The sequence below is a fragment of the Mya arenaria genome, chromosome 7, assembly GCF_026914265.1.
Source record: "Mya arenaria isolate MELC-2E11 chromosome 7, ASM2691426v1".
Classification (NCBI taxonomy): Eukaryota; Metazoa; Mollusca; class Bivalvia; order Myida; family Myidae; genus Mya; species Mya arenaria.
In genome coordinates, this window is record NC_069128.1 from 10,258,759 (window position 1) to 10,394,509 (window position 135,751).

At 36.8% G+C, this 135,751-nt stretch overlaps 8 protein-coding genes and 2 pseudogenes across 8 annotated transcripts; all 10 read right to left on the reverse strand.

Annotated features, from left to right (window-relative positions):
- Nucleotides 1-5,205: 5,205 nt before the first annotated feature.
- LOC128240495 (innexin-7-like) lies at nt 5,206-63,858 on the reverse strand. Its single transcript, XM_052957146.1, has 13 exons — nt 63,579-63,858; nt 38,763-38,849; nt 29,689-29,971; nt 26,481-27,010; nt 25,968-26,079; nt 25,284-25,411; nt 24,634-24,837; nt 20,157-20,675; nt 14,477-14,750; nt 13,305-13,834; nt 11,937-12,048; nt 11,496-11,623; nt 5,206-8,028 (listed from the first exon to the last, which is right to left on the reverse strand). Coding segments are annotated over exons 2-13 (3,045 nt in total). The 5' UTR covers nt 38,765-38,849; nt 63,579-63,858; the 3' UTR covers nt 5,206-7,805.
- On the reverse strand, nt 53,821-58,256 carry LOC128240496 (innexin unc-9-like). The gene is made up of 3 exons (XM_052957147.1): nt 58,182-58,256; nt 57,205-57,233; nt 53,821-55,072 (listed from the first exon to the last, which is right to left on the reverse strand). The coding sequence occupies exons 1-3, from the start codon at nt 58,254-58,256 to the stop codon at nt 53,821-53,823; spliced, it is 1,356 nt and encodes a 451-aa protein (XP_052813107.1).
- A 5,016-nt stretch (nt 63,859-68,874) lies between the features above and the next one.
- On the reverse strand, nt 68,875-71,767 carry LOC128241854 (alcohol dehydrogenase [acceptor]-like). Its single transcript, XM_052958960.1, has 2 exons — nt 71,270-71,767; nt 68,875-70,355 (listed from the first exon to the last, which is right to left on the reverse strand). The coding sequence occupies exons 1-2, from the start codon at nt 71,686-71,688 to the stop codon at nt 68,972-68,974; spliced, it is 1,803 nt and encodes a 600-aa protein (XP_052814920.1). The 5' UTR covers nt 71,689-71,767; the 3' UTR covers nt 68,875-68,971.
- Nucleotides 71,768-75,211: 3,444 nt separating this feature from the next.
- LOC128241767 (L-sorbose 1-dehydrogenase-like) lies at nt 75,212-78,002 on the reverse strand. Its single transcript, XM_052958845.1, has 2 exons — nt 77,570-78,002; nt 75,212-76,606 (listed from the first exon to the last, which is right to left on the reverse strand). Exons 1-2 carry the CDS (start codon nt 77,986-77,988, stop codon nt 75,223-75,225), a joined length of 1,803 nt encoding a protein of 600 aa, XP_052814805.1. The 5' UTR covers nt 77,989-78,002; the 3' UTR covers nt 75,212-75,222.
- A 2,664-nt stretch (nt 78,003-80,666) lies between these two features.
- Nucleotides 80,667-84,239, reverse strand: LOC128240143 (alcohol dehydrogenase [acceptor]-like). Its single transcript, XM_052956665.1, has 3 exons — nt 84,171-84,239; nt 83,509-84,017; nt 80,667-82,740 (listed from the first exon to the last, which is right to left on the reverse strand). Exons 2-3 carry the CDS (start codon nt 83,925-83,927, stop codon nt 81,357-81,359), a joined length of 1,803 nt encoding a protein of 600 aa, XP_052812625.1. The 5' UTR covers nt 83,928-84,017; nt 84,171-84,239; the 3' UTR covers nt 80,667-81,356.
- A 5,432-nt stretch (nt 84,240-89,671) lies between these two features.
- On the reverse strand, nt 89,672-93,970 carry LOC128240497 (glucose dehydrogenase [FAD, quinone]-like; annotated as a pseudogene).
- A 2,946-nt stretch (nt 93,971-96,916) lies between these two features.
- LOC128240096 (glucose dehydrogenase [FAD, quinone]-like) lies at nt 96,917-100,181 on the reverse strand. Its single transcript, XM_052956591.1, has 3 exons — nt 100,117-100,181; nt 99,455-99,963; nt 96,917-98,918 (listed from the first exon to the last, which is right to left on the reverse strand). The coding sequence occupies exons 2-3, from the start codon at nt 99,871-99,873 to the stop codon at nt 97,535-97,537; spliced, it is 1,803 nt and encodes a 600-aa protein (XP_052812551.1). The 5' UTR covers nt 99,874-99,963; nt 100,117-100,181; the 3' UTR covers nt 96,917-97,534.
- A 17,367-nt stretch (nt 100,182-117,548) lies between these two features.
- LOC128241857 (alcohol dehydrogenase [acceptor]-like) lies at nt 117,549-120,401 on the reverse strand. Its single transcript, XM_052958965.1, has 2 exons — nt 119,904-120,401; nt 117,549-118,989 (listed from the first exon to the last, which is right to left on the reverse strand). Exons 1-2 carry the CDS (start codon nt 120,320-120,322, stop codon nt 117,606-117,608), a joined length of 1,803 nt encoding a protein of 600 aa, XP_052814925.1. The 5' UTR covers nt 120,323-120,401; the 3' UTR covers nt 117,549-117,605.
- A 3,348-nt stretch (nt 120,402-123,749) lies between these two features.
- LOC128240498 (L-sorbose 1-dehydrogenase-like) lies at nt 123,750-126,567 on the reverse strand. The gene is made up of 2 exons (XM_052957148.1): nt 126,149-126,567; nt 123,750-125,201 (listed from the first exon to the last, which is right to left on the reverse strand). Exons 1-2 carry the CDS (start codon nt 126,565-126,567, stop codon nt 123,818-123,820), a joined length of 1,803 nt encoding a protein of 600 aa, XP_052813108.1. The 3' UTR covers nt 123,750-123,817.
- A 2,463-nt stretch (nt 126,568-129,030) lies between these two features.
- LOC128240499 (L-sorbose 1-dehydrogenase-like) lies at nt 129,031-132,300 on the reverse strand (annotated as a pseudogene).
- Nucleotides 132,301-135,751: the final 3,451 nt, after the last annotated feature.

The window sequence follows — 135,751 nt, forward strand, 5'->3', positions numbered from 1 at the left end:
ATCGGGGTAGGAATTGTTGGGATAGGTGGCATAAAGAAAAGGAAGAAAGCGATTTGTCACGAGTAAGGCGAAGCAGAAAGAAAGGAAGCAGTAGATGGATAGAAAATACTCGACTATTAATTTTACTACTCGTTGCCATCCCTAATAGAAATTAATCAGAAAAGGGTAAGAAAGAGAAGCGGACAAAGGGATAATGGCTTGGATGAATTGGAAAGAGAATAAGCAGAATTTTCAAAAAAAGCACGAAAGGGCAAAAGTTAGTGGGGGAGAAAGGTTAAGAAGAGTAAAAGAGGGAGAGAGAAAGGATATGAAAAAGGTAGAAAGAAGGGAGAGTTGAGCATAAAGTTATAGAAACAGCTAGAAACAAAACGCTAGTGGAAGTAAAGGCATTGTTAGAAAGGTGACAGTAAGAATATGTAGAAAGATCGAAAATTAGAGTATTGGTAAAGAACGAGTAGAGGAAGATAAACGAGGGAGAAATGGGGCCTTTTATAATTTGAAAACTGATTACAAGTTGCAAGAGGGAGAATTAGAGAAGGAGCGAGCAAATGTTAGACGGAAGAAGGGCATGCATTGATACACAGTGTTAAGTGTGAAAGGTAAACGTGTGTGGTTATGAAGCGTTGGGGCCCCAGTTAAATCCATAGGAAATATCGCATAGTTTGGCACAAAGGTTAAATGTTTGGGGAGCAATGTGTAAGTACCGCAGTTAAAGCTATAGAAAACACTACAATTGATGATGGTAAGATAATTGTGTGAGTGGGTTAAACGATATAGTTAAAGCTATAGGAAACACCCCTATTTATGGTGAAAGTACAAATGTGTAAGGGGATCAACGTGTGTGTACCATACTTTAAGCGATGGGAAACCTCACAATGTTTAGAGTAAAATTTAAATGTGTGAGTGGATCCTGGTGTTTGTACCATAGTTAAAGCTAAGGTGATGAATCACGTGACTTAAAGGAGTCCTCACATGGGTCATCACGGGTCACAACCGATCACACGTGTGCAATATTTTATATTTGCTTGTATTTTAATGATGCAACCACTGGCCAGTATGTCAAATAGATGGAGTTTTGAAGGTCGATGCAACGCCGAAATTTTAGCCAAAGATTGAATCATTAAAATTACAAGCAAATCTAAAATATTTCACGCGTGTTGACGCAGAAAATAGCATAGACTTGCATTGTAAGCCTCTCAATGTAAAGTGTTAAAGATGGGGGATGCTTGCGTGCGTGCGTGCGTGCGTGCCGTGCGTGCGTCCGTGTGTGTGTTTATGTGTGTGCGGGTGAGTGCGTGCGTGCGTGTGTGCGTGCGTGCGTGCGTGCGTGCGTGCGTGTGTGTGTTTTGTGTGTGTGTGTGTGTGTGTGTGTGTGTGTGTGTGTGTGTGTGTGTGAGTGCGTGCGTGCGTGCGTGCGTGCGTGCGTGCGTGCGTGCGAAGGGATAAAAGTGTTCGTTATTTATCATTATACGATTTGAGCGACTCCTCCCTCAGTCCGAAGTTTTACACATGGCTGTGTCTTGTTCCTGTTCTTAATCCCTCTCTGGTGTCTGATGTTATAGATCAGAAATAAGATATTATGAACTTTGATCCGTCAAAGCATAACCGGAGCAAGCCCCTTTTCTTTTAACAGAGCCTTAATGGCAAAAATCCACAGAATTATCATAAGAATACATAGAAAATTTGACTTCCTTCTAAGGGATAAGGGGAGTAAAGATTGGATGGTTAGGTTTTAGGATTTACGAGAAAGACATTCATTAAACTAGGCCTTCAACATTACAATGCAACTTCCTTGTTCACTCCTACGCACAGGGTACAGAAGGTATAAAATTCAGCTCTCTATAAGCTTATCAAATAATGCTCACACTGAGCCAATTTCTGACCACTGTGCGCAAGAGTGTATTGCTACAGCGAATTTTTAAAACGAAAAATAATTATGATCAAGATGCAATTGTCTATGTCTTACCTTAAGATGTTATCGGGTATATTTGCAATATAGATGTAATATATTATGTCCCCGTTTTTCAACCTGAACATAATATATTTGTATCCGGGTATAATTGTATCATCTAATCTTGCATATTTTAAGAAAAAAGGTCGACCTGAATAGAATCAGTATCGTTTTACCTTGACATCAAAACACAGAGGCGGTAAGTTTTCTTCAAATTAATTCAACCATTTGATATTTGAATTAACATTTATTAATAAAAGTATGTAATTTGTATGTCAGTTTTATTGCATTTATTATCATATGAAATTTGAATTCACAATTATTCATAAAAATATGTAAGTTGAAAGCCAGTTGTATTGCATTTATTAGCATATGAAATTTAAATTCACAATTATTCATAATAGTATATAAGTTGAAAGCCAGTTTTATTGCATATATTAGCAAACACTAACGCCTATATACGGTTACATAACATCTGTCATTTCAGCTCGCTTGTAAAGTGAATTTCGAGGTATTGTGATAACATTGGTGTCGTTGTCGTCGGGAGATCGTCGTTGTGAAAAGGTCATTTTTTGACTGAGCCACATGTCTATCAATTCCCATAACTAGAATACACCATATGAGTGTTAACATTCGCTCGCGGTGTTACCTACAAGTAAAAATCGAGCCACACGCTTTTGTATTTAAGGTGCAAGTTGTACATTAAAACATATGTAAATATCATTTGCATGTCTAAATCGAACTATATTCTGTATATATAGGAATAATAAACCCAGACATGCAGAATATATACGTCGCAACAATGCTAGAAATGTGAAAGTGGAATTGTGGTAAAGGTATTCGCCTCTCACCCAATAGCAGGTTGTGGGTTCAATCACAGCCCGGGGGCCTTCTCTTGTCCTAGTATAATGAACACCTCGTACTTCTTTCTACACATGAAACGACATCGAAAGTGATTCTTTAAGCTGACAGCTTTCGTCAACCTAGTCACATTCAAGTTAAAACTCTAAAATAAACTAACAATTATATCAGCTGTATAAGGTACAAGACATCACAGGTGGCAGTAACGGTGACAGGACCTACGCGAGTTTTTGTTGAAAACACAGATTCTGATGATGTAGATAATATTGCCTACCAAAGCATTTTCGGTGTCGATCGCAGTTTGGGCGTCAAATATTCAGAAATAGATATGGGCTTATATTGAAGGTGTACATTTTTGGAAACTGTATCAAGCTCTTAGGCGAATGCAAGTAGTTTGGAGACATTTGGTTGACAAATAAGATAGTTATGAGCTTTACAAAAAACAAAATCGTCCGTTAGAGGTCCTTAACAGCTTTGAAGTAAGACTAATATCACCGCTGAATATGCGTTCATGCTCTTTCCTAATTCATTGAGGGCCATATACATGTGTTTCTAGACGAGCTGCGAACATCATCGTAACGATTCTCCTTTTTATGCATGTGAATTTTTACATCGACAACGGGGGGTATGAATAAACGCCGTTCCGGACAGTACCTAACCGAAAATACGCAAATACATTTTTGTTTGATTCAATATAAATTTAAGAGCGGCGGAAAAAGGGGGATTGGGCCGGAATTAAAATCTAGCTATTAATTCATAGTCGCGTAATAATAGTAATTTGTTTTGGGGCGGGGGCGTGGCAAAAGGTTGGAACCTGTCAATGTTACTGCCACCTGTGAAATACATAGGTATGACGAAAGTATAAAGCATGCACGGTCGCACGTAGATATGAACTAGAACAATGGTAACCTTGTTCGATTGGTCGGTTAGTGTCCCCCATGTTTGCCTGCACTTCTGCGTTGGTATATGCATTCGTTTCTAAATTGGTCTCGTTATCTTTCGATAATATCCTTTTGTGTACAAAACATAGGCAAAACGATATATGTGTTTGCTCATGGTGCTTAAAGATAAGCGAGATCTTGAAAGTATCACAGTATCTATAAATTCGGTCAGGATTGACATGTTTTGAAATAATTCCCTTTTTTGACATGCTGAAGTATGTATACATATTTTTGATAAGCCTGTTCAAACTAGTTATATAAACCCTGTCGCACTTCATTATATTATCAATTCAACTTTTTTCAAGTATTTAAGAGCAAAATAGGATATAAAAATTTTGTTTTATCTTTCTAACATACTGTTTTGGCTGCTTTGTAGTAAAATCTAAATGGAGCCGAGTCCATATCTTGACCCGATCCATTTTTTTGCAGGAGTAAACAGGATTTCATATCAAACTTCAAAGTGCCTGTCTGGCGATCCATCCAGTCATATTATATATAACTTGTTTTGTAGATTGTGCATTTGCAAACTTATGTATTTCATTGAACTAAATAAATATGTTTAAACTAAATAAGTAAGATTAAGTGCTATGTTACCTTGACATGATTTTAATTGCATGTCTGACGACGTTTAAGAAAATAATAGCTGTAATAAGAATTTTTTCAGTGAAATAAAATTGATATTTCACTGTTTGAAACAGTGGAAATATCAAAAAGATATTTTACTGTTCCTCTCTCAGTTCCAAATCAAACGTAAGCGCACAGAGGGGCGAGACACAATTTCAACGACGTGAACACCACTCTTGTTATGTATATTTTGGTGCTCACTCGGTGAATTATATAACGATCTAACACTGAAACAAATATGTATTCTCTATTCACTCCTACGCACAGGGTACATGCAGAAGGTATAAAATTCAGCTCTCTATAAGCTTATCAAATATTGCTCACACTGAGCTAATTTCTGACCACTGTGCGCATGAGTGTATTACTAATCCTGGCCCCAATTTCTTGAACCATTCTCGAAAGTCCCTCATAACTGGATCAACCTCAGCGCACTATTTTTGATTTGGTAAAAAGTGTGTTATGTTTTAAAGGGATAACAGGCTTGTAAAGGAAATGATATTTGAGACCAGCATTTTTTTTTTGTTTTATTAAAATCATATTGAAGTAAACAATTTTGCTAAATGAAATGACACACTAATGTGATGTAAGTGAGTTACGCTGAAGAATCTTTGAGAAGTTTGGTCTTGATGTTTAGTTCTTGTAGCTAAGGACTTTGATGCTACCGTGCTTTGTGGTTTACATGGCTAGATGTATGTATGGGAAGATACGCCTTTATGTGTAGTACGCGGATAGGGTTTGTTACGATCAACACATCGCATACGATGAGTGTTCCGTACCTCGGAAGTCAAGACCTCAGACTTGCTAGGAAAACAACGCAACAACCTCCTCTAAAGTTTGTCTGAATAGTTTTATTGCACGGCAATGTCAAAATACTTCAATACAATGTACACATCTTACAAAACAAAGTTCCACAGCAAAAGGAGACAGACTTATTTAAGAAAACATAATCAACTCACACCAAACATATCTTACCATGTTCAAACATTATGGTAAGAGCTTAAGAAATGTATTACGTAAATGAAATTCACAATGGAAACAAAAATAGCTGCTTAACATAAAATAAGGAGAATACATCACATACATCAGCTTAATGTTTTACCTTGGGACAATTTTAGAAACAAAGAGATAAAACAATAGTTAAGGTGTCTAATGTAGAGTCAGGTGATTTTCGGATGTATTTAGACCCCATATCATTTCTGAATCATTCGAATAAGTTTGCTGTTTGTTTGTAATGAAAACATTTTACAAAAACTAGTGGGCCTTAAATAATGTGGTATTTGGAGGTCTCGTGGACCATATTATTCTGGTATCATTCAAAATTGTTTGCTGAATGTTTATACCGAAAACCTAATTCAATGCAGATTTTATTGGCCATAAAATTGGCAAAATTTGCCAATATGTGTTTGATAAGCGGTAATATGTTTTTCATCTTTAATATTAATAAGCAAACAATGACTTTCAAATAAAACCAAAATGGTTATATAAGTGTCCCCAGACATACATAATTAGTTTTCTTGCCAATGGCTCAATGCAATAACAAGCTTACATGTGCATCGGACGCCTTAAGGTCTATGCACTCCAATAGTTTTATGCAGACGAAATAAATCACTTGACAGCGGCATTTAATGTTTGTTTGTGTAAAAACTTTACCAATGACAATACATGCACGTGAAGTTAACATGAGTTCGTTTAGTTTGAGTAGTCTACTTTTGGATTTACATACAACTTAAAAGTCCGGGACTTTTATAATAATAATGTTACCTTATTCGTTATGTATGATAAAATGAAATATGTGATGTATTTATGAGCTTTGAATATTACAATCAGTATTCAAAATCAAGTATTTCGGGATAAGATACCATACTTTTGATAAATAAAACATATATGCAAAACAGACAATCACACCACAAAATAATTAACAATATCAAGAAACACATAATCAACCGCTTGATGTACATGAAACTTTTTGGGCCATGATTTCGAACAGTCTTAAGTCTAGTCTATAAAAAGTCTCAGAATAGCACTTTTATTAAATTACAAAGAATCTTAATTGTAATTGTAATTGTATTCGTTTTACAAAAATTAATGTGAATAATTTCACAATTTCGAACAGTAATAAAATACAACATGTCTGATATTTCATCTGTAAAACTCAACTAGAAAGAAAGTAACAATGAGATGAAGATTGCTATTATGTCCCTTGAGTCTGAACTCAGACTTGAGACTGTTTGTAAGCATGGCCGTTGGGACTTTAATAAAATGTTCGCCTCATTCCTTATGTATGCGAAATGAAAGAAATGTGATGTTTTTACTACAGTCGAACCCCATTGACTCGAACTCTCAAGGACAAGCGAAAATATCTCGAGCTCCGAAAAATTCGAGCCAAACAGGAACACAGTTCGAGCAAACGAGGAATTCGAGTCAAGCGAGTTCGAGTTAACGGTGTTCTACTGTATTTATGAACTTTGAATTGTACAATCAGTATTCGAAAGCAAACATTTCTGGATAAGATGCCATACATTTTGATAGAAACAAAAACAAATATATAATTACCTCAAAGTAATTAACAATATCACAGAAAAACATACAAAAAAACAACGCATGAATTCAGATCTGACCAGTTTCACACTTGAAATATGGATTTGCCAGGCCATGAGGTTTATAGTATTTCCAATTGACAGCAAACATATTCCAGGACTAGTTGCCAGAGGGGGCTAACTTTAAGTTAATGGTAAACAAATATGGTGAATTTTGGTTGGTGTAAATTATGCATGCATCGAGTGCACTACACAACCACACCACCCCTCAACCTCAACCCCGATTCACCTCCCTTCTCACGGTCTTTTTTTAACGGGAACCCTAGCAAACCCACCGCAAAGCAAATCAATACAGTTAATGACCAAACTTGGGGCACAACAATTGACCGATATAATAGGGATTCAATAAACCAAATTTCCGATATAATAATAATAATAATAATAATAATAATAATAATAATAATAATAATAATAACAAAACAAAATATATTTTTATCAAACGAACGCCAACTCTGTTGTAATATATGTAATCACCAACAATTACAATTACACGTCTCAATCCCAAGGGATCCAACCAAAAAACACTTCATACCAAATATAACCCTGTCACGGCCAAAGAAAATAAAATCGGATCATTACCATTTACGATAACACCACGCTTACCCTAAAACCTCGTCCGTAGCAAATACACTTAATCTCCTTCAAAATCATCGTCGGCAATTACGGTACTTTCTTCCGTTACACTTCATACATACAGCGTTGTGCGTTTCGGGGGTCTCCGACGATGCTTCAAAATAGGCTTACCCTTAAAACCCTACGCATTGGGAACACCATGTAACGTTTCGGTACCCTTCATAGTAAACCTACGCCTACCCTCACATTCACACAGCCCTACACGTTCTTATCCGCAGTTTCCGAATCCATAAAAGGAATGTCCTTAGGTGATTTGTCCCCACCCCCTTCCAAAAGACCCGTCCCCGGGTCGACGTCGGAATACCGCCGGCGTCGGACGGTATCTTTACCGTAGAGTTTCCATAGCTTCTCTATCAGGTCCATTACAACCAAGTCGGAAGTGTTCAGTCCGATCATGCGCAGAACAAAGCATCCGTCATCTCTGAAATAAAAAAAACACATGCTTTTGTTTGGTTATAAATAACAAAAAAAACCTTTTCAGATGATTGTTAAGGCAGAGTCCTGTCTCTTGGTAATAAAGTTCGTACTATATGCAACATCTTCAGGATTTTTTCTGAAATGCAAAACTGAAAGACATAGCTAAAATATGTATTTCTATGATGGCGAGGTTCGCAACATCCGAAGTTTCTGGCAGCAAAGTATAACTACCTATCTAGTATTTCGAATCTAGTGTGTGAAGAGAAGATATCATTGAAATTGTAAGGTAATCTCCATAAAGGTTTCAAAGGCCTTGCCCTTGCCTATCATGCAGTTTAAATTTCTTTATAATATATTCTATATACTGCCTTGACATTTTCAGACTTAATCAACAAGGTATCATGTTAAATATTCACTATTTTGAGTATTCTTTTCATACTTTCAGAAAAAAACAACTATACGCTATTTTAGGACAACCTGGACACTATGTTTAAAACTACTATTTCCATGTCTTAACTTATCGATCACTCTAGACGAATATACCGAGGCCCTGAAAACAGGCGTAGTTTGAACATCGCTATTAATGAGGTTGTGAAACATCTTTTATGTGTTCGTGTAACTGCTTCTGGAACACGCAGCAGTTGCATTTTGGCGTCAAAGTATTGTACATGTAGGCCAGTTTAATATTATATATGGAAGTTCTTGTTGCGCAAGGCTACTTAAACCTCGACGAAGATGTCATATTTAACATGGGCTCTCAATATTGATTTCGATATAAACTTGTGCATTGTCACATACACATGTAACTGGATGATGTAGATATCAGATATGTGCTTTCAATATCGATATCGATATAAACTTGTGCATTGTCACATACACATGTAACTGGATGATGTAGATATCAGATATGTGCTTTCAATATCGATATCGATATAAACTTGTGCATTGTCACATACACATGTAACTGGATCATGTAGATATCAGATATGTGCTTTCAATATCGATATCGATATCGATATAAACTTGCTGCTGCTGCTACTTATACTAGTGCTATTATAACTACTACAGCTACTGATACTGCGATTGCAACGGCGAATGCTTCTGCTGCTGATGTTAATGCTGCTATTGGCTATATATACTGCTGCTACTGCTGCTGCTGTTGACGCACTACAATTACTACTTCGTTTACTAAACAACGTCGGTGATAATTACGATGATGATTGCTGTGCTGAAAATTGTGCCATTCTTGGGCGTTAAAGAACATTCTTTAGTAAAATGGCATTTTATAAACAATTCAAAATGCAATAAAACAGTTAATGAGGACTTCTGCCACCCAGTCCGTCTTTCAAAATAACGGGACACGCCTCGTCTCAATTTGGCACAAGTTTTATAAAGTTACAATGATGTTGATCCCAGAATATTTAATACCGTCGGCATTAGTTTGTAAGAGGTACCGCACAGCTGATGGAGCATTTAATGCCTTTTGAGTGTTTGTTCTGAAATAAATGCCATCTTATAGACGTCCTTTTTCTACCTATATCAGAAATTGAACAGGTTTAAAGTACCGTGTCAACATATTAAAAACACATAAAATGTCTATCCTAAGTACTACCATCTCAAAACTGCATGTAAACATGAAAATGTTTCTTCACTGCATTGGAAATAAATGCCGAGTGTTTCTTATTTTCATTTAGTTTACAGAGTGGTTTTGCAGGTTAAGCTTCTCAGAGAATGTCGCAAATAATTATGAACTGCATGCGAATGGATCAAATACATATTTCCTTCATTTTAAAGAGTTTTATAAATTCGTGTTTATGACCCAGCCAATTGTAACCACGCCCCCCCCACCCCCCCCACCCCACCCCCAGGTCCGGGGTATTCCGGGGATAGCGGGGAAAATGGGCCGCCGTGTTTTTTATATTCCAGTTGTAAATGCGGTGGTTTTGTTTTCGCTCCCAAAATAGCGGGGAATAGGCCTTACCTAAGATGCCCTGTGGTGCGGGGCATTAGGCGGCGATTTTACTAGCATTGTGTCCCCGCAGGACGGGGGCGTGGTAACAATTGACTGGTGCATTAATCAAAAAAGTTAATTCCCTGCTTTCTGCGATTCTTAAGTTTCATGAAATATATTGGAAAGGTTTAGACTTATCTGATATTTTCTCAACTTACCATGATCTGTATGCATACAGATAAAAAACATGAATCCGTGTAGATCATGCTGAACGAAGCAAAGAACAAACTCATCCAAAGATAAGTTAAACAGTATACTGTTATAGTTTTTGTCTCCAAGCAATGTCAGAATCGTGTTGCACAAAATATATAATTGGAGAAATTACAAACCCCATACGTTACGCCCCATAAACGCGTGAAAATGATGCTTGGTGATATCAATTACAAATTATTTTTATGAAACCGCTGTTTATTTGCTCGGAGCCTGAGCGCTCTGTAATCAATCAAACTAGGTAAGTATATATCCTATACAAATGGTATATTTCACAAATCTAATGTGTCAAGCTAGGTGGTATGTTTTTTTCTTTGTTTGGGCTGAAATTACGATTTACCATCATGTATATTAAGTCAGGTCGTGGACTTCTGAAAAGTACACTGAAACTCTAGTCAGCATTTGCCTCAGTTAAGCGAAAAGGCTGAGATCTGATCTACTTTTTAATGCGGTAGTGCATGGCTTATGTAACCTGCCTTTGACTCAGGTACTTTATGTCATGGTATTCACTCAGCAAATCACCCACAAAGTTCAACTATCGCTGTTTCACCACTGGCTTGCACACTTGAGGGACTCGAGAGCAGTGCAACATTTTTTTTCTGTCCAAATCCCAAGCCTGGATCAGGGAAATTTGTCAAAATCCTTGGGTTTGAAGGTGACCCAAGTATCACATATTCTTTGATCAAATGTCCCGGGTGGAGTTCCACCGAGCCTTGCAATATTCATTGCCGTATTCGATAAGCGTTCTGACAACCTTGTTTGAAATGTCTACATTCAGCATATCAACATTATGTATTATAACATTGGAAAAACAAATTGTGTAGGAAAATGTTCTGGCGTCCTTTTCGACCTTTACCTCGCCAACATGTTAGGCTGTCTTTTACTCTTAACACGTGTCATTGTTATGGTAGCGCCCCTTGTCAATGGCGTCAGAGCATGGTTTAAACGAGAATAAGCTCAGCTCATAATGTTCTGTCTATAACATAATCACAGCCCTTTTAACAATTTACAAACGTTAGATAATAGTCGGAAAACTAGCCTTAAACACAACCTGAAGACAGCATTATTCTAAACCTTTTCTTACTTTAAATGCACTACGCTTGTCCATGAAGTTCCAATTACATTTACTGATTGTGTTTAGTTAAAATACAAACCTATGATTGACTCTGAATTTGTTCATGACCTTGAAATAGTCGTCTAGAATGGTTAGAGAAATAACCTATTTGCTTTAAACAAAATAGCATACAAACCTCAAATAGTAGTCGGAAAATTTCCTAGCCATCTTCTTGTCATTGGCGTCCTTGACCTTGTTCATGACCTTCAGATACTTCTTCACGAACTGGTAGTTATTGCGACGGATAATCAATGTCAGAAACCACTGGAACAAAATGATAAATACGTATTTGTTATGCTGTTTCTTTTCCATAACACATCTAAAATTATAAGTGGTCTTATGTGTTAGGTTGTTTTACAAATAACAGTAATTCAGCAGAGGAAAATGTAAACATCTGTTTGACTACAGCTCTGCTTTGATACAATGAAAATGAGCACATACATATAATCGGAAAAAAACAAGGATTTCAGGATAACTTGACTTGATAATAAAGTATTGTTGGATTGATGAAGTTGACAAATGTAACAGAAGTATTTACGTACAAACAGTGCAAAAATGAAACGGCATGTTGTTATACCTGAAAGAGGTTGATAGTTGACAGAACAGCAACGAGAAACATCCAGAACCACATAAAGATGAAGACCTTCTCATTAAAGAGGTTGATTGGCAGGACGCACTGGACGGTGTACCTGAAATGTAATAGATGGAATACATTAGAGAGGTTGATAAAGAGAACAGCAAAGATAAACATCCAGGACCACAATTAGATAATGGCCTTCTCATTGAAGAGGATTATGGGTAGGACGCACTGGACGGTGTACATGAAATGTAAGTGATGTAAAACATGGCAGAGGTTGATACAGAGATTAGCCAAGAGAACCTCTTGAGCAACAAGAAGATGAAGACAGTCTCATTGAAGAGGTTCATTTGAAGGCCACACTACACGGTGTACCAAAATGTAAAACATGGCAGAGGTTGAACGAGAAAATAGCCAAGAAAACTTCCAGAACCACAAGAAGATAAAGACAGTCTCATTGAAGAGGTTAATTGGAAGGACACTGGACGGTGTACTTAAAATGTATTTGATTTATAAATACCAGAGGTTGATACAGAGAAATGCAAAGAGAACCTTCAAAACACAAGGAGATGAAAACATTTTCATTGAAAATGAAAACATTTTCGTTGAAAATGTTCATTAGAAGGACGCAGAACCTCCAGGACCACAGGGAGATAAAGGCAGTCTCATTGAAGAGGTTAATTGGAAGAACGTAGAACCTCCAGGACCACAGGAAAATAAAGGCATTCTCATTGAAGAGGTCAATTGGAAGGATGTAGAACCTCCAGGACCACATGAAGATGAACACCTTCTCGTAAAGAACGCACTGGACGGTGTACCTAGAATGTAACAGATGTAATATTTTACCGAAGTTGAGAACAGAGAATAACCACGAGAACATCCAGGACCATATGAAGATGAAGACCTTCTGGGTAGGAGCGCACTGGACGGTGTACCTAGAATAAAACAGATGCAATATATGATAAAGGTTGGTATAGAGAATAGCCAAGAGAACTTCTAGGACCACAAGAAGATGAAGACCTTCTCATTAAACAGATTGACGGTGTACCTGAAGTGTAATTGATGTAATACAAGCCAGAGATTGATAGAAAGAGAAACGACCATAACCACAAGAAGATGAAAACCTCCTCGTTGAAAAGGTTAATTGGAAGGACGCAGAACCTGCAGGACCTCATGGTGATGACGACCTTCTCGGAAAGACCGCACTGGACGGTGTAACTAGAATGTAACAGATTCAAAACATGACAAAGGTTGATACAGAGAAAGGCCACGAGAATATCCAGGACTACATGAAGATTAACACCTTCTCGGGAAGATCGCACTGAACGGTGTACTTAGAATGTAACAGATGTGCTTTTAAATAGCTACCTTTGTACATTTTGCAGCTGTCTGATGGTGAAGTCACACAATGTTATTCTGGGGAATCGAGGACTTTCTGGCCAGGTTGCAACGTTTGACAGTCCACTTAGCACAGCGTAACCGTAACTGTTAAAATCCATCCCAAGGAAGGCGTTCAACATATAATACTGCCCAATAACATTGGCTACGTACATGATTTTTATGTTAAAATACAGTGCTGAGATGAACTTTCCTTCTTTCTTGTTACATATTATGCACAAAACACGAGATAGACGAGCTTTCGCACGAGTTAAAAAGTTATGTTGATAGTAATGATGAGATCGAATCCAAACGTCCATAAATTCGGCGATGTTTTGTATAGCCTCAGCGCGTTCTTTGGGCGTTTCGTAGTAAGCCTTCTGCGCAAGCGCAGAAACTTTTGCTACGTTGATTCCTGTACGAGTGTTGAAGATTTTCCAGACCAAGTTTGGGAATTTAAACATAAACGCCTGGAACACGAGGATCAGAGGGACCCACTGGTAATACGTGATTTCTGCATTCTGAAAAAAAACGAATATAACATTTGTATATGAACATAGTAGCATTCTACTGATGTTAAGTATCGATTACAAATAAGATGGAAGTATGTGCAACAAGGCAGTCGATAAGGGTACGATGGAAAACTGTACGTATGTTACATTACCCTTGGCAACACCTCAGCATCAGGCTTTCGAGTTTAAATACGCGTAACCAATGCGGCATAACGTTCTTAAATGACTTGTACAAAGAAGGATTCCGTAGTATTTAAATCAAATAATGTTGTATATGTCTCATTATTACGTCTCTGATAATCATCGGATTGGATAATTGCCTTTGTCGCGTCTTAGAGCCTCCCTTGTGACCGAAACAAGGTGACGCACACAGACCAGATCCATTTCTCCTTCTCTATAGGTTGTGTCATGCTTTAGATGCCATCAGTCGTTATTTCATAGCCATTATGAAAGGGACTATATCATTATATTTTGCTTTATACAGCGGTGAATAATTACGGTAAATTCCCCCCTTTCGGTTTCTAACTTCCACTTTAAATTAAACTTAGGGTGCGGTGGATTAAGCCATAATGCAGCCATAGGCGCGAGCAAAACTTAACAAACTCTAACATTACCACCATATCATAATTATTTTTGTGGCATGTCACTTACCGATCTGACGTTAAGGTCCCTTGGAATGGTGTTCCCAATAGGTATGAAGTAAGTATTCTTGATCCAGCAGTAGGCACTGGTGTACTTGTCCCAAGCACCCGTGAATTCTGCAGGATTCCAACAGTGTATGGGCTCCCCAACATACTGTGAGGTTGTTATAACGGTTGCTAGTACAAGAATTATGGTCACGGTGTAACAGTGGTTCAGTTTATCGATCCAGTCATCACAGTTGCTGCTGAAGAAACTCTTAAAGGACACAAGTCCCGTAACCGCGCTGAAAATGTAAATGGCGTTTTTAAAATGGCTGAAACAAAATGGTGGATAAGAAATGGAAATGCAACAATGACGTTTAGTCAACAAGAATAACAATGTTTTAAACTTATTTTTGAACACTTATTATTCAACTTTGTAAGGGATATTGTTTATGCCATGATTTCAGAATCGAACATATTTGCACCATTGAACGACCATTGACATGTTTCAATTTAATCATGAAACTACTAGTATATTACTCACCTGACAGACATGTTGATGTATCCTTTACTTGTTTGAATCAGCTGTAGGCCAGTGGTTTGTAAGTTTCACTTTTCTCCGTTGAACATGTCCACAACTGAGCACCATAGTTTTTCTTTTACTTATCCTGGAAGGAACTACTTTCACACCAGACAAAGTTAACACATTTGAATCAAACTTTGTTTATATGTTCATCTGTTAATTTCCATTATACAAATCGATTTAATTTTAAAAACATTTGAATACTTTTATGGTAATGAATAGCTCTTTATAAGAAACAAACTTTGTAAGCTCAATTAAAGTGTCTGGCTTTTGTACCTTATCAATCACTGTTTAATTAAACTGAAAGTGACAAGCAAATATATGCGTGTCTTGGGTGTAAATATTTCACAGCGATGGACGAAGAGAAGTCCAAACATTTAACTTACTACATCTGATAAAAATGTCCCTAGTATTTCAGCCATCTAAACATTCATTGGTATTCCAAATGGTTCGACAGTGTTTGTATACGAATGACTGACTGCCACTTAAAGGAACTCCCTCACAGATTTTATGTTGGCAACATTTCTGTCTTTTAAAAAAAAGAGTTAGTTTGACTATTTAAAGCTGCAATTTATGTATGTTCATAAGTTCAGTTTTTTGAACGTGTTAAAACAATAGATCTTTAACGCTTTTCGGCAAAATACATGCAGCATTTGGTACCTTTGTTAATGATTAACTATAGAGCTTTTATTTAAACTTTACGCGGGCGCTTTATTATGAAAAAGGATGAGATAAGGTATTATCACATATACATTATTGTTATTGTTAAAACAATAGATCTTTAACTTTATCTTAAAATGAGGATTTTTCATCGTTACAAAGTTTTTTCCCACATTTTACAAACAATTAAAATCCAAAGTCGAACGCTATTAATCGCGGTAGAGTCCCTTTAATATCATTGGATACTTTGTTTACATACCCTTAGTACTATTATGAGAAAACTATAAAATTTTGGACCTGGATGTGTGTGTGTCCAGATGTTGGTTTGTAAATATTGAAACATTAAACCATAAATAGAGGAGAAAATCTTTAAAGATTGACATTTTAACGCGTACTTCTTTAAATGTTTTAAGATATATCCTATTATACCATTTGCTTAAGGTTTATAGTTAAAACAGCAATTCAAATATAAAAAGTAATATGCATTTAAAATGCATTGTTTTAAAACACGATATATCAAGTTAATGATCATTTGGTGTATTCTTGTTGTTTTTAAAACATTAAAAGAACATTATTCTTTGATAAACAATGTTCATTATTAAAAGGCAATTTTAGGCGACCTTTAATGTATTTATATAATCTTCTTCCAGAAAAATATACATAAGATTAAATTCTACGGAAACACGATTTTCAGATAATGTTAAATCGATGCCTTAAATCTGCTGTAACGGAATCATGTAGACACAAAGTAATGTTTGAAAACTGATGTTGTAAATAAAATAACTGAGTTAACATGTATTCGCTACTACCAGAAAATGTCTGACGTATATTGTTTTGGAATCTTTAAGATGCCAATGATCAGAGCCATCCATATTGTTGGTGCTTGGAAGGCATACAATTCAAAACAAATTGTGCGTGCGACATTCATTTCATAAACTTAGTAAACAGAACTAAATTCATCAATTGAATATATGAAGGGTTCAGTTTAATCGCATTTTATGGTATATAATATACGCACGTCATATAAATCATTTCAACAAACAATATAATTATACAATTGGGCCACAAGTTATAACAACGTTAGAAAATGGTCCTCCCCGCTGAAGGGTTAAGGTTCGTTTCGCTTTTTCGGTAATATATAAAATATTAAGATTCCTTTCGCTTTTTTTCGGTTAATGTATACATGTTAAGATTCGCTTCGCTTTTTCGGTGATAAATAAAATGTTAAGATTCCTTTCGCTTTCTTCGGTTATGTATAAAATGTTAAGATTCGATTCGCTTTTTTTCGGTAATGTATACATGTTAAGATTCGATTCGCTTTTTTCGGTAATGTATACATGTTAAGATTCGATTCGCTTTTTTCGGTAATGTATACATGTTAAGATTCGATTCGCTTTTTCGGTAATGTATACATGTTAAGATTCGATTCGCTTTTTCGGTAATGTATACATGTTAAGATTCGATTCGCTTTTTTTCGGTAATGTATACATGTTAAGATTCGATTCGCTTTTTTTCGGTAATGTATACATGTTAAGATTCGATTCGCTTTTTTTCGGTAATGTATACATGTTAAGATTCGATTCGCTTTTTTTCGGTAATGTATACATGTTAAGATTCGATTCGCTTTTTCGGTAATGTATACATGTTAAGATTCGATTCGCTTTTTTTCGGTAATGTATACATGTTAAGATTCGATTCGCTTTTTTTCGGTAATGTATACATGTTAAGATTCGATTCGCTTTTTTTCGGTAATGTATACATGTTAAGATTCGATTCGCTTTTTTTCGGTAATGTATACATGTTAAGATTCGATTCGCTTTTTTTCGGTAATGTATACATGTTAAGATTCGATTCGCTTTTTCGGTAATGTATACATGTTAAGATTCGATTCGCTTTTTCGGTAATGTATACATGTTAAGATTCGATTCGCTTTTTCGGTAATGTATACATGTTAAGATTCGATTCGCTTTTTCGGTAATGTATACATGTTAAGATTCGATTCGCTTTTTCGGTAATATATAAAAGGTTAATATTCGTTTCGAATTTCTTTTTCTTGATATGAAAGGTTAAGATTCGTTTCGATATTTTTCTTACGAAATAAATGATTAAAATACTTGTGGTATTTAACCTTTCCCAAATGACATTCAAACTTTGAAAAGCACACACAATTTTTCATTTATGCATCTTTTATTTGCCTTAAAAAAACTTCACAACTTTAGAACTTACTCAGTAATCCACTTTAAGTAATTCACATGTTAATTCTTTTACTTTGAATAATCATAGTTTGATTGAAAACTTAATAATCACATAATTATTATAAAATATTCCTGATGTATTAACTCCAAAAACTTGATTCAGTTTGAAGTTTGGAGTTAATTGGGATCTGTTTTATATGATAAGATTGATTAAAATGTATTAATAGTAGATTGTATATAAATTGTCTTAGATATGATTAGATAAATCTTGGATATGCTAAATATTAAGATAGTATCTTGGGTCACATTGTTCGATGTTTATTTCGAGGGGTGAATGCGAAAAGGTTCTAAGTCTCATTAAATAAAGAAGCTGAACGAACCTTTTCGATTTGAAATAAAGACAATCATTTTTATATCAATAAATGCTTACTAAGATTATTTAAGTTTTTTTTTTCTTGTAAGGCGAGACTCGGCTATTTTATCAAAAAAACGGACGCTATCAGCCATCTCCGGCTATCTCGGGATAATTAGTGAGGGGGCGCACCTAAGGGGATCACCCCAAAGCATGCGTCTCGTTTCCCAGGCACCCCAAAATGAACTGTAAAAATTACCATGGGGTTTTGGGGGTCCTCGACCTAAACGAAATGTGTCCCAACTGTAGTCTATAATGATGCATTTCTTTCAATGTCTGAAGATGAAGTCGTATACGTTCGTAACAGAGTACTACGGATCAGGAATGGTCCGGGGAGGTCGGCAAAGTAATTCCGACTGTGAGGTGCGACCCGTAACACTCGGGAAACTCAGCCGATTTTGTCTAGTCGGTTTACAATCGTGACTATGTCGTGACAAATTGTGCTGTATCGGATGAAAATCGTAACAGTATCCAGTGTTGTCTGTACGGTGTTCTGTGGAGTTATTTAAACGAACTTCGGCAATAATACCAACGTCAGAGTCCCGACAATTACAGAACACGATACGAGTCCATACAAAGCCGTTTAAAATGCGGTACAGACGACTGTGATAGCTTTGCAGTTCGACAGTGTCGCGATCATCCTGAATATGGCGACAGTTGTAAACTTCCAGATGTGGACTTCCTGGACTTCTTAAACCGGCTCACCATCTCCACTAGACTCTTCAGCAGATGGATGCATAGAAGAAATAGAGTAGGCTTTCTTTTTCTTGGTTGTCTTGCAGCTTTCTTCTAAGCAGGCATGGAAGTACGGTCGAGCCCCGTCGGCTCGAACTCGCATGACTCGAACTTCTCGTTAGCTCGAACTGAATGTATAGGACTGATTGTTTATTACTGAAGATAAGCATTCCCGCTTTGCTCCTCGAATTTTCATTAAATGGAGGTTATCTGCCAAAAAATAACGACGATGCTACTAGTAGAACTGCTGAGGCTCGAGTGAACATCCGCCGTCGCACGATTTTTTACAGAACGGAACTAACACGTTGCGGTTTTCAAACGGATGTCTTCCGTCAGCGTTAGTTCACTGTCATGTCATCGTCTTGTGTATGTCGGTAGAATCGGGATGCTGTGACGACAGCAATTTGCGAAAGAAGTAAATCGGATCAGATTTGAATTGATGACGTTTTTAACACAACGTGCGTGTTGGCATAATGTACATATGTACCAAGTTAAATGCAATTTTTTAACGATAATAATTCAAGTTATGGCACTACGACGTCTAGTGACTTGACCGATATTCATAAAACATCTAAAGTCATTTCCTAACTTAAGGCATTTTCTTAAATTAAGTATCTCACTGGTAGTATGTCATAAAGCCTTTTTAATAATATCTGAAATACTTAACTTTTATTGATTTTATTGAATATACAAACTTTCATGTTAAAACAAACTTGTCTTTTAATATAACCTTGATGTTTTTTTAGAGAATCGACTTAAGAAGTTAAGAAATTAATTAGGACGTTTCGTGAATGTCTCCCCTGGACTGAGGACGTTTCGTGAATGTCTCCCCTGGACTTAGGACGTTTCGTGAATGTCTCCCCTGGACTTAGGACGTTTCGTGAATGTCTCCCCTGGAGTGAGGACGTTTCGTGAATGTCTCCCCTGGACTGAGGACGTTTCGTGGATGTCTTCCCTGGACTGAGGACGTTTCGTGAATGTCTCCCCTGGACTGAGGACGTTTCGTGGATGTCTCCCTTGGACTGAGGACGTTTCGTGAATGTCTCCCCTAGACTGAGGACGTTTCGTGAATGTCTCCTCTGGACTTAGGACGTTTCGTGAATGTCTCCCCTGGACTTAGGACGTTTCGTGGATGTCTTCTCTGGACTGAGGACGTTTCGTGAATCTCTCCCCTGGACTGAGGACGTTTCGTGAATGTCTCCTCTGGACTGAGGACGTTTCGTGAATGTCTCCCCTGGACTTAGGACGTTTCGTGGATGTCTTCTCTGGACTGAGAACGTTTCGTGAATGTCTCCCCAGGACTGAGGACGTTTCGTGAATGTCTCCTCTGGACTGAGGACGTTTCGTGAATGTCTCCCCAGGACTTAGGACGTTACGTGGATGTCTTCTCTGGACTGAGGACGTTTCGTGAATGTCTCCCCAGGACTGAGGACGTTTCGTGAATGTCTCCCCTGGACTGAGGACGTTTCGTGAATGTCTCCCCTGGACTGAGGACGTTTCGTGAATGTCTCCTCTGGAGTGAGGACGTTTCGTGAATGTCTCCCCAGGACTGAGGACGTTTCGTGAATGTCTCCCCTGGACTGAGGACGTTTCGTGAATGTCTCCCCTGGACTGAGGACGTTTCGTGAATGTCTCCCCTGGACTGAGGACGTTTCGTGAATGTCTCCCCAGGACTTAGGACGTTTCGTGGATGTCTCCCCTGGACTGAGAACGTTTCGTGAATGTCTCCCCAGGACTTAGGACGTTTCGTGAATGTCTCCCCTGGACTTAGGACGTTTCGTGAATGTCTCCCCTGGACTTAGGATGTTTCGTGAATGTCTCCCCTGGACTTAGGACGTTTCGTGAATGTCTCCCCTGGACTGAGGACGTTTCTTGAATGTCTCCCCTGGACTTAGGACGTTTCGTGAATGTCTCCCCTGGACTTAGGACGTTTCTTGAATGTCTCCCCTGGACTTAGGACGTTTCGTGAATGTCTCCCCTGGACTGAGGACGTTTCTTGAATGTCTCCCCTGGACTTAGGACGTTTCGTGAATGTCTCCCCTGGACTTAGGACGTTTCGTGAACGTCTCCCCTGGACTTAAGGCGTTTCGTGAATGTCTCCCCTGGACTTAGGACGTTTCGTGAATGTCTCCCCTAGAGGACACAAATACTATGTCAATGATTTCGACTTGTGTTTTCCTCTTTATCTCATATAGAATTTCTAAAACAACACAATACTTATTATTATATGTTTATTCATCTTTTAAAACTTTATGCAGTACGGTATTCTATGCTATGTACACAAAACATACAACAATGCATAAACTGATATGTTTCAATCGAAAGTTACATGATCCTTAAAAACAGAACAGATGCTATAGGATTAAAAAAGACTTACTTAAATGAAACAATAAAATGGCAATCAATTCGTTAACCCATTGCCGCTTAAAAACGTATATGTTAAAGCAAATAAAATGTAACATATTAATGAAACTAAACAGACAGACAGACAAATGATTTCTAACTGGTTACAATAAAATGTTCGCCTACAGTGTGACCTTTCGGACAAAAAAATGTAATCTTACTAAATACACTTAAAATCTAAACAATTAAGGCACATTTGGTCTGCCGATAAATGATCGGTAAATCATTGATACAAAAGATTTAAGGGTAGAATTGGATTTAAAATAACCATTAAATTAAATGTTATCAATACAGTCTAGTTAAAGAGTTTAAATGTTTGAATTAAGATTAGAATCGAAAACAAATCATTTTTTATTCAAACTTTGGTGAATTGAAACATGTTGGAAAAATGTATAAATTTACTTTAAATGTAAAATTAAGCATGCACGAATATATACATTAAAATGATGGCAAGTTGCACTTCAAAAATGATGGCGTATGAAGTTTTGAATGCAGAAATGACATGACTTTCATTTTTTTTTAGTTATTTATAGCCGTTGTAGATCAAAATTGTAATAAAATTTTCGCTTTAACAGTGCGTGTAATTGTTCTTAAATATGAAGATACTCCAATCATAAAACTGTTGGCCATAAAAGTGCACTGTTTATTAAAAAGTTGATGTTTATTTATTTTTTAAATTGACATGATTTAAGCGAAAATGATGTCAATGATTTGCGTATTGTATGTGATTTTAACATAAAACTTGACATTTATTTCACAAAAACAAATACAACGTACAGGCCTTTAAATATAAAAAAAATACAAAACAAAGAAAAAAGACAATTTTCTTTAGGGCAAATGCCCAAAACTAAACCTTTGCAAAATGTAACAGAAAAATATCACGTGATTTATGAAGACTGGCATAAAAATCGTCCCTATCATACAAACGTGTTGGCCCACTTCCTACTAAATTCTAAACCTTTTGCATCCATGCATCCAATTCAATGAAGCGTTAAGTAATGGTTATGATTTTTGAACTTATGACTTGTTATATACATGCACGTGGCTTATGTAAGCAAACACATAACATTAACTTATTCTCCAAAAATAGTATCAACTTATCCGTTTTTAGATTTCCCTTCAATTTCTACAATGCTGTAAAATAAACCCTAGCATTGGGAATTCGTGAAATGAGAGTTTATCTCGCCCTTAATTTTATTTCTAATCCTCTGAACATTTCCGTCCTACTTTGCAACAGTTTTAAAATAAACTCACAAAGGTAGTCACGCGCGGATTTGAAAAAAAAACAAAATTACAAACTATTTTGTAGCACATTAACTGGAAAAAACTACCTAAGCTAAACAGTGAGGAAAAAAACAAACACAAAAACGTTATGTTCAATGTTACAAAATCAAGAAAACGTTTCAGTATTTAATTGGTGACGTCATGAACAAATGATTCCCCATGAACAAATGATTCCCGAACCTAGTCTGCCATGCACAATATCAAACTGACGAGTTTTGTTCATACTGGCTGTAACGAATGGCAATATATGTATAACAGTAATGGAAATTTACATCAATGTTTTGAAATTAAATCTTTCACCCATTAGCATATTTATACAGGTACCTAGTATGGAAGACTTTGAAAAAAAGTAATACTTCACATGTTGTAATAAAAGTCGCAATGCCACTCAAGTATATTCTATGAGCTTTGTCCCAGTTGCCATTATTCCTTCAGTTAAAACTGGTGTTGTGTTTTATCTAAAATGGTCAAAATGCCACTGCAGTTTGAGACCTAAACATTTGAGCAATGGAAAAAAATTGTCATTTTATTTTTTCTTCTATTTGAAACACATTTCAACATGATTTCTTTAAAATTTAAAATGCCACTTGAGTACCCTCATGTATTTCTAAAATTAAAACCGTGCTAAGTATTAAAAAGAAGTAAAATACTGTTATATATTAAGATCACAAATGTGTAAATTAAAAAACATGTTTCAGCAGAATAAAATATTCACAACAACAACATGATTCAAGAACTACAGCACCTTGACCTCATTAGTTTCTTAGTGATTCTAAAAATCATCAACATGTATGAAAATCATGAAAACATTTTAACTTTTTCATGAATTAAAATTTTCGTTTGGAAGCCTTACATGTATACTACTGTGGAAGACATGTTCACATTTATACTTATATCATATTTTAGTAATTGGTGACTCCCTATTAATATATGGTCCCTTTTAATATAAAATGTCTATGTCTAAAGTATGAAAAATATCGTTACAAAATTAATGCTTAATTCTCCCAACCTATTATCTAACTATACTATTTTCCCTACAAAGTCATGGTACCATTAACAAAATAATGCCAACTCCTTACTCAAATTTACATGCACATGTCAAACCCAAGGTGTAGTTCCATCTCCAAAAGTGATGGTACCAACAACTTTCAAACATCTTAAGTCTTATATACATCATGCGCTTCGATTGGTGTAATTCTATTTTCCAAAGTAAAGCTACCATTAACATACAAACATCCCGAATCGTATATACATGACACGCTTAAATTGGTGTAATTCCATCATTGATCGGTTTAATATTTTGCTCTCCAAAGTCAAATACACATTTTACTCAAGCCGTTTAATAATAACATACATGCTGCGCTATCTACGTGGTGTAGTTCTATCTCAGAACGATCTGGTCCCCATTACCACATAATGATGATGCTATGAAGTTGTTCATATTCAGTCAGTCTTTATATCTGTTTCTTCCGACCCTGTGAAAGACACTGCTGTTATTTTTGCCTAGCTTTAAGGCACTGTGACAATACTTTTCAGGCACACGCCTTTATGACTGATACAAGGCACAGTTTTATTTTAAGGCACTATCCTCTGTGAATGAACCAATAGTTCATAAAACAGAGCGTTATTTTTCCGGTTGACAAGCAAATTTCTTTTATATCGATGTTTTTTTTGTTATTGTCGGATAATATCTTTAAACTGGAGTCCGTGTCTTTCTTTTTCATGATTAAAAACAAATTACTAAGGAGAATATCCGCAACTATAAAATATATACAACTATCGAAGATCATGTTCGCCACCGATCATTTTCTCATTCACTCCGCATTTTATCAAATCATATTTCACTTCGCATGTGAACACTTAGTCTCTCAGTTTGTCAATTGTATCGTCAAACAAATCTACCATGTCTCGATCACTGAACGTTATTTCCTCGGAAGGCAAGTGGGTTCGTGTCCTTTTCCTTGTCAAGTAGTTTAGATTCCTCGTCTTCCGGGAATTCCTGGTGTTTCGGTTCTTCTCTCAACCGGAAGTTCCTAAACATGCAGTCGAGTAAATCTGTGATCACCATATCCGTGGAGTTCATGCCAATCATACGAGCAACGAAGCAGCCGTCATCTCTGAAAGTGTAAGTCTGATTGTTTAGTCAATATCCTATGGTATATATAATTATCAAACATGTAGAATATGTTACTATGTAGTATGTATACTGCAATGGGCCGGTAGCATATAGTAAATACAATGGTTGATAACCCAAGTGTCCAAGTTCCAAGATTCTATGTTTAAATCAATGAGAACCAAGAATGGAACAGAGTTCTCGAAATTGGTCGGAACTGAATATTCATATTTATGATTATATAAGACAATTCAGGTCGAATTCAACAAATTAACTGTTTGGTACGATAAGAAATTATACTTGACAAGTATGCTTTCTAATCATACCTAACAGCAGGTCTGTTGAATTCTGTTGTTGTCCAGAAAATATGGTATTTTAAGTGTACCACATAATGATTCGGGTAATTGTTCAGGACTTTGATAATGACTTTATTTTTCAAGCCAGCCTTACCTCAAATACTGCTCAGCAAAGCGTCTGCACATTTTCTTGTCCGAGGCGTTCACCAGCTGTTCAGTGATGGTCAGGTACTTCTTAACGTACATGTAATTGTTTCTCTTGAAAACGATCAGAAACATCCACTACAAATGTAAAAAGATATGGTTGATTTACAAGAGAGTTGAAGTTACATTCAATAATGACACATATGAGTTAACAGTAGTGGGTTCATGATTTGAGGTTTGTGGGGACAGAGTAAAACTTCCGAGACATGTGACCCCTCAAGAACCATATACGGTTTAAATGTGGGTAGGTGATTTGCTACTCCCCCCCTACCAAAGTAAATATGGCTATTTGTGATCGGAAATGGGGAATAGTGTGTTTTACTAGATATTATTTTCCGATATGGCCATAACTTTACTTTCCATCCCCACCAACCCTCTTTATCCCTTAGTGTTTTTCATACATAATCCAAGCAAAATGAACAGGATTTTCGTGAACAACTGCCAAGTATAGCCAAACCTTGTTTCGATTCCAGAGCTTTAGCAAAGCCATGTATAACTGAAATTGCACATTGCCATGATGATCCAAGATGATCCACATCTTAATTTATCTCTTCAGTTTTGCATCAAGAAACTAACGGCTCTTCATAGCTAAACATAACTTAAGCATGGCAAATGAAATGAACTATTGCATTACCTTAAGGAGGTTGAAGCCGCAGAGACAGGCGATGAAGAAGAACCAGAACCAGAGGAAGATGAAGATCTTCTCGTTGAAGAGGTTGATGGGCAACACACACTGAACAGTCCATCTGATGGTGGGAAATTAATAACCCATGAATAGACTAGTGTGTATGGTTATATCAAATGTATTTCAACGATAATATATTTTGTAGTTTGTCATTTATGAAGAAGGGTTAATTATACATGAATTTCATAAGTTTTCAAGAGGACTTATACAGTTGCTGTTAGATATAAGTCTAAGTACGGAACTTGCAAAAAGATAAATTCCACTGATTCCACAAAACTGTATTTTGTAACTACTCATAGTAGTTCATGTTTTAAACACCATGAAAGAGGTCCCATTTTCTGTGTTTCCCTCCAATATTTCAACTTGCGTTTACACGAAACGCGCTACAGCGTTTACTAACAAACCAAAATCATCGCCAAAAATCAGTAACCTAAATTTAGCTTGAAATAATTGTTGTGTTACCTCTGGATGTTCTGGAGCTGTCTGATCTGGAAGTCACATAGGGTAACGCGTGGAAATCGTGGAGATTCGCGCATACTCTCGCCGCTGTTCATCATAGAAATGAACTCGAAACCGTACATGTTGTAATCGGTCGCCATGAAGGCGTTAAGAAGGAAGAACTGACCAATCACGTTAGCGAGGAAGCAGACCTTGATGCAGAGATAAAGAGCAGTGAGGAATGTGCCTTCACGCTTGTTGCATAGGAAGCAGACCAAACGGGAAGCCTTTGCCTTAGCCCTAGCAACAAAGTTGTGCTTGTATTGGCGATGGGTGAGGAGCCAGCGATCCAGGAAGAAGGCCATGTTTTCGATGGCAGATTTGCGGTCGTCAGGAGAACCCCACTGGGTCTCATCGGCAAGTTTACAGATTTTGTCCAAGTTAAGGCCAGATCCACCATTAAGCATCTTCCATATGACGTTAGGGAACTTGAAGAGGAAGGCCTGGAAGAGCAGGATCAGCGGTACCCACTGGTAGTAGGTAATTTCGGCTTCCTGAAATAGAGGTCAAGGTCATTGAATAACATTGTTGAGGTGGTAAGTGAATTATAAATGATGGTCAAGTTCACTGATAAAAACGTACGTAGGTTTGACTTAGGAATAAACCAAGCATAAACAAAGATATACTACATTTGCGTGCCTTGCATTTTGTGGACTAGAACTAAGACCTTTAAGTAAGGACAAGGTCATTCATAGACCTGTTGGTATAGGTAATGGTGGAACTTGTGGATGCATATTCTGACCTTTTTCTTTCTTTTACTTTTAGATTTTGGTCAGGCATTTTGAACTTTTTCTTATCGTGATAATATTATAGTTTAATTGTCAATGGGGTAAAGCAGGTACCGATGTATGAACTACATACAACCCCTCACTTTGGTCCGAAAGTGGCTTTAACTTCAGAAAATCGACATAAATTAATGAAATAAATCTCACACAAAGTATTCATATTAAATTGTCGCTTATGTTCTAAAATCTATAAGACAATATTGTTATCAAAGCCAGTTCTAACATCTATTAGACAATATTTTCATCAAAGCCTGTTCCGACATGAACGATTGATATCTTAATTCCATGTGAAGCACATACTGTCACCGCCAGACCCTTTGACCTATATTCTTTATCAAGACACACTTCAAAATTTGTTTGGGTCAAACTTTGTTTAGGTGTTTCTTTTCTGGTTTAGCTTTGACATGTATGACAGCGACCTCTGTTAGACCTTGGTTCGGGATTTGTTCATGAAATCATAAATTCAGGAGTATGATAAAAACTCTTAAGTCGTGGTTTCTTCAAAGGGAAAGAATAGCACTTGTTCTATCATATCTTACTGACATTTATATGTTATGTATGTATTCGTTTAGTAGTAACTGACTATAATATATATTGAACACCAGTATGGTATGAATCCGATGCATGCTTGAAAAGCAAGTGTTAAATATTGAAACACCAATATAATAAACAATTATATAAAAAAAAATATTATTAATTCTACTGTTCTGTTTTAAAAAAAAAATCCCCAAGGAATTAATTTGTAATTTTCAATGATTATAAGCCAGATGTCTACTCAAACCTAAAGCAAACAACTTTTTTCTACCTTTTGAAATCAGTGTTTTGAATTTCGTAAGTCTAAATTCTTAGGTTACATAAGAGATTACACTCATGACATTTTCAATTTGAATCGTTTCATGACAAGCAAACAGAAAATTCAATTACTATTTTAATGTCACATTCACTTACGGCTTATCCATTATTTTTGTAGCGACTTAAGCGATAATATTCATGCAGATTAATTCAATAAGATGATTCAATCATTTATAAAAACCCGAATTACAAATATTGTGAAAGAAATTGGTCTACGGGCTTCTTTAATTAAGCAATGTGATATCAGTTTTTTGCCTTCTGCTACTTTGTTCTGTGAATTTATGTAAAAACATTATAATCAAAATCTTAAAGTGCTGCAAAAACCATGTATGCCAAGATTTCTAAAGCTTAAATATTTAAGATTCTTAAACCATGACAAAAGTTAAGATATAGGATCATCCGCGCATTATTTTGGCAACGATACATTCAAAGGCCTTGCATATAGCAATATGATAACAAATAATATGATATAATGACAGCTAAGCATCATGTCCCTTATTGTAACTTTATTTCACTAGATTATTTCCATTACGACTGAAAAAAATAAACGATATTCACTATTGAGGCATCGGTAGAGAAGTTTGGGGATGAAGTAAATCTTCACACATTGAAAAGTAACAAAGTTGTATGAAGTTTCTTTCATATCTTTTGAAATAAAAAGACCGTGTTTTCGTTTAATAACTGGTTATATCTGGGACTCAGAAACACTTAAAATGGCTGGGTATCCGTTTAAGAAATGATTATATTTGAGACTCAGAAACCGTAAGCTACATACATATCATAAAAACTATTTCAGTCGACGGAAATTCTCTGATCTTGATCACTTAATTGACATGTTTACCAATGGAAAAATAACCAAATGTGCAGTTCATCACGAATATGTATTTCATCATGTAGAACACAGTAAAACAATAATTAGTGTACTTAGTATAGCGTTGAAAGGCTATAGGCGCGACAAGCAGTTTCAACCAGTAAGTGGCTGTCGTTACCTAAGAATAAGTAATGTAAATTGATGAATACAATTAGCTAGTTTCATAACACAATACATGATAAACTACTATGTACTATACGATATATGAACATTGCTTTCACCTCGCAAGTTTATTGCTAGTGTCCAGTTACAGCCTAAAAATGGCAATTCAACATAAGAGATGCGCCCTTACTCCAATTATAGATTTACCACAATTAATACATGTGTTTTAATGTACCAAAAAAAGGATTAATAAATATCGAAAACAATGACTCTTATGAAGAATACCGAGATTAATTTGAAAAAAGGTGCAGAAAACATTGTATTTTTAACTTATGATACGATAGTAGATCACAGTTAATCTTTTAGCACTCACCAATCATTTAATATTTTTGCGTTTTTAGCTATAAAATACACGGTTACAACCTTGGTATCAGTAATCAATACTTTGCATAAATGCATTATTTAGGTAGTTGTTAAAGGTTTATCACTCAAAATTATGTTTGTTAAACATGTGTATGTGTTGATTTTGAATAAGAGTGTCACTTAAAAGCAGATTCCTCACCTGACGTTTATGGATGTCAATTGGTATAGTCTCCATCATGGGGATATAGTACGTGTTCTTTATCCAGCAGTAGTTTTTTGTGTATGATTCAAATGCACCCGTAAACTGCGCGGGGCACCAGCAATGAATCGGGTCCCCGACGAACTGACCAGTACTGACCAATACTGCGAAAATGACCAGTAGAAACACCGTATAGATGTGGGACATACGGTCGATCCAATCATCGCTCCGACTTGAGCTGAGCTTCTTGAACGAGGGCACAGCCCCCAAAAGACCTGCGACCCTGGAAAAGAGGTAATGGTACAATTAGTTATATTAGTTATATATGGTTATACATGATTATTTGCTTATGCCTCTGTGAAAGGCTCATTAGCCTGTTAAGCACAGTCACGTGTTTACGGTTCCTGGCCTAAGTGTGAAGTCGATTACACAACACTAATTGTCACAAAATGACCACTTCCTCGTGCCACACGTAAATTGTTTTGTTTTTTTTTTGTGTGGCTCTGTTATGTTTAACAACAAGACTCAAGTGACCACTTAACCAATGACCTAGGATGGTGAACACTTTGTCCAAATATGGATACTAAGACATGTACACAACATGGTTAATGCGCCTAAACGTTCCTTAAGCTTAAGTCCACGTGTCTGAAATCTTGACGCACAAAATCACAACGATTTAAACCTGTGTAAAATGTATTTTTATTATAAAACTTCAAGTTTCAAATCCGTTTTAACTCAACAAACTTACTCCAGTATGGAATAATAACTAGATCACTTAAAACCACATCTGTATTCCGTTAAAATTCACCATTGACTATTAACAGGACAGTCCATATTTAGACAAGGGTCTGACCTAACATTTCACCTCAAAACTCACATTTAGGGGTTTCCTTTATCAATTTAGCCCAAAGAAAGGTAAATTGACAACTAGTGTACCTCGGCTTAAAATATGTTCAACAAACAATGTTTTAAACGCGTTAACATCAAGTCAAATATTTCCAGCTAATCTATTATAATTTTTGAATAAGTGTTTGATAAAATTTGTAGGCTCAAGTCCGCGTGAAACGAAAATTAAGATACCAAGTCACATAATCGATGTTTTGTCGCAAATTATTTGGTTATCATAACTGTTACATAAACAAAGTATCACTTGAAGTTATGATATGTTTGAGATGTTCAGGTGTTATAAACTGATAGTTAAATACGATACTTTGTAAAATAGAGTAGAGTATTTCAATGCAAAGAAATACAGTCCAACCCCGATGGCTCAAACTCCCAGGAACCGGCGAAAATACCTCGAGCTTCGAAAAAAAATCGAGTCAAGCGGGATTGTTTACCTTCAGTATAAATAACCCGGTTCTTTACATCTAATTCGAGCCAACGAAGTCTTCGAGCCAAGCGAGTTCGAGTCAACGGGGTTCGACTGTAGCTCATAATACAGCATAAAAATTTTAAATTGCCCATATCGATGCATAAATGTGTGAAATAGCACATATTGATGCAAACAAGTGTAAATTAGCACATATTTATGTAAATCTTTTTTTATGAAAAAAGTCGATTAACAAATAATCCAATACGTACATGAACTTTTAAAGCTAGAAAATAAAACTCGGACAAGTTATTAAAACAATATAGCTTGTTTGTGCGGTTTATTATGTAGTAAAAGCGATTTTAAAATGACAAAAAATTGCCTTCAAAATAATTTATATAGCTTGATGAATCATGAAAACCGATATTTCGAAATACTAAAAACAAGCGACCTATAACGCAAGCGAGTTAAAGATTTCAAAATAGGTCAGCGGGTAAGATTAAAGATTGTTTACATTTCAATACACATAATCGGCATTTTGCTCTGCCCCATTATGGGATTGGGGTTTGGGCACTTGCGACTTTAATGGTACAAGAATGTGTTTATCTGCGTCCTGGGTAAGTCCTGGTTTATGGACATTGCGGCGTTCCTTAAAGTGTAGTTTACATCTATCTCATCATGTTTATTTCATAATGTGACGTTCCTTTTCGTGGGATGAATGCGAAAAGGTTCTAAGTGACAATAAATAAAGAAGCAGATAGAACCTTTTCGCTTTCACCCCTCGAATTGTACTTCACCTCTCGAATTGTACTTCACCTGTTTTATAATTCGTAAACAATAACTCTGTCTGAATCCAATGCTCCATGCACAATATGCATTCTTACTTTCTTACTTTTGTTAAACAGGACTATCTGGTCTTTAAATATTTCATTAACTTGAATGTACTTAAATACTCAATTTGAGCCTCTGAATTGTATTGTCTTTATCAGTTACCTCAATTTCTTTATATCGTGCATGCATTTGAGTAAAGAACTGTGTTGTTTGTGTGGTTCTTGTGGGTGTTGTTGATATCATTGTTGTTGTCGTTGTTGTTGCTGTTATTGTTGTATATATCATAATCATTTAATGGGCTTAATTGAAGCCGAAAAGTAACTTCAACTTCCATATGTTGAATGTACATATAATATAGTAAAAAATACAGTATTAAAAACAGTATTACATATGGGTCGGTATGGTAAACAAGTTTATGATCATTATTGTTTTTAAGCTAAAAACAATATTAATATATGGGTGTTCAAGTACATGTTTAATTACATCTTTGAAGACAACAAAATCCGTTGTATCTTTTGTGTTGATAAGGAATTAAACGGTGCGTTAATTTTAATATCTCAGCTGCATGAAACACTGATAAAAATTGAAATTGAATAAGCATTTTAGATAATGCTGCATATTGGCATATTACACTAAGAAACAAAAGGTTAAATGCTCTTGCCAATAATTTTGCATAGATGATATGGTTACAGTAAGAATGTTCATATCGTGTTGTAAGCTGATGTTTTATATTTCCAACGCTAACGTTATTTACTGATAAGCCATACAGTTGAACCCCGTTAGCTCAAACTCGCTTGGCTCGAAATCCAAGTTGGCTCGAACTAGATGTAAAGAACTCATCTATTTTAACGCTTGGCTCGATTTTCCCGAGACTCGAGGTATTTTAGCCGGTCCCTGGGAGTTCGAGCCATCGGGATTCGACTGTAATTGATGATTCTCCCATAACATTACTTCATAATTTTGCGATGAAATTATAAAAGTCATTATTAAACGCACTAAACTAGAACGTTTTGTTTAAATATACATCAGTATATGTCTTCGTTAAAAAATAGTCAAAAACATCTAGCCTATCGACCAAGTTTGAAAGAAAAAATAAATGTGCTATACATTTATAACCAATTCTCATTTTGACGAGTTCACTACAATGCAGATGTGTTATTTGAATGTAGTTTATAAAAAAGATCATAAAAGCTTCTAATTTCTAAAATAATTATGGAGATGTTATTATCATAACCACATATTTATTAATAAAAACAACCGAAAATAACAATAAAAATGTCTTGGTTTATGAAATGTATACATTCTTATTTAGACATAGCAATTAGCCGCCGTATTATAAACAATGGTATGAATGATCCATTGTGTAGCTAGATGAATAAGGAAACATCGTCCTTTTATACGTATTATATATTTCGAAACGAACGAATACTTGAGCGCTGAAAAGACCTTAGGCATCCAATTAACGTATAATAATAGAGCAATTGTTTAACTAGACATCGTTTCATGTATGCAAAGTTTGTTTTATGAGCTAAATTTTTTATATGATCTGCACTTGAATGAGTAACGAGATGTTACGATAATTTTGAACCAATTTTGAAGCAATAAAGAGTGTTGTGTCATTGTCATATAACAATATTTATGATGGGCAAATGCCAGAACATACCAAAGAACTATTACATACAGACCATAAACTGTATTATTACATCATAAACAATGACAAACTATAGATGCACCTATATGAACATGTTCTCAATTTTTTTAAATGCTACGCACAGTCAAACCTGCTATTTCGGGGTAATTGAGACCTTGGAAAAGACTTCGAGATAGAAAGTGTTTAACTAGATCGAATAAAAACCGAAAGAAGTTCGACATAACCGAAAATTCGAGATAACGAGTTTCGACTGTAGATATTTTTCAGGAAATGTATAACAGTGCGGCAACTCGAGGCGAGACGAAGACCAACATGTGACATGTCTCAGTATTAATGTATAATTTCGAGTGTGAGTTTTGGGGCACTGTCAACACTGCGCCTATTGTCTAAGGTATATCCCATGTAATGAATTTCCGAATCGCACGCACGTTAATGATTTATCTTTTTACTCTTCTTGGATAAATTGGAGATTATTTATATGTTCTCAATATGTGTTTTATTGTAGGATGTCATATGTAGTTATTTACAACATGTAGATAAGTATAAGCTATGTATTTAAGTTTTGTCCTCAACAATGACCGGTCTGATTCAAATTATACGTTTGTTTTTACATGAGACATACGTGCAGTTTCACACGACCTTATTTAAAGACTTGGTACAATATTAACATTATAATTAATTACCACGACTGAAGACAATACTTAAAACTTTCTTTAAAGCATGATCTTCATGCAGATGAATTAATTGACCAGCTGACTAAGTATACTGCACAGCAGACAAAACTTACATTTATGCACAACCATAATGCACTTAAATTGAATATAAAAAAAAGAACACAATCAGTTAGCTATTAAAAAATAAGATACAGTAAAGCTGATTTATCATCACGAATGCACCCTGAAAGATCTTGAGAAAGGTTAACTTAAAACTTATTTGATCAAACAACAGCACGGATAATTCGTCATGCTGGCACATCACCAACCTTAATTTAAGGACAGTGCATAAATTCGTCAACGTTTTTTACCTCCGACAATGACAAATTGAAAGTAGCGAACCATTTATTGTCTTGTGCTTTTTTCTCAGCTCTTTTTCTGTTTTGTCAAACCAGACAAACAATGAAAATGTCACTTCTCATCGTCTTTACTATAACAACAATTATGTGCTTCAAAAAAGGGCCTCGCCGGCAGAGCGGAATGAATAATTTCCATATTGCTTATTATGTGACGTATTGGGAAAGGGCCGCAACTGATACTAGAAAATCTCCAATACTTTGTCATACGACTAGGTTACATTGCACTATTTTTGGTTTCTCTATTTTCGTTCATACTGTTTGATGTTTATTCTTGCAATCAAATACGACTTTATCATACCTGCGGAGTTATAGACGCAAATTAATTCATCTTAGACGGTTAAGCTCATCAGCAATCGATATGTTTAAGATTTTTTTATAATATAAACATTGAGCGAAAGACGTCTTGACTGCGACATAGCATGCCTTTTTTGTTGCAATTTTTGAGCATAATTAATTCATTAAGATGCATACCTTACTATATATCAAAACATAAAAGACACCATTCGTTGAAAGGGAGTGATTTTCCTTTCAAAGAAACGCTGCTGAGATTATAAATCGTTCGACACATGATGAGTTTTGACATTTAGGTGATTCATAATATAAAAATATACACGAACTAAAACTCATTTAGGTTTTAATTAAAATGAGTATTTGATACAAAGATTGAAAAGTTTTTGCCTGGTCTAAGTCAATTATGAACTGCTTTTAGTGGGAGCACTTCTTGATCAATAATGTACACAAACAAACAGTGTTATATTTACAATAAAAAATCTCAAAATTTAATAACGTACATACAAGTTAACAAATTATCACCCATAATATTATGTATATCAAATGCATATTACTAGTAATTGGATATAAGTAAGTTTGTATTAATTCTTATTGATGAATTGCATTTTATCAGTATTAAAATACTTCCATACTGCATAGCAATAGAAGTGTTATTTTTTCAACTCTGGTTTAGTCGCTTGCAATAAGTGTTTTTGCAGTTGTTTTAAAATTACTATTTTGTACATGTCGTATTACTAACTAGTAAGTTATATTGTCATTTGATGGTTTTCATGTGTACTGTTACTGTATAACAGTTTATAAATTTACTTTTATAATAACAGAAAAGCCGATTGCTAAACTTTGATAAGTCGTTTGCTTTAAATGTTGCAATTGTTTTAATTACTATTTGACAAATTATGTCATTTGTATACTGAGAAACACTCCATTCGTAACGAAGTAACTACTATGCCTATATCTGTACATATCAGATAGATGTATGCCTTAAAGGAAACATTAAAAATCCTTTAACGTTATATTTACTTATACAACAATTTTCTTAAAAGTTTAGTAGAAAAACTTATACTTAATGAAGCTTGCTAGACCCCCCCTCCCCCACCCACACACACACACATCAATTCAAAGCTAATGTAAGTTGAATGTGCATGGTTGAGTTATGAAGATAAAAGTAGAGATATTTTTAAGTAATGTATTACATTGATGTGATTTTTTAAATCAGATTACTTTGATGTCGAAAATAAAAATGTGTTTGTAATAATGATAATGTGTGGGATAGTTTTCAAAGTGTTGTCACCAATTCATATACATAATTCAGAAATGACAAATGGCTCCTGTGTTTTTACATAATACGTTCAATGTAAATTTCATTCCCAAATGAAAAAGAGGATATTTTCACCACTTTATAGACCCTTGTTACCCAAAGACGTTTAACATTATTTTGGTCTATATCATAAAATTGTTATTTATTCTGATGATATTCGAGTTGAGTACGTTTCTAAATGTATGTCAATGTTTCATCACCATGTTAAGATTTTCCAGGCCTTTTCCCATCTTTAGCTGAAAAGGCCCTTTAAATACATGTAAATGACAACGCATAAGATGTAGTGCGCTTATGGTGGTGGTGGTGGTGGTGGTGGTGGGGGAGGGGGGCAAAAAGGTTTTCTCTGCAGGTTTTTTCAATATCACTAAAAATCTTTACGCTTCCGTCGTTATAGTAATGGAAACTTTGATGGCTAATCTTTTGTACAGGAATCTAACAAAGCATCATTGTTCGCCAAATTATTATGGGTGATAAAATGTACACACACTTATTGACCCCGGTCCTGTCAAAACTGGAGAATTCGACTATCTCTGAAGTGCCAATTATCCCGTCTCCTTTCTTACCGGATATTACGTCATCACGCGCGATTTAATCGATTAATTGACCAACACAAATTTTCGTCTGCTTTTCGGCAATTTTGGAAGGAAATTATCACTATGCTAACAGACTCCTTTTCAAACCAAATTTTGCCAACTAGACCAGAAAATATTGTAGATCATATTCATATCACCTACGAACGAATGTGATAAACCATGTAATCTACATTTTGCCTAATACTTAGCATATTCCTATTAAGAAAATCAATGAGTTTTTCATCAGACCTAAACTAATCTGACAGACAGCTTAGGTATATACCTTTACACGCTGATAAGAGATTTTATTGCTTCAAAATTAGTGGTTTCGATGGGCAGATATATGATACCTTAAATTGACCATAAATTGTAAGGGTCGATGTTCGAATACAATGGTACTAATGATAGTACACCTGGTTCAGTTCAGAAAGTCATCGATGGGAACTAAGACAGTATCAGGTCTGCTGTTAAATATTTAAAACTTAAGGACCTGATCAAATAGAAAAAAATGCAGCTGACAGCGAAATGACGAAATATGAAATGTGAGTTGATAATAATTAAAGGTCGTAGACAAAGTGATGAGTTTCTTCTTTAAGATTATAACATGAGTTCCGGATGACTGGGATAACAATAATACGGCATTTGTGACCTGTAATTATCGTAATGAAAAACTTGGCCATTCAAGGGACATTAAATAATCGATACTCCTTAAGGGGTCGTTTATTTGACCTTTGCATGCATAGACCAAGTGATCGCTTCGACATTCCCACAACTATTTAGCTTTATGCAAATGTTGCTAAATTTAGGATTTAAACAGTCATTCCGAGTAGCCCTGAGTCTTCCAGCATGGCGAATCATGACAGTTATATACGAGTTGGCCTCTGGTTTTGCCGACGGCGAGATGATAAATGATTTACCGTAGTGGTGTATGTAGATTTGGTAGATTTGTCCTAATTGTGCAGTGTCCGTTAAAACGGTCGGCAGGAGGAGGTCAAGCTCCTATTGTTTTGTTATTTGGGAGAGGTTGATCTTTTGCATATTTATATCTGAATCAAACTTGTTCGAACCAGTTCGAGGTCAAGGTTGAGCTTAAAGCTACATGTATTCTCTTGAAATAAAAAAATAACCTTTCCCAGAACCTGTTGCCCATTATCCTAGGCAAGCTTAAGAGGTGTTTTGTGTGAGAGTGGGGACATATGATCGTGGGGATCAGAGAAATGGCTGTCATTTGCAGGTCAATGATTTATAATACTGAACAGAACAGAACTGAATATATGCTTTAATTAGACGTGTACCAACAAAGTTCATAGTCAATTAACATCAACCACATTTACAATATATGGGTATAATACTAGGAGGTACCATTTATTACGTCTAAAAAGCGTCACAACGTGTAAAACACGTCACATGTTTTCCTATTGCTCTTCAAGATGATTTGTATATTAATGTTGTTTCATATGTTATAGCTCATGGCTATGAATGTTGTAACATGGAATGCTGAATAAATGATATGTATGTCTGTATCACTATGTATGTATGTATATTAGTTATATTTGCACCCCATTGAAAATATTTTTTTCTGACATGATCAGATAGCCACAGTTTCATCTTCAATTACACGACGTGTTTTTTTTCTTGTGCGTATTTCAAACGTATTGGATTTTCAAATGAAGTGTGGTATTTTACAATAGTGTTATGTACTCAAGACGATGCTAATGGTCATGTTATTACCCAGCCTACTGGGAATATAGGTCGAGTGGTCAATTTGACAAAGGCCTATTGAAATAGGTTACATCACACTAACATGTGTTATCAGTGTTCACATAAATAGTTCACAGTGTGTTTATATATCCATAGAAATGAGACTTGTCAGATAAAATGCTTTCATAAAGTTTGAGAAAACTGTCAAAAACCATGAACATTATACATATGTCAATGAGTTCATAGCATTGTTAAGGATTAGGTAAATACTTTATAGAATTCGAAAAGTGCTTTACAGTTTCGAATGAGAAATAAATGACGGTACTTACATTTTCTGTCGTTAGGTCTCTCTGTTGAATTGATGTGTGAATACTCTTTATGAAAGAGAAACTTTCCCGATCTCACAAGTGCATCAACTGAAAATAGACAAAAACAACATACATGAATAACAGATGACGAAAAACTAAATGCTTTGTTCAAAAGAGAGTTCGCCCAAAGCTGATATATAAAACGCTTTAATGTATTAAGATATGAGTCGCAATAACATATACAGCGAGATGAAATCGTATCGAATGGTATACAGTGCTTAAGTCTTAAAAGGATAAAATAACATACGTTTAAATTTCCAAACTGTATATCCCTATAAACTAAGAATGTCATGTATATATCCGTGTGTGAATGTCCGAATGTGTGTGTATATCCGTGTGTGTATATCCGTGTGTGTATATCCGAATGTGTGTGTATATCCGAGTGTGTACTCAGTTAAACTTAATAGCTCAACAACCAGGACAAAACTCAGACTTTGTGTTCGCCCGTAATCTTTGTTATCACAATGTAGGCGAAATATTAAAAGTAAACAGACGCGTGGATAATTGATAGATATTCAAAACTTGTAGAGTCAGGATAAGTATTGTTTAAAATACCGAGCATTCTTATGAAGGCATAGCAACTTGATATGCGTTTTTTTTTCAAACAAACAGACCGTTTCGCATGACTGCTATTTATGTTAAACCAAAAACACACCTCACCGGAGTGTAAAATTTATCATCTAATCACTAAATGCGTCAGTGAGAGTCAAGCGTAATCAACCATTAAGTTTTACATACAATCCTTGATAACGCATGTAGGATGTATATCAAGTTTCTATGTATCTAATAACAACCCACGCTACATTCTGAACAAGACATATCAATAAAACTTCATCCGCTGAACATTCCAATTATCAATGTCATAAAAATGTTTTTAACATCAAATCAAAATTCAATAAACATAATTGAACACGACTAGAAAACAACATTTTTAAAAACACGAAAGAACTAAACTTTGTAAAATACAGCAAAAACATGGTTTCATAAATATGTAAAACTGCAATTGCCTTACCAAGATAAAGTTCCGACTAATTATTGACACCGTGTATAATGTTACTAGTTACTCCATTCTACAGTAACGACATAGCTTAACAAAGCATGTTTCCCAACTGCACATTAAGTTCTTTATAGATGTATTAAATTCCGACACAGAATTTACTCATGTGAACAGCCCCACGTGTATAACAGTACAAACAACACAGCTTCAAATCCACAACAATTACCCACGGGAGCGTGAGATCAGATACAAAGCTGCCAGGGAGATCTAGGGGAAACAAGGGCCCCTGGGGTTCGATGCTTAGAAAAAGGGGAACATTACCCCAGGTGCGGAATTCTAGTGATAAAACATGCCATTCATAAGTTGAAGGCAAAAAGCCGCTATCTAAAAATTTATCTAATGCCATTTACAGCCTTATCGCATTCTAACGTTAGTACATGGCATAGTAGAAAAATTAGCAGCGAGTAATTGCGATAATTGCTACTATTTGCATTTATCATTAATTATCGACATTTATCTACACAAAATCCTTTTAATCAGTGACATGTAAGTGTCATACTTTTATGACATACATACACTAGACTCATAAAAACCTCAAATGTAACAAAAACAACAACAAAAACAACAACTTTTAGTGCATTCAAGCAATTGCCTATAGCATACAGACATTCTTAAGGCAAATATGTCAATCTTAGCAAGAAAAATATTCGTCAATTACGAATTAGCGAACTAAAATATATTTGTCATTACATGCGACGTTTATATTCAAGTATTCGATGTGTACATGATAGATTTGAGTATTTTGTAATGTTCTGAATGTTAAGTCCAGTTTTTTAACAAGAAACAATGTGCCATAATTGTTTGTACCTTTCGTGTGATTATAGACACATATTTTGCTTACATTCCCTTGTAATAAATCATCTCTAGGCTTAATTTCCAGCGTTTGACCAAATATATACAAAAAATTCAATCTAAAAAGTAAATGACGAGAAAAGATAGCTGTTCATTCAAAGCTTTATGGTCTGAACCGTTCTAGAATATTAAAACATTTCCATAGCCATAAATTGTTGTCAAATTGTCACGAATTCATCAAAAGCCTTTTTTTACATACAATTCATCAAGACTTGACATTACAAACACAATTTCGCAAGACTTTGAATAACAAAACATGCAAATTTATGTTTCACATGATGGTAATCTACAAAACGTAAGCTCTGTATAAGAAAGTATAACATTGATTCAAATCTCTTCCTTGTCCTGAAGTTAGTTCCATGTTAAAAAAAATCCCTTAATCCTCCAAGTTGTATTGATATACATTTATATAGTATACCGTAATTTATAGCTTATCCAAGTAAAACGGACAACTTTATAGCGTATTTTTAAAGCTTAATACGGCATGTTGTAATTTATAACATTTTCATACAGCTTTTAATACGACCAGAATTCCACTTCAATAAGTAATGTAATTAAGAAATAATCAATTTAAAACATTAAATTTGTGAAGATTTAGGTTGGAAATGTACACGATTTACTGTTTGATTATTAATTTCACTAATATTCTTACCTAAATCACTAAACACTAAACTGGTTTAACTAAAATAAATAAATAATCTCTTTATACTTGTGTCCTCATGAAGTAATATTGAGCTTTCACATGCATTTAATGTTAACTGTGCCAGATATAATAAAATAATATTGAGTTCAGTTCAATGAGTAAGGGCAACTAACATTGAAAGTGTAATCTTATCACTATGGCGGACATGTGGCCAAAAACTGACCATTATCACAATGAACCCTGTTTCAACATATTGGTAAATAACCAGTCAAAGAAATGGACAGTACTGTAACCCCCCCCCCCCCCCTTAAGTCTTACCATCTTGAGTGATTACTATAATAAATATCGTATACGGCCCATCGAATATCTCCTGTAAGCAATCGTATATAATATCTCATTTCATTTGTTATTAGGGGGAAAGAGACTGAGATTTTGAACACAGCATTATAAAAAGTTTAGGACGTTCACTCGAACATGCCATGCCGCAAGGCAATTATATAAAAACAGATTTATCGGATTTCAAACTTTATTTTGTAATTGGAGAATCAGGTATGTAAGAAATAAAATAGGTTCGCTGACCTTTCGATTTAAAGACTACATAATCAAAGCATATCCCACACAAACATCACTCAACAAACCTGTAAGTATGCTGTAAGTATGCTATAGAGCTACCCCTAACCCAACGCCAAGCCGACCCGCCTTTATACATTATCATTAAAGAGTACCCCACACAAACATCACTCAACAGACCGGTAAGTATGCTATAGAGCCTACCCCCCCCCCCCCCACACACACACACACCTCACACACACACACACCACACACGCACACACACCACACACGCAGCCTCATCCCACCCTCCTTTATATAACGTCATAAAAGCATACCACACACACAAACACCACTCAACTGACTGTAAGTATGCTACAGAGCTATATCCCCCCCTAAAACCCCCCACAAAAACCCCACAGCCCCAACCCACCCTCCTTTATACAATATCATCAAAGCATACCCCACAAAAACACCACTTACCAACACCAACTATACCTATCGAGCTATTCCCCTCCCCTCTATCCCCCGGGGTACAACTCTTTGCCAAAAAACATACAACGGACCGAAACTACTATAACTTTATATGTATATAAATATATATACAAAACATCAAAACAAAACTTTAGTGACATTTATTTAATGCACGGGTCAGTGGCAGTTCAGATGTCATCTTAATATGAGATATGGTGTACACCACACAGAGGCAATCATGTTGTACATAATTTAATGATCGTATAGGTCAACTTTGTGAAGGAAATATGCAACTACGATTAGTTATATAATACCTTGACCCTGCATGTAGTTGTGATTATATGTGAAACTAAAGTTGTTAAGTTTCAGAAAATATGAAACGTGAAGAAACAGCTTCTTTGATGAAAGTTATAGACACTAACTTACATTTACGACAATGAATTTAGTAGTAATATTATACATACATGCAGTTCAGTGTATAAAAGGGCATGCGCGTTGATCGCCTACCCTGTTCAATGGTCAAATACCCACGTGTGACCTTAACTACAACCTAAGCATGATGCAACCAGTCTTGAATAAAGGAATATTTTGAATTAAAAGAGTCTGTCTTTATCTTTATAGGGACTTTTTCAAAGATACATATATAGAACTTATATATACTAGTCCATGATATGAAATACAAAATCAACCACTCACAAACCCTAGCTATTAGACGCCCTGTTGCAATTTGACATCTGATACGAGTTCCAAACCACATTCTCACATGTTGATTCTTTCTGACGAAACTGTACACACAACTTACGTATGATTTAATCAAGTAATAGTTTATACGATAGGTATTATGTACCAAACACATCTACGACTTACAAACAACTTATTGCATCTTAATAAAGCGACTTTAAATTAATTGCTAGATTTTCATCCCCACCCGCCCCCTCTTTTTCCGCCGCCCCTTAAATTCTATTGAACACATACATATTCAACGGTGAAACAGTTATCTAAGAAAAGTAATAAAATAGAATGTCACCCCCACCCAATCCCATTAGAAAAATGTATGGAAATCTAGTAATTAATTTATATTGCTTAAGACATATGAATTTGGGGGGATATGAGTTCGGGACTCGAAGACTAAACTGTGTTCTTCTATCAGGGAGTGGGGGATAAAGGATATTCTGATGAAGTAATAATAATAATAATAATAATAATAATAATAATAATAATAATAATAATAATGATATTTATATTGTGGCCTTAAGGTGTTTTTATTTAACGAGGAGCACCAAACCCATACCACCCATAAACAACTCATTGATTATTCGAACCTGAGCACAGATGCCCTTATGAAATTGGGCGTAACTAGTTTCTGGTAACACGGACACCTACACAATAATCAATATACATATACCAACACTTTTGATAAGATAACGAATTCAATTTCAATATGTATGTTGAATATTCAATCTTTAGATTAAACAAAACCCTCATTTTCCTTTCGACTTCAGACTTCATTCTAAACCTTTTAAAAATATCGACGTGCACTTTTGTAATTTAACAAAACCGCTATCAAATGTACAATAAGAGAAACTCACGGATAATAATGGAATTATATACATTGAAAATGATCTCTCAATTATGATATTGTCAATGATGATATAACAAAGCTTTCATACATATTTCAATAACGACAAATCGGAAAGTTATTAATTGATAAAACATGGCCCGCATGTTACTTCAATCATTCATATTCTGAACATTTCATTTCATGGTATTAAGAGTGAACTTGTAAAAATATGTAGGGTTTAAATGTCAAACAGTAAAACATGCTTAAATAAGAATTTCAAATGCATTATTCGATTAATTTCAGATCTATGACATTCTCCTGACTTTAATTTATTGAAAGTGAACAAAACAAAAAATCTAAATTAAAGTGATAAAACGTCTCAAACCTGATTTAATCCGAAATTGCAACACAAATAGTCCGAAGCTAAATAAAAATCAAAATGGCGAATGTTATTGCATACCTGTACCGTATACGAAAGTATATCTTCGCTTCGTTGGTTTAAAGGCGACTTAAGCGGTCTACGTCCTGTATACGCTTTTCAAACAGCTTACACAAACATGAAGCGTATATTTGCAAAATTTAACCTAAGTACACCATTTTCAACACTTAAACGTATTGTATAACTCAGATTATCCTTAGGAATATTCTGATCTTTGAATTCGTTTTGAAAGACTTTTAAAGTCTCTTTTCATGTCAAACAAATTCGTATATGAAGCGATCTATTAAGCTTTAACACAGACACAATGGTTTATTTTGTAACAAATATAAAGCATCTTTGAACATTCTTTTCAATGATTTTAAAATAAATAACAACAATAATCCTTTATTTTCTTAAATCCATGTTAGAATAAACGCTATATTGAAATAACAGTACTATGACATTGTCTGAAGCACAGGTTCAAATTAATGTTTTATTGAAATTACAATACTTAACTTAAAACTTAAACGGACCCTTGTGCCAAGTTTCAAAATACTGTTAACGATATAGATCAACTTTCAAAATATCTTGCATAATTATTTCATGTTTGGCCGCCTTAAAACAATGAAAAAAGAAATTTGAGTGCATAATCAAACAATTACACGAGTGATTGCCGGTCTGTCTGAGGTACAAATCAACAAATCGTTGACATAATTCAAGAAAATTAATCTTCCTTCATTGAAATTCGAACATGATTTATATATAATATATATTTATACTTATTTCTTCGTAAGAATAAGTGTGTGGGTGTGGGTGGGTGAGGGGTGGGAGGAAGATCTTTCCCACGATTATATGATCTTTTTCTTTTTACAAGTGCTTCTTCAAATACAGGTAGAAAGCTTTAAAAAAATAAACATTAAGATGGTAAAACTTTAAGTAAGTAAGTAAGTAATATAATCGTTTATCAAAGACTGTAAAAAAGTCTTCAATATGCCATATGTATCATAGTTTAATTATGTCTTTAAATAAATGCTGTGAACGTTAAATGATTTGAACTGATTCCCGCTTCCAGTGCACGTTCGGAACACCTAGGCAATTTACTACGTCATCGTACGGTGCATTCCCGATAATCACGAGAGTTCGCGATTGGTCGAACATAGCATGAGGGTTTGTTGTGAATTATGGCGGTAGAAGTTATAAGTACAACGGATGTAACGTTTTCAATAGGGGAGTATATAGACATATTCAGGTACGTCTTGGCTTAGAACTTTTGGGCTCCTCCCACAACGACAAATGCTTAAAATCGAAACTAGGAATGAAAATAATGCATAGACACTTTTACCGGGTGCTTTATCTTATAAGTTCACTTAATTGTTACGTTAAATATGCTTGAAAATGGTTCATACATGATTTTATTATTAAAAACTTTCTTACGGGAGTGGACACCATAAATGTATGCGTTGGAATAGATGACTGGCAGATTGTGTTCAGAGATGTGATTGACCGACTGAAGCCATTTCTGCAAGGGGTTTCGGGGTCGTTAAAGACCCCCTAATGGGGATTAAAGGGGTAACCCCTTTTGAACTTGAAATGGATGACTGGCAATGCGTATTCAGGGATGTGATATCATTGACCGGCTGAATCTATTTCTGCGAGGGGTTTCGGGGTCGTTAAAGGCCCCAAATGGGGATTAAAGGGGGCAACACCCTTTGAATTTGAAATGGATGACTGGCAATTGGTTTAAAGGGATGTAATATCATTGACCGGCTGAATCTATTTCTGGGAGGGGTATGGGTGTCCAGTGGGGGTTAAAGCGGGAAACGCCCCCTTCGCAAAAGCAAAACTGCCTTCACGAAGCCCTTTAAAGGACGCTACTGGCTTCCATTTGAGGAAAAACTTGAGAGTCAATACTAACAAAAAAATGAAGTAGCAACCATAAATGTACGCGTTGAAATGGATGACTGGCAATTTGGATTAAATGACTGAAATTTGATTCGTTGCATTGAACCTAACGCAATAAGAAAATCTGTGTATAATATCCGGTACCGGTTTGATCTTGGCTTTTGTGTGATTTTGTGAAACCACGAATAAAAATAAAATTCTTTGTTAGCAGTTTTTCCCTAAACCGACCCCTGTTGAAAAGCATGTGCATTATTGAATATCACCCAGACGCTGGTGATACATTAGCCGATGTTTATTGCATTAAGAATGTTCGTTAACCAAAATCACATGATTCATGGCAATAGGCGGTGCATTACATATGAGCAGTATTCTTGCCCAGGGCGAGTTGTTAGGCTGTGTATATATTAGGGCAAGAATATAACATGTTGTTTTTGGAACGATAAATACGGCAATAGGCGAACGTGTGTGTGTGTGTGTGTGGTGGTGGGGGGGGGGGGGGGTGTCGGGGGGAGGAGGGAAGGGGGGGTCATGCATACCAAATATTAAGTTTTAAGTAAAACATAATTAATATATGGGCTTAAATATTGTGTAATACGAACTAAAATTAACCCCTTTGTTCTTGTTTAAAGTTCCGATACCATTTTAAATTTGATTTTTCATTTCTTTTCTTTTCTTTATTGTTTTTATTTATTTACTTTTATGAGGGGGGGGGGGGGGTAGGGCCTTTCCTTTCCCAGACTTTTTACACTGCTGACCAATACAAACAAATATTTTCTTTTGGCCTTGAATACATCTTTTGTTTTTTGTTGCTACGAAAAAAACGCGTAGGATGGGAATGTACAAGATTGAATAGAAAATAATATATTAATATTGATGTCTACAGCTTTTGATCTCTTTCAAATGCGTTCGTATATTAAAAAGAATTATGGCAGGTATCGTAAATGCATGTTAAATTCTTAAATCAAGCCTTTAATGCACTTTAAACCAGATAAGGCAGTGAGATGGTTGAAAAACCACTTAAGTGAATGCATTGCCTATTTCTATGGAAGCGTATAACGTATGTATCACTGATGATGTGATCGTGTAGTATGGAAGCGTATAACGTATGTATCACCGATGATGTGATCGTGTAGTATGGAAGCGTATAGCGTATGTATCACCGATGATGTGATCGTGTAGTATGGAAGCGTATAACGTATGTATCACCGATAATGTGATCGTGTAGTATGGAAGCGTATAACGTATGTATCACCGATGATGTGATCATGTAGTATGGAAGCGTATCACGTATGTATGTATCACCGATGATGTGGTCATGTAGTATGGAAGCGTATAACGTATGTATCACTGATGATATGATCATGTAGTATGGAAGCGTATAACGTATGTATCACTGATTATATGATCATGTAGTATGGAAGCGTATAACGTATGTATCACTGATGATATGATAATGTAGTATGGAAGCGTATAACGTATGTATCACTGATGGTATGATCATGTAGTATGGAAGCGTATAATGTATGTATCACCGACGATGTGATCATGTAGTATGGAAGCGTATAACGTATTCGTGTCGAAATGACGAGTTATATCACTAGTTCTTCAAGCTTCCTTTAAAGATATGCTTTTAATTGATTACACAGTTATGCATATCAAGAGTCATTTCAGTTTTTGATCACTTTCTGTTTTTCAACTGATCGTGAAATTATGTATTTTGCAATATTTAAGGGCTTTAAATCTTATTTGGTGTTGTTGTTTTTTTGTTGAAGGTGTTTGTTTATAATTCCTTTCTCCACTAATTAAACCCTATCAAACGACATCAACTAATAGGTGTTGCTAGGCACCCATATATCACATAATTGTTCATTAAATACGCTGAGTATATAAAGTATTTACTCAAAAGGATCGGTGCGCAAACGTCTAAATAAACATAGGTTTGGCAAGAAAAGAATGAAAAGTACATTTTGCGGTTTCGCAGTACAATTGGGGATTCTTTGCGAAAATGACGCAATTTGAAGCGAATTTTATCATGCACGGTTGTAAATTTAGCCGGAACAAATTTTGTGACACATCTTAAAATGCATGTAGACGTGAAAACGATTGAATTGTTTTGCACACATCAAATCGTTATTGCATGTTATATTACGATAACAAAAATATGACAAGACATCCGTGAAATTTTTACGACAGCGCTAAAGGCAATTACAAGAAGTGTTTGCTTCTTTCTCGAGTGTGATGTTGTTGTCATCCCGTTCTTGAAACTAAACTACAAAGGCTGAAATGAAGCCGGCTTGAACACATTCCGTAACCATAACTTATTCCATCAAGGGCGATGAAGTAGACATGCCCTCGGCTGGGTTCCAAACAATGACATCTTTGACTTGACAAAGGAACTCTTTAATGTAGACGTTTAAAGGCCTAGTTTAAGCCTTCTATAAGTGACCGCCACCCAAAAAAACAAAAACCAACAACAAAAAACGTGTATTAGTACACTACCTCTGTTAATTGATCTTAATCGTATTGGCTTATCAGATCTCCAATCTGAGTATCCTGCTGTGCAGTTTCCGATGTGTTATCATAGAAATGGACCCTTAATGGCCCTGAGCCAATAAATCAATACACAGGAAATTGGCCCCAACTGTGACACCAGGTCGATTAGCAGGAGATGCACAGCAGGGGATTATCATGCCAAATATTCCTTAAACTAGGCCTTGAAAGTGACAGTTTCAGCGGAGGGGGGGGGGGGGGGGGGGGGTGAATTTGTGTAATTAGTTATGTACATGGCAATGTACAAGTATAAACCAATACGATCAAAATCATCATCTCTAACTGATATTGCCAGCTATAATTTAGTCCTTGGGACGTTTTGCTTGAATGACATTTTGATATTAAGGAAGTGTTTTTAATTTAATATCGAAATACGGATGTGATTTTCTTACGCAAACACCCAAATTCATACACAGTGAATTCCTTGACGTGAGATCACTGCCAAAACCTTCCGAAAATAGCTGGATTTTTGCTATACTATTTTCATGTTCATGTTCATGTTCATGTCATGTTATTTTCATCTCTCATTGACATGTTTTGTTTATTTGAATATTTAAGTTGTTAATGTTTCATATGTAAAGGTTAAAATACATTAGAAATTCGTTACCGCTGCGTGTTGTTAGGTTAACGCCACGAGACGTTTTGACTAAAACTGGACCGTTTTACACCGACGTTATGACTAATATAGACAACCATTTTTTAAACTGCTTATTTGCATCTTAGACTAACCCCATTGAAAACGTTCTGTGGACCTGAGCTTGAAGCATTATTTCACAAAAAAATGTTTTGCAGAAGGTTTGCTGTCCAACAGACCACAGACATTTCCGATGTCAATTTATTAATGAATGTCATGAATATAAATTGTGGCTATAACCTACGTATATGTGTTATAATTTATAACGTCGAACAGCAAAACCATGACCGGAGTTGTTTTGGCCAATGAAACAATATCCTCATAAACTCTGTTTGCATCGGGAGATTATGACGCGACTAAAACAGTTCATACATATATAAGGTCATGCATCGCTCCTTTTCAGCTGCGTCATGGGTATATTTCAATAAATCAATAACATGAACTTATAAATTTGCACCCACCGTGAAATGAATATACAGATTATTTTTATTCTTCTTCAAATTTTCGCTCTAGCGCATTTAATCATAAAACATAATTCCATCTATGTAAAGAAACGCATCATGGATAGGCGTTGATTCAGAATCCATAAACGCTGTGATTGAAAACAGATTTATGATCAAACGAATATGCTACGATAACCACCATTTCTTTATAGCTTATGACTCAAATAAAAAAAACAGGCGTGAACATTATTAAACGAAAATATATTCTTACATTATAACATATAAAGGGCCGACTGTTCAGAACTTTGTTAATGTTAACAACTTTGTTAACATCATCGTTGTTAACTTATATATATTTACTGCTTTGGAAAGTTTATTTGATACACCAGTGATCTGCAGTATGAGACAACTATTACAGCTGTCCTTTTTCATTTTAATATACAAGTATTTGCACATCATTAAATATACTTCACGTTGTCAGTGATTCAGCTAGGACTAAATAGCAGGATGGGGCACCCCACTGCCCTTTTCAAGCACAAGATGCCCCTTTCTCAGGGCAATGTGTAAGCTTATTTATTCTTGCCCATTCGTCGAATGCTCCGTTAAGATTGTTAGTCATTTCAGGTTTTTTGGAGCAAAGTCCACAGACAGAATGAAACCCTGGTTAGAGCTACACTGGTTCTTTAACGTGCACCAGTGTATAGCACTGTCACACGGTACACCCATTTAACGTCCCTCTCAGAAGACGATTAGTATTATTTACTGTTGCGACGGGGAGTCGAACCTGCGACCCCTGGATTGACAGTCAAGTGTGTTATCACTAGGCCAATTTCTCACCTAGTAAATATAGGTTAAATGATATAACTTGCTTTTTGACTGGATAACAGTGAAATTATCCCTGTGAAAAGCGTCCAAAGTCCACATTTACTAGATTACATGCATGCTATCTTCAGATTTGAAACAGCTTATTTTCCTTTTAGATGACAAACCAGGTGTCCACGAAGTATGATTAATTACTGACGCTAACTTAAAAACTTGAAGTACGTACACTACTATATACGTCCCAGATAAAAAACAGAATACATGTAGCGGCTATGTCCTAAATACCTCATGATCCAAGTTAGATAGATACCACACGACAGGTAGCCAAAATGTTGCTTTTCCCCCTGTCATTTTGTTTAATTAACTAGGCGTCTTTGTCTGATGTCCATGGCGTGTGTATTTTCTTTTTGTTTCTTGTTAAAACATAATGTCAACTTGACTAAAACTTGTTACTTATCTGCTACATCTATATCAATTGGAGTCACTGATTGACCTCTTGTTTTTATCATCGCATAACCTCATGATCATATCCGCATTAATGCAGGATCACAGGATAACGCAATTTGAAAGATATTGCAAAATGCAATGCTTGTCAATCTTTATGTCAAGATGATCGTCGTTAACACTGAAATTATTATCATCGCCGTTGTTGTAATAGTACTAAGACCATCAACTCAATACTATCATCAGCCATTGTTAGTATACTTAATTGATCATCATCATCATCATCATCATCATCATCGTCGTCGTCGTCAACAACCCCATCACCATCATCATTATCATCATCGTCAACAACCTCATTATCCTCATCATCACCATCACCATCATCCAAAAGCAAGACGAATAAATATGGTTCATAACAACTTTATTATAAAGAAACTGGCGTACATTTACCATAAAATACCATTAAAACTATTAGCTAAGTACATTTCTCTTTTAAGATACATGAAATAAGACAAAAATCACGATCACTATTTGTGATGGTCAATAATTATATACATTTGACAAAAAAATAACAAGAAACAAAAAATGTTTATGGTCAATATAAAGACTTCTATAAAATCACAAAATGCATTTGAAATGACTGGCTTAAATGATTATACATGTATACTGACTGGAAATCAATCAATAATTTATATACATGAAATGAGTATGAATTTGTATTATAAGCTATCACAAAAGTTGATATGACTTGCATAGAACAGAAATCAAAAATGAAATGCTTGTATTTAAAGTGTTAAAAGCGTGAAAATCACAATGTTATAAAGCCTTTGTTAGGGAATGTTTAATTGAATGTCTATTGCCTAAACTAGATTGTACAAGGGTTTTGTCATGCGTTATAAAGGGCAGGGTGCTGCAGAAGAGGGGCCGGGTGCTACGGGGTGCAAGGGCCCAATGTTTCAGGCATTAAAGAGATTAAATAATATGAATTTGACAGAAAACGTTTGGAAATGGGTTAAATGGAAGCAATATATGGTATCGATTACCCAATATGTTAAGTTTGAATGTATTATTTATCACATTTGAAGTTGTTATCAAAACAAAACAAAACATTCAGAGTTTTTCATTAGATAAAGGCACAATGGTACCCATAACTGGTCCCCATAACGGCAGAAGGGTGTTACCAAAATGACCCCTACACCCCCTTCTGATATATTTTTACCTTAAACCCTAAAATACACTGCTTGATAAATGCAATTGTTACATTTGTTTGGGATGGTATTCAATATAGGTCACACTCAGATCTTAGAATGATGTAGCTAATCGGATTACTTGCTATAAATGACTTGACCAATAGAGTAAATTAAGTCAATGACCATAAGCTTAACTTAATTTACATACTGAATACCACCTCTGACCCTATTGTATGTGTATAGTATTTTCAAAATTATATTTACGTGAGTCGATAAAAAGTAAATGCTAATATGATATGGTAATCAAGACACATTGTGAACTAGCTTTCAAGTATCAAATAACGTCAAACAGGACATACATATTAACAAAAGTCCATTTTTCCCAAACTTTTAAATGACGTTAATAAGCGTTAGACATAAATGAATTTCAGAAGCGCACAAATCTAAATGCGGTGAGTATGATTTTATTTTTAAGCAATGAACACAATGTTAGCAAAGCCTGTAAAAATACAGTTTTTATTATAAAAAGCACCACAGTTTATTCATTTTAAATCATTTAAAATATGCAAATTAGCTAGTTTTAAATGCTGTGATAAATGCTTGAAATATTAATGCCACTTTGTCTCCTTAAAAGTCACCTAAGTGCATCTTTCTATTTCTATTATTTGATGTAGTTATTCATGAGCTGTATTAAATACATTTTGTATGGAAACAAGTATTGAAAACACGAGTATGATTATTACAAATACAAATGATTTGTTCAAGTTAGCTCGCAACATTTAATGCTGAACATGTAGATGGGTTTTTTGAGATGGGTGCACGTTGTTTTTTGACATTGTACAAAAACCCATAATCAATAATATTTTATGTTTGCAGAACACAAAATGATAACTACAAGTGATTTTGGTAACAAATAAAAAATGGCAAGTCCAAATGACTATTTTTGTACATGTTTCAGATTAAAAATATAACCTCTGCTAAGAATACAATCTCACCAAATTCAAAGAAAATCATGGTGGTTACTAAGAAGATATTCGATTGGAAGACAGTATTGTTGCGTTTTTTTATCATCATGGAAGTCAATTCTGTTTAATTTGGTATAATACTTCATGAAATATTTACCAACTCTATACATTTGGTGTAATTGTAATGTGAACAGCATGGCATTTGCAAGCTATAAATTCATCACCATAGTAACTAAATAACAGCTCTTTAAATGCCCGAAACTATTATTATTTAATTTGAAAATGCATAATTTCTATGTTTTAAATCGTTTTCCAGATATAAAAGGAAGTCTCATTGTCATTTTTCGTTGACTTACAACTTCATTAAAAAAGAACTTGCTTAAAATGCTTCCCAGTTCATTAAACGAAACGTTTCAAAAGTTTTGTCGTGCACTTCCCACTTCATCAAATCAAAGAACTCTCCAATTCAGCTAATACAGCTCATAGATTTAAAAGTCAAAACCGGAAATAGATTTTCAATCAACCGGAAGTGGTAGTTTCTCATCGTTAGAGGGCGTCATGGGCGGCATTTCATTTGGTCGGAGAGTACCGTCACTTTCCGGCATCCGCTTGCTTTGTTTATCCTGGAAATTTCTCCACATTGCTGAAACGAGATCTGTAGTGACGAGATCTGTAGAGTTACGCGTTATAACCCTCAGGACAAAAACTCCATCTTCGCGGAGATAATTATCCGCGAATCTGTGACACAACTTTCGGTCAAACCCATTCTGGAGCTGGTCAGTGATTTTCAGATACTTCTTCACATAAGCGACCCTGTTACGCTTCATGATGATGGTAAAGCACCAGGAAATGAGATTCCAGACGGACAGCGCGGCGATCAAAAAGAACCAGAACCACAGACAGATGAAGATCTTCTCGTTGAAGAGGTTGATAGGCAGGACGCACTGAATTGTGAAGCGCTGGATGTTTTGTAACTGACGAATTTCGAAGTCACAGAACGTGACGCGGGGGAATCGCGGGCTTTCTTTCCATGGCGTGTTCGTTTGGAGACCTTTGATCACTTCAAAGCCGTACACGTTGTAATCAGTAGCCATGAATGCGTTCAGGAGGAAAAACTGTCCGATCACGTTAGCGACGTATAAAATTTTCACGAATAGGAAAAGTCCGGATAGGAAGGTACCGCTTCTTTTGCTACAGATGATGCAGCAGATTCGACTAACACGTTCTCGCATGGCGGTGTAGCGGTTCCAGCTGTAGTTTCGCTCCGTGTCCAACCATTTGTCCAAGTGGGCGGCCATGTTTTCGATGATTTCTTGTCTTCCGGTTGGGGAGGAGAGCTGGGTCTTGTCCGCCATGGTCACGATTTTGTTCAAGTTGAGTCCGCAGTTCGGGTGCAGGAGCTTCCAAACAACATTCGGGAACTTGAAGAGGAATGCTTGGAAAGCGAGAATAAGAGGAACCCACTGGTAATAGGTGATCTCTCTGTCCTGCCTCTCCCCAATATCAACCGGAAGTGTCTCCGAAAACGAGACAAAGTACGTGTTTGAGATCCAGCAATAGTACTCCGCATATTTTTCGTACCATCCTTTAAACTCCGCCGGATGCCAGCAGTGAATTGGGTTGCCGACGAACTGTGACGTACTAACGACGACAGCGAAAATAATAAGGACGACAACCGTATAAACATGACTCATTCGATCTATCCAGTCATCGTTTTTGGATCCCTGCAGCTTCTTGAAGCCGGGAATTGCTCCCAAAATGGCAGACCTGGGAAGTAGAAAGATAGACAAGGGTTAGGGTGTTGTAATATAAATAATTTCATTGATAATAAATTGGATTATTTCTAAATGAATCGTTACTTGGCCAAAGGGTATGATTTTGTTATTTTGAATGTCATTTCCAAAAAAAAAGAGTCGGAAAAGGAAATTTAAATAAATAACGCTTTAGATGAAGCGTTTTACATTTAAGCCAAATATATTTTTGAATTTTGAATTAGATAAAAAAAAGATATTACAACACCCAAAATAGGAAAAAAAACGTTCCTATCACTCCCTTAAGGCCATCTTTACTTCACTTGCATTTTTTTTAAACATTTGGCAGATTACACAATCGTTCAATCTTGTTATTGAACCTCCAAGCGATTAATGATCATACATGTATATATAATATAACAAGAGCGCCGCCGAGCGAGCAACAATGCTCGTTGATTCAGTCGAACATAGAGCATAACTCAATTTTTAGTAATTCCAGGGTTATGGGTCTTGCTCAGCTTTACATGTCCCTTTGCACCAAGTTGAACGGGTCTATGTTTTTTTACCATAGTAAGACAACGTCAAGACTACATAGGCTATTCTGTAAACAGGCGAGCTAAAAATGCCATTGAGTATGAATAATGTTGAAATAGTTCAACTGGGACAGGGATGATTTTCATTGGTTCTAAAATACATCAAACACGCTCTTGAAAGTGTACGATATATCGAATGAGGATCGATAATGCCGAACTAGCGCCGAAAAAAAAACGCTAGAAGATACAACGAAACAAGGGATGAGAAACTTAAGAGACGGCGAAACAAGGGGTAAGACACTTAAGAGACAACGAAACAACGGATGAGAAAATTAAAGGCCTAGTTTAAGGAATGTTTGGCATGACAATCCCCTGCTGTGCATCTCCTGCTAATTGACCTGATGTCACAGTAGGGGCCAAATTCCTGTTTATCTTTATATTGGCTCAGGGTTAGGGTTTCGGGTTCATTTCTACAATAACACCTCCAAAACTGCACAGCAACATATTCAGATCAGAGATCTATTTTTCTGAAAAAAAATGTTTATTCACTTCGGACAAGTGCACGACTGCATTCTACACACAGAAATGAAGGTCTGGTGACAGTTTGATAACTATTCAGCTTGTAGGTAATACTCAACATAAAGCTTAAGATGAAATAGTCTGAAGAAACACTTATCTATAAAGATGTCGAAAATACTACCAACATTGACAGTTCAACAATATAATATAATCATGTTACTATTGATTTCCCTATGTATATCGTGAAAATATTTACTCGAGACACAATGATCAAATACATATGACTAAATATTGTGTTTATTAAGGAGGGGAGTTATATTTGCATATCAAAGTTTTCGCCTCGAGCGTTGATTCGGTTGACGCTAAGCCAAGTTGAAATATACTTCACTCTGACTAAATACACTAGGTCAAGCAAAAATAAATTATGCAAATCCCCTTGAGGCGTCCAAAATGTACGTATCTGGATTTCTAAAATGAACATGTATAAACTTTGTCATCGGGAAATGTACTATTTTTATTTTGACTAATTCAAGTATGCGTAGTAATTTAACAACAAGAGTGCCTTGGAGCGAACGCGATAGCTCGTCTGTTATATTTCAGTCGAAAAGGGGGCATTTCTTTACAATTATTCAAGCCAGAGATTGAACCTAGTCATACATGTGCGTATTATCAACAGCAACATATGTACCAAGTTTTATCTGAATATCTTGAAGTTATTTTAGTTATGACGTTTGTCTTATTATCGTTTGTGACGAGGACGACACCAACGACTATGGCAATAACTCGAGACTTCTTTCAACGGAAAACAGACGAGTTAATAGTATAACAAATCTCAGCAACGAAGGCCATGATTGTTGGGGTTTTCAAGACACAAGTCACAGGTCATATGATTGAGATTGTTATTTATATGTTTATGGCTCGAAAAGAAAAAAAAACGTACTATTAGTCCACTTCTGGACTGACATATTTTTAGGACGATATGAAACTTGGCATTAATGATATGTAAATCATAATAATGATAGGTAAATTAGAGCATGTTTCAATTACCAGAATATCAAAGCGTTTGAACACTTCTATTGCAGTGAGTACCAAATACCTTTCAACAAACTGTGGAACATTCGACCTCTGCGAGTAACAAGAGTAAACACATCACCGAATTGTTCAGCTCAAAAGGAGGGCGAATTTCAAAGGCTCTACAAACACGTATGTCTAAAAGACCTCTTCGTCTTGTAATATTAGGTTAATAATCTGAAAGCGCCTTTAAAATCTATGTTTGCGGTCTCTTTTCACACCACTGTATCATTTCATTAAAGGTTCTCCTAAAATGTCCTATTGGGCACGCTCTTTGGCTTTATGTGTACATTAGGGCGCGATCTTTTGATTCATGTGTACAGAAATGCGCAAACTAACATGTTCCATTTTTGGTAACGAAAATTACTTTTAATTCTAAGTAAATATTGACAAAAGTCTACCATCCCGACCCCACAACGTCACAAATTATACTGAAGAGCAGTAAGTTGGTTACAAAGCCATGGGTTAAAGCAGATACACTTAATCGTTTTAATCAAATGGTCATAGAAATGCTATTTTCACATTTCAATGGAATTATCATTGAAAAATAATGCAAATGACGGACCGACCGATGTTGATACAAAGTTATTGTACTTTCGATGGAAGGACGGACAGACGGACGGACGGACCGGCTGAGTTTGATAAACTGTGATCGTGGAAGAAAAAGCCAGTCAAGGCGAACAATGTTAACTATTCTGTTTCTAATCAAATACAAAAACGACGGAGAACAAATGCGACATACAGAGGTTGTCGATTAATATATGCAAAAATTGCATACGTAGGTTAAATATGTATAGACGAGTTCGAAATGCGCACATAAATCTGTTTTATTAAACAAGTAGACATATTTGAGATAACGTAGCTAAGTAAATTTGAACAACTTAGCAACAATGATAGACTGTTTAAATACGACCGACAAAGGGCATTCCATCTACGCTTGTAGTATACGCTCCTACGTGACTATGCAGGATCATTAGAAACGGGTATGGTACATGATATGACCTTGGATGCGTATATGGATGAAATAAAACCATTCTGGTCACAGTCGTTGCGTGAGATACGGTGGGTTCCAGCCATTATGGAGCCAAAGATGGTTGGCAGACCATTATAAACCCTAAAAACAACGACCGAAGTGGACAAAACGTATTTTCAAAAGATTATTGAAAGTCAAGGCCTTGATTCCTTTTTTCACAGACTTTGCATAAAATTGTCAATTTATTTTGAATCCGGAGTTTGAGATTTTGCGGATTTACGTAAACTTCGACTGACAATATCGGAAGTTGCTTACCCATTCATATATACAATCGTCTTCAAAATCGAACAAACAAGAACATTTAAGCACATTATAGATAGGTGAATAATGTTGAACGCACAAACAAGCACATTCAGTCCAATTTAAGTACGTAAAGGACAACAGTACTTAGCAGAACAAAGAGATAACAAAGGCGCCGCATACTGAACACCAATCGTTATATGTTGGGTTTTAGTCGAAAAGAAAAGGAAATACTCAACAAGAAGGGGCATCACTCAATAAGAAGGGGCATAACTCAATAAGAAGGGGCATAACTCAATAAGAAGGGGCATAACTCAATAAGAAGGGGCATCACTCAACAAGAAGGGGCATCACTCAACAAGAAGGGGCATAACTCAATAAGAAGGGGCATAACTCAATAAGAAGGGGCATCACTCAACAAGAAGGGGCATCACTCAATAAGAAGGGGCATAACTCAATAAGAAGGGGCATAACTCAATAAAAAGGGGCATCACTCAACAAGAAGGGGCATCACTCAATAAGAAGGGGCATAACTCAATAAGAAGGGGCATAACTCAATAAGAAGGGGCATCACTCAACAAGAAGGGCCATCACTCAACAAGAAGGGTCATAACTCAATAAGAAGGGGCATAACTCAACAAGATGGGGCGTGACTCACCAATTATAAAGCCGGAAAAATGGAAATTTTTGGACACGTGTGTTAAGTCCCTGTTAACATGTGTATGTGTACGACGCCCGACCACGCCGGAAAGCATACGAAAAAAGTTATCTTGGTCTCTTACAAGAAAACAAATAAAAGCTACCAAAAAAAACTGAGAAACTCATTGAAATCGTATTTGGACCAGGGCCTAATGCTTCAAATCAGGCCCTCACACTGTCTTGGTGGCTTTTTAGAATGTATCGATTAATTTTAAATTACAAGTGTAAGTTTCAAAAGGATTTAAATTTCCTTTTAGAATCATTTAAATAAATGTCACATTAGCATTTTTACAGCTTTCTTATCTTATTGATAAAACATTCGAATGGAGCCAGGGGTTTTGTAGGTATCGATTTCAAATTATCAATTAAACATCTTTCAAAGATAGCTAACAGCTCTGAATTCTGACTAAAAGTTGGCACTGATTTTGAGATAGATCAATCTTTATGCGATACACCTCTGATCAAAATGCAGCCGCGATAGGAAAATGATATGGCTAATAACATTAGTGATTAACATGGTATTAGATAGCATAAAATGACATTTGACTTTTTGGTTATCATCGGATGACACCATTATCAGGGTATAAAACAGTCAGCTGAAAAATTGCGATATAAGGACATGTATTTTTGGTAACAGATGTTTATTTTTATTGGGGCAGACAACAGTTTCTGCTCGTATGTCACGGTTCACTGCACGTGAAGTAGCGGTCAGCTATCTAGTCCAGCCGTTACTATGACAACTAACGAAATTAGGATGACCATTATGAATGACACCAAAGCGTGACAATCTTTGTTTGATGCAAATTTATCATGCCGGTGGGTGCAAAAATGAATCGATACGAGACAAATCACCCTATTTGCCGAAGTTCGACGAATTTATGAATACTGAAAAAGTTCAGACAAAGGAAGGTTTTTAGGACTTAAATTTAACCCAAGTTAAAACGCTGCTTTTTTTAAAGACCTTCAATTTGAATGAAGTAAATACTAAACGTTTATAAGTAGTTAAATGTCAGCAGTTTCTAACACAGGCATCTGAATCATTGTTTGTCACTAAAATGTTGTTTAAAACCATTTTGGGTACATTGTGTACCCAAAATGGTTTTAAACAACATTTTAGTGACAAACAATGATTCAGATGCCTGTGGTTTCTAAACATCAAATATCAAACGATGGCTGATGTTCATTTTCCCACAAAGAGAAACAGCAAAAGGCTTCAACGTAAACAAGCACTATAATTGTTTTGCGGGTAAATAAATGCATATAAATATCAACAGTTAGCAAATTGCATGACTGATCCAGATAAAAGCCAAGTTTACACAACAGTAAATTTACAAGTACAGAAAACATATCCAGTCTAGATCTTTTCACTGCCAGGCGTAATAAACTCAACTATAATGACATTCGGAGCTCCTCGGCCATTTTTTTCAAAAACAACCTCGGATGTATATGGACGGTTTACATACTTAAAAAGTGATACGTTTAATTCCGCTGCAAATAGATCGCGCAGTAATCTTATTTAGTAGTTAAAATTTATGACTTAACTCTTGGGAATCGTAATTATGTTTGCAATAATACCCTTCACTGGCAATCAATTTAAACTGAGAGCAATGAATACAACTCTTAAACACTACATTTAATTAATGCTTTTATTCAAAAAATAAGGACTACTTCAACAGATGTACCGGCATTGTTGTTTTTGAAAAAATGGCCGAGGAGTTCCGAATGCTATAATGATCGCCAGAGCTATTCGCCATTAATTCGGCAACATTACATCATAATTACTCATTACTGTACAAAGTTTGATTGAACATTTCCGGTATCAAATCAACATTGTTTATGACACAGTTCAACGTTCGTGAACAAGCCGACATTTCCTTGTGCGGTGTGTTTGGGTGACTAATTGACCAGGCGATGACATATTGACACAGAACATGAGTCTAACACCGTCAAAATTCATTAATTATGCTGTAACAGATCACTATAGACATTCAATTGCTCAAACATGTATTCGTGTGTAATTAATGTATACATTTGGTGTAAATGCATAGTCTTCAGAAGACCTTGTGGAAATGCGGCAACAGTTAACATAATTATATTCGAGCAAATGACCTGTCGGGACGGAACAAGAACGATACCGAAATGTAATTCTGTATAAACTATACATCGGTAATCTGTTTTGCTAGTAATTTTAAAGCTACAAATATGGCCTAAAATACCAATGTATTTTTTTATAAATGTCCGTAGAAAAATATCCCGGGATAGGGGGTGGGGGGGGGGGCTACTTATGCTTCAAAGTTATTTTACCGTTATGCATTTAAATGCTCGAAGAAACATTGCCAGACAGTGTCTGGTGCAATTAGGACTTTTTTATGCTTGAATATGTCCCAAAGTTTATCTATGAAAATGACTGTCTGCTCTGGTAATAGTATGACTTCTGATAAGTTATACGACAAATAAGAGACCTAAATGTCTATCCACACTCAATGTATTGTATAATGTACTGCATAAGTTCCTGATAGTGGCTTAATGAAAGACTGACCAAGAGTCGTGGGAAATCATGAATCGGAGGCCGATTAGGAAATGGTGACTAATACATTGTGCAATGGACGCACACTCGTACAAGTACCGGACACCTACTTTTGGGATGGGTCATTTCCCAAAAGTGTTGATCATTTCGTTGTTGTAATTACAACATATCACAATTACATCATTTAATTAAATTAACTGAGGTGTTAAAGTTGTCCGGGATATCATTGACGTTATCAACTACACGTTCGTAGACCGGAACACCAATTATGAACGCGATGATGCAATATTTGTTCGAAAGACATTACAACAATACAATTAAAGCCAGACATCTCTCGGTTAACAAAATTTCACATACAAATAACTGCACTAACCCCGGGGGCTAATAAACACAACTGTTGAAAGAGGGTCTATTCCTATCAGTGTTAATCTTGGTAATAGCCGTAGCCGGCAAGGTGGTTTCTGATCCGAATTATGTAATATGATGCAACGGAAATACGCTATGAAAACAATCCGAACAAAAGGCCCCAGAACACCTGAACTGGTTACCAGGTACGAATTACGGATGGGCCTCAAAGTTTAATTAGTTTACAAGGCAAAAGCGGTGTATGGGTAAAATATATCTAGGTTTTATATTATAAACAGGCCTAAAATGAATACAGCAAACAATTATCGATCGGCGTTTCATTTCTTAACATGAAATATTAATTACTTTAAAATATACTGAAAATATTATAAATCTCTAGACTAACAACATCTGATCGATGTGAAGCATGACATATCAAAACATGATAGCAAACAGCGAAGTCAAAGTTAATTACGGCTCATATTTCTAGTGTAAAATACAGATGCCTTTAAAGTTCACGGCGGTACCCAATATTCACAAATTGTACATGCGGGCTAGCGGCCGCTGACCTTTTAAACTCCGTTTTATGGCTTCAGAAATCATGAAATGGCCGTTCATTTGCATAGCAAAATGGCTTTTGTGTGTTTCAAACATTGTTTAAAAAGACACATGCTTTGTTTGGTCATTGTTATTTGCTAACCATAAATATATACGTATGAACATATTCTATATTTTGCATAGTAACATTATTCCAATGGTTCTTATTATATAACACAATTTTGGACAAAATAACAATAGTGGCTGCTTTCAATGGCTTCAAATAAGTGTCAGGTATAAAGCTAGTTGTTTTAAATCTGTACAACAATGCATTTGGCTGATTTAAATCCAATAATCTTGCGGAAAGGATCTATTGGAAATACAAAACTGATGTGGTTAACAATGAAATGTATTGATGGGTTCATAATAAACTGTTGACAGGTGTGAATAAATGTTAAAACTTGATAAGAGTTGCAACGTTAAGCCACAAAGAAGATAATATTCATGTAAATACCACAGCTATATCTTTACTATTTGCTCCTTAAGTACGGGTATGATAAATACTTAAAGTGTATTCAAAGTACAAATGAATTAGGGTGTAATGTTACCATAGCTTCGTATTTAATAAATCTCAACCCGGCATAACCCGATTACTTTCTTTACAATTTCAAATAAATGTGAAACGTGTTCTTCAAGTTTAAACCAGACACTGAGACGACTGCTTAATTAAATGCTTTAAACTTAAGGTTTAAAGAATACAACAAAACAATGAACACATGCATCCAGCAACATTAAATATGTTTCTTCAAACAATCCATTTTTCTATCGAATAAACAACAACAACAGCAACTACCAAATACTTCAACACCAACTTTCAGAACAACAACATGATTCGCATCTCATAATTAAATACAAAACTGAGAATCAACACATATGTAAAATTAAATTAACATCATGAATGAAGATGGTTAATTAATAAATAGATATATCACAATATATATATTTTGCGTTAACTTACATTTTGGCCGAGCGCTGTCCGCTCTATGCGGCTGTCAGATGAAAAGAAACTCCTTTAGAATTCGCTTTGTTGTCTCGACCCCTTTACACCGAATAACCGAAATAAAATGTCACTGTTTTGTCCAAATTCTTCACGTTTCTTGTTTAAAACTTTCACTAGTTTAAAGAGTTTATAAATAAGATCGAAAGTCCTATGACAACAGCTAGCTTACGAAATCTCAATGCTCGTGAAATAAACTGTAGTATACATCACATGTACACCAAAGTCTAGCGGGGGTCATCCAATGAAATGCGCTGTTAAATTGCCCTGGGCGGCGTGATAACAGGTGCAGTCAGCCGTAACGATTTACGATGAAGGACAAAGGGGAAGTAACTGATATCTCCCCAAAGGATAACCTGTGAGAATGATTGTGAAAAGCTAATACTCACAAGCAAATTCATATATTTTGTGTTTAAAACATTGCGATCCCACCTGGCAATATAACCTAGTATTTTAAAGATGAGTAGTTCGGCTATAACTAATTATGGTTAAGTGTGTCTGATGTCTTTTCAAATTCAAATATATTATGCTTTAACATCTGACCCCAAAAACCTGGTTCATTATTTGGTGTGTTTTTTTATATTATAATTATATTATATAATGTCTACCTCTAATCACATGTATAATGTGTTGAGCGTAATAAAAGAACTAGTTATATTGATGTGCGAAAGGACCATTTTGCAGCCAACCGGAGAATGCCGAGGTGTTAACGATTGGCGATAATGCACCAGTCAATTGTAACCACGCCCCCACCCCAGGTCCAGAGAAAAGCGGGGAATTTGACTTCCAACCTGCCAACCCCGGTTAAAATCCCCGTCATGCCAAATGCCCCCGAACCCCAGGTACCCTAGGTAAGGCCCATTCCCCGCTGTATTTAAAGCGAAGACAAAACCACCGCACTCACTCGGCACTGCGGGGCCACCTGAAAGGTAAAAACACGGCCCATTTCCCCGGCTATCACCGGTATACCCCTGGACCTGGGGGGGGGGGGGCGTGGTTACAATTGACTGGTGCATAAGAATATATGAAGACAAGGTAAGCTACTCGTATGAAATGCCTAAAATACTTGACGCAGTTGTCTTTCATTGTTATGGCGTTCAAGGTATCGTTTTAGTTTGAACCAGCGACATTTGTTACAAAGAAAACGCATATCAATACCACCACCACCACCACCACCACCACCACCGCCACAGCCGTTTTTATGCACTGGAACGTGTGCTTTTCTTGCTTGAGCGTTGTTAGGCATTGGAACGTGTGCGTCTGTCGTTTGAGCGCTGTTAGACCTTGGAACGTGAGCGCCTCTCGTCTGAGCGTTGTTAGGCCTTGAAACGCGTGCGTCTGTTGTTTGATCGTAGCTAGGCATTGGAACGTGTGAGTCTGTTGTTTGATCGTAGTTATGAATTGAAACGTGTGCATCTCTCGTTTGAGCGTTGTTAGGCATTGGAACGTGTGAGTCTGTTGTTTGATCGTAGTTATGAATTGAAACGTATGCATCTCTCGTTTAAGCGTTGTTAGGCATTGGAACGTGTGCGTCTGTCGTTTGATCGTAGTTATGAATTGAAACGTATGCATCTCTCGTTTAAGCGTTGTTAGGCATTGGAACGTGTGCGTCTGTCGTTTGATCGTAGTTATGAATTGAAACGTATGCATCTCTCGTTTGAGCGTTGTTAGGCATTGAAACGTGTGCGTCTGTCGTTTGAGCGTAGTTTGGCATTGTACCATGTGCGTTTATCGTTTAAGCGTTGTTAGGCATTGGAACGTGTGCGTCTGTTGTTAAAGCGCGTTTAGGCATTGGAACGTGTGCATCTCTCGTTTGAGCGTTTTAGGCATTGGAACGTCTACGTATGTAGTTTGAACGTTGTTAAGCATGTGACCGTTTGCGTTTCTCGTTTGAGCGTTGTTAGGCATTGGAACGTGTGTGTTTCTCGCTTGAGTGTTATAAGACCTTAGAACGAGTGTAAGACCCTAGAACGTGTGCGTCTTTCGTTTGTGTGTTGTAAGACTATAGAACGTGTGCGTCTCTCATTTGATTGTTGTAAGACTAAAGAACGTGTGCGTCTCTCGTTTGTGTGTTGTTAGACATTAGAACGTGTGCGTCTCTCATTTGAGTGTTGTAAGACTATAAAACGTGTGCGTCTTTCGTTTGATTGTTGTAATACCTTAGAACGTGTGCGTCTCTCGTTTGTGTGTTGTTAGACTATAAAACGTGTGCGTCTTTCGTTTGATTGTTGAAAGACTATAGAACGAGTGCGTCTCTCGTTTGTGTGTTGTTAGACTCTCGTTTGATTGTTGTAAGACTGTAGAACGTGTACGTCTCTCGTTTGAGTGTTGTAAGACCTTAGAACGTGTACGTCTCTCGTTTGTGTGTTGTAAGACCTTAGAACGTGTGCGTCTCTCGTTTGTGTGTTGTAAGGCCTTAGAACGTGTGCGTCTCTCGTTTGTGTGTTGTTAGACTATAGAACGTGTACGTCTCTCGTTTGAGTGTTGTTAGACTTTCGTTTGTGTGTTGTTAGACTATAGAACGTGTACGTCTCTCGTTTGAGTGTCGTAAGACCTTAGAACGTGTACGTCTCTAGTTTAAGTGTCGTAAGGCTTTAGAACGTGTACGTCTCTAGTTTAAGTGTCGTAAGGCCTTAGAACCTGTACGTCTCTAGTTTAAGTGTCGTAAGGCTATAGAACGTGTACGTCTCTAGTTTAAGTGTCGTAAGGCCTTTGAACGTGTACGTCTCTAGTTTGTGTGTTGTTAGACTCTCGTTTGAGCGTTGTTAGACTATAGAACGTGTACGTCTCTCGTTTGTGTGTTGTTAGACTCTCGTTTGAGCGTTGTTAGACTATAGAACGTGTACGTCTCTCGTTTGAGTGTTGTTAGACTTTCGTTTGTGTGTTGTTAGACTATAGAACGTGTACGTCTCTCGTTTGAGTGTTGTTAGACTCTCGTTTGAGCGTTGTTAGACTATAGAACGTGTACGTCTCTCGTTTGAGTGTTGTTAGACTTTCGTTTGTGTGTTGTTAGACTATAGAACGTGTACGTCTCTCGTTTGAGTGTCGTAAGACCTTAGAACGTGTACGTCTCTAGTTTAAGTGTCGTAAGGCCTTAGAACCTGTACGTCTCTAGTTTAAGTGTCGTAAGGCTTTAGAACGTGTACGTCTCTAGTTTAAGTGTCGTAAGGCCTTTGAACGTGTACGTCTCTAGTTTGAGTGTCGTAAGGCCTTTGAACGTGTACGTCTCTAGTTTAAGTGTCGTAAGGCCTTAGAACGTGTACGTCTCTAGTTTGAGTGTCGTAAGGCCTTAGAACGTGTACGTCTCTAGTTTAAGTGTCGTAAAATTTAACTGGGTCCATGTGGAGCTCCACATCATACTCGAAAGTACCCGATTTCAATAACAATCTGTCTCTTAAACATATCTGGAATAATGTTTGATTTACAAAGTAAGTTTATGAAAGAGTATATAATATTTTGCGTATATTAACAGCTAAACACGCGTACACAACACTTAAATGAAGGGAAAACTCCTATAAACTCCTGGAAAACTCCTTGAAGTTCTGGTTTGAACTATTTGTAAAAATTATATAAATAAGATAGTACAGGGGATGCAATTCAGAGGTACAATCCATAATTAATACAGTGTGTCTTTCGTTTAAACGTTATTACGCATTGGAACGTATGCGTCTCTCGTTTGAGTGTCGTTAGGCCTTGAAACGTGTGTAACTCTCGTTTCAGCGTTGTTAGGCCTTGAAACGTGTGCGTCTCTCGATTGAGCGTTTGTAGGCCGATGCATGAGTGCGTCACTCATTTGAAAGTTATAAGGCCTTGAAACGTTTGTGTGTTGTTTGGCCTTGGAACGTGTGCATCTCTCGTTTGAGCGCAGTTAGGCATTGGAACGAGTGCGTATTTTCGTATGAGCGTTGTTAGGCATTGGAACGTGTGCGTCTCTCGTTTGAGCGGTGTTAGGCATTGGAACGTGTGCGTCTTTCGTTTGTGTGTTGTTAGGCCTTAATACGTGTGCGTCTTTCGTTTGAGCGTTGTTAGGCCTTAATACGTGCGTGTCTTTCGTTTGAGCGTTGTTAGGTCTTGAAACATGTGCGCCTCTCGAGAGTTGTGAGGGCTTGGAACATTTACGTCTTTCATTTGAGCGTCGATAGGCATTACAACGTGTGCGTCTCTCAGTTGAACGTGTTTAAGCATTGGAACGTGTGCGTCTCTCGCTTGAGCGTCGTTAGGCCGTGGTACTTGTGCGTCTCTCGTTTGAGCGTTGATAGAAATTTTAACCCGTGCGTCTCTCGTTTGGTGTGCGTCTTTTGTTCGAGCAATGTAAGGCCTTGGGACGCGTGCGTCTCTCGCTTGAACGTCGTGATGCATTGGAGCATGTGCGTCTCGTTTTAGCGAAAATCTGCATTGAAACTAGTGTGTCTACAACACTGTCAGCGTTAAATGTTTGTCTACTTGACTTATCCTGGTAGTTTTCATTGTACAGTCAAAACCCGTTGGCGCGAACTCGCTTGGCTCGAATTCCTCGTTGGCTCGAACTTGATTTAGAGTACCGATTTCTTCATACTGAAGGTTAACAATCCTGCTTGGCTCGAATTTTCCGACGCTCGAAGTATTTTCGCCGGTCCCTAGGAGTTCGAGCCAACGGGGTTTGACTGTATATCTGTTTAAATATGTCAGCGGTATAGTGGAGTTTACGAGACAGGAGTATGATATGTAACGCACATTGATATGTAATGTACTGAATATGAACAGAATATTTTGCAATGGAATATGGTAAGATTTTAAACGTGTCATCGGTATCAGTGGGATCAAAAATAAAATAGAGTGGAGGTCACGCCATTTGAGTGTAAAATGTAGCACATACTCGTTGTACTGATTTCAGAACAAGATAATCTGCAATTTGATATGGCAAGATTTCACTCTGAAATTTGACTTACATATTTGTTAAGTTGTTTTAGTTGGTAGATGCTTTTAATTGTTGCTGTATATCTTTTTATTTTTCTGCATATAACCTCACTAATTTGTTTTGTCTTCACATCCGAAATACATTGATACATATCATATTTGAACTAGCGTATTAAGTTTTAACGACATGACTTTCAGCATGAATTGCTAAAGTGAATAAGGACATACAAACATCAGACGTGGCTACGACGACGCTTTCATTTTCTGTCAACAGGCAGTAACGTAGGGTACTTTTTGCACATCTATTACATCTTCTTCTTTTTTTGCACATCTATTACATCTTTCAACATATACAACAATTCATATATTTTACATTGATGAAAACATACATACGATGCAAGTAGACTCATTTTAAAATTAACTATACATACATGATATTGAAACTTTTTCAAAATGAATTATGCAGTTTGTTTCAACTTGTTCCGTACTTTTGCCACACTGTCAATTCCTCTGATCATATCTGCAGCCTTCTCCGCAATCATAATAGTCGGGGCATTTGTGTTGCCGGATGTTACATGGGGCATAACCGAAGCATCCACAACGCGTAGATTTTTGATCCCTTTAACACGTAATTCGGTATCGACGACAGTGTTTGAGTCATTCAGTGATCCCATTCTGCACGTTGAGGTCGGATGATAAACTGTAGCAGCAAAGTGTAGTATTAAACACTTTAAATGCTCATCGGACAGGTATGTGGTATGACTGCAAACTGGAACCTTCAATCTATCGACTTGAGTCCCAATTTCGCGAAATGATTGAGTGTTCAATAACTCTAAACCTTTTCGCATGCTTTCTATCATCATATGCATGTCTTCCTCCTGTTCAAAATAATTCGGTTCGATAATCGGGTAATCGAACGGATCGTTGCTTTTTAATTCCATAAAACCTTTACTCTTTGGATGAAGTAATATTGTAGAGAGAGCAAAGCCATCAATCCACTCATCAGGAAACAATCCTTTAGTATATTTCTGTGAATATTTTGCCAATTCCTGAATAAATAGTGTTGCAAGGAGGTGAAATTGAATGTCAGGATACTTAGTTTTACATTTCGAGGACTTAATAAAAGCCGTCCCTACAAGTCCCGTCGTAGACAATGGACCGGTCCCAAACATGAGATACCGACCAACGGATGAAAGGGACTCCACTTTAGGACCAGTAAATCCTTCTGATGTATTCATTGTTCCGGGAATAAAGGAGCAGATATGATCCTCCATGTTTTGTCCAACAGGCAAGTCAACGACAACTGGAATATTAAAACTGTTCAAATTTTGTCCCGGTCCGATGCCCGACAACATCAGTATTTGAGGCGAACCAATAGCTCCCGCCGAAAGAATGACTTCCCTACCCGCAGAAACAATCTGCTTTCGGTTGTCCTTAATAAATGCAACACCGGTTGCTACCTTGTTGTCAATTACAACTGTTGTAACATGGGCATTTACAACTACATGCAGATTTGATCGACCCATCGATGGTCTCAAAAACTGGGCCGCCGTGCTGCCGCGAGCTCCGTCTCTCACATTTACCTGGCTGCGCCCAAACCCGATCTGTTCTGCCCCATTGTAGTCTACTTCATCATAACCCAGCTCCTTTCCTCCATCTACAAAACGCTTCCAAATGGGAAAAACAGTATCTTTTATAACAGCTAGAGGTCCCCCAGAATTGTGAAATCGGGAATTTTTGAGATCGTCAATTCGAATGTCTTCAGATTTCAGGAAGCATGGAAGGACATCGTCATATCCCCATCCATCACACCCTTGGTCTTCCCATTCATCATAATCGTACCTGAATTATATCAAAGATTTCTATTACTTATTTATTTATTTAATTTAAGATAATTTTGTTTCATTTTACAACGATTGTGAAATTATTACAACATTATATTAATCTCGTTGGCACGATATTCACGCGAGAGTGTGGTTTTGTGTTGTGGGGGAAACCAGAGTCCCCGGCTGAAACCCATTTATCCGCCCAGGTGATCACTAACCAAACTCACATGCGCCAAGGCATGCCTCGGTTAAAACAAACATTGATAGCTTATAAAAAACACCAATTTGAACATGACAGATTTTTATATATATTTTTATTTTATGTTATTCTAAACAATTTCTGTTATATGAGAGCATTATTTAAGCTTATTGAAAGTCTGCTCTTTTGCATTTAAGACTAGTTTAAAAATATTCAAGTTTAATCCTACGTTAATCCTCATGCATACTATATGACAAAACTTAAGAAATTAAAGCATACTATTAAATGTATCCTATATCCTATATCTTTTTTAACTTTGTTTATGTCATAGAAAAAACATTTGATCATATGATAAAACACCCATAAACATTGAAATATTTCCTTAAAGTTATAATTACACACCGTTCAAATAAGATCGGTTTGATAGTGTATCAGAGGTTGGTTAAATGGGGCGTTGACGAGTTAAACTGTCATATCTAGGAACACTAATAAATAATACACTCTGGGTGGAATGAGGGGTTTTGAAATACCCAACTACCTATTGTCTAATAGCTAAGGTACCCGGCCATATTTTCTTCTATTTTACTTACAGATATTTAATAAATAAGATAAATGTAGTATTTTAACTGCTTTCCTTGATATGTATTACAAAAACAAAAAAGAACAATTTGAAATTCGATAACATGAAAAATCGACAATGCCCCAATTCGGAAAAACAAGTATACACATACCGGCTTCCCCGGACGTACTGCATGATATTTAAATTATTCGATCCACCGATTCCTTTGCCTCTTGGCCAGTAATGACGGTTTTCGTCTCCAATTTGTGCAAATCCTGAGTTTCTCTGTTGCGTAGTGCTATAAACCCAATCCGATGATGTATTCCAGACAGACAATGCGGCCGCTGGTATTGAAATATTGGCATTGTCCGTCTCTTCCCCACCGGCTTCGAGAAGCAACACCCTATTGTTAGGGTCTTCCGATAATCGTGCTGCTAGGACGCATCCAGCCGAACCAGCGCCGATTATGATATAGTCGTAAGTGGAGTTCACATTTTCCACTGTTAGTTTAGTGTTCTTTGCGATATATTTGTACGCAAACAGAGCACCAATTGCAATTATGACTGAAATTCTTGTAAGTGTTAACTCCATTGTTCACAATACAGCGTATGATTTCATTCAATAAAGCACATTTAGCATGAACTGTTTACTCACCTTCTGAATTACGTGTGAAAAGAAGCCATTGTTATCCTACACATGTACGCTTTAACCGGTCATAAATATCATGTTTCATACCATATCTATAATGTTTAAGGTTAGCTTTCGGCGTATATATAAGGAAATAGTGTGCTTTAAACCTATTATTATTCAATTAAATAGGTCATGTGTATCTTCATGTTTTATATTATACCTTAAGGTTAGAATTGGACGTATGAATAAGGATACATTGTGTGTTAATAACTTAATATACTGTAGATTTAAGTTTCTTGAAATAAATAAATGTCTTTTCCTCTAATGTTCTAAATGAGGTGAAATGAGACATCAGAGCTGTATCTGTAATCACGGGACCTTTACATGCTAAATATACACACTATAAACATGGAAACCAGTATGCATTATTTTTAAACGGGTGAATTCAGCATTATAGCGATTAAATATTATTTAAATCATTTAAAATAATGAAATATCGGCCTCATACTAGCTCGTGCAGAAAGTTCTAAGCCTGTTTTGAGAAAGTATTGTATAATGTTACATCAAGCTAAGCTAACGACTTAAACAGAACTGATCACGAACATATCACATAACTTCAAGGGACACGCTCATGTATTTGGATCATATCATAATTATTTTACACTTTGATACCGATATTACAGATAGTATTTTAGTATAAAAATCTTGTTTTAACGTGGGGAGAACCGATACCGGTACAGTCTATAAAAGTGGAACACTGAAAACAAAACCGTTCGCCTGAGAGGACTCTTACATAAACGGAGGAATATTTTAATATTTCAGCCTCTTAATGAAAAGCCTTACTAATGCGATTCAAGATTTTAGACGTTAAAGACAATATTTGATCATGTATCAGCATTTGTAAGTGTTCCAGCCGTTGGTACATTTATTAAAACGCGTCATCAGGGGTTGATACGTGTGTGTCTCTCGTTTGAGCGTTGTGAGGCATTGAAACACGTGCGTCTGTCGTTTGAGCGTTGTGAGGCATTGAAACACGTGCGTCTGTCGTTTGAGCGTTGTGAGGCATTGAAACACGTGCGTCTGTCGTTTGAGCGTTGTGAGGCATTGAAACACGTGCGTCTCTCGTTTGAGCGTTGTTAGGCATTGAAACACGTGCGCCTGTCGTTTGAGCGTTGTGAGGCATTGAAACACGTGCGTCTGTCGTTTGAGCGTTGTGAGGCATTGAAACACGTGCGTCTGTCGTTTGAGCGTTGTGAGGCATTGAAACACTTGCGTCTGTCGTTTGAGCGTTGTTAGGCATTGAAACACGTGCGTCTGTCGTTTGAGCGTTGTGAGGCATTGAAACACGTGCGTCTGTCGTTTGAGCGTTGTTAGGCATTGAAACACGTGCGTCTGTCGTTTGAGCGTTGTTAGGCATTGAAACACGTGCGTCTGTCGTTTGAGCGTTGTTAGGCATTGAAACACGTGCGTCTGTCGTTTGAGCGTTGTTAGGCATTGAAACACGTGCGTCTGTCGTTTGAGCGTTGTGAGACATTGAAACACGAGCGTCTGTCGTTTGAGCGTTGTAAGGTCTTAAAACGTTTGCGCCTCTCGTTTGATCGTTGTAAGACCGTTGAACGTGTGCGTCTCTCGTTTGATCGTTGTAAGACCGTTGAACGTTTGCGCCTCTCGTTTGATCGTTGTAAGACCGTTGAACGCTTGCGCCTCTCGTTTGATCGTTGTAAGACCGTTGAACGTGTGCGTCTCTTGTAACGTGTTGTGTGTCCCTAGTTTGAGCGTTGTTAGGCTTTGAAACGTATGGGTCTCTAATTTGAGAGTTGTTAGGCCTTAAAACGCATGTGTCTCTCATGTGTGCGTTGCTAGGCAATGGAACGTGTGCGTCTTTCGGTTGAGCGTTGTAAGGTCTTAAAACGTTTGCGCCTCTCGTTTGATCGTTGTAAGACCGTTGAACGTGTGCCTCTTTTGTTTGAGCGTTGTTAGGCCGAGGAACGTGTGTTCTCTCGTTTGAAATTTGTTAGGCAGTGGAACGCGTGCGTCTCTCGTTTGAGCGTTGCTATGCTTTAAAACGTGTGTCCCTCGCTTGAGCGTAGTTAGGCGTTGAAACGTGTGGGTCTCTAATTTGAGCGTTGTAAGGCCTCACAAAGCGTGCGTCTCTCGTTTGAGCGTTGCTCGGCATTAAAACGTGGCGCTTCTCGTTTGAGCGTTTTTGGGCATTGGAACGTGCGCGTGTCTCATTTGAGCGATGTAAGGGCGTGAAACGTGGGCGTATATCGGTTTAGCGTTGTTAGGCCGTGGAACGTGTACGTCTCTCGTTTTGGCGAATATATGCATTGAAACTAGTGCGTTTAAAACAAAATCAGCCTGAAATGTTTGTCTACTTCTCTATCCTTGTAGTTTACATTGTATATCTTTTTAAGTATGTCAGTAGTATCGTGGAGTTTACGAGATAGTAGTATGACATGTAACGCACATTGATATATAATGTACTGAGTATGAACCGAATAGTTTGCAATCAAATAATTATGGTAAGATTTTTAAACCGTGTCATCGGTATCAGCGTGATCAAAAATAAAATAGAGTGAAGTTCACGACATTTTCGTGCAAAATCTAAACCATTCTCTTTGTACTAGTTTATGGACAAAATAGCCTGCAGTTTTAAATGGTAATTTGTCACTCTGAAATGTGACTTACATATTTGTTAAACTGTTTTAATTTGAAGATGCTATTATTTTTTGCTGTATATCGTTCGTTTGCGATAAAAAAAATCGTAAAAATAATTATGTCACGGAGGTGCGTATGTATGAGAATTCAATTGTTTTAAAATTGATTTTATTTTAATGCATTATCGTGTTTAAATCGATTGATTTAAATGAAACAAATGCATATTATTTAGGTAATATAGAAATATAAGTGATATTTTGGCGCTTTTTAACTGGGGATTTGTGGCCACGTAGCTATTTCATTGCACCTAAAACATCCATAAATGCTAATATATTTCATCTGTACCTAAAGCATATACTTTTTTGTTTGTTATCATTAAAGTCGAATGTGTTATACACGATAATACATTAAAAACAAATGCATCGACCTATATTGTGCGCCTTTAAAACTCAAATGGTGTCTTTAATTCTCTACTTCTAACCTCTCCATTTTGTTGTCTTGACAGCCATATCAACAGGCGACATACATTGATACATTACACATTCGAAATATCGTATTACGTTTTAACGACGTGACTTTTAACATGAATTGCGAACAAGAATATGGACACTCAAACATCACCCGTGGCTAAGACGAGCACCTTCAGTATCTGTTAACAGAAAGTAACGTAGGGTACTTGTAGTTTTATTTTGTTCTGCACATCTATTACATCTTTCAACATATACAAAAAGTCATATGTTTACATTAATTAAAACATACAGGTACATACAATGCATGTAGACTCATTTTGATACAAAATATACATACATGATTTAGATCCTATTTAAATATGAATTATGCAATTTGTTTCAACTTCGTGCGTAGTTTTGCCACACTGTCAATTCCTCTGATCATATCTGCAGCCTTTTCCGCTATCATAATAGTCGGGGCATTTGTGTTGCCCGAAGTTACATGGGGCATAACCGAAGCATCCACAACGCGTAGATTGTTGATCCCTTTAACACGTAATTCGGTATCGACGACAGTGTTTGGGTCATTCAGTGATCCCATTCTACATGTTGAGGTCGGATGATATGTTGTAACAGCAAAGTGTTGTATGAAACACTTTAAATGTTCATCGGACAGGTATGTGGTATGACTGCAAACTGGAACCTTCAACCTATCGACTTGTGTCCCAAGTTCGCGAAATGATTTTTTGTTTAACAACTCTAAGCCTTTTCGCATGCTTTCTATCATTATATGCATGTCTTCCTCCTGTTCGAAATAATTTGGTTCGATAATTGGGTAATCGAACGGATCGTTGCTTTTTAATTCCACGAAACCTTTACTCTTTGGATGAAGTAATATTGTAAGGAGAGCAAAGCTATCAACCCAATCGACGGGAAACAATCCTTTTGCACCGTTTGGTGAATATTTTGCCAATTCTTCTATTATTAGAGTGGCGAAGAGGTGAAATTGAATGTCAGGATACTTAGTTTTGCATTTCGAGGACTTAATAAAAGCCGTCCCTACAAGTCCCGTAGTAGACAAGGGACCGGTCCCAGACATGAGATACTGACCAATGGATGAAAGGGACTCCACTTTAGGCCCAGTAAGTCCTTCTGATGTATTCATTGTCGCGGGAATAAAGGAGTAGATATGATCCTCCATGTTTTGTCCAACAGGCAAGTCAACAACAACTGGTATGTTTAAATTGTTTAAATGTTTTTGCGGTCCAACGCCCGACAACATCAATATTTGAGGTGAACCAATGGCTCCCGCGGAAAGAATGACTTCCCTGCTTGCAGAAACAATCTGCTTCCGGTTATCCTTAACAAATGCAACACCGGTTGCTACCTTGTTGTCAATAACAACTGTTGTAACATGGGCATTTACAACTACATGCAGATTTGGTCGACCCATCGATGGCCTCAAAAACTGGGTCGCCGTGCTGCCGCGAGTACCGTCTCTGACGTTTACCTGACTGCCCCCAAACCCGATCTGTTCAGCGCCATTATAGTCCACTTCATCATAACCCAGCTCCTTCCCTCCATCAACAAAACGCTTCCAAATTGGGAAAACAGTATCTTTTATAACAGCTAGAGGTCCGCCGGAATTGTGATATCGGGATGTTTTTAGATCGTTAATTCGAATGTCTTCAGATTTCAGGAAGTATGGAAGGACATCGTCATATCCCCAACCATCACATCCTTGCTCTTTCCATTCATCATAATCATACCTGAAATACCATATGATCTGTAATCAAAGACAGAGAAGATAAAAAACCAAATTGTTCAATTATCATTATACGTAAAATAATGCCTAGACTTTATTACTCATTAATGGTTATCTCTTTTAAGTAAAATTATACGTAAAAAAATAATTTTACGCGAAAAGCGTAGAAGTAAATGCAAACATTAATTAAACTTCGGTTCTCAATTTTCAATGGATACAAACCAAAACATTTACAAAGGTCCCATGGCGATCATGTGATAAAGCAATCCTATTATACATTGCGTTGTTTTTTTAATTAGAATAGAGACAGCCTGTACTTTTTTAATGTAAATGTGTTAGTTTATTAAGCAAATCTGCAATTGGATTAAATTATCATTCATAGCTTCGTAAGAAAACACCCGTTAAAACATGACTTATTTGAAAACTTTTATTTATTTTATGATATTTTAAACATTTTCTGTTCAATGCTTTATTTTGTAATTAAAGTCTGCCCTTTTGCTCGTAAGACTAGATTAAACATATAACAGTTTAATCTGAAGTTAAGTATCTGACATACAACATGATAAAACATTATCAAATAGTCTTTACTGCTTCCTGTATATTTTTAAACATTGTGTATGTTATAGAAAGTATTGTATTGAGTTATAAAACCCATAAAGATTGAAATATCTTCGTCAGGTTATATTTACACATCGATTAAGTACGATCGGTTTGATTGTATATCAATAGATGATTAAATGGAGATAGTCAGTTGAAGCTTTTTAAACGTTCCTATTAAGAAATACGAATAAAAAAATATTTCATGAAGCCGCTTGAAGTACACAACTGCCTATGGTCTAAAAGTTATCCGGCCAGATTTGTTTCTCCTTTTTATTAACAAATACTCATAAATAAATGTAATATGTTTACTTATATTATTTTCTTTAACAAAACAAACAACAAATAACAACAAGAAATATATACATACCGGCTTCCCCGGACATACTGCATGATATTCAAATTGTTCGATCCACCGATTCCTTTGCCTCTTGGCCAGTAGTGACGGTTTTCATCGCCAATTTGTGCAAATCCTGAGTTTTTCTGTGGCGTAGTGATATAAACCCAATCCGATGATGTATTCCAAGCAGAGAGTGCGGCCGCTGGTATTGAAATATTGGCATTGTCCGTCTCTTCCCCACCGGCTTCGAGAAGCAACACCCTATTGTTAGGGTCTTCCGATAATCGTGCTGCTAGAACGCATCCTGCCGAACCAGCGCCGATTATGATATAGTCGTAAGTGGAGTTCACATTTTCCACTGTTAGTTTAGTGTTCTTTGCGGTATATTTGTACGCAAACAGAGCACCAATTGCGATTAAGACTGATATTCTTGTAAGTGTTACCTCCATTGCTCACATTACAACGTATGATTTCATTCAATAAAGCACATTTAGCATACACTGTTTACTCACCTACTGACTTACATGTGGAAGGACGGGCTTGTTATCTTGTACTTGTACACTTTGATAAGTCATTAGTATCTAAATGTTTCATACCATATCTATAACGTTTAAGGTTAGCTTACGGCGTATAAATAAGGACAAATTGTGTGTTTACATACTGTAGATTTCAAGATGCTCTCCTATTCCCCAAACAATCAGTACCACATTTCATTAATTGTTATTATTCACCGAAAAGAATGAATACATAGCGAAAACAATGGTCCTTCAAAGGATACCGGGTTTTATTTAAAAGAAAGGTGCAGAAAACACGGTTTTTGTACCATTTGAGTCGATATTGATCACTTTAATCTTTAAGATCCACCAATCATTTTATATATGTGCGTCTCCAGCTTTTAAATAAACGGTTACAATCTTGTTATCAGTTATTAATAATTTGCATAAATGCATTATTTAGTAAGTAGTTTAAAGTTGATCACTCAAAAATTTATGTTTGTTATACATGTGTATGTATTGATTATAAATTCGTGTATCATGTTTTCTTTGTATTTAGGCCATGCATCGTTGTGACATGTATCTCTTTTTTTTCTTTTTTTTTGGATACATTCTTGTATATTCTTTAATTCAAATCCCTTATATGTTTCTGTTTTCTTCGTTTTTAGGCCATGCATCGTTGGGACCATACTGACTTTTTATTTATATGCTTATATTTTGTCAGGAAACTGTTATGTAACATGTTTACGAGAGTAAACATTTCTGTCTGTCTGTCTGTCTGTCCTGAAATCAGATATATGCACTTCCAGACTACCGCATGTATCTAGTTTGATCTATGCGGGACCTTTGTGTTACAAACATTAAGAAGTACCTTTAATGTATATAAATGACGTTAAAAACAATTTGAAGATTGTTCCAAGCCCCTTAACTCTGCTCTTTGTTCTATGTAATGTGTATTAACAAACATCAAAGCGCAGTAATGCTTAAGACCAATGCACAACCTCCTGCGATTACCAGGTGGGGAAGGGGTTGGCAATTAAGGAAGGCTTAAAAGGACTAGACACCAGATGATACCGTTGCAAGAAAAACAGAAAATGTCAAAGACTTGCATAAAATTGATAGCATTGAATCTTTCTTACTGATGTAACACATCGCTTCTGGCACGTGTATCTTTTTTCAGTGATTTTACCGGGTTTGCCTCGTAAGTCAAATTTAAAAGAAAATATTTATAATAGCGTCGGTATATGTATCTGTACTAATCACGGGATATTTACATGCTATATATACACATTATAAACTGGGAAACCAGTATACATTATTTTAAACGGGCAAACTCAGCTGAGACAGCGATGATATTATTTTAATAATGTAAAATGATGAATTATCGGCCTCATCCTAGCTTTAATTGATAATTCTTGTTTTGGGAAAATACTTTATTTGCCGATTTTGTGACCATCTGGTGTCTAGTCCCTTTGAATTTGGCATTTAACAAAATTACCATTATATATTTTGCATTTGAAATGTGAACAAAATGCTTCTAGTAATGATTAACAATCTACTGATGTTCAAACAAGCTCATTGTTCAGACCATTTGCTTATCTTTATATTTTTGTATACAAACATTAGTTTTATGTAAATTCAGCTTAGAAAAAAGACAATTTTATTGTGAATAATTATTGAACAAATTGACAGAGAAACTGCTCTATTGTGCAAGAAAGCGTTAGTAACCTATTAGTATCAAATTACTTTAGGCTTGGATACACTAACTTCTGTTCAAATGAGGGTATGTATGTTGTTTGGTCTTTGGTTATAACAGTAACAAGAGGGCCATAATGGCCCTAAAACGCTCACCTAAGAAAAAGCCACAACTCTGTGATAAAGAGAGGGTCACCCAAGGAAGCCTCCTGTAAAGTTTCATTGAATTTGGAATGGTAGTTTCAGAAGATATGTTTATTTAAAGCAAACCAGGAAGTCAGTTATTTTGTTGTTGTTGTTGATCAATCGTGACCCCTTGTTGTATTTTGTAGAGGGTCACTCAAGGAAGCTTCCTGCAAAGTTTCATTGAATTTAGGATGGTAGTTTCAGAAGAGATGTTTTTTGAAGCAAAACAGGAAGTCGGCCATTGTGTTGCTGGTGTTGTTGATAAATCGTGACCCCGTGTTTTTTGTTGTTTTCTTTGTAGAGGATTACCCAAGAAAGCTTCCTGTAAAGTTTAATTGAATTTGAACTGGTAGTTTTGTTGATGTTGTTGTTGATCAATCGTGACCCCTTGTTGTATTTTTGTAGAGAGATACCCAAGGAATTCCTGTGAAGTTTCATTGAATTTGGCCAGGTAGTTTCAGAGGAGATGTTTTTTAAGCAATTGGACGGACGGACGGACGACGGACAAAGAACGATTACAAAAGACTAAAATCAATCGTTGCCAACATTAAATAAGTCGTCAAGTCCCTTTAACCAAGATCACAATTCGTTTATAGCTTTTTTAGTGTAAGTTCGTGTCCCTGTGTCCTTTAAACATCTTTTATTTGAACAAGAGCTTTGTTTGCTGCCGTTCTACATGTACTTCAGTATCAATCGAACGGAATAAAATTAATAACGTATCATGGAGTCAACGGATAATAACGAAGACGACATAACGTTTTTAGTTTACTGAACATTTGGTTTAATATGCTTTATAAACAACTACACACGAATGTATCCTAAAGTTGACAATGTCAATAGTATGCGTTTATGTAAAACGAAGTAATGAATACTCGTTCATATTGAAAATCAACATGCAAACCACTGATTGTATAGTAATAAACTGTGACGCACGCACGCACGCACGCACACACACTGACAAGGGTAAGACTTAACTTATATATAAATTGAATCATTATCAAGGTCCAAAGCTTCACCTGAATATGTTTTATATCATTAACAAGATCATGCCTGCTCTGGTGATACGAATCATATTTAACTATGCATCATCAATCTCTTTCAATTTCTTGCGTGTTTTTTTTCTTATTTCAAATTCGTATCAACAGCCAAATACTCTGATACGTGAAATCATAAATTAAAATGTATGAAATTTTAACGACATGATTATCACAACACAAAACATAACCGGGATATGCACACATTTTCACATTGCCTCATGTCTATATTTTGCCTATAAACACCACATACGTTACTGTGTACAAGAATATGACAATTCCATTAATTTTCCGGTATGATTGTGCTTCTTCCAATTAAGATTATTCCCAAAATGGTATTTATTCAGCATTGTTACATTCGCATGTTGTAGGTGTCCTTGCAGCCAAACTTACCATTTGACACAAACACTATTCAGTAGATTTTATTTTTTTGCGTAGTTTTGCCACACTGTCGATTCCTCTGATTATATCTGCAGCCTTTTCCGCAATCATGATAGTCGGGGCATTTGTGTTGCCGGAAGTGACATGTGGCATAACGGAAGCATCTGCCACTCGTAGGTTTCTGATGCCTTTGACGCGCAGTTGAGGATCTACGACAGAGTTTGGATCATTTGATGAGCCCATTCTACATGTGGAGGTTGGATGATAACCAGTTACAGCAAAATGCTGTATGTAACATTTCAAATGTTCATCGGAGAGAAAACTAAAATGACTACACACTGGAACGTTCAATCTGTCTACTTGAGTCCCAATTTCTGCAAATGGTTTGGTTTTTAACAGCTGCATGCCTTTCCGCATGATTTCTATCATTTGTTGGACATCTTCCTCATTTTCAAAATAATTAGGATCAATGGCCGGATAGTCAAACGGGTCGTCGCTCTCCAGCATCACAAAGCCTGTACTCCTTGGATGAAGTATCATATTTATAATAAGAAAACCGTCTGTCCACTCGTCAGGCAATAACCCAACACCACTCGTTGGCGAATAATGAGCCATTTCTAACAATGGAAGTGTGGCAAATAAATGAAACTGTGTATCAGGGTATTTCGTTTTACATTTGGAAGACTTTATAAAAGCTGATCCCACATCCCCCGACATGGTTAATGGACCTTTCCCAAACAAAAGGTATTTTGCCATAGATGAAAAAGACTCGGCTTTCGGTCCAGTAAATCCTTCCGAAGAGTTCATTGTTGCTGGTGTGAAAGCATAAACGTGGTCTTCCATGTTCTGCCCGACGGGTAGGTCGATAACAACTGGTATATTTAAACCTTCTAAGTGTGCTCGAGGTCCAACGCCAGATAACATCAGTATCTGAGGTGATCCAATTGCTCCTGCTGAAAGAATAACCTCCTTTTCTGCATACACTGTTTGCTTTTTATTATTCTTAACGAACGAGACGCCTCTTGCTATTTTGTCTTCAATTAACACCTTCGTTACATGAGCATCAACACATACGTGTAGATTTGTTCTGTGCATTGCTGGCCGTAAGAATTGGACCACAGTGCTTCCGCGTGCTCCGTGTTTTATATTTACCTGGCTGCCCCCAAATCCGATTTGGTTTTCACCATTGTAGTCGATTTCTTTATAACCCAATTCCTTTCCTGCATCCACAAAACGCTTCCAAATGGGAATAGAAGTATCCTTTATAACAACAAGAGGTCCGCCAGTATTGTGGTATCGTGAGTCCTTAAGATCGTCAATACGTATATCTTCAGATTTCAGGAAGTACGGCAGAACATCTTCATATCCCCATCCATCACATCCTTCCTCTTTCCATTCATCATAGTCATGACTAAATATACATATGTAAGTCTGAGTTTATTTCACGCATTGACCTACCTTTATATTACGTACTAATAAAACGTCTACTTTACAAACCCTACAAGTATGAAAGATTTTACAATAAAAAAACAACTATATTAAAATGGTCAGGCTCTTTCAGGTTCTTCAAATGGGAATGGTTCTTTCTTTTTGTATACATTGAAATTTGATGTACGTTATTTAAAGTAATTTTAATGGAAAATATAAATACAATACATTTTTCAGGGATTTAATATTAATTAATAGTTTGTGTTAAAATAATAGTTGAATAGGATATAGTTTCATATAGTAGATCATATCAGTATTTATCATGGGTTTCCGGTACGGATAGAATATTTATATTTTTTCTTGCATATCAATTTTTGGAAAATATTTACGCGTTTTTACGATTATTATTATTATTATTTTCAATTTCAATTACAAATCTTGAATACTTGTATTTAATTGCGCTTTAATGAAATGGCATAATATACTTTTCATTAACCACACACTTAAAGAAATAAGAAAAGGCGCGTAATTGAGCGTGACTCATTTTACGTTGGGTGAGTGAGACGGTTTTTTTACCAGCACTGGTCACATGACCGGAAACAAGCGTCCGTCATGCAAGAATCATCAGGGCTTACATTCCGTAAAATCCGTTAACGATGCATAATGAGAACGTTGTTGTCACAAGTATTCAACGATTCTTGAAAAATAATATTAAATGAAACGTGAACTACATGTACACATTGAAACATACCGACTTCCTCTAACATACTGCATCATATTTATACTGCTGGAACCACCGAGAACTTTCCCTCTTGGCCACAAGTGGCGATTGTCGTCACCTTCAGACGCGAATCCCGAGTTCTTCTGAGGTGTCGTGCGATATGCCCAGTCCCATTGACTCTTCCAGAGACTCAGTGCGGCGGCTGGAATTTGTATGTTGGCATTTCCCGTCTCTTCTCCACCCGCTTCTAGTAACAACACCCTATTGTTAGAGTCTTCCGATAATCGAGCTGCTAGCACGCATCCAGCGGAACCACCGCCGACAATTATGTAATCATAAGTCGAGTTTATATGATCAACTGTACGTTTGGTGTCCTTCACATTGAATGAGTACAGGAGTAATGCAATTAATGCAACAACAAATGATAATTTTGCACGTGTAAGCTCCATTGCTACTGTACCTTAAATAACACTTGAAAATGAGTGACTAAATAAGAACTTGTTCTATTTGTAGTATTTAATCATCACAATGGACAACGTCTGAAATACAAAATACAGAAAATCAGTCAACACATTGAAAGCCTTGAATTGTTTACATTGCAGAATTGACTAGATCGGATATTGCATAGAATACACATAATATCAATATCTAAAGATGTAGCAAGAAGTACAATTCTAGGCCCTTACATATACCTATGATTTAATGTTTGAAGCCCCGTTTAATTTAGCTGCTGGCTTGTACAATGATTCGTTACAAATGGCATATTTAATTCAAGGGGCACTAACTGTCACTTGAGGTTGGATATCTTCCGTACCAACTGTTCCGTACGATGTAGTCTCGTTATCGTATAGTGACCTTCTTTAAAGGCTTAGGTATATTAATAATCACGTAAACATGTACAAAATTGATAGTTTTGTAATCGTGAGCTCCATTGCTACTGTAAATTACACTCGCAAATGACAGACCAACTATATAGACTAAGGTGTTATCTTACACTTAAACGCTCCTTGGCTATTGTGGATTGGTAAAACTTAAAAATAGGCAGTTATCTAATTTATAGACTAAGGGGTTATAAATAATAATAGTATTTTATCTGTAAATATTATACATAACCTGCATGTTATTGCATACATACACGTTTAATAAATATGTTTGATGTGTAAGGTCCATTGCTACCTTAAATACCACTCGCAAATGAGTTACCTACTTCATAAACTTACGGCTTTATCTTAATAATCGCACTACTCCATCTATATTATAATATACAGGTAACGTATATAATACATAACCTGCATGTAATTGTACACTTAAACGTTTTATAAGGTAATTCAGGTTTGCCATATTTTATAAGTGGGTTACCCGAAACAGTAAAGATTAACATGTGTCACCTTGACCCAAAACTGGTGCAGCTTAAAAGAATAAAGTAATCGATTTTAAACATCGGAAGTAAAATGCAAAAACATGAAAAAGGGCATTTTATATAGACACCCTCCAATTTATAAATATAGATATCTATATGTTATTTCACTAATAATAACTACTTATTTCATCGAAAAGAATAAAAGAAAATCAATTACACAAAGATATACCGCCAATTATAAAAATGCATCGACTGTTCATGTATATTAATAACATTTCATAAAACACATGCTTTACATCGTTGCCTTATAGAAAAGTATGTTAGCTGTTACAAAATGGTAGCAAATAAGGAAATAAACGACGTAACGGTTATCTTCATATAATACATGATCATCTCTGAAATTAGGTAACAAATACTCCAAACTGAGTTCGACACAAACCATTTTGTTAACCTTTATGGATGAAAAAATACTAGTGGCCATAACTCTGGACGCAAAAACTGTAATTCTTTACGTTCATTTGCATATGGTGCATAATCATATGTAAAAGTTCTATATAGGATGCCCAAGAGGTTTTCACTGAACGTTTCCAGTAGCATAAAATTACAATTTGTGTTGGTTTCGGTACGCATATAAAATTATGATTTTACTTGAATTTCCATAATTGTGCATTGCTGTTTGACATGCAAAGCAACCGTTCCAATATACAATGAAAACAAGAGGACTCTGTGGTCAAGCATTCAACTATAGACAATGTTTAGAGACACAACGTAAGGTACCAAACGAAACTGTTCAAGAGAAAAAATGGTCAAATACCGCAAAAAGACTACACATGCGCGATAAATAGCGCTATAAATTTAATAACCTTTTAACCTGCCAAATTACCTGTAAAAAAATCGTTAAATGCGCAACAGAGTAAGGTACATAGTCGTGTACTTTTATAATATATTTTTTATATTTGCAAATTCGGAATCATTGTGGAATTTTAAAACAAAATAACCGATAAATCATCAATCGTGATCACATAACCTTATCACCGTACACGTTTAATATGTTCATGCATGATGTATATTTGTATGGTCCTAGATATATATTGTGGTGCCCGGATCCTTGACACTTCATTCGGTAATTACAAGCGAATTGATCCTTTATTCGCCATAAGCATGCTTTAAAATTTTAAAAGTTGACTTTAAGCTTCCATCGATATGTTGGTGTAAAATGCATTTGCTTTCCTCACCGCTGGTGCGAAGTAACATCCATATTTCTTGCATTTATTGATCGATCGTCAATTTTCTGTACTTGCACAATGTTAGCCATTTTATTACTCCGCACATTTTCCGCTGTCTACGGTCAAGAACCGTCATGTATAAGGTGACCCATCCTTTTGAACTTATTTTTACATTCCAAAATCGAGAGCTATGTTCAGAGTCTTTCTTCGCATCTGTAGCCTACTTGTTCAAGACGACTGCCATTATTTTATTATAACGTTCTTTTTGTGGTGGTCATATGACTGTCATTCAAGTTGTTGGCTCTTCCATTATTTTAGCTGGCACTGTCAACAATCATTTTTCATGGCAGTAGCGTTCCGCCAAAATACGGTTGCTTTGCGAGTATAACAGCGCCACGATTTTTGTTGGCAGACAGTTAGAGACAAGCAATCGTTCAGAACAGAACCACGTTACGTTCGATAAAGTAACAAAGCTGACTTTTAACAGAAATAATAATGATAGTAACATTATACTACGGCTTGACATAGTAAAAACTCTGTACGCACATAACTTAAGTGGCCTCGTCTAAATTGTAATTGTATCCGTATTTTTACAAACGTTTAATTATGATAAGATACTATGTTGACCAAGTATGGTGACTTGTGTGTGTTATCTCGCTTACATAGCCATACCCTAACAATATTAAACTCACGTTATACTGCTTATGATAACATCGCGAGACTCATTGATAATATATCACATATATAATATATAACACAGTATTTAAGGAACGTGCGCATCAGCGAAGAAACAGTGTTTTGTGACCCTAATGTATATATAATTTAAATACATAGTATTACTGTATGAACAATTGTGCTCAGTTTGAGTATTATTGCGTCATATATTATAAAACTTTTAATCGTACAAACTGTTTCAATATGGGGTTGGAATTGGTACAGACTACTTCATTGTCTTGTTAAGATCAGAGTTCAGTCGGCCACCGAGAGCCAAACTGAACTGTTAGCAGAGCTCACAAGATGTGCAAACTGAATATTGTGTAACAGCTTGTGTCGACAAATATTTGTGTCATGAACGTTTCACTAGCGTAAAGTTAAGCCCCCTACATTATTAGAAGATTACGGTGAAACAATCGATGATAGCCGATATGTAATATGTCAAATTAAAACTGGTGAGGTAAAAGTGTTTGCTAGAAGAAAAATAGCAACCTAGTAGAAAGCCTAAATGGCAAAACTTTCAAAACACGATACACTGCTGACAGTTTTCTTTAATGAATCAGCAGTTTAATGTTTCCAAAAAACTTAAAATGATATTAGTTACTCTGAGATCTAATGATATATGATATAAGAAGTTTGATTGGTTCCTCTGCCCAATGAAATTGTGGAATCCCAAACTACATGACGTAAGATAAAATCTGGGAACCCTAAAAAAATATCCCTGAAAAATATTAAATTGGAGAAACCAATATGAAGGTATAAAAGCGCGAAGTAATGCTGGTATTGATTACAGTATTTAAACTGAGTGTTAAATTAACAAGTAAGTTGTTTTAATTGTTAAACTAATTTATCCGAACATATTCCAATACGTTTTAAACTAATAAGGACTGTTTATTAGTTCGATCGTATTATGTCAAAATGCACTTTTACACCTGCAAATAAGTATTGACATACACGTTATGGAAAAACAGGTGGGTTAATGATCGCCGCAAAATACAAATATGGTTGGATGGACAAAAGACAAAACACTCCAAATGTCTACTCTTATGTATTATAGATAGCATAACACATGCAACATTTAAAAATTTATAAATGTTTATGAGTTTTATGCAAATAATACGACAAATAGCCAAACAAAAATACATTCTTAGAAGTAACATGACTAATGATTGTACAAACTTTGAAATATGTACTTGATGTGTAGTTGCTTGTCTATATTACAGGACAATTTCAATGGATACTAAAACCGACTGGCGGGCGGGGCTAACAGCTTCAGGATGCTTAAAGTACCTTGGAGATGAAAAACTTCTTACAGATGTCAAGTTCATCTTTCCAAACGACAACAACGAATCCTGCACAGGACACAAGCTGATACTCAGCATGAGAAGCGCTGTTTTTGAAGCCATGTTTTACGGTCCTTTGGCTACAGAGGATGGGGAAATCACAATCAGCGATATTGAAAAAAAAAAACACGTTCGAGATGGTCTTAAGGTTTACCTAAACAACTTCAATATGAAAACTCCCGTGCATTTAGTTCGAAGTGGTAATCATTTTAATAGTTACCCATACTACTAATAATAAAAACGAGCATACCCAAGAACAAAGAACACATGCATCAAATTTTACTTAATGAAAATAATATCAACTATGTATATCAAACGTTTACAAACTCGGTATGTTTGCAGATACGTGTACAGTGATGAGCTTGAGGTAGATGGAGATACTGTTCTGAGATGTCTGTATGCAGCCAAAAAGTACTGCCTCGACGGGATGGTGAGGTTCTGCTCGGATTTCTTAGAATCGTCTGTAACCATTGTCAATGGTTGATAATGTGTGTTCAAATTTTGAGCACGCACAATTATACGACCTACATGGCCTTCTTGAAAAGTGCAAAACATTAACGAAGAATAACGCCGCACATATCCTGAAAGATGCAGATTTCTTCAGTCTTACGAATCAAAGCTTAACAGAGTTCCTTGCAAATGGACAGCTCAAACCAAACGAGGCACTGTATTTTCATGCCGCCAACCGTTGGTCCGAAAATGAAAGCTTAACAAGAGCTGTCACAGTATGTGACGAATGCCCCCGATTGTGACATTGACCTATGAACAAGGTCAGTACATGAAAAGTTGATCTTGCCTTTACATGTCAAATACATATGGCAAGTTATTTTAAATTGCCTCTAAACATAAAAAATACCACCCATAGTTGACAACCTACACTGTTATGTCCTTATATATGCAGCATTCCATTGTGAATAGTTTAAGTGTTATATGGCCTTAGAACGTGTACGTCTCTAGTTTGAGTGTCGTAAGGCTTTAGAACGTGTACGTCTCTAGTTTGAGTGTCGTAAGACCTTAAGAACGTGTACGTCTCTAGTTTAAGTGTCATAAGGCCTTAGAACGTGTACGTCTCTAGTTTAAGTGTCGTTAGGCTTTAGAACGTGTACGTCTCTATTTTAAGTGTCGTAAGACCTTAGAACGTTTACGTCTCTAGTTTGAGTGTCGTAAGACCTTAGAACGTGTACGTCTCTAGTTTGAGTGTCGTAAGACCTTAGAACGTGTACGTCTCTAGTTTAAGTGTCGTAAGACCTTAGAACGTGTACGTCTCTAGTTTGAGTGTCGCAAGATCTTAGAACGTGTACGTCTCTAGTTTGAGTGTCGTAAGGCCTTAGAACGTGTACGTCTCTAGTTTAAGTGTCGTAAAATTTAACTGAGTCCATGTGGAGCTCCAAATCATACTCGAAAGTACCCGATTTCAATAACAGTCTGTCTCTTAAACATATCTGGAATAATGTTTGATTTACAAAGTCAGTTTATGAAAGAGTATATAACATTTTGCGTATATTAACAGCTAAACAAGCGTACACAACACTTAAAAAAAGGGAAAACTCCTATAAACTGGAAAACTCCTTGAAGTTCTGGTTTTGAACTATTTGTAAACAAATATGTAAATAAGATAGTACAGGGGATGCAATTCAGAGGTACAATCCATAATTAATACAGTGCGGTTTTCTCCCTTCTGTCTGCACTGCTCCAGCAATGATTTTTACTAAATGGACGAAATATACCTAGTTGCATTTTTGCAAACGTATAATTATATATATAAAACTTATAACGTGTGTGTCTTTCGTTTAAACGTTATTACGCATTGGAACGTATGCGTCTCTCGTTTGAGTGTCGTTAGGCCTTGAAACGTGTGTAACTCTCGTTTCAGCGTTGTTAGGCCTTGAAACGTGTGCGTCTCTCGATTGAGCGTTTGTAGGCCGATGCATAAGTGCGTCACTCATTTGAAAGTTATAAGGCCTTGAAACGTTTGTGTGTTGTTTGGCCTTGGAACGTGTGCATCTCTCGTTTGAGCGCAGTTAGGCATTGGAACGTGTGCGTCTTTCGTATGAGCGTTGTTAGGCATTGGAACGTGTGCGTCTCTCGTTTGAGCGGTGTTAGGCATTGGAACGTGTGCGTCTTTCGTTTGTGTGTTGTTAGGCCTTAATACGTGTGCGTCTTTCGTTTGAGCGTTGTTAGGCCTTAATACGTGCGTGTCTTTCGTTTGAGCGTTTTTAGGCCTTGAAACGTGGGCGCCTCTCGGGAGTTGTGAGGGCTTGGAACGTTTACGTCTTTCATTTGAGCGTCGATAGACATTACAACGTGTGCGTCTCTCAGTTGAACGTTTTTAAGCATTGGAACGTGTGCGTCTCTCGCTTGAGCGTCGTCAGGCCGTGCCACTTGTGCGTCTCTCGTTTGAGCGTTGATAGATAGTGTAACCGTGTGCGTCTCTCGTTTGGTTGTTGTTAGGCACTGTACCGTGTGCTTCTTTTGTTCGAGCACTGTTAGGCATTGGAACGCGTGCGTCTCTCGTTTGAACGTCGTGATGAATTTGAGCCTGTGTGTCTCGTTTTAGCGAAGATAGGCATTGAAACTAGTGGGTGTACAACACTGTCAGCGTTAAATGTTTGTCTACTTGACTTATCCTGGTAGTTTTCATTGTATATCTTTTTAAATATGTCAGCGGTATAGTGGAGTTTACGAGATAGGAGTATGATATGTAACGCACATTGATATGTAATGTACTGAATATGAACGGAATATTTTGCAATGGAATATGGTAAGATTTTAAACGTGTCATCGGTATCAGTGGGATCAAAAATAAAATAGAATGGAGGTCACGCCATTTGAGTGTAAAATTTAGCACATACTCGTTGTACTGATTTCAGAACAAGTTAATCTGCAATTTGATATTTTGACAAGATTTCACTCTGAAATTTGACTTACATATTTGTTAAGTTGTTTTAGTTGGTAGATGCTTTTAATTGTTGCTGTATATCTGTCTTTTGCAATAAAAAAACAACAGCACAAATACTTATGACACGGACGAGCGAATATATGTACATGTTTGATAATATACTTGTTTGAAGTTTAAAAAAATGTTTTAATTTAAATGCATTATCGTGTTTAATTCATTTGTTTTTAAATGAAAAAAAATGCAAATGATTTAGGTAATTTAGAAATATTAGCGATGATTTGGCGCCTTTTTACTGGGGAATGTGTTGCCACGTAGCTATTACATAAAACGTTACCAGAAGTAACATGGGGCATAACCGAAGCATCCAAAACACGTAGATTGTTGATGCCTTTAACATGTAACTCGGTATCGACGACAGTGTTTGGGTCAATAAGTGATCCCATTCTACACGTTGATGTCGGATGATAAGCTGTAGCAGCAAAGTGTTGTATGAAACACTTTAAATGTTCATCGGACAGGTATGTAGTATGGCTGCAAACTGGAACCTTCAATCTATCGACTTCAGTCCCAAGTTCGCGAAATGCTTTAGTGTTCAACAACTCTAAGCCCTTTCGCATGCTTTCTATCATCATATGCATGTCTTCCTCCTGTTCGAAATAATTTGGTTCGATAATCGGTTAATCGAACGGATCGTTGCTTTTTAATTCCATAAAACCTTTACTCTTTGGATGAAGTAATATTGTAAGGAGAGAAAAGCCATCAATCCACTCATCAGGAAACAATCCTTTAGCTCATTTCTCTGAATATTTTGCCAATTCCTGAATTAATAGTGTTGCAAGGAGGTGACATTGAATTTCAGGATACTTAGTTTTACATTTCGAGGACTTAATAAAAGCCGTCCCTACAAGTCCCGTTGTAGACAATGGACCGGTCCCAAAGATCAGATACTGACCAATGGATGAAAGGGACTCCACTTTAGGCCCAGTAAGTCCTTCTGATGTATTCATTGTCGCGGGAATAAAGGAGTAGATATGATTCTCCATGTTTTGTCCAACAGGCAAGTCAACGACAACTGGAATATTAAAACTGTTCAAATTTTGTCGCGGTCCGATGCCCGACAACATCAGTATTTGAGGTGAACCAATAGCTCCCGCCTAAAGAATGACTTCCCTACCCGCAGAAACAATCTGCTTTCGGTTGTCCTTAATAAATGCAACACCGGTTGCTACCTTGTTGTCAATTACAACTGTTGTAACATGGGCATTTACAACTACATGCAGATTTGATCGACCCATCGATGGTCTCAAAAACTGGGCCGCCGTGCTGCCGCGAGCTCCCTCTCTCACATTTACCTGGCTGCCCCCAAACCCGATCTGTTCTGTCCCATATTGTAGTCTACTTCATCATAACCCAGCTCCTTTCCTCCATCAACAAAACGATTCCAAATAGGAAAAAAACAGTATCTTTTATAACAGCTAGAGATCCCCCAGAATTGTGAAATCGGGAATTTTTGAGATCGTCAATTCGAATGTCTTCAGATTTCAGGAAGTATGGAAGGACATCGTCGTATCCCCATCCATCACAGCCTTGGTCTTCCCATTCATCATAATCGTACCTGAATTATATCAAAGATTTCTATTACTTATTTATTTATTTAATTTATGATAATTTTGTTTCATTTTACAACTATTGTGAAATTATTACAACATTATATTAATCTCGTTGGCACGATATTCACGCGAGAGTGTGGTTTTGTGTTGTGGGGGAAACCAGAGTCCCCGGCTGAAACCCACTTGTCCGCCCAGGTGATCACAATCCAAACTCACATGCACCAAGGCATGCCTCGGTTTAAAAAATCATTGATAGCTTATAAAAAACACCAATTTGAACATGACAGATTTATATATATATATATATTTATTTTATGTTATTTTAAACAATTTCTGTTATATGAGAGCATTATTTAAGCTCATTAAAAGTCTGCTCTTTTGCATTTAAGACTAGTTTAAAAATATTTAAGTTTAATCCTACGTTAATCCTCATGCATACTATATGACAAAACTTAAGAAATTAAAGCATACTATTAAATGTATCCTATATCCTATATCTTTTTTAACTTTCTTCATGTCATAGAAAAAAACATTTGATCATATGATAAAACACCCATAAACATTGAAAATATCTCCTTAAAGTTATAATTACACACAGTTCAAATAAGATCGGTTTGATAGTGTATCAGAAGTTGGTTAAATGGGGCGTTGATGAGTTAAACTCTCACATCTAGGAACACTAATAATACACTCTGGGTGGTATGAGGGGTTTTGAAATACCCAACTACCTATTGTCTAATAGCTAAGGTACCCGGCCATTTTTTCTTCTATTTTACTAACAGATATTTAATAAATAAAATAAATGTAGTATTTTTACTGCTTTCCTTGATATGTATTACAAAAACAAAAAAGAACAATTTGAAATTCGATAACATGAAAAATCGACAATGCCCCAATTCGGAAAAACAAGTATAAACATACCGGCTTCCCCGGACGTACTGCATGATATTTAAATTATTCGATCCACCAATTCCTTTGCCTCTTGGCCAGTAATGACGGTTTTCGTCTCCAATTTGTGCAAATCCTGAGTTTCTCTGTTGCGTAGCGCTATAAATCCAATCCGATAATGTATTCCAGACAGACAATGCGGCCGCTGGTATTGAAATGTTGGCATTGTCCGTCTCTTCCCCACCGGCTTCGAGAAGCAACACCCTATTGTTAGGGTCTTCCGATAATCGTGCTGCTAGAACGCATCTTGCCGAACCAGCGCCGATTATGATATAGTCGTAAGTGGAGTTAACATTTTCCACTGTTAGTTTAGTGTTCTTTGCGGTATATTTGTACGCAAACAGAGCACCAATTGCAATTAAGACTGATATTCTTGTAAGTGTTAACTCCATTGCTCACAATACAACGTATGATTTCATTCAATAAAGCACATTTAGCATACACTGTTTACTCACCTACTGACTTATATATGGAGGGACGGGCTTGTTATCTTGTACACTTTGAAAAGTCATTAGTATCTAAATGTTTCATACCATATCTATAACGTTTAAGGTTAGCTTACGGCGTATAAATAAGGACAAATTGTGTGTTTACATACTATAGATTTCAAGATGCTCTCTTATTCCCCAAACAATCAGTACCACAATTCATTAATTGTTTTAATTCACCGAAAAGAATGAATATATACCGAAAAAAATGGTCATTTGAAAGGATACCGGGTTTTATTTGAAAGAAAGGTGCAGAAAAAAACGGTTTTTCTACCATTTGAGTCGATATTGATCACTTTAATCTTTAGGATTCACCAATTATTTTATATATGTGCGTTTCCAGCTTTTAAATAAACGGTTACAATCTTGTTATCCGTAATTAATATTTTCATAAATGCTTTATTTAGTAAGTACTCGTAGTTTAAAGTTTATCACTCAATATTTATGTTTGTTATACATGTGTATGTATTGACTTTAAATACGTGTATCATTTTAAGGTTTTTTAAATAAATAAAAGTATTTTATTGCATGGTTGTCAAATGAGCTGAAATGGGGCAGTTATATGGTAAAACAGTTAAGTGTTAAATGCAAAACTTTCGAACAAATTTTGAACGTCCATTTTGATACATCCTGAAATCTCACAGTTTGATTTTGATATGTATCTCTTTGCTTTCTTTTTTTTGATACCTTCTTGTATGTTCTTTAATTTAACTCCTCTATCCTTTTATGTTTTCTTTGTATTTAGGCCATGCGTCGTTGTGACATTTATCTCTTTATTTTTATTTTTTGATACATTCTTGTATATTCTTTAATTCAAATCCCTTACATGTTTCTGTTTTCTTCGTTTTTAGGCCATGCATCGTTGGGACCATACTGACTTTTTATTTATATGCTTATATTTTGTCAGGAAACTGTTATGTAACATGTTTACGAGAGTAAACATTTCTGTCTATCTGTCTGTCTGTCTGTGCTGAAATCAGAGGTATGCACTTCCAGACTACCGCATGTATCTAGTTTGATATATACGGGACCTTTGTGTTACAAACATTAAGAAGTACCTTTAATGTATATAAATGACGTTAAAACAATTTGAAGATTGTTCCAAGCCCCTTAACTCTGCCCTTTGTTCTATATAATGTGTATTAACAAACATCAAAGCGCAGTAATGCTTAAGACCAATGCACAACCTCGTGCGATTACCAGGTGGGGAAGGGGTTGGCAATTAAGGAAGGCTTAAAAGGACTAGACACCAGATGATACCGTTGCAAGAAAAACAGAAAATGTCAAAGACTTACATAAAATTGATAGCATTGAATCTTTCTTACTGATGTATCACATCGCTTCTGGCACATGTATCTTTTTTCAGTGATTTTACCGGGTTTGCCTATCTCGTAAGTCAAATTTAAAAGAAACTATTTATAATAGCGTCGGTATATGTATCTGTACTAATCACGGGACATTTACATGCTATATATACACATTATAAACTGGGAAACCAGTATACATTATTTTAAACGGGCAAACTCAGCTGTGACAGCAATGATATTATTTTAATAATGTAAAATGATGAATTATCGGCCTCATCCTAGCTTTAATTGATAATTCTTGTTTTGGGAAAATACTTTATTTGCCGATTTTAGGACCATCTGGTGTCTAGTCCCTTTGAATTTGGCATTTAACAAAATTACCATTATATATTTTGCATTTGAAATGTGAACAAAATGCTTCTAGCAATGATTAACAATCTGCTGATGTTCAAACAAGCACATTGTTCAGACCATTTGCTTATCTTTATATTTTTGTATACAAACATTAGTTTTATGTAAATTCAGCTTAGAAAAAAGGCAATTTTATTGTGAATAATTATTGAACAAATTGACAGAGAAGCTGCTCTATTGTGCAAGAAAGCGTTAGTAACCTATTAGCATCAAATTACTTTAGGCTTGGATTCACTAACTCCTGTTCAAATGAGGGTATGTATGTTGTTTGGTCTTTGGTTATAACAGAAACAAGAGGGCCATGATGGCCCTAAAACGCTCACCTAAGAAAAAAAGCCACAACTCTGTGATAAAGAGAGGGTCATCCAAGGAAGCCTCCTGTAAAGTTTCATTGACTTTGGAGTGTTAGTTTCAGAAGATATCTTTATTTAAAGCAAACCAGGAAGTCAGTCATTTTGTTGTTGTTGTTGATCAATCGTGACCCCTTGTTGTATTTTGTAGAGGGTCACTCAAGGAAGCTTCCTGCAAAGTTTCATTGAATTTAGGATGGTAGTTTCAGAAGAGATGTTTTTTTAAGCAAAACAGGAAGTCGGCCATTGTGTTGCTGGCGTTGTTGATAAATCGTGACCCCGTGTTTTTTATTTTTGTAGAGGATTACTCAAGAAAGCTTCCTGTAAAGTTTAATTGAATTTGAACTGGTAGTTTTGTTGATGTTGTTGTTGATCAATCGTGACCCCTTGTTGTATTTTTGTAGAGAGATACCAAAGAAATTCCTGTGAAGTTTCATTGAATTTGGCCAGGTAGTTTCAGAGGAGATGTTTTTTTTAAGCAATTGGACGGACGGACGGGCGACGGACAAAGACCGATCACAAAAGCTCACCTTAAGCACTCCGTGCTCTGGTGAGCTAAAATCAATCGTTGCCAACATTAAATAAGTCATCAAGTCCCTTTAACTAATATCACAATTCGTTTATAGATTTTTTAGCTTAAGTTCGTGTCCCTGTGTCCTTTAAACATCTTTTATTTGAACAAGAGCTTTGTTTGCTGCCGTTCTACATGTACTTCAGTATCAATAGAACGGAATAAAATTAATAACGTATCATGATATCAACGGATAATAACGAAGACGACATAACGTTTTTAGTTTACTGAACATTTGGTTTAATATGCTTTATAAACAACTACACACGAATGTATCCTAAAGTTGACAATGTCAATACTATACGTCTGTGTAAAACGAAGTAATGAATACTCGTTCATATTGAAAATCAACATGCAAACCACTTATTGTATAGTAATACACTGTGAAACACACACGCACGCACGCACTCACGCACGCACGCACGCACGCACGCACGCACACACACACACACACGCGCACACACACACACACACTGACAATCTCTTTTAATTTCTTGTGTTTTTTTTTCTTATTTCAAATTCGTATCAACAGCCAAATACTCTGATACGTGAAATCTTAAATTAAAATGTATGAAATTTTAACGACATGATTTTCACAATACAAAACATAACCGGGATATGCACACATTTTCACATTGCCTCATGTCTAAATTTTGCCTATAAACACCACATACGTTACTGTGTACAAGAATATGACAATTCCATTAATTTTCCGGTATGATTGTGCTTCTTCCAATTAAGATTATTCCCAAAATGGTATTTATTCAGCATTGTTACATTCGAATGTTGTAGGTGTCCTTGCAGCCAAACTAACCATCTGACACAGACACTATTCAGTAGATTTTATTTTTTTGCGTAGTTTTGCCACACTGTCGATTCCTCTGATAATATCTGCAGCCTTTTCCGCAATCATGATAGTCGGGGCATTTGTGTTGCCGGAAGTGACATGTGGCATAACGGAAGCATCTGCCACTCGTAGGTTTCTGATGCCTTTGACGCGCAGTTGAGGATCTACGACAGAGGTTGGATCATTTGATGAGCCCATTCTACATGTGGAGGTGGGATGATTACCAGTTACAGCAAAATGCTGTATGTAACATTTCAAATGTTCATCGGAGAGAAAATTAAAATGACTACACACTGGAACGTTCAATCTGTCTACTTGAGTCGCAATTTCTGCAAATGGTTTGGTTTTTAACAGCTGTATGCCTTTCCGCATGATTTCTATCATTTGTTTGACATCTTCCTCATTTTCAAAATAATTAGGATCAATGACCGGATAGTCAAACGGGTCGTCGCTCTCCAGCATCACAAAGCCTGCACTCCTTGGATGAAGTATCATATTTAAAATAAGAAAACCGTCTGTCCACTCGTCAGGCAATAACCCAACACCACGCGTTGGCGAATAATGAGCCATTTCTAACAATGGAAGTGTGGCAAATAAAATAAACTGTGTATCAGGGTATTTCGTTTTACATTTGGAAGACTTTATAAAAGCTGATCCCACATCCCTCGACGTGGTTAATGGACCTTTCCCAAACAACAGGTAATTTGCCATAGATGAAAATGACTCGGCTTTCGGTCCAGTAAATCCTTCCGAAGAGTTCATTGTTGCTGGTGTGAAAGCATAAACGTGGTCTTCCATGTTCTGCCCGACGGGTAGGTCGATAACAACTGGTATATTTAAACCTTCTAAGTGTGCTCGAGGTCCTACGCCAGATAACATCAGTATCTGAGGTGATCCAATTGCTCCTGCTGAAAGAATAACCTCCTTTTCTGCATACACTGTTTGCTTTCTATTATTCTTAACGAACGAGACGCCTCTTGCTATTTTGTCTTCAATTAACACCTTCGTTACATGCGCATCAACACCTACGTGTAGATTTTTTCTGTGCATTGCTGGCCGTAAGAACTGGACCACAGTGCTTCCGCGTGCTCCGTGTTTTATATTTACCTGGCTGCCCCCAAATCCGATTTGGTTTTCACCATTGTAGTCGATTTCTTTATAACCCAATTCCTTTCCTGCATCCACAAAACGCTTCCAAATGGGAATAGAAGTATCCTTTGTAACAACAAGAGGTCCGCCAGTATTGTGGTATCGCGAGTCTTCAAGATCGTCAATACGTATATCTTCAGATTTCAGGAAGTACGGTAGAACATCTTCATATCCCCATCCATCACATCCTTCCTCTTTCCATTCATCATAGTCATAACTAAATATAAATTAAAATACATATTTGAGTCTGATTTTATTTCACGCATTGATCTACCTTTATATTACGTAGTAATAAAACGTCTACCTTATAAAACCTACAAGTATGAAAGATTTTACAATAAAAAAAAAACAACTATATTAAATGGTTCAGGTTCTTCAAATGGGAATGGTTCTTTCTTTTTGTATACATTGATATTTGATGTACGTTGTATAAAGTAATTCTAATTGAAAATATAAATACAATATCTTTTTTCAGGGATTTAATATTAATTAATAGTTTGTGTTAAAATAATAGTTGAGTAGGATATAGTTTCATATAGTAGATCATATCAGTATTTATCATGGGTTTCCGGTACGGATAGAATATTTATATTTTTTCTTGCATATCAATGTTTGGAAAATATTTACGCGTTTTTACGATTATCATTATTATTTTCAATTTCAATAAAAAATCTTGAATAATTGTATTTAATTGCGAAAATTGAAAAATAATATTAAATGAAACGTGAACTACATGTACACATGGAAACATACCGACTTCCTCTAACATACTGCATCATATTTATACTGCTAGAACCACCGAGAACTTTCCCACTTGGCCACAAGTGGCGATTGTCGTCACCTTCAGACGCGAATCCCGAGTTCTTCTGAGGTGTCGTGCGATATGCCCAGTCCCATTGACTCTTCCAGAGACCCAGTGCGGCGGCTGGAATTTGTATATTGGCATTTCCCGTCTCTTCTCCACCCGCTTCTAGTAACAACACCCTATTGTTAGAGTCTTCCGATAATCGAGCTGCTAGCACGCATCCAGCGGAACCACCGCCGACAATTATGTTATCATAAGTCGAGTTTATATGATCAACTGTACGTTTGGTGTCCTTCACATTGAATGAGTACAGGAGTAATGCAATTAATGCAACAACAAATGATAATTGTGCACGTGTAACCTCCATTGCTACTGTACCTTAAATAACACTTGAAAATGAGTGACTAAATAAGAACTTGTTCTATTTGTAGTATTTAATCATCACAATGGACAACGTCTGAAATACAAAATACAGAAAATCAGTCAACACATTGAAAGCCTTGAATTGTTTACATTGCAGAATTGACTAGATCGGATATTGCATAGAATACACATAATATCAATATCTAAAGATGTAGCAAGAAGTACAATTCTAGGCCCTTACATATACCTATGATTTAATGTTTGAAGCCCCGTTTAATTTAGCTGCTGGCTTGTACAATGATTCGTTACAAATGGCATATTTAATTCAAGGGGCACTAACTGTCACTTGAGGTTGGATATCTTCCGTACCAACTGTTCCGTACGATGTAGTCTCGTTATCGTATAGTGACCTTCTTTAAAGGCTTAGGTATATTAATAATCACGTAAACATGTACGAGCTTGATAGTTTTGTAATCGTGAGCTCCATTGCTACTGTAAATTCCACTCGCAAATGACAGACCAACTTATAGACTAAGGTGTTATCTTACACTTAAACGCTTCTTGGCTATTGTGGATTGATAAAACTTAAAAATAGGCAGTGACCTAATTTATAGACTAAGGGGGTTATAAATAATAATAGTATTTTATCTGTAAATATTATACATAACCTGCATGTTATTGCATACATACACGATTAATAAATATGTTTGATGTGTAAGCTCCATTGCTACCTTAAATACCACTCACAAATGAGTTACCTACTTCATAAACTTACGGCTTTATCTTAATAATCGCAATACGTCATCTATATTATAATATACAGGTAACGTATATAATACATAACCTGCATGTAATTGTACACTTAAACTTTTTATAAGGTAATTCAGGTTTGCCATATTTTATAAGTGGGTTACCCGAAACAGTAAAGATTAACATGTGTCACCTTGACCCAAAACTGGTGCAGCTTAAAACAATAAAGTAATCGATTTTAAACATTGGAAGTAAAATGCAAAAACATTAAAACGAGCAATTTATATAGACACCCTCCAATTTATAAATATAGATATCTATATGTTATTTCACTAATAATAACTACTTATTTCATCGAAAAGAATAAAAGAAAATCAATTACACAAAGATATACCGCCAATTATAAAAATGCATCGACTGTTCATGTATATTAATAACAATTCATAAAACACATGCTTTACATCGTTGCCTTATAGAAAAGTATGTTAGCTGTTACAAAATGGTAGCAAATAAGGAAATAAACGACGTAACGGTTATCTTCATATAATACATGATCATCTCTGAAATTAGGTAACAAATACTCCAAACTGAGTTCGACACAAACCATTTTGTTAACCTTTATGGATGAAAAAATACTAGTGGCCATAACTCTGGACGCAAAAACTGTAATTCTTTACGTTCATTTGCATATGGTGCATAATCATATGTAAAAGTTCTATATAGGATGCCCAAGAGGTTTTCACTGAACGTTTCCAGTAGCATAAAATTACAATTTGTGTTGGTTTCGGTACGCATATAAAATTATGATTTTACTTGAATTTCCATAATTGTGCATTGCTGTCTGACATGCAAAGCAACCGTTCCAATATACAATGAAAACAAGAGGACTCTGTGGTCAAGCATTCAACTATAGACAATGTTTAGAGACACAACGTAAGGTACCAAACGAAACTGTTCAAGAGAAAAAATGTTCAAATACCGCAAAAAGACTACACATGCGCGATAAATAGCGCTATAAATTTAATAACCTTTTAACCTGCCAAATTACCTGTAAAAAAATCGTTAAATGCGCAACAGAGTAAGGTACATAGTCGTGTACTTTTATAATATATTTTTTATATTTGCAAATTCGGAATCATTGTGGAATTTTAAAACAAAATAACCGATAAATCATCAATCGTGATCACATAACCTTATCACCGTACACGTTTAATATGTTCATGCATGATGTATATTTGTATGGTCCTAGATATATATTGTGGTGCCCGGATCCTTGACACTTCATTCGGTAATTACAAGCGAATTGATCCTTTATTCGCCATAAGCATGCTTTAAAATTTTAAAAGTTGACTTTAAGCTTCCATCGATATGTTGGTGTAAAATGCATTTGCTTTCCTCACCGCTGGTGCGAAGTAACATCCATATTTCTTGCATTTATTGATCGATCGTCAATTTTCTGTACTTGCACAATGTTAGCCATTTTATTACTCCGCACATTTTCCGCTGTCTACGGTCAAGAACCGTCATGTATAAGGTGACCCATCCTTTTGAACTTATTTTTACATTCCAAAATCGAGAGCTATGTTCAGAGTCTTTCTTCGCATCTGTAGCCTACTTGTTCAAGACGACTGCCATTATTTTATTATAACGTTCTTTTTGTGGTGGTCATATGACTGTCATTCAAGTTGTTGGCTCTTCCATTATTTTAGCTGGCACTGTCAACAATCATTTTTCATGGCAGTAGCGTTCCGCCAAAATACGGTTGCTTTGCGAGTATAACAGCGCCACGATTTTTGTTGGCAGACAGTTAGAGACAAGCAATCGTTCAGAACAGAACCACGTTACGTTCGATAAAGTAACAAAGCTGACTTTTAACAGAAATAATAATGATAGTAACATTATACTACGGCTTGACATAGTAAAAACTCTGTACGCACATAACTTAAGTGGCCTCGTCTAAATTGTAATTGTATCCGTATTTTTACAAACGTTTAATTATGATAAGATACTATGTTGACCAAGTATGGTGACTTGTGTGTGTTATCTCGCTTACATAGCCATACCCTAACAATATTAAACTCACGTTATACTGCTTATGATAACATCGCGAGACTCATTGATAATATATCACATATATAATATATAACACAGTATTTAAGGAACGTGCGCATCAGCGAAGAAACAGTGTTTTGTGACCCTAATGTATATATAATTTAAATACATAGTATTACTGTATGAACAATTGTGCTCAGTTTGAGTATTATTGCGTCATATATTATAAAACTTTTAATCGTACAAACTGTTTCAATATGGGGTTGGAATTGGTACAGACTACTTCATTGTCTTGTTAAGATCAGAGTTCAGTCGGCCACCGAGAGCCAAACTGAACTGTTAGCAGAGCTCACAAGATGTGCAAACTGAATATTGTGTAACAGCTTGTGTCGACAAATATTTGTGTCATGAACGTTTCACTAGCGTAAAGTTAAGCCCCCTACATTATTAGAAGATTACGGTGAAACAATCGATGATAGCCGATATGTAATATGTCAAATTAAAACTGGTGAGGTAAAAGTGTTTGCTAGAAGAAAAATAGCAACCTAGTAGAAAGCCTAAATGGCAAAACTTTCAAAACACGATACACTGCTGACAGTTTTCTTTAATGAATCAGCAGTTTAATGTTTCCAAAAAACTTAAAATGATATTAGTTACTCTGAGATCTAATGATATATGATATAAGAAGTTTGATTGGTTCCTCTGCCCAATGAAATTGTGGAATCCCAAACTACATGACGTAAGATAAAATCTGGGAACCCTAAAAAAATATCCCTGAAAAATATTAAATTGGAGAAACCAATATGAAGGTATAAAAGCGCGAAGTAATGCTGGTATTGATTACAGTATTTAAACTGAGTGTTAAATTAACAAGTAAGTTGTTTTATTGTTAAACTAATTTATCCGAACATATTCCAATACGTTTTAAACTAATAAGGACTGTTTATTAGTTCGATCGTATTATGTCAAAATGCACTTTTACACCTGCAAATAAGTATTGACATACACGTTATGGAAAAACAGGTGGGTTAATGATCGCCGCAAAATACAAATATGGTTGGATGGACAAAAGACAAAACACTCCAAATGTCTACTCTTATGTATTATAGATAGCATAACACATGCAACATTTAAAAATTTATAAATGTTTATGAGTTTTATGCAAATAATACGACAAATAGCCAAACAAAAATACATTCTTAGAAGTAACATGACTAATGATTGTACAAACTTTGAAATATGTACTTGATGTGTAGTTGCTTGTCTATATTACAGGACAATTTCAATGGATACTAAAACCGACTGGCGGGCGGGGCTAACAGCTTCAGGATGCTTAAAGTACCTTGGAGATGAAAAACTTCTTACAGATGTCAAGTTCATCTTTCCAAACGACAACAACGAATCCTGCACAGGACACAAGCTGATACTCAGCATGAGAAGCGCTGTTTTTGAAGCCATGTTTTACGGTCCTTTGGCTACAGAGGATGGGGAAATCACAATCAGCGATATTGAAAAAAAAAACACGTTCGAGATGGTCTTAAGGTTTACCTAAACAACTTCAATATGAAAACTCCCGTGCATTTAGTTCGAAGTGGTAATCATTTTAATAGTTACCCATACTACTAATAATAAAAACGAGCATACCCAAGAACAAAGAACACATGCATCAAATTTTACTTAATGAAAATAATATCAACTATGTATATCAAATGTTTACAAACTCGGTATGTTTGCAGATACGTGTACAGTGATGAGCTTGAGGTAGATGGAGATACTGTTCTGAGATGTCTGTATGCAGCCAAAAAGTACTGCCTCGACGGGATGGTGAGGTTCTGCTCGGATTTCTTAGAATCGTCTGTAACCATTGTCAATGGTTGATAATGTGTGTTCAAATTTTGAGCACGCACAATTATACGACCTACATGGCCTTCTTGAAAAGTGCAAAACATTAACGACGAATAACGCCGCACATATCCTGAAAGATGCAGATTTCTTCAGTCTTACGAATCAAAGCTTAACAGAGTTCCTTGCAAATGGACAGCTCAAACCAAACGAGGCACTGTATTTTCATGCCGCCAACCGTTGGTCCGAAAATGAAAGCTTAACAAGAGCTGTCACAGTATGTGACGAATGCCCCCGATTGTGACATTGACCTATGAACAAGGTCAGTACATGAAAAGTTGATCTTGCCTTTACATGTCAAATACATATGGCAAGTTATTTTAAATTGCCTCTAAACATAAAAAATACCACCCATAGTTGACAACCTACACTGTTATGTCCTTATATATGCAGCATTCCATTGTGAATAGTTTAAGTGTTATATGGCCTTAGAACGTGTACGTCTCTAGTTTGAGTGTCGTAAGGCTTTAGAACGTGTACGTCTCTAGTTTGAGTGTCGTAAGACCTTAAGAACGTGTACGTCTCTAGTTTAAGTGTCATAAGGCCTTAGAACGTGTACGTCTCTAGTTTAAGTGTCGTTAGGCTTTAGAACGTGTACGTCTCTATTTTAAGTGTCGTAAGACCTTAGAACGTGTACGTCTCTAGTTTGAGTGTCGTAAGACCTTAGAACGTGTACGTCTCTAGTTTGAGTGTCGTAAGACCTTAGAACGTGTACGTCTCTAGTTTAAGTGTCGTAAGACCTTAGAACGTGTACGTCTCTAGTTTGAGTGTCGCAAGATCTTAGAACGTGTACGTCTCTAGTTTGAGTGTCGTAAGGCCTTAGAACGTGTACGTCTCTAGTTTAAGTGTCGTAAAATTTAACTGAGTCCATGTGGAGCTCCAAATCATACTCGAAAGTACCCGATTTCAATAACAGTCTGTCTCTTAAACATATCTGGAATAATGTTTGATTTACAAAGTAAGTTTATGAAAGAGTATATAACATTTTGCGTATATTAACAGCTAAACAAGCGTACACAACACTTAAAAAAAGGGAAAACTCCTATAAACTGGAAAACTCCTTGAAGTTCTGGTTTTGAACTATTTGTAAACAAATATGTAAATAAGATAGTACAGGGGATGCAATTCAGAGGTACAATCCATAATTAATACAGTGCGGTTTTCTCCCTTCTGTCTGCACTGCTCCAGCAATGATTTTTACTAAATGGACGAAATATACCTAGTTGCATTTTTGCAAACGTATAATTATATATATAAAACTTATAACGTGTGTGTCTTTCGTTTAAACGTTATTACGCATTGGAACGTATGCGTCTCTCGTTTGAGTGTCGTTAGGCCTTGAAACGTGTGTAACTCTCGTTTCAGCGTTGTTAGGCCTTGAAACGTGTGCGTCTCTCGATTGAGCGTTTGTAGGCCGATGCATAAGTGCGTCACTCATTTGAAAGTTATAAGGCCTTGAAACGTTTGTGTGTTGTTTGGCCTTGGAACGTGTGCATCTCTCGTTTGAGCGCAGTTAGGCATTGGAACGTGTGCGTCTTTCGTATGAGCGTTGTTAGGCATTGGAACGTGTGCGTCTCTCGTTTGAGCGGTGTTAGGCATTGGAACGTGTGCGTCTTTCGTTTGTGTGTTGTTAGGCCTTAATACGTGTGCGTCTTTCGTTTGAGCTTTGTTAGGCCTTAATACGTGCGTGTCTTTCGTTTGAGCGTTTTTAGGCCTTGAAACGTGGGCGCCTCTCGGGAGTTGTGAGGGCTTGGAACGTTTACGTCTTTCATTTGAGCGTCGATAGACATTACAACGTGTGCGTCTCTCAGTTGAACGTTTTTAAGCATTGGAACGTGTGCGTCTCTCGCTTGAGCGTCGTCAGGCCGTGCCACTTGTGCGTCTCTCGTTTGAGCGTTGATAGATAGTGTAACCGTGTGCGTCTCTCGTTTGGTTGTTGTTAGGCACTGTACCGTGTGCTTCTTTTGTTCGAGCACTGTTAGGCATTGGAACGCGTGCGTCTCTCGTTTGAACGTCGTGATGAATTTGAGCCTGTGTGTCTCGTTTTAGCGAAGATAGGCATTGAAACTAGTGGGTGTACAACACTGTCAGCGTTAAATGTTTGTCTACTTGACTTATCCTGGTAGTTTTCATTGTATATCTTTTTAAATATGTCAGCGGTATAGTGGAGTTTACGAGATAGGAGTATGATATGTAACGCACATTGATATGTAATGTACTGAATATGAACGGAATATTTTGCAATGGAATATGGTAAGATTTTAAACGTGTCATCGGTATCAGTGGGATCAAAAATAAAATAGAATGGAGGTCACGCCATTTGAGTGTAAAATTTAGCACATACTCGTTGTACTGATTTCAGAACAAGTTAATCTGCAATTTGATATTTTGACAAGATTTCACTCTGAAATTTGACTTACATATTTGTTAAGTTGTTTTAGTTGGTAGATGCTTTTAATTGTTGCTGTATATCTGTCTTTTGCAATAAAAAAAAAACAGCACAAATACTTATGACACGGACGAGCGAATATATGTACATGTTTGATAATATACTTGTTTGAAGTTTAAAAAAATGTTTTAATTTAAATGCATTATCGTGTTTAATTCATTTGTTTTTAAATGAAAAAAAATGCAAATGATTTAGGTAATTTAGAAATATTAGCGATGTTTTGGCGCCTTATTACTTGGGAATATGTTGCCACGTAGCTATTGCCTAAAACATTTATAAATGCTAATATGTTTATCGGTACCATAATCATATGCTTCAACCTGTAATAAATTACTGCATTGACATTTTGACTCTGCAAAAGTGCATCTTTAATTGCTGTTTCATTCTCATAAACACTATGTATACATGTTAATCCACAAATAATATAATACAATGCAAATGTATGCAAGTAATCATTCATAGTTTATCTTGTGAAATAACGTTTATTCGAAGTATTTACCGATTTTAGGAATTCCTTAAGTTGTCATGGAACTGTCATTTCCGCCATTTTGAGACCTGGGAACTTGCAAGTGCGGCATGATACATCGGTTCATTTTCAGAACATGAATATTATTTATAACTTTTAATGTAATTTTAAACTGTCTTACAATGTTATTTGTTAATAGCAAATCGTAATTCAACAGATGCATCACATGATGCATTACTCTGAACTGGTATGTATTTGAACTATTTTGTAACATCCGCGCGTTCCTAACTCGGAAGTCCAAGGTTATGAAAATTATTTTGATTGTGACTTTTGCAAATGAACCAAGGTCACAAAGCATTAAATTGATATTTCCATGACGACAGTTACTGCCCTTTGTTAATATTTGTATGTTGAACTCGATATTTATGCATAATATTGTTGTTGTTTGCTCGACCGAAGTACTGCCTTCTAGGGTTAGGAATTCCAAGCACCAATGTCATTGGCTGGTAATTTCCTAAAGACTTTTTGATTGGTCAGAATTCCTAATTCCTAAAATCCAAACCGACTGTCGAGTATATAAGGCGGCGCAATCTGGCAGTGGATATCTTATATTTTTGATCACTCAACCATTAATATTCTAACACGACAAGATCTTAGAAATCCTAAAATGGCAACGCCATATGTAATTCCAAAACTGGTAGGCACTATTTAAACACAAACTAAATATATTCTACAGTTACATTGCTATTTAAAAGCTAATATTATTTATTTACTGAGAAGATAAAACGCTGATTATAATTACGCAGACATGATAATAATGATTGTTTTGCTTCCAAAGAGACACTGCGTTGCGCCGCTATGAACCAATTATTTTATATGCATGTGTTCCATGTATATTTAAATAAGGGAGCCATAAATTAGACGTCTTAGGAAATGAAAGTCTGTGTTGTTGTCTTTGACGAAATTGTTCCAACGGTCAATTAGAATAGAAGCCATCCTGACGAAGGCAAAATGTGTTACAAATTGGTGTCAGAAGTGCAGATATTTTACAAATATTAAAATCTGAGTGATCCGAACCCCTCACGCCTGGAAAAAGGGCAAATCAGCAAAAACATTCTGAAGGGAGCGCAGTCAATAGTTTTCATCTTTATAAAGAAGGCACTCAACAATTTTTATTTTATTTTTCACCCAAACCTAAAAACGTAATATGGCGTCACCTGATCCTGACATCTCGTTTAACTTAAACACCATTCATGACGACGACGATGCAGACTCAATGCATAGCGGTGATCACGATACTGACCAAAATTACCCTGCTGGTGACACAAGAGTAATTCATACTACACACGACACACCACCAATATTTTCTGCACCATCTATAAACCACCAAAATAGGACAAATAATAATCCTGTTTCGGGCAACAATTCCATACATGACCGTCGAAGTAACAGCTATGGGCATGGTGATTCCCATCTGCAAAGGCCAACTTCTTTCTCTGTTCCGGTGCAGCATTCTTTCATGAAACCAGACACATATGATGGGTCCAATAGTTTTGAGCAATACATGTCCCACTTTGAGGACTGCGCTGAATTATCGAATTGGGAAGTTAGAACCAGGGTTCTTGTTCTTGCAAGTTGTCTGCGAGGCCCGGCCAGAAATTTTTACATGAGTCTTTCAGATGTTGAGCGGCGGGACTACCATTATCTTAAAAAGAGGTTAACAGAGCGGTTCGGTAGCAGTAGACATCAAAATCTATGGCTCGCTAAGTTTGAGAACAGGCGGCGTTTGCGTGGGGAGCCTGTTGGTACTCTTGCTGATGATCTCCGGCAGTTGGCACAGAAGGCCTATGTTGATCTTGATCACATGGCACAGGAGCGGTTGGCGCTAAACCAGTTATATAAGCAGGTGTCTGGAGACATGCAGTGTCGCTGCATTGACAACAACTGCCAAACAGTGAACGATGCCGTCGAAGTCATCGAACGTTACGAAGCAGTACTTGGGACATCCCAGTCGTCACTTGTTCGAGCAGTTGATGTGGGTGCTACTGATACCCAGCTTCTGGCTGCTGTTCAGCGCCTTGAAACTCGGTTGGAGCGCATTGAGAAAATATGTCCGCCAATAACATCGCGCCAACATCCAAGTAGACCAAGAACTTGCTATGGTTGTGGGTCACCAAGCCACTTTATGAGAGATTGTCCCCAACGAAGCAAGGGCAGCCGGTACCCCCATAACACGTACCGTAACGGAGGTCACAATCCTTCAACTTTCCAAAGGGACCAGTCTCGCGATAATACACAACAGGGTCCTGCCCAACCAAGATTTCCATACCCGCAAAATGTACCTGTGACCCCACATGAACCATCGTTATCGGAAAACTAATTTTCGCCGATTCTGAGGGTCAAGTGTCGGCGACATGTGTTGACGAACCCAAATCTATTTCTGATGTTTCTATTGTTGAAATACATACTGCACGTTCAGGTGCAGACGCAACAAAGTTTGATAATGGTTTTTATGCAACTGGCAAAGTTTTGTCAAAACCAGTTGATTTTCTTATTGATTGTGGTGCAACCACATCGCTTCTGTCAATCAAAAAGTTTGCCCTGCTCCAGCAACAGTATAATGTTACTCTAGTTGCGGTGTCACAGACTTTTCACACAGTTAATGGTCAGCCAATGAATGTAGCTGGTAAAGTCGATCTTCTCATTGAGTTGGGCGCAGGGCGTTTTGATGTTGCTTTTGTGGTGTGCGATATAGAGTCAGATGGAATTTTGGGCCAGGATTTCCTTCGTGCGCATGTGGACAGTATTAACTACCGGAAATCCTGCCTTGTTATGGGGTGTGACGTTGTTCCTCTTTGGGTTGGTGGTTCATCTTTACAGATTTGTAGAGTGGAAGTAAGGAACACTGTCCGGATACCAGCAAATTCTCGAATGTGGGTGTCAGTTAAAATTCCTCAGGCTGAACATATCACTCCTACTGGTTTCATTGAGCCTTCTATGGAACTGATGGGGAAGATGGAAATTTGTACTCTTGGGGGTCTTGTGAATACTACTGCCGAAAATGTCGTAGTAAATATTATCAATTACAGTTCTGAACCAACTACACTACATAAGAGGACTAATATAGGAATGTGCGAGTCATTCACCGAGGAAAGCCAGTCAGTGCGTGTTGCCGCCGTTACCGAAGCTGAATCATCAGATGAGCTACCAGAACATCTGACTGATCTTTATAATCGAAGTTCTAGTAATCTTAATGATAACGAGAAAATTGGTCTTCGGAGGTTGCTTTGTAAACATTGCTCAGTATTTTCAAAATCATCTGAGGACATTGGCCGCACGAAACTTGTGGAGCATTCCATCAACACGGGTAACGCTGCTCCTTTACGGCAACCACCAAAGCGACTTCCTCTTGGAAAGCGGGCTGTAGAGTGCGAAGAGGTCAACAAGATGCTAGAAAGGGGGATCATTGAGCCATCGGCAAGTGCATGGTCATCCCCAGTTGTTCTCATTACTAAGAAAGACGGAACCCCTCGCTTTTGCGTTGATTATCGGCGTCTTAATGACGTTACTGTCAAGGATGCCTATCCCCTGCCTCGTGTGGACGACTGTATAGATTCTCTTTCCGGTGCTCGGTATTTCAGTTCTTTAGATCTCAACAGCGGTTACTGGCAGGTTGGAATGAGTCAAGCTGATAAGGAAAAGACTGCATTTGCCACCACCATGGGCCTTTACCAATTCACTGTTATGAGCTTCGGTTTAGCCAATGCCCCATCTACATTTGAAAGATTAATGGAAAACGTCCTTCGTGGTCTTCAATGGGAAGAATGTCTCCTGTATATGGATGACATAATTGTTCCTTGTTGCACAGTAGGAGAGGGTCTAGCTCGGTTGGAGCACATTTTTCAAAGACTCCAGCAAGCGTGCCTCAAGTGTAAACCCGCAAAATGTGTATTCTTCCAAAAAGAGGTCAAGTTCCTGGGTCATCTTGTGTCCGAGTCTGGTATTGCAACTGACCCATCCAAGATTGAAGCGGTCAGTAACTGGCCGACGCCAAAGAGCGCCAAAGATGTCAAAAGCTTCCTAGGGTTGTGCTCGTACTATCGCCGATTTGTCCAAAACTTTGCTTATATTGCAAAACCACTCCACAAAGTAACCAACAAGTCAAATAAGTTTGACTGGTCCCCTCAATGTAATGCTGCTTTTCAGACTCTGAAATCTGCACTCACCTCCGCTCCTATACTAGGCTATCCTATTCCAGGAGCAAAGTTTGTACTAGATACTGATGCTAGCGATGTCGCCACTGGAGCAGTTCTCTCGCAAATCCAGGACAACAGGGAGGTTGTTATAGCCTATCATAGCAAATCACTCAATGTTCATGAAAAGTCGTACTGTGTTACAAGAAAGGAGCTTCTAGCTGTGGTACAGGCTTTGAAAGCGTTCCATTCGTACCTCTATGGTCAGCCTGTTCTCTTGCGAACCGATAATGCTGCAGTAAGCTGGATGCGGAATTTGAAAAACCCCACCGGTCAAGTGGTTCGTTGGCTTCAAGAGCTGGGTACATACAATTTAACCGTGACTCATCGAAGCGGTACACAACACCGAAATGCCGATGCGCTTTCTCGCAAACCTTGTTCAAGCTGTGTGAGACAACAAATCTTAAATGACGTAGACTTGGCCGAGGAGAGTACGCCTGAGGTACAGTGTCCAAAAGAGCAACTTCCGGCTGTAAGGGTAGTTACCAGATCTCAAGCTGTAAAAGATTCCCATTGCAAGCCTTCAATGTCAGTCTTACAGAACTGGTCACCACCAGAGATAATGACTCAACAACTCAATGACCCCTGTCTGTCTTACATAATACAATTGCTTCAAGAATCTAACTCCCGTCCCGCCTGGGAGAAGGTGAACGGCAAATCAACAGTTGTTAAAACGCTTTGGCGAATGTGGGATCGCTTGGGGTTGGCTACCGGTTATCTTGTTCGAACCTGGGTTGACGATGAAAACAACAGTCATTTACAAGTTATTGTCCCAATTCAACGGCGCCAAGAAGTATTGCATTATTTTCACGACATCCCGTCAGCTGCGCATCTCGGTACAGAGAAGACACTTTCTAAGATTCGCCAAACGTTCTATTGGCCAGGGATGCAGGAGGATGCAGCGAAGTATTGTACACGTTGTTCACAATGCACCTCACGAAAAACCTCACAGCCTATGAAATCCCCTCTTGGGAACGTTCCTGTTGTCGCTCCTATGGAACGGGTCGCTGTCGATATTTTTGGTGCACTGCCAAAATCAGCTGCTGGTAATTCTTACGTCCTTGTTGTATGTGATTGTTTTACTCGATGGACTGAGGCTTTTCCATTGCCAAATCAAGAGGCAGAAACCATATCAAAAGCTTTTGTTGATGGTTTTGTTTCCCGCTTTGGGGTACCTTTGTCCATCCACTCTGACCAAGGACGGAACTTCACCTCCAAATTATTTAACGACATGTGTGAACTCCTCCAAATAAAGCATACACTTTCTACTGCACTGCATCCCCAGTCGAATGGTACGGTTGAGCGATTCAATCGAACACTCGCCACGATGCTTACAATGTATTGCTCTGCTAACCAGCGAACATGGGACCAGTATCTACCCCAAGTCATGATGGCCTATCGGTCCTCTGTACATACAAGCACTGGACAAACACCAAACAAGATGGTCTTCGGACGAGAAGTTATACTTCCAATGCAAGCTGTTATTGGCATGCCGCCTGTATCTGATGCACCGAGTCGCCCAATTGACTATGTTCTTCAGCTTCACGACCAGCTCATTCAGACCCACGACTTGGCTCGGACTGTCTTGAAAGGCAAAACTAAATATCGGAAGCGTCTCTACGACCTTCATGCGAAGAAGCGTCATTTACAGACTGGTACTGCTGTGTGGTTGTACGACAATAGTCGCAGACCCGGTATATGTAGCAAATTAGCGTCTGCGTGGAAGGGCCCTTATCTTGTAGTCGCGAAAGTAGATGACCTAGTGTATATGGTAAAGAGATCTCCCAAGTTACCCGCCAAGCCCGTCCACATCGACCGGCTGATGAAATACCACAGCGGTAGTGTTCCAAAATGGTTCGGCCAGACACAGTTTTAATTCCCATTAACAGTTTTTTAGGTCACATAAAACATTTCTGACAAATTCACACAGCTGAGAGCATAAGAGGAAGACATCAGAAAAAAATTCTTATAAGTTGCATACACTGTGAGCATTTACAATTAGGTATCACGTTAGGTTGCTAAGAAGATGGAGTTTGGTAATGGCATAAGGAGAAAAATGAAAGGCGTGCACGCGACAATTATATGAGTAATGAGGACGGGTTGATCAACCGTCTGCGATTTACTTGCTGAGATGAAGTATTAAAATGCCGTTGACCATTACTAGTAGCGCAACGCAGATGTTTATAAAAAGGAAATGCCACATGCCACAAAACAACTTTGATATGCTCATTTTTTTATTTTTTTTAGCCTCCAAACGGTCAACCTCCGACAGACTTGCGGGTGGTCTACCCCCTGTGCATCAGTGGAAAACCAAGGGAATTTAAACGTTGCGGCGACCTTCGCTTCCACCTGCGAAACAAACACATGGATGTCATGAACTCAATGCCATCAGAAACCTGGAGCTCCAAAACATTCTTTTATTTCTCCAAATGTCCGGAAATATACATTGAGGCGCATGGTGCTGCTGATTTCCATAGCCCAGAAGGAAACTATGCCAGATATCTTATTACTAAATGGGCAACAGGACGATCACCGGGAATTACATCATGGCTTTCCGGCTGGGACAAGGCAAAGACCCAACCTCCGTCCAAGACTCAACCTCCATCTAAGTCCCATCCCCATTTTAAGACACATTCTCCACTGAACTCCCAGTCAAAGAAGAGGAAGTTGCAGCCCATGTTAGAATTGGTGGCGATCCAAAATAAATTCGATCAGATGCGGATTTTTCTGTCTGGGGAATCAGCCCTGTATCAGATTAAACTGTCGAGAGAGGTACAGAAGGATCCAAAGTTGATCGAGCGACTGAAACGGCGGCAGACAACCTTAGCCCCACGACCCGGGATTGCGGATTGGAAGTGGACCCGTGTGGATGATGCCAGTCTCCATGATAGAGCCGCTGATATTTTGGGCATATCTCCTAGTCTGCTAATTACAATTCTACAGAAGGAAAACATCGTCTTCGAGGCAATGAGGACAGCGGACATTCGTTCACCTACTCCCATTGAACTTCTTGCTGTGGAAGACGTTGCCACAACACATCTCTCACCCATCAGACCAGAACCCACAACTAACATCCGCGCAGAACAGAACTTATCAATGCCCCTGCTGACAGATTGCTCTGAAAACATGGCACTACATAGTTCCCACTCCTCAAGTTCTGGTTCAACAAGTACATCATCTTCGCCACTGGTACATACCACACCCATTACAGCTCCCACTCCTGCCGTTTATTCCCCTGGACCGGTTTCGGGCATTAAAACATACATACCAACACCAATCCCAATCTACACAGCAACACTTGCAACCGTCAGTCCAACGCCTGAAGTAATTACTTCCTCATCATCCATGTTCGCTCCTGTGTCGGTTTGACACCGTCACTGACAAGTTTGTTCAGTCCTATTCCATTTAAACCAACTTTTGCTGCTACTTTAATGACGTCCCCCATCACACCTTCGACCACAACCATTAGATCCCCATTGACTTCACCTGGGATGCATCTCTCGTCCAGACAAAGCCCTCTATCTCATCAAAGCATCTCTAACGTGCAGGATAGAGCGCGGCACCTCTTAATCTCAGGAAACATGCCCATCCTTCCACCAGGCCGCCGTGAGTGGGGACAAGTCGAAGAGGAGTCAATAGGACTTACTAACTCCATATCCTGGCCACCACGGGGCTGGAAACACTACAGTCCTGAGCAAAGGGGTGTTGCTGCCGAGTATGCAGCTGGTGTGTTGGAAATGAGTGATGGCATACATCCAATTGATCGCCACACTTTAATATTTAAGTACAACTATTTAGTACTTCCCGGAACCTCCTTGCCGGCTGGTGGGATTCATACCCGCATGCTATCCAGCAATTATGAAGCTATTAAAAGCATTGCACTAGGAACCACTACTTTGCCCCTAGAGACTCAAACACAGATCGTCGAGGCCTTTCAACCACGGACATCGCTGGAGCTAAAGTTTCTTGAGGACGTTCCACTTCGGCTGAGGGGAGCTCAGCATTGAAGCATTTAAAAATCTTACAATATTTAGTGTTCTAAATGTTTTCTCATATTTAAATAAAGTTACTTAAAACAAAAATTAAAATGTGTCTAAGACGTGAAATCAAAGTTAGGTTATATACAACTTTACAGTGCTACGGGAATTACCTGTATAATAAAGACTTACTGTTCTGATGATGGATGTCAGAAAAGGACATTAACCAGATATATTGTTGTTTACTGTTAAAAGTGTTAAATTTTAAACTTCAGGAGAAGTTTTTATCTTTAAGGTGGGGAAAATGTAATAAATTACTGCATTGACATTTTGACTCTGCAAAAGTGCATCTTTAATTGCTGTTTCATTCTCATAAACACTATGTATACATGTTAATCCACAAATAATATAATACAATGCAAATGTATGCAAGTAATCATTCATAGTTTATCTTGTGAAATAACGTTTATTCGAAGTATTTACCGATTTTAGGAATTCCTTAAGTTGTCATGGAACTGTCATTTCCGCCATTTTGAGACCTGGGAACTTGCAAGTGCGGCATGATACATCGGTTCATTTTCAGAACATGAATATTATTTATAACTTTTAATGTAATTTTAAACTGTCTTACAATGTTATTTGTTAATAGCAAATCGTAATTCAACAGATGCATCCCATGATGCATTACTCTGAACTGGTATGTATTTGAACTATTTTGTAACATCCGCGCGTTCCTAACTCGGAAGTTCAAGGTTATGAAAATTATTTTGATTGTGACTTTTGCAAATGAACCAATGTCACAAAGCATTAAATTGATATTTCCATGACGACAGTTACTGCCCTTTGTTAATATTTGTATGCTGAACTCGATATTTATGCATAATATTGTTGTTGTTTGCTCGACCGAAGTACTGCCTTCTAGGGTTAGGAATTCCAAGCACCGATGCCATTGGCTGGTAATTTCCTAAAGACTTTTTGATTGGTCAGAATTCCTAATTCCTAAAATCCAAACCGACTGTCGAGTATATAAGGCGGCGCAATCTGGCAGTGGATATCTTATATATTTGATCACTCAACCATTAATATTCTAACACGACAAGATCTTAGAAATCCTAAAATGGCAACGCCATATGTAATTCCAAAACTGGTAGGCACTATTTAAACACAAACTAAATATATTCTACAGTTACATTGCTATTTAAAAGCTAATATTATTTATTTACTGAGAAGATAAAACGCTGATTATAATTACGCAGACATGATAATAATGATTGTTTTGCTTCCAAAGAGACACTGCGTTGCGCCGCTATGAACCAATTATTTTATATGCATGTGTTCCATGTATATTTAAATAAGGGAGCCATAAATTAGACGTCTTAGGAAATGAAAGTCTGTGTTGTTGTCTTTGACGAAATTGTTCCAACGGTCAATTAGAATAGAAGCCATCCTGACGAAGGCAAAATGTGTTACAAACCTATATTGTGCTCCTAAACTAGAATGTTCTTTTTATTGTTCTGCTTGTAACCTCACTAATTTGTTTTGTCTTCACAGCCGAAATACATTGATACATATCATATTTGAACTAGCGTATTAAGTTTTAACGACATGACTTTCAGCATGAATTGCTAAAGTGAATAAGGACATACAAACATCAGACGTGGCTAAGACGCGTACTTTCATTTTCTGTCAACAGACAGTAACTTAGGGTACTAGGGTACTTTTTTGCACATCTATTACATCTTCTTCTTTTTTTTGCACATCTATTACATCTTTTAACATATACAACAATTCATATATTTTGCATTGATTAAAACATACATACAATGCAAGTAGACTCACTTTAAAATAAACTATACATACATGATATTGAAACTTTTTCAAAATGAATTATGCAGTTTGTTTCAACTTGTTCCGTAGTTTTGCCACACTGTCAATTCCTCTGATCATATCTGCAGCCTTCTCCGCAATCATAATAGTCGGGGCATTTGTGTTGCCGGATGTTACATGGGGCATAACCGAAGCATCCACAACGCGTAGATTTTTGATGCCTTTAACACGTAACTTGGTATCGACGACAGTGATTGGGTCATTCAGTGATCCCATTCTGCACGTTGAGGTCGGATGATAAACTGTAGCAGCAAAGTGTTGTATGAAACACTTTAAATGCTCATCGGACAGGTATGTGGTATGACTGCAAACTGGAACATTCAATCTATCGACTTGAGTCCCAATTTCGCTAAATGAATTTGTGTTCAGCAACTCTAAGCCTTTTCGCATGCTTTCCATCATCATATGCATGTCTTCCTCCTGTTCGAAATAATTTGGTTCGATAATTGGGTAATCGAACGGATCGTTGCTTTTTAATTCCACGAAACCTTTACTCTTTGGATGAAGTAATATTGTAAGGAGAGCAAAGCTATCAACCCAATCGACGGGAAACAATCCTTTTGCACCGTTTGGTGAATATTTTGCCAATTCTTCTATTATTAGAGTGGCGAAGAGGTGAAATTGAATGTCAGGATACATAGTTTTGCATTTCGAGGACTTAATAAATGCCGTCCATACAAGTCCCGTAGTAGACAATGGACCGGTCCCAAACATGAGATACTGACCAATGGATGATAGGGACTCCACTTTAGGACCAGTAAGTCCTTCTGATGTATTCATTGTTCCGGGAATAAAGGAGTAGATATGATCCTCCATGTTTTGTCCAACAGGCAGGTCAACAACAACTGGTATGTTTAAATTGTTCAAATGTTTTTGCGGTCCAACGCCCGACAACATCAATATTTGAGGTGAACCAATGGCTCCCGCGGAAAGAATGACTTCCCTGCTTGCAGAAACAATCTGCTTTCGGTTATCCTTAACAAATGCAACACCGGTTGCTACCTTGTTGTCAATAACAACTGTTGTAACATGGGCATTTACAACTACATGCAGATTTGATCGACCCATCGATGGTCTCAAAAACTGGGCCGCCGTGCTGCCGCGAGCTCCGTCTCTCACATTTACCTGGCTGCGCCCAAACCCGATCTGTTCTGCCCCATTGTAGTCTACTTCATCATAACCCAGCTCCTTTCCTCCATCTACAAAGCGCTTCCAAATGGGAAAAACAGTATCTTTTATAACAGCTAGAGGTCCCCCAGAATTGTGAAATCGGGAATTTTTGAGATCGTCAATTCGAATGTCTTCAGATTTCAGGAAGTATGGAAGGACATCGTCATATCCCCATCCATCACACCCTTGGTCTTCCCATTCATCATAATCGTACCTGAATTATATCAAAGATTTCTATTACTTATTTATTTATTTAATTTAAGATAATTTTGTTTCATTTTACAACGATTGTGAAATTATTACAACATTATATTAATCTCGTTGGCACGATATTCACGCGAGAGTGTGGTTTTGTGTTGTGGGGGAAACCAGAGTCCCCGGCTGAAACCCATTTGTCCGCCCAGGTGATCACTAACCAAACTCACATGCGCCAAGGCATGCCTCGGTTAAAACAAACATTGATAGCTTATAAAAAACACCAATTTGAACATGACAGATTTTTATATATATTTTTATTTTATGTTATTCTAAACAATTTCTGTTATATGAGAGCATTATTTAAGCTTATTGAAAGTCTGCTCTTTTGCATTTAAGACTAGTTTAAAAATATTCAAGTTTAATCCTACGTTAATCCTCATGCATACTATATGACAAAACTTAAGAAATTAAAGCATACTATTAAATGTATCCTATATCCTATATCTTTTTTAACTTTGTTTATGTCATAGAAAAAACATTTGATCATATGATAAAACACCCATAAACATTGAAATATTTCCTTAAAGTTATAATTACACACCGTTCAAATAAGATCGGTTTGATAGTGTATCAGAGGTTGGTTAAATGGGGCGTTGACGAGTTAAACTGTCATATCTAGGAACACTAATAAATAATACACTCTGGGTGGAATGAGGGGTTTTGAAATACCCAACTACCTATTGTCTAATAGCTAAGGTACACGGCCATTTTTTCTTCTATTTTACTTACAGATATTTAATAAATAAGATAAATGTAGTATTTTAACTGCTTTCCTTGATATGTATTACAAAAACAAAAAAGAACAATTTGAAATTCGATAACATGAAAAATCGACAATGCCCCAATTCGGAAAAACAAGTATACACATACCGGCTTCCCCGGACGTACTGCATGATATTTAAATTATTCGATCCGCCGATTCCTTTGCCTCTTGGCCAGTAATGACGGTTTTCGTCTCCAATTTGTGCAAATCCTGTGTTTCTCTGTTGCGTAGTGCTATAAACCCAATCCGATGATGTATTCCAGACAGACAATGCGGCCGCTGGTATTGAAATATTGGCATTGTCCGTCTCTTCCCCACCGGCTTCGAGAAGCAACACCCTATTGTTAGGGTCTTCCGATAATCGTGCTGCTAGGACGCATCCAGCCGAACCAGCGCCGATTATGATATAGTCGTAAGTGGAGTTCACATTTTCCACTGTTAGTTTAGTGTTCTTTGCGATATATTTGTACGCAAACAGAGCACCAATTGCAATTATGACTGAAATTCTTGTAAGTGTTAACTCCATTGTTCACAATACAGCGTATGATTTCATTCAATAAAGCACATTTAGCATGAACTGTTTACTCACCTTCTGAATTACGTGTGAAAAGAAGCCATTGTTATCCTACACATGTACGCTTTAACCGGTCATAAATATCATGTTTCATACCATATCTATAATGTTTAAGGTTAGCTTTCGGCGTATATATAAGGAAATAGTGTGCTTTAAACCTATTATTATTCAATTAAATAGGTCATATGTATCTTCATGTTTTATATTATACCTTAAGGTTACAATTGGACGTATGAATAAGGATACATTGTGTGTTAATAACTTAATATACTGTAGATTTAAGTTTCTTGAAATAAATAAATGTCTTTTCCTCTAATGTTCTAAATGAGGTGAAATGAGACATCAGAGCTGTATCTGTAATCACGGGACCTTTACATGCTAAATATACACACTATAAACATGGAAACCAGTATGCATTATTTTTAAACGGGTGAATTCAGCATTATAGCGATTAAATATTATTTAAATCATTTAAAATAATGAAATATCGGCCTCATACTAGCTCGTGCAGAAAGTTCTAAGCCTGTTTTGAGAAAGTATTGTATAATGTTACATCAAGCTAAGCTAACGACTTAAACAGAACTGATCACGAACATATCACATAACTTCAAGGGATACGCTCATGTATTTGGATCATATCATAATTATTTTACACTTTGATACCGATATTACAGATAGTATTTTAGTATAAAAATCTTGTTTTAACGTGGGGAGAACCGATACCGGTACAGTCTATAATAGTGGAACACTGAAAACAAAACCGTTCGCCTGAGAGGACTCTTACATAAACGGAGGAATATTTTAATATTTCAGCCTCTTGATGAAAAGCCTTACTAATGCGATTCAAGATTTTAGACGTTAAAGACAATATTTGATCATGTATCAGCATTTGTAAGTGTTCCAGCCGTTGGTACATTTATTAAAACGCGTCATCAGGGGTTGATACGTGTGTGTCTCTCGTTTGAGCGTTGTGAGGCATTGAAACACGTGCGTCTGTCGTTTGAGCGTTGTGAGGCATTGAAACACGTGCGTCTGTCGTTTGAGCGTTGTGAGGCATTGAAACACGTGCGTCTGTCGTTTGAGCTTTGTGAGGCATTGAAACACGTGCGTCTGTCGTTTGAGCGTTGTTAGGCATTGAAACACGTGCGTCTGTCGTTTGAGCGTTGTGAGGCATTGAAACACGTGCGTCTGTCGTTTGAGCGTTGTGAGGCATTGAAACACGTGCGTCTGTCGTTTGAGCGTTGTTAGGCATTGAAACACGTGCGTCTGTCGTTTGAGCGTTGTGAGGCATTGGAACACGTGCGTCTGTCGTTTGAGCGTTGTTAGGCATTGAAACACGTGCGTCTGTCGTTTGAGCGTTGTTAGGCATTGAAACACGTGCGTCTGTCGTTTGAGCGTTGTTAGGCATTGAAACACGTGCGTCTGTCGTTTGAGCGTTGTTAGGCATTGAAACACGTGCGTCTGTCGTTTGAGCGTTGTGAGACATTGAAACACGAGCGTCTGTCGTTTGAGCGTTGTAAGGTCTTAAAACGTTTGCGCCTCTCGTTTGATCGTTGTAAGACCGTTGAACGTGTGCGTCTCTCGTTTGATCGTTGTAAGACCGTTGAACGTTTGCGCCTCTCGTTTGATCGTTGTAAGACCGTTGAACGCTTGCGCCTCTCGTTTGATCGTTGTAAGACCGTTGAACGTGTGCGTCTCTTGTAACGTGTTGTGTGTCCCTAGTTTGAGCGTTGTTAGGCTTTGAAACGTATGGGTCTCTAATTTGAGAGTTGTTATGCCTTAAAACGCATGTGTCTCTCATGTGCGCGTTGCTAGGCAGTGGAACGTGTGCGTCTTTCGGTTGAGCATTGTAAGGTCTTAAAACGTTTGCGCCTCTCGTTTGATCGTTGTAAGACCGTTGAACGTGTGCCTCTTTTGTTTGAGCGTTGTTAGGCCGAGGAACGTGTGTTCTCTCGTTTGAAATTTGTTAGGCAGTGGAACGCGTGCGTCTCTCGTTTGAGCGTTGCTATGCTTTAAAACGTGTGTCCCTCGCTTGAGCGTAGTTAGGCGTTGAAACGTGTGGGTCTCTAATTTGAGCGTTGTAAGGCCTCACAAAGCGTGCGTCTCTCGTTTAAGCGTTGCTCGGCATTAAAACGTGGCGCTTCTCGTCTGAGCGTTTTTGGGCATTAGAACGTGTGCGTGTCTCATTTGAGCGATGTAAGGGCGTGAAACGTGGGCGTATATCGGTTTAGCGTTGTTAGGCCGTGGAACGTGTACGTCTCTCGTTTTGGCGAATATATGCATTGAAACTAGTGCGTTTAAAACAAAATCAGTCTTAAATGTTTGTCTACTTCTCTATCCTTGTAGTTTACATTGTATATCTTTTTAAGTATGTCAGTAGTATCGTGGAGTTTACGAGATAGTAGTATGACATGTAACGCACATTGATATATAATGTACTGAGTATGAACCGAATAGTTTGCAATCAAATAATTATGGTAAGATTTTTAAACCGTGTCATCGGTATCAGCGTGATCAAAAATAAAATAGAGTGAAGTTCACGACATTTTCGTGCAAAATCTAAACCATTCTCTTTGTACTAGTTTATGGACAAAATAGCCTGCAGTTTTAAATGGTAATTTGTCACTCTGAAATGTGACTTACATATTTGTTAAACTGTTTTAATTTGAAGATGCTATTATTTTTTGCTGTATATCGTTCGTTTGCGATAAAAAAAATCGTAAAAATAATTATGTCACGGAGGTGCGTATGTATGAGAATTCAATTGTTTTAAAATTGATTTTATTTTAATGCATTATCGTGTTTAAATCGATTGATTTAAATGAAACAAATGCATATTATTTAGGTAATATAGAAATATAAGTGATATTTTGGCGCTTTTTAACTGGGGATTTGTGGCCACGTAGCTATTTCATTGCACCTAAAACATCCATAAATGCTAATATATTTCATCTGTACCTAAACCATATACGTTTTTGTTTGTTATCATTAAAGTCGAATGTGTTATACACGATAATACATTAAAAACAAATGCATCGACCTATATTGTGCGCCTTTAAAACTCAAATGGTGTCTTTAATTCTCTACTTCTAACCTCTCCATTTTGTTGTCTTGACAGCCATATCAACAGCCGACATACATTGATACATTACACATTCGAAATATCGTATTACGTTTTAACGACGTGACTTTTAACATGAATTGCGAACAAGAATATGGACACTCAAACATCACCCGTGGCTAAGACGAGCACCTTCAGTATCTGTTAACAGAAAGTAACGTAGGGTACTTGTAGTTTTATTTTGTTCTGCACATCTATTACATCTTTCAACATATACAAAAAGTCATATGTTTACATTAATTAAAACATACAGGTACATACAATGCATGTAGACTCATTTTGATACAAAATATACATACTTGATTTAGATCCTATTTAAATATGAATTATGCAATTTGTTTCAACTTCGTGCGTAGTTTTGCCACACTGTCAATTCCTCTGATCATATCTGCAGCCTTTTCCGCTATCATAATAGTCGGGGCATTTGTGTTGCCCGAAGTTACATGGGGCATAACCGAAGCATCCACAACGCGTAGATTGTTGATCCCTTTAACACGTAATTCGGTATCGACGACAGTGTTTGGGTCATTCAGTGATCCCATTCTACATGTTGAGGTCGGATGATATGTTGTAACAGCAAAGTGTTGTATGAAACACTTTAAATGTTCATCGGACAGGTATGTGGTATGACTGCAAACTGGAACCTTCAACCTATCGACTTGTGTCCCAAGTTCGCGAAATGATTTTGTGTTTAACAACTCTAAGCCTTTTCGCATGATTTCTATCATTATATGCATGTCTTCCTCCTGTTCGAAATAATTTGGTTCTATAATTGGGTAATTGAACGGATCGTTGCTTTTTAATTCCACGAAACCTTTACTCTTTGGATGAAGTAATATTGTAAGGAGAGCAAAGCTATCAACCCAATCGACGGGAAACAATCCTTTTGCACCGTTTGGTGAATATTTTGCCAATTCTTCTATTATTAGAGTGGCGAAGAGGTGAAATTGAATGTCAGGATACTTAGTTTTGCATTTCGAGGACTTAATAAAAGCCGTCCCTACAAGTCCCGTAGTAGACAAGGGACCGGTCCCAAACATGAGATACTGACCAATGGATGATAGGGACTCCACTTTAGGACCAGTAAGTCCTTCTGATGTATTCATTGTTCCGGGAATAAAGGAGTAGATATGATCCTCCATGTTTTGTCCAACAGGCAGGTCAACGACAACTGGTATGTTTAAATTGTTCAAATGTTTTTGCGGTCCAACGCCCGACAACATCAATATTTGAGGTGAACCAATGGCTCCCGCGGAAAGAATGACTTCCCTGCTTGCAGAAACAATCTGCTTTCGGTTATCCTTAACAAATGCAACACCGGTTGCTACCTTGTTGTCAATAACAACTGTTGTAACATGGGCATTTACAACTACATGCAGATTTGGTCGACCCATCGATGGCCTCAAAAACTGGGTCGCCGTGCTGCCGCGAGTACCGTCTCTGACGTTTACCTGACTGCCCCCAAACCCGATCTGTTCAGCGCCATTATAGTCCACTTCATCATAACCCAGCTCCTTCCCTCCATCAACAAAACGCTTCCAAATTGGGAAAACAGTATCTTTTATAACAGCTAGAGGTCCGCCGGAATTGTGATATCGGGATTTTTTTAGATCGTCAATTCGAATGTCTTCAGATTTCAGGAAGTATGGAAGGACATCGTCATATCCCCAACCATCACAGCCTTGCTCTTTCCATTCATCATAATCATACCTGAAATACCATATGATCTGTAATCAAAGACAGAGAAGATAAAAAACCAAATTGTTCAATTATCATTATACGTAAAATAATGCCTAGACTTTATTACTCATTAATGGGTATCTCTTTTAAGTAAAATTATATTTAAAAAATAATTTTACGCGAAAATCGTAGAAGTAAATGCAAACATAATTAAACTTCGGTATTCAATTTTCACTGGATACAAACAAAAACATTTACAAAGGTCCCATGGCGATCATGTGATAAAGCAATCCTATTATACATTGCGTTATTTTTTAAATTAGAATAGAGACAGCCTGTACTTTTTTTAAAGAAGGCGTTAAGAACTGAATGCATGTAAATGTTTAAGATTGTCAATCAAATCTTCAATTGGATTAAATGTATCATTCATAGCTTCGTAAGAAAACACCCGTTGAAACATGAATAATATGATTTCTTTTTATTTTATAATATTTTAAACATTTTCTGTTCTATGCGAGTTTTTTTTTGCATTGGAAGTCTGTCCTTTCGTCCGTAAGACTAGATTGAACATATAACTTTTAAATCTGAAATTAAGTATCTGACATACAGCATGAAAAAAAAAAGTCTTTAATGCATCCTATACATTTTTGAACATTGTGCATGTCAAAGACAGTATCGTATTGAATTATAAAACACATAAAGATTGAAATATCTTCGTCAGGTTATATTTACACATTGTTCAAATACGATCGGTTTTTAAACGTTCCTATTAAGAAATACGAATGAAAATGAACTTCATGAAGAATCTTGAAGTACACTACTACCAATGGTCTAAACGTTACCCTGCCAGATTTTTTATCTCCTTTTCATAAACAAATACTCATAAATAAATATGATATGTCAACTTATATTATTTTGTTTAACAAAACAAACAACAAAGATAAACAACAAGAAAACAACAACAAATAAATACATACCTGCTTCCCCGGACGTACTGCATGATATTCAAATTGTTCGATCCACCGATCCCTTTGCCTCTTGGCCAGTAGTGACGGTTTTCATCGCCAATTTGGGCGAATCCTGAGTTTTTCTGTGGCGTAGTGATATAAACCCAATCCGCTGATGTATTCCAGGCATTCAATGCGGCCGCCGGTATTGAAATGTTGGCATTGTCCAGCTCTTCTCCACCGGCTTCAAGGAGCAATACCCTATTGTTAGGGTCTTCCGATAATCGTGCTGCTAGGACGCATCCAGCCGAACCAGCGCCGATTATGATATAGTCGTAAGTGGAGTCCACATTTTCCACTGTTTGTTTAAAGTTCTTTACGGTATTTTTATACGCAAACAGAGCACCAATTACAATTAAGACTGATATTTTTGTAAGTGTTAACTCCATTGCTCACATTTTTCAGCGTATGAATTCATTCAATAAAGCACATTTAGCATGAACTGTTTACCCACTTACTGGCTTACTTGTGGGAGCATGTCCTTGTTATCTTTTATGTATACACTTTAATAGGTCATAAATATCTAAATGTTTCATACCATATCTATTATGATTAAGGTTAGCTTTCGGCGTATATATAAGATAATTTTGTGTATTTACATACTGAAGATTAAAAGATGCTCTCATACTCCTCAATAATCAGTACCACAATTCAATATTTACATTAACACTTCATTCCTTAACGATGGTTGTTGTTTATCAATTTCACATTATATCTGTATAAATTGCAATGGCATTTCCCATCGAAATCGCGTGCGTTTGTTGGATACTTCTGTCCTGTCATTGGGCGCAATAATACTAATAGGCGGGGCATATTTACTACGGAACTATTTTTTCAATGAATTCGTAGTAAAATTCTTGGCAACATGCAAAACTGTAATCTGCAGTATAGCAGTTAAAATAAAATAAGCAACGATAATTTGATTGATTTTAATGTAGATGGTTTCATGATGGATGAAACAGTTGAAGAAATATTAAATTACAATGATGACGACTTATTTCGGAATTTGGAATTGACATTTGGTAAAAATAAAGCATCTGACAAAACATGAAATCGAGGAAATGAAACAATAACATATTGTAGTGCACCCAGCAACGTCCAGAAGAAAGAGCTCAGTTCAACACTAAGTCTTTTCGCGTCCTCTGGCTCTCCTTCCACGTTACCCCACCCACCGCCACTGTCGTTCCCACAGAGACGTTTCATCCTCATTGCATGTTTACTTCCAAAGAAATGACAATTCCCTTAGTGATTTGTCCAACACCGTATTCCAACATGAACCTACACAAACTGATTCTTCAAAATAACGCTCAACAAGTAAATTGACTAGAATTTCTCTCCAATTTGAAAACTCGTGACTTAACAAACGCTAGTATCGGGTATTATCCCGAGATATAATGATAACTTTGTAGGTGGCGATATTTTTGTTATTTTCTTGTTATTGTTAATTTTTCATAACTCAAGTTGTATTTTTCTAGTTGTATTACAGTTATAATACGTATTTATAATATACTTGACCTTGAAAATATAGAAGAAATTGTATAAAATTAGGTTAAGAAAGCTGTTCTAATGGCGCAATTCAAAATGCTGGTGGAGGCCTTCGGACTACACCCATTTTGAACAGCCCTATTGCATACCGTACCCCAATTAAATGCAACATGTCGAATTTTAATCCTTAATTAATTGTTTTAATTCACCGAAAAGAATTATTAGATACCGAAAGCAATTGTTATTTTAAATGTTACCATGATGTTCAATTGGGAAGTAAGGCGCAGAAAACACGCTATTTCTACCATATAAGACGATAGCGACCACTGCAAATCTGACAGTTTTCTTTCTATTTAGTCCATGCATCGTTGGGACCATACTGACTATTTACATATATGCTTATATTTTGTCAAGACACTGTTATGTAACATGTTTACGAGGATAAACATTTCTGCCTGTCTGTCTGTCCTGAAACCAGAAGTATTCACTTCCAGACTACCGCATGTATCTTGTTTGATCTGTGCGGGACATTTGTGTTACACACATTAAGATATACCTTTAATGTATATAAATGACGTTAAAAACAATTTGTAGATTGTTCCAAGCCCCTTAACTCTGCTCTTTGTTCTGTGTAGTGTACATTGACTAACTGCAAATAAGGGCATTGCTCAAAGAATTGGCTAATTTGTAATGCTTTCACAGATTCATGTTCGATGATAACAAGCATCAAAGCACAGTATTGCTTAAGACCAATACACAACCTTGTGCGATTACAAGGCTCGGGATGGGTTGTCACTTAAGGAAGGCTTAAAGGGACTAGACACCAGATGATACCATTGCAAGAAAAAAAGAAAATTGGCAAAAACTTACATAAAGTTGATATAATTGTGTAAAACGCATTGAATCTTTCATACTGATTACTAGTAATCACATCGCTTCTGATACATGTATCGTTTGCAGTTTCTTGGCATATTTTGGCATATAATATACTGGGTTTGTCCATCACGTAAATCCCATTTAATTAAAAAAAATATAATAGCGTCGGTATATGTATCTGCACTAATCACGGGACCTGCACATGCTAAATATACACATAATAGAGTGGGAAACCAGTATGTATTATTTTAAAATGGTACACTCAGCTGAGACAGCGATGAAATATTATTTTTATCATGTAATATAATGAACTATCGGCCTAATCCTAGCTTTTATTGATAATTCTTTTTTTTTGGAAAATACTGTTTTTGCTGATTTTGTAACCATCTGGTGTCTAGTCCCTTTAAATTTTGCGCGCACGTGCACACGCACACACACAAGGCAAAAACTTAACTCATATATAAATTGAATCATTAACAAGATCTAAAGCTTCACCTGAATATATTTTATAATATTATCAAGATCATGACTGCACTGGTATATATACATATGATACAAATCATATTTAACTTTTCATCATCAATGTCTTTCAATTTCTTGCGTATTTTTTTCGTTTTTCATATTCGTATCAACAGCAAAATACTCTGATACGTAAAACCATACACGAAAATTTATTAATTGTATTAAATTTTTTAACGACATGATTTCACAACAAATCTCAAAACAGTGATATGCACACATTTACACGGGCCTCATGTCTATAGTTTGCCTTTGAACATCACATACGTGACTATATACAAGACTTTGACAATACCATGACTTTTCCCGTATGATTGTGCTTCTTCCAATTTAGATTATTCCCAAAATTGTATTGTTTCAGCATTGTTACATTCGCATATTCTAGGTGTCCTTGCAACCAAACTAACCATTTGATACAGACACTATTCAGTAGATTCCATTTTTTGTGTAGTTTTGCCACACTGTCAATTCCTCTGATCATATCTGCAGCCTTTTCCGCAATCATGATAGTCGGGGCATCTGTGTTGCCGGAAGTGACATGTGGCATAACGGAAGCATCTGCCATTCGTAGGTTTTTGATGCCTTTGACACGCAGTTGAGGATCTAAGACAGAGTTTGGATCATATGATGAGCCCATTCTGCATGTGGAGGTGGGATGATAGTTAGTAACAGCAAAATGCTGTATGTAACATTTCAAATGTTCATCGGAGAGAAATTTAAAATGACTACACACTGGAACGTTCAATCTGTCTACTTGAGTCCCAATTTTTGCAAATGGTTTGGTTTATAACAGTTGTAGGCCTTTCCGCATGATTTCTATCATTTGTTGGATATCTTCCTCATTTTCGAAATAATTAGAATCAATGACCGGATAGTCAAACGGGTCGTCGCTCTCGAGCATCACAAAGCCTGTACTCCTTGGATGAAGTATCAAATTTATGATAAGAAAACCGTCTATCCACTCGTCAGGCAATATTCCAGCACCACGCGTTGGTGAATAATGGGCCATTTCTAACAATGGAAGTGTGGCAAATAAATGAAACTGTGTATCAGGGTATTCCGTTTTACATTTGGAAGAGTTTATAAAAGCTGTTCCCGCATCCCCCGACATGGTTAATGGAACTGTACCAAACAAAAGGTATTTTGCCTTAGATGAAATAGACTCGGCTTTCGGTCCAGTAAATCCTTCAAAAGAGTTCATTGTTGCTGGTGTGAAAGCATAAACGTGGTCTTCCATGTTCTGCCCGACGGGCAGGTCCATAACAACTGGTATGTTTAAACCTTCCAAGTGTGCTCTAGGGCCTACACCAGATAACATCAGTATCTGGGGTGATCCAATAGCTCCTGTTGAAAGAATAACCTCCTTTTCTGCATAAACTGTTTGCTTCTTATTATTCTTAACGAGCGAGACGCCTCGTGCTATTTTGCCTTCAATTAACACCTTCGTTACATGCGCATCAACACCTACGTGTAGTTTTGTTCTGTGCATTGCTGGCCGTAGGAACTGGACCACAGTGCTTTCACTTGATGGGTCTTTTATGTTAACCTGGCTGCCCCCAAATCCGATTTGATCTTCACCATTGTAGTCGATTTCTTTATAACCCAACTCCTTTCCTGCATCCACTATAACGCTTCCAAATTGGAATAGAATTATCCTTTGTAACAACAAGAGGTCCGATAAAATTGTGGTATAGGGAGTCCTTAAGATCGTCAATACGTATATCTTCGGATTTCAGGAAGTAAGGTAGAACATCTTCATATCCCCATCCATCACAACCTTCCTCTTTCCATTCATCATAATTATAACTGAATATATATTAAATACATTTGTGAGTCTGAGTTTATTTCACGCATTTACGCACCTTCATATTACGTAGTAATAAGCTTTTTACAATTAAATAAAACGTCTACTTTATGAAGAACAAACCTTACAAATATAAAAGATTTTACATTTAAAAGCAACTACATTATATGGTTCAGGTTCTTTAAATGGGAATGGTTCTTTCTTTTTGTATTCATTGATATTTGATGTACGTTATATAAAGGAATTCTAATTGAAAATATAAAAAAAAAACTTTTTTCTGGAAATTAATATTCTAATTAATATTTTGTGTTATACTTATATTTAAGTAGGATATAGTTTTATATAGAAGATCATATCAGTATTTATCATGGTTTTCCGGTCCAATGAATAATCCGACCAGAGGGCACGCGTGTAAGCCGGTAACGAGGCTTGTCGAGTTACCGGCCACGCACTTGCCCGAGGGTCAGAATTTTTTGATCCGGACCGGAAAAAACATGATCGATATTTTTTCTTGCATATCTTAAATTATCAATTTGGTGAAAAATTGAAGTAGAAAACGCACTTTTGTGCATTTCATTAAAAAGCGCGGGCGAAGTTGTTTACTGGCGTCATAATTCGCAGAATTTTAAATCACTACTGACGTGACATATTTCCTCTAAAAGTCGCGTTTTTACGATTATTATTATTTTCAATTTCAATTTCAATTACAACTCTTGCATACTTATATATTTAATTGCGCTTTATTAAAATTGCATGTTTTCATAAACCATACACTAAAACAAATGAGAAGTGGCGCGTTGTTACGCGTGACTAATCATAAGTGGGGGAGTAAGACCTGTTTTTTCCAGCACTGGTCACATGACCGGAAACACGCGTCCGGTGTGCAAAACAATCAGCAGGGCGTACTGTTAAAAATCCATTTACGATACATAATGAGAACGTTGTTATCACAAGTATTCTACGATTCTTGAAAATAACATTAAATAAAACGTAAACTACATGTACACATGAAAACATACCGACTTCCTCTAACATACTGCATCATATTTATACTGCTAGAACCACCGAGAACTTTCCCTCTTGGCCACAAGTGGCGATTGTCGTCACCTTCAGACGCAAATCCCAAGTTCTTTTGTGGTGTCGTGAGATATGCCCAGTCCCATTGACTTTTCCAGAGACCCAGTGCGGCGGCTGGAATTTGTATGTTGTCATTTCCCGTCTCTTCTCCACCCGCTTCTATTAACAGCACCCTATTGTTAGAGTCTTACGATAATCGAGCTGCTAGTACGCATCCAGCGGAACCACCGCCGACAATTATGTAATCATAAGTCGAGTTTATATGATCTACTGTAAGTTTGGGGTCCTTCACATTGAATGAGTACAGGAGTAATGCAATTAATGCAACAACAAATGATAATTTTGCATGTGTTAGCTCCATTGCTACTGTACCTTGAATACTACTTGAAAATGAGTGACCTTCTTTAAAAGCTTAGGTATATTAATTACCACGTAAACATGTACGAAATTGATAGTTTTGTAAACATGAGCTCCATTGCTACTGTAAATTACACTCGCAAATGACAGACCAACTTTAGAGACTAAGGTGTTATCTTACACTTAAACGCTCCTTTGCTACAGTGAATTGATAAAACTTGAAAATGGGTAGTGACCTACTTTATAGACTAAGGGGTTATAAATAATCATATTATTTTATCTGTAAATATTTTACATAACCTGCATGTTATTGCATACATACACGTTTAATAAATGTGTTTGATGTGTTACTCCATTGCTACCTTATATAAAACTCGCAAATGAGTTACCTACTTCATAAACGTAAGGTTTTATCTTTATAATCACTATTCTCCATCTATATTATAACATGCAGGTAATGTATATTATACATAACCTGCATGTAATTGTACACTTATACGTTTAATAAGGTAATTAAGAATTTATTATTTGCTAAAATCAGGGCAAACTTGAATCAGTCCATACCAGCGAGAATCTTATTACAATTCGACCAACCTGAGTTGAATCGTAAAATAGAACACGCAAAAACGGTGAATAACGTGTTACGGTGAAGAAGTTGGGGCACGGAATATTCGAAGAACTTAATTGCGGGCATATCTAAAAACAACGATACCTAAAAGAAATCATTATATTACATTTAAAAACAAGGCAAATGTGGAAACCAACTGTATGTAGATGAAAATGCTAATTTTCTATTATTAACAAGAACACACCGCAACAATTATTAAGGACAATGGTTTAGGTTTGTTAGGGTTCATGCAATTGGTCATTGCCATTATTTGAATGGATGTGAGTACGTATATGATTAAGTGGGTATACGAATCAGCCACCTCCCACGACGGGACCAAGATAATGTCCATATTATGACTTTCTCAACTTTTCAAAAAAGTCGATTTTCTAGCTTTCCAAATGAAACAAATGAGATATTAAGGGTAAATGAAAACAAAAACATGTTCAAGATCAAGTTCGACATAGATGGAAATATAGAAAGCATTAAATTATCTGGTCGCTTCACTTTTAGGCGGGTCGTGCTATACTTCTGTAAACCAGGGTCAGAGGTCTAGTTGCTTAGTCAAGCACTAGCAAATATCGATAACACTTCGTTGGCACAAAACCTGCCAATAGACCAGTTCATTGATTCAATGCGCATGCGCGGGTCCCTTTTCCTTTCCAATGCATTCTGGGTTAAAATCTGATAAGTGGGGGCTACTCCATGTGCTCGATAATGTTGACTATCGGAAACTTATTAAATTGGCCGATACCTGTTTAGAAAAAAAACGTAATAACTTAATGTATAAACAGATCGTGGTAAATAAACGCTCGCATGGTTTACGTTACGCTCTGGGATTTACCACATCAAACCAATCGTAACAGTATTTATTGGGGAGTAATAAACAACGCCAAAAAATGACACTGATCAATTTGTTCTGAATGAGAAGACTCTGTTTGTTTTTTTCATGATGGGTGGAAGAGACTTTTGTTGTGTAGTAGGATGCAGCAATAGAAGATCTGTCGCAAAGATGCCTTACCACAGAATTCCAAAAAAGCCTGAAGGTCGGCGAAAATCGTGGATTAAAGCAACTGGTCGCCAGTGTCATGGCAAAAACAAGTTCATAGTGACTCTTTATATAAGAGTATGCGGAGCACATTTTGTAAATGGTGTTAAAAGCGATAATCTACACAGTGTCGACTACATACCTACTCAGAAACTGCCTGCCACTATTACAACACCTGGTCAGCCAACCCAACCTAGGTAACCAATTTCACACAGTATTGTTCATGATAAAAGATATATTCATACAGTATACCTTTTTTTAGTGTTTGTGTGCTAAACCTCTATTCCTGCCCTCTTCTGCTTATTACCTATAAAGGACAGTACATGTCTTTAATTGGTACGAACTGGAATCTAAAGTCATCGGGTAGAACATAAAATATTGATTTATAAGATAATGACATACTAAACAAACTTTCTTTTATGATTTAAGGTTGACTGCAACAAGCACGAAGGCTCGAGCATACCGTGAAGCAGTGGAAACTGGTATAAAAGCAAAGCCTATTCGATACAGCGCGCGAAGGAAGCTTGTGATCAACGAGCTGGACATAAACGATGTTCAGCATGAAGTGCAGATCATGACAGAAAACATGTTGCAGTCTGAACCTAAATTTCCTAATATTTCCTCCGCAAATATCACTCAGGTATAGTTAAACGCCACAACTAAAAAGTATCTGAGAGCTTGAAGCAGAACTTCTAGATATTAAATTTGCAGTCAAAACATTTGGTGTCTAACATTGAGGTTGACAGCAATTAATCATTTAAGTTATGATTCTTTCCTGAAAAAACTTCAATATTTTCAAAGTATTCATATAACTCATATTGCAAGGCACATACCATAGGTAGCAAATGGCTTAAAAGTATTAACCATCGGTGTTCTGTTTGTGGCAGTCATTAGTAAATTTTATGTTACATATTATCCACAAATCTTTGAATGTTTATGTGAATTGAATGTGCTGACTTTACATGTTCTTTTTATTCCCATCATCTGTATTTGCAGTTTCCAATTCATCAGGAGGACCACTTGTACGCTAAAGCGGGTTTTCCAAATGTGTCTACAGATCCTCCTATGCAGTCAGTATCCATACAAACAAACAAAGACGAACTAAGTTGTTGTTTGTTTACTGCAATTCCAGTTCAAGACAACTCCACACAAATGCCAGAAAGCAGACCAAGTCATAAGTGTGTTCAAATTGACTCCTTTGAAACTGAAGTTGGACATAATTTGACAGAGATCAAATTCAAAAATCAACAAAAAATGATAAACACACTGAAAGAAAAAGTATGAACTTTACAAAATGATTGTTATGAAGTTAAAAAAAAGTTGTTCAGTGCAAAAAATATTATTTTGTCATCCAAGAAAGTTCAATTCTACACTGGTTTACCAAATAATGAAACTTTCCATGCCTTGTTCGAGTATGTTAAACCAAAAGCACAAAGATTAGTGTACTGGAAAGGGAAACAAACAAAGACAGGGAAAAGAAAGGGTGATCAAAAATGTCTTTATTAGACCAGTTCTTTGCGACATTAGTGAGGTTAAGACTTGGACTTGCAATCAAGGACATAGCAGAGAGGTTTAGTGGTTCAGTTGGTTACATGTCTTCAGTGGTCAATACCTGGGTGCGGTTTCTTCGTCTGGAACTTGAGGCACTTTTTCCCTACCCAAGTGCGGATCAAGTCAAACAAAATTTGCCTGAGTCCTTCAGTAAATTCCCGAAAACATGACTTATTATAGACTGCACCGAGATATATGTGCAAAAGCCGACTACACTGAAAGCTCAAAGACAGACCTGGTCAAATTATA

Excerpts from the sequence above, each read along its gene's own strand:
- LOC128240495 (XM_052957146.1), bottom strand. Across the intron at positions 11,624-11,936 it reads CAACTATCAACCTCTTTCAG|TGGTTTCTGACATTGATTAT; the intron begins GTATAACAACAT and ends ATTTTGTTCCAG. Across the intron at positions 8,029-11,495 it reads TTTTCCGACTACTATTTGAG|AGATGACGGATGCTTTGTTC; the intron begins GTTTGTATGCTA and ends TTTTTATTTCAG.
- LOC128241857 (XM_052958965.1), bottom strand. The coding sequence starts at position 120,322 with ATGGAGTTAACACTTACAAGAATTTCAGTCATAATTGCAATTGGTGCT. Across the intron at positions 118,990-119,903 it reads CAGTACGTCCGGGGAAGCCG|GTACGATTATGATGAATGGG; the intron begins GTATGTGTATAC and ends GATATAATTCAG.
- LOC128240143 (XM_052956665.1), bottom strand. The coding sequence starts at position 83,927 with ATGGAGCTTACACGTGCAAAATTATCATTTGTTGTTGCATTAATTGCA. Across the intron at positions 82,741-83,508 it reads CAGTATGTTAGAGGAAGTCG|TCATGACTATGATGAATGGA; the intron begins GTATGTTTCAAT and ends ATGTATATTTAG.
- LOC128240498 (XM_052957148.1), bottom strand. The coding sequence starts at position 126,567 with ATGGAGTTAACACTTACAAAAATATCAGTCTTAATTGTAATTGGTGCT. Across the intron at positions 125,202-126,148 it reads CAGTACGTCCGGGGAAGCAG|GTATGATTATGATGAATGGA; the intron begins GTATGTATTTAT and ends ATGGTATTTCAG.
- LOC128241854 (XM_052958960.1), bottom strand. The coding sequence starts at position 71,688 with ATGGAGTTAACACTTACAAGAATTTCAGTCATAATTGCAATTGGTGCT. Across the intron at positions 70,356-71,269 it reads CAGTACGTCCGGGGAAGCCG|GTACGATTATGATGAATGGG; the intron begins GTATGTGTATAC and ends GATATAATTCAG.
- LOC128240096 (XM_052956591.1), bottom strand. The coding sequence starts at position 99,873 with ATGGAGGTTACACGTGCACAATTATCATTTGTTGTTGCATTAATTGCA. Across the intron at positions 98,919-99,454 it reads CAGTATGTTAGAGGAAGTCG|TTATGACTATGATGAATGGA; the intron begins GTATGTTTCCAT and ends ATTTATATTTAG.
- LOC128241767 (XM_052958845.1), bottom strand. The coding sequence starts at position 77,988 with ATGGAGGTAACACTTACAAGAATATCAGTCTTAATCGCAATTGGTGCT. Across the intron at positions 76,607-77,569 it reads CAGTATGTCCGGGGAAGCCG|GTATGATTATGATGAATGGA; the intron begins GTATGTATATAT and ends ATGGTATTTCAG.
- LOC128240496 (XM_052957147.1), bottom strand. The coding sequence starts at position 58,256 with ATGGCTGGAACCCACCGTATCTCACGCAACGACTGTGACCAGAATGGT. Across the intron at positions 57,234-58,181 it reads CATCCATATACGCATCCAAG|AGGTCGAATGTTCCACAGTT; the intron begins GTCATATCATGT and ends TGTTACTCGCAG. Across the intron at positions 55,073-57,204 it reads GTTCCACAGTTTGTTGAAAG|GTCTGCCATTTTGGGAGCAA; the intron begins GTATTTGGTACT and ends TCTACTTCCCAG.